This window comes from Monodelphis domestica, chromosome 1 (genome assembly GCF_027887165.1).
Source record: "Monodelphis domestica isolate mMonDom1 chromosome 1, mMonDom1.pri, whole genome shotgun sequence".
Lineage (NCBI taxonomy): Eukaryota > Metazoa > Chordata > Mammalia > Didelphimorphia > Didelphidae > Monodelphis > Monodelphis domestica.
The window spans coordinates 202,584,225-202,727,389 of record NC_077227.1 but is presented as its reverse complement, the minus strand read 5'-3'; the positions used below and the strand labels follow the sequence as shown (position 1 = coordinate 202,727,389).

The 143,165-nt window shown below is 42.6% G+C and overlaps 5 protein-coding genes and 1 long non-coding RNA gene across 11 annotated transcripts in view; 2 read left to right on the top strand and 4 right to left on the bottom strand.

Annotated features, from left to right (window-relative positions):
* Positions 1 to 14,721: 14,721 nt before the first annotated feature.
* Positions 14,722 to 30,773, bottom strand: DISP2 (dispatched RND transporter family member 2). The gene is made up of 8 exons (XM_001381018.3): positions 30,568 to 30,773; positions 23,453 to 23,788; positions 23,116 to 23,145; positions 22,336 to 22,459; positions 21,852 to 21,967; positions 21,416 to 21,543; positions 19,572 to 19,669; positions 14,722 to 18,925 (listed from the first exon to the last, which is right to left on the bottom strand). Exons 1-8 carry the CDS (start codon positions 30,687 to 30,689, stop codon positions 15,638 to 15,640), a joined length of 4,242 nt encoding a protein of 1,413 aa, XP_001381055.1. The 5' UTR covers positions 30,690 to 30,773; the 3' UTR covers positions 14,722 to 15,637.
* Positions 30,774 to 35,421: 4,648 nt separating this feature from the next.
* Positions 35,422 to 39,873, bottom strand: LOC130453511 (zonadhesin-like). The gene is made up of 2 exons (XM_056810266.1): positions 39,734 to 39,873; positions 35,422 to 36,744 (listed from the first exon to the last, which is right to left on the bottom strand). Exon 2 carries the CDS (start codon positions 36,708 to 36,710, stop codon positions 35,727 to 35,729), a length of 984 nt encoding a protein of 327 aa, XP_056666244.1. The 5' UTR covers positions 36,711 to 36,744; positions 39,734 to 39,873; the 3' UTR covers positions 35,422 to 35,726.
* A 2,587-nt stretch (positions 39,874 to 42,460) lies between these two features.
* Positions 42,461 to 102,327, bottom strand: LOC103105381 (uncharacterized). Of its 4 annotated transcripts, XR_008914897.1 has the most exons (5): positions 102,051 to 102,327; positions 101,528 to 101,590; positions 93,462 to 93,636; positions 90,223 to 90,388; positions 42,536 to 42,584 (listed from the first exon to the last, which is right to left on the bottom strand). It is a non-coding gene; the product is annotated as an uncharacterized LOC103105381 (long non-coding RNA). The 4 variants fall into 4 exon arrangements; XR_008914895.1 differs by lacking the exon at positions 90,223 to 90,388 and having other exon boundaries at positions 42,461 to 42,584; positions 102,051 to 102,320; XR_008914896.1 differs by lacking the exon at positions 90,223 to 90,388 and having other exon boundaries at positions 42,521 to 42,584; positions 93,451 to 93,636; positions 102,051 to 102,322.
* Positions 102,328 to 102,383: 56 nt separating this feature from the next.
* On the top strand, positions 102,384 to 112,649 carry CCDC9B (coiled-coil domain containing 9B). Of its 3 annotated transcripts, XM_056810265.1 has the most exons (13): positions 102,384 to 102,532; positions 102,862 to 102,938; positions 104,148 to 104,261; positions 104,881 to 104,988; positions 106,117 to 106,290; positions 106,526 to 106,642; positions 107,177 to 107,325; positions 107,665 to 107,723; positions 108,256 to 108,309; positions 108,693 to 108,792; positions 109,446 to 109,503; positions 109,585 to 110,138; positions 111,465 to 112,649. In XM_056810265.1, exons 2-12 carry the CDS (start codon positions 102,927 to 102,929, stop codon positions 110,116 to 110,118), a joined length of 1,479 nt encoding a protein of 492 aa, XP_056666243.1. In that variant the 5' UTR covers positions 102,384 to 102,532; positions 102,862 to 102,926; the 3' UTR covers positions 110,119 to 110,138; positions 111,465 to 112,649. The 3 variants fall into 3 exon arrangements, with proteins under 3 accessions (XP_056666243.1, XP_007480105.1, XP_007480106.1); XM_007480043.3 differs by lacking the exon at positions 102,384 to 102,532 and having other exon boundaries at positions 102,569 to 102,938; XM_007480044.3 differs by lacking the exon at positions 102,384 to 102,532 and having other exon boundaries at positions 102,573 to 102,938; positions 106,120 to 106,290.
* A 5,159-nt stretch (positions 112,650 to 117,808) lies between these two features.
* On the bottom strand, positions 117,809 to 122,549 carry INAFM2 (InaF motif containing 2). Its single transcript, XM_016428515.2, has one exon. It carries the CDS (start codon positions 121,832 to 121,834, stop codon positions 121,385 to 121,387), a length of 450 nt encoding a protein of 149 aa, XP_016284001.1. The 5' UTR covers positions 121,835 to 122,549; the 3' UTR covers positions 117,809 to 121,384.
* An 18,483-nt stretch (positions 122,550 to 141,032) lies between these two features.
* PLCB2 (phospholipase C beta 2) overlaps positions 141,033 to 143,165 on the top strand; it is a 41,410-nt gene continuing 39,277 nt past the window's right edge. The window contains exon 1 of the mRNA XM_001380986.3: positions 141,033 to 141,447. Coding sequence (XP_001381023.2) covers positions 141,364 to 141,447 — 84 coding nt within the window. The 5' untranslated portion in view covers positions 141,033 to 141,363. The remainder of the gene's footprint in view (positions 141,448 to 143,165) is intronic.

The window sequence follows — 143,165 nt, the reverse complement described above, 5'->3', positions numbered from 1 at the left end:
CAAACACATACTCCAAACATAGTTTCTAGTGGGACAACAATGGCTTAAAGAGTACAGAGTATAAATATTCTGTGAAAGTCTTATCTTAATACTCATCATGTTATGGACATAATCCTGCATCCCCGAGAGGCTATGGCACTGGAATAAAAGTTCTACTGGTTGTGACCAAACTGGAAAGACTTGTTTTTGAAAGAGTATGGTCCTGGCAACAGATTGTGTCTGCTGCCTATGGGACAATTTAGCAAAATATGGTCCTGGTGATATATGCTAATTCAAAACCAGACAGTCTAAAGTGATCAAATTAAATGCTGATAGGAACATGGAGAAACAGACCTAATTACATTGCTTGAACAGCTGTGAAGTTTTTTTTTTAGAAAACAAGGTGGAATTACACATTAAGAGCTGTAAAACTTTCATGCTCATTGACCTAGAGATTCCAATACTAGTGGTAGGCCCTAAGGTCATTGTTGGGAAGGTAAAAAGCTATGTTTGTATGAAAATATTAATGGAAGCTTTGTTTATTATCACAATGTAACTGGGAATAACATAAATGCAGTGAATGGGAGAAATGTCCAAACAGGTCATGATATTTGAATGTAATGGATTGTATTATGCTATTGAAATGACAAATATTGGAAATATAAAGAAAATAAGGCAAATATATGAAGACTTGAAAAGAGAATAAGAATAATACATACCATGATTACATTAAAAAATAATAGCCACAAAATCAAGAGAAAAAAGCATCCAAATAAAACAAATCCAAAGAGAACTGAAAAGCAGAGGATATTTATATTAGCATCCATATACAATTTACATATTATTAAACAATTTGTAAACAATTTAGAGTTTATGGTCTTGAACATAATCGTTTTTATGCATTTGTTTAGTTAAATGATTTGTGGTGGTGGTGGTTACTAAGTATATAATTCTTAAAAATCCTTACCTTCTATCTCAGTAACAACTTTAAGACAGAAAGGCAAGGGCTAAGCAACTAGAGTTAAGTGACTTCCCCAGGGCCACACAGTTAGGAAGTGTCTGAGACTATAATTGAACCGGTCATCCAGTCTGCTCCATCACCATATCAATTATCTTTTCTTTTGAGCATCCCCCTGTTGCTTACTAAGTATTGCCTGATTCCAGCCTGGTGCTCTGACCCTCAAATGATTCTTAATTTTGTTCTCCTTGATCTATTTCCCATGTTGGTATTTTTTATTATGAGATACCTTACATTTTCTTCTATTCTCTCAGTCTTTTTACTTCATTTTGATACGTCTTATGGCATTATTGGCTTCTATTTGGCATGTTCTAGTTTTCAGGAAGCTTGTTGCTTGTACAAGATTTTGTTCCTTTTGTGACAAAATGCTATTTCCTTCCCTGTTCTTTCTTTAATAGCTCTCATTTCCTTTCTAATTTTTGCCTCAAGTAATCTCATTTCATTTAAGGAAGGAAAATTTAAATTTCTTTCATTTTTTCTAGGAATTCTAGTTAAATTTGTTTTCAAGCTTTGTTTTTCTCTGAGGCTTTGTTTGTAGGTATTTTAGAGAAATTTTCTTCTTCTGTGTTTGGCTTGAGTGACTTTGCCACCATAATAGCTTTTTATGAGGGAATTCTTTTTTTGTTTGTTAATTCTTCTAGCCTACTTTCTAATTTCAGCTGCTAAGGTTAGGCTCTGCACACTTCTAGAGGGAATATCTAGGCCTATGCTGCTATTGTTTTTTTGGGATATTGAGTGTGTGTTACTCTAAGATCTCAGGGACAGGTGTGGACCTACAAATATTTAGTGTTCCCAAGTTAGTCTGACCAAGGGAAAAATATGATTACTGCCTCAGTGGTCTGAGCTCTGCAAGCTCCTGACCTGAGTTTGGGCTGGAGCAATAGTAGAATACTGTTGTACTAAGCCCTCTTTGGCCACATGGAAAGTTTTGCCAGTTCAGAGTGACAGAATTATAGGCTTCTTTTAAAACTGCCCTAATTATTCCCCCTGCAGGCTTCAGACTGGGCTAAGATGCCAGAACTGAGATGCTTCTCTGCTCCTAGGAGCAGAGCCAATGAACAAGTTTCTGCTTGTTTCTGAACTTGCTCCTCTCTTGGTCCTATGCAGGATCTTCTAACCTGGGAAAACGACTACTGGTTGTAGGCCCACTTTCAGTCCTGGATCTGTGGTCTGGAATGGGGTAGTGGGCACTAAAGGTACCAGGTGACCCTGTTCCTGCACCTTGTATATAGTTCTCTGGTATGAGTCCGAGACTTCCTCTTGCCCTAAAGCACAGCCTCTTCCTGGACTCCCATGTGTAGCATAGTCCTGACCAGATCTCATCCCTGTGTCTGTAGAATGTTTTATCTGTTTCTGTATGCTGACTTGGGCTGGACAGATGACTCACTGTTACTTTTTCTGAATATTTTCCATTAGGCTTTGAACTGTGTGTTTTCTAGATCTGTTTGGGGGAGTTTAGCATGATAGAGGAGATTAGCTGTACTGCTTCTTGCTTCTACACCAGCTTGGCTCTGCCTTCTTCATAGTAGCTTTTTTTTTCTTTTTTTAAACCCTAATATTCTGCCTTAGAATCAATACTGAGTATCAGTATCAAGGCAGAAGAGTGGTAAGGGCTAGGCAATTAGGGTTAAGTAACTTGTCCAGGGATACAAAGCTAGGAAGTGTCTGAGGTTCGATTTGAACCCAGATCCTCCTATATCCAGGCCTGGCTTTCTTTTTATATTTCTTTATATTCATAGTAACTTTTTAAGTTTTTCTTTGATGAGTAATGCCAAACAGTACAACTACTATTATGTCGTTGTCCTGTATATTTTTCAGTGGCATATAAAGAGTCCTCAAACTCATCAGAATTGCCTTTTTAGAATCAAGCATAATTTGGACATCAAAAAATGGGATAACCACAAAAATTATTAATTACAAAGTTTGATCTACATATAAAATTTGAGTTATCTAATGTTTTTATTTAACTCTGGTTTGGAATTCTTCTCAATCATCTTTTGACTTCCAATTATCCCATTTTAGATTGCCCTTACTATATTTTCTCCAGAGCTAACTACATTAAATAATGATTAATGTGTTTGAATATTTTTATTAGGAAAGAAGCTGTTGGAGTTCTGGAGGCAGAGGATCCAATCCCCAGTGCAAGGCAGTTGGCAAGTCCCTTATCTGGTGTGAGCTCAAGGGAAGGCCCAGAGTCCTTGCCCAAGCTTGCAGTGAGGTTCTGAATCCTGGTGCAAGGCAGTCTGTGGGGCATGCATGGTCTGTATAAGCCCAGAGCAAGGCCTGAATCCCCTACCAAGCTTGCAAAATTATAAGCCCCAGGGTAAAGTCTAACCAGATCAATCTCAGAGTGAGACCAAAAGCCCCTATCCAAGCCTGAGGTTAGACTCTGAGCCCAGCAGAGGATAGCTTACAGTGCTCTGAACTTTACAATATATCAGCAGTCTCAAAGGGTGATTGAATTAGCAGTGGGAACATAAAATGAAGGTAAAAGTGAAAGTCAAGAAAAAGGCTGGGAAAATGAGAAAACATAAAAAAACCTGATCTAACCAATAGAAAATTTTTATGGAGACAAAGAAGAGCAAGGTAAACATACAGAAATGGTTAGTGAAAGCAAAGCAAACACATACAAAACTTCAAAGAAAAATATGAATTGTTCTCAGGCCCTGGAAGAGCTCAACAAGGATTTAAAAAAGGAATTGAGAGACAGAGGAAAAATGGGGAAGAGAAATAAAAGCAATGCTAAGAGAAAATAACAGCAGAATTGGCCAAATGAAAAAAAGGGGTCCAAAAGGAAGAAAATAATTTCTTAAAAATTAGAATTGGGCAATTAGAAACTAATGACTTCATGAGACATCAAGAAGCAATCAAACAAAACAAACAAACAAAAAAGAATGTAAAAAAATAGAAGAAAATGTGAACTATCTCATTGAAAAAACAATGGACCTGGAAAATAGATCTATGAGAGACAATTTAAGAATTATGGGACTACCTGAAAGCCATGATAAAAAAATGCTTGGACATCACAATACAAGAAATTATCAAAGAAAACTGACTTTTTAATATTATAAAAATATTTTATTTGACCAATTCCATGTAATCACAAATTTCTATACAAGTTTACTGAAGTTATGTGATCCAAATTATTTCCCTCCCTCTTCCCTGAGCTGGCAAGCAATTTGATCTAGATTATACATGTGTTATCATGCAAAACATATTTCCATATTGTTCATTTTTGTAAGAGAATAATCATAAAACCCAGCCCCCCAAATAAAAATCCAAATAAACTAAAATGCAAAATTGTATGCTTTCATCTCCATTCTGACTCCAAAAGTTTTTTCTCTGGAGGTGGATGGCATTCTTTGTCATAAGTTCCTCATTGTCGTAGGTCATTGTATTACTGGTAATAGCTAAGTCTGTCACAGTCGATCATTCCACAATATTGCTGTTACTGTGTACAATGTTTTCCTGGTTCTGCTTATTTCACTCTGCATCAGTTTGTGTAGGTCTTTCCAGCTTTTTCTGAATTCATCCTGTTCATTGTTCCAACACCATCATATGCCACAATTTATTCAGCCGTTCCCCAATTGAGGGTGTATGAGATAAAAATGATGACTGACTCAAATAAACAAAACTTGAAATCAGAAGGTAGGAGTAAAAAGAGGCATTTGTTTATTTCTTTCATGAAAGAAAGCATTTCATTGATGAGCCAAGAAGTGCTGACTGACTAGGCAGCAAGCAGGCAACATATACACAAGGCTCCTCCACACTTCTCTGTCAGGCTCTGTATCAGACCCTGACCTACAATCCACTTTCAACCTAATTCAGGTGAGGTAAGGGGAGCAACTGAGCTGTCCATTGCCTTTCTGTCCTTTATCAGTCACCCTCCTAAGCTTGTTCCCAAGTCCTCAATCAACAAAAGATTACAAACTAGAATCTTATTCTGAGAATATCATACTCAATTCTGTCTCACACAGTCCTTCCTTTTTTTTTTTATTAGATGTGTTATTCTCACTTATCTCAGTTTCCCTTTCCAGGTACAACATAACAAATAATACAAATAAACAATATGAATAAAAGTCAACTAATTCCCCATCCAAGTACAATCAGTCCAATCTTATCACTAGTCAGTGATCCCCTTTTGAATATCACCTTCAGGGGCTCTCTCTCCAAAGCCTCAGCTATCCAGGAGACAAGTAGAGCTGCCAGTTCCTTCACTTGGATGTCCCCTTTTGAATATCACCTTCAGGGGCTCTCTCTCCAAAGCCTCAGCTATCCAGGAGACAAGTAGAGCTGCCAGTTCCTTCACTTGGATGCAGTGAGTCCATCCTTTTTCAACTGTCCTCAGAGCTGTGTCTGATGCTATCATAGTGGAAAATCTTCAGGTCTCCCCCTTTAGGGACCCCTTTATGCTCTAAGGACTGGCTTTGTGAGGCTGACACACCCAGAAGCTTGCTACAAAAAGGGTAACCAATAGCCCCTTCATCCCCTGTACCTGTTGGAACTCCAGAACAAAGTAAGTGGTTCCACTTCATAGGGCACAGTTACTTCCCATGCTGTGACCTGACAAATGGTTAAAGGATATGAATAAGCAGTTTTCAGATGAAGAAATCAAAGCTATCAATCATCATATGAAAAAAATTTCTAAATTACCCTTGATTAAAGAAATACAAATTAAAACAACTCTGAGGCACCACCTCACACCTATCAGACTGGCCAATATGACAGTAAAAGAAAGTGATCGATATTGGAGGAGATATGCCTTCCATTTTGTAGCTTGTCTCACACCTGATCTTCTGTCTGGCCTCCAGCCTCAAGAGAAAAAGAGAAACATTCTATCTTACTAGTCTCCTGTTTCTCCATATTTCTAGCCTAGATTCCTGCACTAGAGAAGGTGTGCATCACCACTCCTATTCTAAGTTCTTGGCCCCTCAAATTAACTTGCCAAGGCACTGAAAGGATTCTATCCATAGGCCATATCTCTATTGACTTTAAAAATCAAGGACATATTTCTATTGACACTCTTAAGTTTTTCACTTAATGATTAAATTCACATATTCCCACATGGTCCTTGCTGACTAACTTGATCATTCTCTCCACATCCCCATGATTCTGAACCCCTGAAAGTGATTATCCAAATGCCATTCCCCATCCTTCACTATTTCTTAGTCTCATTCTCCTCAACCAAACCCTGTCTAATCTTTCTACTGTGCCCCCTGGGATGTCTACTCCATAAATAACAAACTTTTTTTCATCTTAAATCATTCCTTCCTCATGCCTTCATCTTCTGGCCCTTACTGAGACCTGGCTCCTTCCTGATGGCATAATGTCTTTGGCTACCTTTTTCAACACTGGCTGTACTTTTGATCTTCCCCTCAACTCAGTGGTTGAGGAAAGGGAGTTGGATCCTCCTTGCTCCCCATTGTAACATCTAAGCTCTCCCTCTACTATCATTGCTTTTGATTCCATTTAATCACATTTTTCTTTGGAAAATTTACTTTTTTATCACTTTCTAGCTATATACTCTCACATTCTCTCATTTATGTTCAATCTCTCTTTGTCTATTAGCTGCTTCTCAATTGCTTATGAATTTTCTCATGTCTCCCTCATCCTCAAAAAATCCTCATTGACTCTTCTCTTTCCAATAACCAAACTCTTTGAGAAAGCTATTTACAATGGATGTCTTTATTTCTTCTCTTCTCATTCTTTTCTTCACTCTCTAAAATTTGACTTTCAATTCTAATTCAACTGAAATGGTTTTCTCCAAAGTTATTAATAATCTCTCAATTGTGAAATCTGGGACCCTTTTTTCAGTCTTCATCCTTCTTGACCTTTCTGCAGTCTTTGACACTATCACTAACCCTCTTGATTTTCAAGGTTTTTTCATAGGTTTTGGGGGCCACTATCTTTTCCTGTGTCTTCTTCTACCTATCTAATCTCTCCTTATTCATCTTCTTTATGGGATCTTCATCCAAGTCATGCCTGCTAACCAGGGCTGTCTTACAGAGTTCTGTTCTGATCTCTTTTCTCTTCTATAACACTTCTCATGATGCTCTCATCAGCTTGCATCAATTTAATGATCATCTCAGTGCTGATGATTCTCTCTCTTTTTTTTAAACCCTTACCTTCCATCTTAGAATCAATACTATGTATTAGTTCCAAGGCAGAAGGACAGAAAGGGTTAGGCAATGGGGGTCAAGTGACTTGCCCAGGGTCACACAGCTAGGAAGTGTCTGAGGCCAGAATTGAACCCAGGAACTCCCATCTTTAGACCTGGATCTCAATCCACTGAGCTACCCAGTTGCCCCTGTGCTGATGATTCTCAAGTCTTTCTATCCAACCATAATCTCTCTGCTGAACTCTGGTCTTGTATCTTCAACTACCTATTCTAAATATCTTGAACTAGATGTCCAGTAAGCATCTTAAATTCAACATGTCCCAAACCAAATTCATTATCTTTCCTCCTAAACTCCCTTCTTCCAAACTTCCCTTTTGCTGTTGGGGGTACCACCATCTTCCCAGCTCTCCAGGCTCACAACCTTGGAGTCATTCTGTATTCCTTACTATCTCTTATCCTCCATATTCAATCCAATCTAGATCTGTCAATTTCACCTGGGCCACACTTCTCCAGTATGTTCCATTTACTCCTCTGATAGGACCACCACTCTGGTGCTTTGGTTGGATTGTGGTAGTTTGTTGGTTATTGTGCCTTTAGCAGAAAAAATGTTGGCTTAGTCTCAGCAAGAAAGCCATGCCAACTGATTCTCATAGTACTTCAAAATGTTTCTTGACTAACTTACTGATTGATTTTTATTTTGTAGATGTAGTAGTCAACTTTATTAAGCAGTGTGATAAAATATCATCTATTTATCTAAGGTTCTTTGAACAGAGTTCTAGTTCAGGCCTGGAGAAGATGAGTGGGACAAAAAACCCTTACTGGAGCTTAGAGCTTGGGCAAAACTTGTAAATCAGCCTGGACAGAGTAATATTTAAGGAAAGACATACTCAAGTTTCTAATTCCTTCCTTCCTTCCTTCCTTCCTTCCTTCCTTCCTTCCTTCCTTCCTTCCTTCCTTCCTTCCTTCCTTCCTTCCTTCCTTCCTTCCTTCCTTCCTTCCTTCCTTCCTTCCTTCCTTCCTTCCTTCCTTCCTTCCTTCCTTCCTTCCTTCCTTCCTTCCTTCCTCCCTCCCTCCCTCCCTCCCTCCCTCCCTCCCTCCCTCCCTCCCTCCCTTCCTTCCTTCCTCCCTCCCTCCCTCCCTCCCTCCCACCCTTCCTTCCTCCCTTCCTTCTTCCCTCCTTCCCTCCCTCTCTCTCTCCCTCTCTCTCTCCCTCTCTCTCTCCATCTCTCTCTCTTTCTCTCTCTCCATCTCTCTCTCTTTCTCTCTCTCTCTTTTCTTTCTTTCTTTCTTTCTTTCTTTCTTTCTTTCTTTCTTTCTTTCTTTCTTTCTTTCTTTCTTTCTTTCTTTCTTTCTTTCTTTCTTTCTTTCTTTCTTTCTTTCTTTCTTTCTTTCTTTCTTTCTTTCTTTCTTTCTTTCTTTCTTTCTTTCTTTCTTTCTTTCTTTCTTTCTTTCTTTCTTCTCCCTCTTTCTTTCTTTCTCCCTCTTTCCTTCCTTCCATTCTTTTATTCTAAGGCAGAAGAGTGGTAAAGGCTAGGCAACTGTGGTTAAGTGACTTGCCCAGAATCACACAGCTAGGAAGTGTCTGAGGCTAGATTTTAACCCAGGACCTCTGGTCTCTAGGCCTGGCTCTCTATCCACTGAGCCATCCAGCTGCTCCCAAAAATCTTCTTTTTGACTTTTGAACTCCTTTATAACCTTGACCCTTACATCTAATGTTCCTTAAACTATGAGATCCAGTGACACTGGCATCCACCAAGAAACTTGCTAATCCCCCCATAACTGGAATTCTTTCTCTCCTCACCTTTATATCCTAGCTTCCATGGCTTCTTTCAAGTCTTAGCTTCTTCTGCAGAAAAGCTTCTTATTCTTTGAATAATAATAGTGCATCCTTTTGATTGATTGTCCTATACATATTTATCTTGTACATAGCTTGTGAATACTTCATTTCATTTCAAAATAAAATTTAATCTGGGCAGCAGGCTAGCTCAGGGAATAAAGTGTCAGACATGAAGACAGGAGGTCCTGAGTTCAAATCTGACCTCAGATACTTCCCAGCTGTCTTCCTGGACAAGTCAAGTCACTTAATGCCATTACCAAGCCTTTACCACTTGTCTGCCTTGGAATCAACACTCAGTATTAATTCTAAGAGAGAAGGTAAGAGTTTTTAAAAAAAACCAAACCCGAACTAAGAGGGTGATAGAGTACCTCTAATGTTATCTTAGAGACCACCTCCACATTAGGGTCACAGGCACAGAGCTGGAAGCCTTTAGACACCCTGTACTTTCATTTTAAAAATAAAGAAATTGCGATCTGGGCAGTTGAAGTGACATGTCTAAAGTTACACAGGAGAGGGAACTAGTTGACTGAGTGGATAGAGAGCCAAACCTGGAAATGGGAGGTCCTGGGTTCAAATTTGGCCTCAGACACATACTAGCTGTATGACCCTGGGCAAGTCACTTAACCCACATTGGCTAGCCCTTATTGATCTACCTTGGAACCAATTCTTAGTTTTGATTCTAAGATAGAAGGTAAGGATTTAAAAAAAAAGAAAAAATTTCATAGGCAATAAGCAGATTCAGATCTTCTGACCAGTTCCATTTGTTCCAGCACTCTTTTAGCTGTATCAAGCTGCCTCCTCTGTCCTGAAAATAGTACTTTGCTATATCATATTTGCTTATGATATCAGGGTAGCTACGTGACTCAAGGATTAGAGCCCTGGGCTTGGAATCAAGAAGACCTGAATCCAAATGTGGCCTCAGATGCTTACTAGCTGTGTGACCCTGGGCAAGTTACAACTCCTGTTTGCCTTGAATTCCTTCTCTGTAAAATGGGGATAATGATAGCATCTAGTTCCCAGGACTGTTGTGAGGATAAAATGAGATAATATTTGTAAAGTGCTTAGTGCAGTTCATGTAACATAGTAAGTGCTATCCAAATGCTATTATTTTCATCATTAATTAATAATAATAGTGGAAATCCTTCACTGGTTTCTTAATGCTGAAAAAGTAAATCTAAACTCTAGCCTGGCCCTCCACAATCTGTCCCCTTGCTTACCTCTCCAACTTTACTTCTCATTGTTGTTCAGCCATTTTTCAGTTGTGTCTTACTCTTCATGATCCCATTTGGGATTTTTTTGGCAAAGATCCTAGAGTGGTCTGCCATATCCTTCTCCATCTCATTTTATAGATGAGGAAACTGAGGCAAACAAGGTAAAGTGACTTGCCCAGGGTCACCCAGCTAGGAAGTGTCTGAGGCCAGATTTGTACTCAGAAAGATGAATCTTCTTGCCTTCAGTCCTTGAATTCTGTCATTGTGCCACCTAGCTGCCTTATATCTCATTTCCCAATAAAATCCTGTGATCTTCCCAGATTGGGCTGCACGCACATTCCCACCTCCCTGTCTGGAGTGCTCATCACCAATCTTCTCTATTAAATCCTATCCTTCCTTCAGGACCTAAATGAAGGTCTCCAGGAGATCAATTTCCTAGCTGTCCTAGTCCTTGGTGATTGAACTTTCTCTTCACCAAACTCTTATAACATTTACCATCTACACTGCTTATTTTTTTAAGCCTTTATCTTCTTTCTATCAATTCTAAAACAGAATTGCAGCTAGGGCTAAGCGATGGAGGTTGAGTGACTTGCCCAGAGTTACCTAGCTAGGAAATGTCCAAGGCCAGATTTGTATGTGGGTCCTCCCAAATCCAGGCCTGGCTCTCCAGCCATTGTGCTACCAGTTGGGCACACTCAGGTTTGTGTTGTTTCACGTGTTTCCATAAAATATTTATTGTATTTATATTGATCTTTTAATACTAGGTTGCAACCTCTTTGAAACCAGAGACCATGCTTCTCTTTGCATGGCCAGCTCCTAACCTCACCAAAACCCCTGCTATGGATTTGTTTGGTTTTCCATCAGCACTTGGGATTTTATTGATGTTGGCAATTCCAAAAGCAGAAGCTTCCTCTACCAAACAGGAACTTGTCAGCAACTCCTGGGCAATCTCTGTTTTCAGAGAGTAGCCCTACTAACATATTAAGTCCAGGGTCACCCAGCCAGCATACACCAGAAGAAGAACTTGAATTCAGGTCCTTCTGACTTGGAAGCTCCAAATAATTATACCCTCTTCATTGTCAGACCTCATAGCAATCCAGAATTTCTCAAGAAACTTCTTTGACCTGAGTAGTAGAGTCAGAGGGGCCTGGCAAACATTCTTTGGTCACATGTCAAAGGGACGAACCTAGGTTGAGTGACGTTACTCTGCCTGGTATTAAGTAGACCCCCAAAGAGAGCAGAGCAACCCCAGACTCCCAATTTCAGTCTAAATGATGCTTCTCCCCAAGCATTAGAGGCCATCTCCCATCTCTTGGTATTTGTAGAAGTTGTTCCTCAATCCTGGAATGCAGATCCTGCTCACCTCTGCCTTTTAGTATCTTTCTTGTTCAGTCATGTCTGACTCTTTATGACCAATGATCACTGCTTTACAGTACATTTTAAACTCTGCTACTGCTAGGCCCCCAACCTTCACATTTTTTCATTATTTCCCTTGATATTCTTGATCTTTTGTTCTTCCAGATGAACTTTGTCATAATTTTTTCTAATTCTATAAAAATGTTTTTGGTAGTTTCATAGGTATGGCACTGAATAAATATATTAATTTGGGTAGGATTGTCATTTTTATTATATTAGCTCGTCCTACCCATGATCAATTAATGTTTTTCCACTTGTTTAGATCTAGTTTTAATTATGTGAAAAGTGTTTTGTAGTTGTATTCATATAATATCTATGTTTGTCTTGGCAGATAGATTCCTAAATATTTTATATTGCCTAGAGTGATTTTAAATGGAGTTCCTTATTCTAACTCCTGTTGCTGAGTTTTGTTGCAAATGTATAGAAATGCTGATGATTTATGTGGGTTTATTTTGTTGTATTCTGCAACTTTGCTAAAGTTATTTCCACTAGTCTTTTAGTTGATTTTCCGGGGTTCTTTAAGTATACAATCATACCATCTGCAAAGAGTGATAGTTTAGTTTCCTTGTTGCCTGCTTTGATTTCTTTTTCTTCTCTAATTGCTATTGCTAGCATTTCTAGAACAATATTAAATAATAGAGATGATAATGGATATCCTTGCTTTACTCCTGATTTTATTGGCAAGGCCTGTCCCCATTGCAGATGATATTTGCTGATGGTTTTAAATATATACCATTTATTATTTTGAGGAATGGCCCTTCTATTCCTATACTTTCTAGTGTTTTCAATAGGAATGGGTGTTGTATTTTGATGTCTGACTCTTCATGACCCTATTTACAGTTTTCTTGGCAAAGATACTGAGGTGGTTTGTCATTTCCTTCTCCAGCTCGTTTTATGGACGAGGAAGCTGAGGCAAAGATGGTAAAGTGACTTGCCCAGGATCACATAGCTAGGAAGTGTTTGAGGCTAGATTTGAACTCAGAAAGGTGAGTCTTTCTGTCTCCAGGCCTTGAGTTCCAGCCATTGTGCCACCTAGCTGTTTTATATCTCATTTATTCTCTATAAAATCTCATGATTTCCCCAGATTGGGCTGCTTTATACACATACACAAATGCACATATACACACACATATATAAGCACAGGTACACACGAACACACATACATATACACAATATAGAATTACACAGATATTACACACATATACACACAGAAACACACAATATATAAATACATGCGGATATTACATATATATACATGTGTATATATAATATATAAAATACACACAGATGTTACATATACATATGCACATGTATATGTATAAACACACACATAAATACTTGCACACACACAAACAATGTGACATGATGGATAGAGATCTGGCCTCAGAGGCAACACTTCCCTTCAGGTCCTGCCTTGGATACATGCTAGCTGTGTGATCTCTTCATACCTCAGTGTCCTAGGCAACTCTCTAAGCTGCCAAACAAGTGGCGGTCTACAGTGGTAGAAGTTCCTTACAGAACTCCTTACATGGAAGAAGTCCCAGGTCTACATCTATAACCTCTCTATCTGCCTGGCATGTAGGGGATGTTCAGGGAAGACCAGCACCTCTGGCAGGAGGGCTTGCAGAGCCCTTTTCAGGGATGCTCTCCTTTGGTGTTCACCTGACACCCACTTCTGATCTGTGGCTCCAAGAAGCTGTAGTATGTTCAGCAGCTACACCCAAGTAAACTGTCTTGGGAGCAGGCTAAGCCAGGTTGAGGATCACCAATGGGCTTCAAACCCTTCTGTGAGGAATAACCCATATCAGATTGTTTACTGTCTGGGGAAGGAGGAAGAGAATTTGGATTGCAAAGGGTTGGAAAACAATTCTGAAAAAAATTTCTTCTATGTGTAATTGGAAAAAAAAAGAAATGGTTTAAAAAGCAAAACAAAAGCCAACCCCCCCCCAAAAAAAAACCCCAAACTTGTCAGTGAGTTAGGGAGGTGTCTACCTTAGGCATGTGAAGACTTCCCCTGGCAGAAGGGATACATGAGAACAGTTGATTCCAACAGCCGTGAAGGCTTTGGAAGCATGTCTAGGAGTGCTTAGAGGTTAGACATGGAAGAAACCAAAGTCATCTACTGTGTCCCAGGCTATCACCAGTCATCCTGACTTTTGTCGTGCCACTGGACTTTGATGACTCTGGAAAAGAAAGTGAGGCTGAAGACTTTGTGCAACTCTGCCTCACTTAAATCCAGTTTATGCTTGAGTCAAAAGACATCACTCCTCATATTGTCATTTTCATCCTCTTAGAGTACAAAGGACAACAGCCATCTATTTGCCTATTTGCTACCTATCTGTCTATATGCTGTTTTCTCTAATAAAGTGTAAGTTCCATGGGGGCAAGACCTGTTTCATTTTTTGTCTCTGTGTCATCACCAGGGCCTAGCACAGTATTTGGTATTTAGGTAGATATTTAGTAAAATAGCTCATTGTTTACAGCCCCATCTCTATGTACCCATTCCAAAAAGTCAGGTATTCTGAGATTCTCCCTTATTTACTTTCTAATTACAAACCCTGTTGTCACTAGGTAACCCAAATTGGTCCTACCTCACTCACTAGAGTGCTTTGAAATAGCATATCTATCCCTTTCCTCATGAAACTGAAGAATCAGATTAGCTCAAATGCCCATTTGCTATTAAAATCCCCAGGAAATGGATGCCACTGCAAGAATCAGAGAATGAGCTTTAGAGTTTGTTTCAAAATTGTCTGTTTTTCTCTGAAGACTCCTTTTTGAGATAATAAATAGCCAGGAAGAGGCAGAGAACTGGAACCTTCATCTTGGCAATTCTGAGAAGGATTCTTGGTGTCTGAAGGCATAGGGAAATGATGAATAAGTAAATGTTCCTGGGTCAGGGGACTGCTAGAGAACCCTGATTAACAGAAGAGCCACAAAGAGTAAATAATGGATTTGAGGACCCTCAGTACCAAAAGGACCTTTCTCCAGGAATCCCACCTGTTCTCCCCAACCCAATGGTATCAATCTCTCTTCAATTTTTCATAGGACACTTTGTCTATATCTCTTTAACCCATAACATTCTCCCTTGTGCTGTATTTATTTGTATATGTGTTGCATCCCTCTTAAGTAGAACTTAAGCTTCTTGAGTGTAAGAAGTTTATAATTTATTACCTTTATGATCCGTCCCTCCCTCTAGATGTCCGGCACAGTGTCTTGTACTTGTAGGGATTTTTTTCCCTATTTATGGAAATGTTGAACTAAGTCCAAAATGCAATGGTTCAGGGATAGAAGACACACTTTCCAACTCAAGGAACACAGGATCATTCCCAGGTCTGACTTTTCCTTGTTCTTGGCAAAGAAACCCACAAGACATAGACCCTTTCCTCCCTCTTGGTGATTACACCTCAGGCCTCAGGAAATTTTCTGGTCAGACTCATAAAACTGAAGGGGCAAGGTTGGCTGTAGTATGGAGACCCTAGGGTCCAAATTTGGGGCCAAAAGTTATTGGGAAAAAGAGCATGAGTTAGTTCTGAAGGGAACCCCCAAAAGGAAGTGAGAGTCTAGACTCCAGGAGGCTGATGGGAGGTCTGCATTATCTTTCTAGTCAGTGAGAAGTCCTGGTAGTCTTGGTAGGGATTGTCTTGGTTGATTCCCAAACCCCTGATGCCCGACACTAGCATTATTTTTTTTTCCTATTCCTTCTCCATCCAGGGCAGTGTCTCCTGCTGGGATTCACCTTATTTACTGAATTTCCTGTCTTGCCTCATCTTGATAGCAATTACACAGAAAGTATCCCCTTTTCCTCGTATAGGTACAGGAAGGCTCTCACTAAGCCAATATCACAAAGACAGTCCAACCTTTCCCTCTGGAGAACCTTTTAGCACATTTCTACTCAAGTCAAGAGCAGATGGTCCATACCCTAGCTAGAACATCTGGCGGGGCTCTAAGCCCCTAGCTGTTTGGTGCAACATTTACATGTTGGGTCATGGGGGCAACTTTAGGCTCTGATCTGGCCCTTTCATTCTTCGGTTCTCAGTCATCATTTTATTCAAGGAGTCTCAGCTGCTATAACCAGAATTTTGGGTGCTAGATCTGCGGAGCCATACATCAGGCAAGTTGGGCTGACTATTGGGCAGCACAACTGGGCCACCATCAGCGCCACCACCACGGACCTTCCAGGAAGAACTAGTCTGGTGGGAAGCAGGTGAGGATGGGTCATAGACAGTTTCCCGCAGGGCCAGCCACAGAGTCTCACGCTTTCCATTCAGCTGACCCCTTTCTGGAGCCAGGGACCTAGCTACATCTTGCACCTCTGGGGAGGAGACTGCTGAATCGGCTACTGGAGCACTGGGCTCTGAGGCGCTAAGGCAGGTCTCATCAGAGACACTGAGCCCCTCCAGAGAGCTGGCTGAGGAACAGAGGCAGCGAGGGGTCTCCTCTACCTCAGTCTTGGAGGAGTGAGTAGGTGTGACAGGCTGGGCTGTGGGTGGTGGAGTCCCAGCTTCCAAACTCTGCGAGTCCTTCTCAGCCCAGACTTTAGGGGCCGGGCTACTCTCTTTATAAGGAGAGGAGGTCTGTAGAGCTGGGCACTGGCCAAAGACAGCTTGATGGTCCAAAAGTGGCTCCTGGGGTTCAGGCCTCAGAGCTTCCTGGCGGACAGATGGCGCAGGGGCCCGGAGATAGCCGTGACTTTCTTGGAGCTGCAGATCTTCAGACAGCATGGAGGGCCGATGGGACAGCTTGCTGGTGGCCGTGCTCGTATCAAAGCTGTTGCTGCGGCGGCGGGCTAGGGGCTGGAGTTCATACTGTTCTATGAATGCAGCTGAAGAGACCCCAGCAGGCCCTGGGCGATGGCGGCCAGGCTTCTCCTTACCAGGCTCATGGCTTGCATAGTCCCGAGGCAGGCGACCACAGGGCCAGAGGATCTGGCCACAGTTCTTCTCAGGCCCAAAGAAACAACAGAGGGACTGGAAGAAGAAGCTGGCAAAGCCACAGCTGATGCACTTGACCATCATGAGGAAGATGCCCAATTTGCGATAAAGCAGGACTGTGGCAGGCAGCATGAGCACGCCTGCAGAAAAGAGGGCAGAGGCCCCCACTGCGGTGGCACAGCTCATCTGGCGGAGAGAGAATGCCACTCGGCTGAGCCGGTCTGGGTGGGGGCAGAGGTGATAGGAGATGCAGTAGTTCACCGTGAAGTCCACGGAAAGTCCCACAGCAACTGAAAGAAAGAGAGACTCAGCGGCGTTGAGCTGCCACTCCAGAAGCACCAATAGCCCCAGCGTCAGCATCACAGTGCCGGCAATGGCTGTCACAGAAAACAGACTGAGCAGCACATTCCAGGTGCCTAGCAGGAGTATGGCAAAACACAGGGCAACGGCCAGGCCCAGGACCACCACAGGCTCTGTGCTCAGGCTGTGCTGGAGGCTGTAGAGGTCTAGGTGGCTGGTGAACCAGCCATTGCGCAGGCCACCAGGGGCTGTACTCAGCTCTCCCTCCAGCCAGCGGCTTACTTCAAGGTAGAAGCGATGGGTTTGGCTGTAATCCACACTATAGTAGAAGTTCGTTTGAAACTGCAGGACCAGAGCGACCAGATTGCCGTCAGCATCAAACCGAGGCCCCAGGTCCCTGTCCCCATCAGGGCTCTGTTCCAGGGTCATCATCTTGAGGCAATGCAGGAAGAGCTGGGGACCAAAGGGGAAATGGAAATGGCCACAGCACAGGCCAGGGCCGTGGTAGGCACAGCGATGGCCAGCCATCCACCGTTGTAGTTCTTCCACAAAACAGAGAGTGGACTCCCCCTCCTGCTCACCATAGTAGAAACTCTGATTGCGAGCTCGGTGGCAAAGGGTCAGCAGCCATCGCTGGGCCTGGGGACCACGGGCTGAGAAAGTTGGGTCACTCACCAGAGTGCCATTGCTGCGGGGGTCCAAGGGATCAGCTGTGTCTACTGGGAGGATGCCCCACACCATTGCCACGGGCATATGTCCCCCCTCTCCCTGAGGCAGGCGTTCAAACATGAATTGTTGACGGTATTCAGCATCGAAGCGCTCAAAGGGGTGGCTAGGTCGGAAGACTTGACCCCTAGGCATTGTCAGAGTGGGGAGCCGCAGCCGTGGACTGAAGCCAGCGATGTATGCCCCTCCTGCTGCCAGGGCAGCAAACCAGCAGATCCAGATATAGCGAAACTTAATAACACTACAAGGTAGCAACCTCTGGAAGAGCAGATGGGAGGTGCCCATTAGGGCCCGCTGAAGGGCATGAAGGTGCCGCTGCAGGGCCAAAGCTAACCTCCGGTGTCCACTGCCACCCCAATAACCCCGCGGCCGGTCTGCACAGCTAGGGGCTACGTAACGCTCATACAGCACCATGGAGGAGGGCAACCAGGTGAGCATGAGGGCCAGGTTGACCAGCACAGCAGTTCCCATATAGATAGCAAAGCATCGTATGGCAGTTAGATGACTCAGGTAGCTGGCATAGAAGGCTGTGCCTGTGGTGAGACCAGAGACCAAGAGCAAATAACCAAAGTGATGCATGGTATGGCTGACCCTTTGGGGGAGCCCAGAGGAGGGGAGCTGGCCCTTGCTGAGACTCCACAGGTCAAAGAAGACTAGGGTATGATTGGCACAGATGCTGCTCAGCAAGACAATAGCAGTCAGATTGACAAAGGGAAAATAGGCCAAACGGAAAGCCACCCGGTACAGGAAGAAGGCAACTAGCAGGGATCCTATCACTACTAGCAACACCATAAGTGTGATAAAGAGGGAGCGGAGGTAGAGGGAGATACTGAGAAAGATGGCACCAAGAGCCAACACAGGGTACACTGTGTCCCGTGCTAGGTAGTGCCGAAAAAGCTGCTGCTTGAGGCCTAGGTCCATTCCTGTGATGGAAGTATAGTTGTCAAAGAGTTCCCAGGAAGAGGCCAGATTGTCCAGGTATATGCCCATCATGGAGGCCCCCTTCTTGGTAGGCAAGAAGAGAAGACTATACTTGAGGGAGGGCACCTGGTAGTCAGCAGTCTGGGGGCTCAGGAAATCTCGATCGACCAGGAAGTGCAGGAGCTGGTAGATGGCACTGACTCGGGCACACTTTTCAGGCACATGAGTACAGTGTGGGTTCTTTTCTCGTTGGGTACCCAGGCAGGCAGGCACCAGGGCACCATGGTGGTAGTAAGGGGCACAGGCTCGGAGAAGGGCCAGTGTGCGAACAATGTCACCTTGGTTGATGTCCAGGCATGAGGAGCGGTTATAGAGCATAGCAATGTAGTTGCCCAGGGACCAGCTGGGGCAGCACTCATTGGCTGAGGTGCGCTGACATAGATCCATGAAGTGGGCATGGGAGCGGATCTGCAGAGGGACAGCAGTTGAAAGTCTCAGGAAGCTGGAACAGCTCTGATGGGGCAGCCCAAGAATTAGACTCACCCCCTTGCCTTCCAGAAAGCTATAGAGGAGGAGGCTTGGGAGAATGGGACCAATGTCCTCAGCTTTCACCTAATGTTAAATCACCAAGTGACCACCTCACTTCTGTCTGAGAAAAGAAGCCTGTCTCTGAGGAATGGAGGCTTTCAAGGACACTTTGGAGAACCCCATGAATAGGATATTTTCTTGGCCATTTAACTGGGGAGGGTGGAATGGGAGAGGGGTAGAGGGAAACAGGCAGACACAGTCAAGACAGGAAGAATAGAGGGTGAAGATAAGCAGAATGCCAGGAGCAAGGTTTGTACTTTACACTGAATTTCACATTTAGAAAAGGATCAGCTGCCTCTGAGGAAAAGCTTTTTCTTTCCCAACTGGCTGTCCATTACTCTGTACCAACCCCAGAAGTGACTGAATTTCAGTTTGCATCAAAATGAGAAATCAGAACTGTTGCCACCATGTCCCAGTCAGACCTGGTTCTCTTTTCTGAGGGGATCTTGGTGTTCAGAGCCAGGTCTCCAATCCTCCCTTCTCTTCCTCCCTCTCCATACCCTCTACACACACCGAGATGGCTCACCTTCTTCTGCTCAATTCGACACATGGACTGAATGGCTTGCAGATTCCATAGGCTGCCGGCCGTGGTGGACATGAACACCAACTGAGAGTAACTCTTCTCTGCAATACAATCTCCAAGAACTTAACCCTCCAGTCTTATGGATCCCTCAGGACCCTATTTGGGACCCTAATATCCCCAAGGGGGGAGGAGGACAGGAGTGAATCATCCCTATCTGTGTGATCAATGGAGAAATTAAGGCACAAAAAAGGGAAAAGATTTGCCCAGATTTGCAAGACAAGGCAGGAAAGGGGGGAAATGGTTCTGATTCATAGTACCCTCTCATTGCTCTGCTAGCCCCAGGTAGAGTAGGGACTTGGGATTTTCCTTAAAGAGAAACTGAGGCTGACCCCATTTCCTCTTGAATGGGAATCAAATTATTACTGGGGGGTTGCAGAGTCCCTGTCAATCCAGGGACAGATGTCCATACCTGGCTTTAAGATGAGATTCTTGGGACATTATCTTTCTTTGGCATACCTTAATGTTCATTCTTCTAGTTCCCAATCCTTTAACTGTGTCCTATGACTATGGAGAATAGTCTTTTTTCCCCCTTTAAACCCTTACCTTCTGTCTTAGGATCAATACTGTATATTGCTTACAAGGCAGAAGAGAAGTAAGATCTAGGCAATGATGGTTAAGTGACATGCCCAGAGTCACATAGCCAGGAAGTGTCTGAGTCCAGATTTGAACCCAGGACCTCCCATCTCTAGGTTTGGCTCCAGATCCACTGAGCCACCTGGCTGTCCCAAGGAATAGTCCCCTTAAGGGAGCTAGCTCAGGGGAACAGAAAGTAGCCCAAGCTGTCTTGCTAGAACCAGGAAATTCAGTAGCTCTTGCAAGCTCAAACAGCTCTGGTCCCAGATTTTTAAAAAAATACACTTTAGGAATCTTCTGAGAAAACAGTTGACTGGGTACAATGAGTTCCATTTTCACTGGTGGAGTCCCACTTCTCTTACTCAGGTCTCTTGCCTAGATCCTGCCTTTCCTCTCTAACCAATGCTTCTGATCCTTTGCTGCTCAGGCTCTCTGCCTGGGTCTCTTAACCTACTCTCTCAGACTCTGCTTTTGATCTCTGCTGACTAACTTCCCAGGACATCATGGACCCGTTGCTTTATGAATTGCCTCTTCTTTGTCTACGTTGAGTCTCATGAACTTGACCAATGACTTAACTGACAGTACCTGCCCACTGGCCTCATTTCCTCATTTTGTTTCACCAAAATATATATATTTTTAATAAACCCTCACCTTCTGTCTTGGAATCAATACTGGGTACTGGTTCCAAGGCCGAAGAGTGGTAAGGGCTAGGCAATAAGGGTCAAGTGACTTGCCCAGGGTCACACAGCTAGGAAGTATCTGAGGCCATATTTGAACCTAGGACCTCCCAATTCTAGACCTGGCTCTTAATCCACTGAGTCACCCAGCTACCCCCGTTTCACCAAAATCTTGATGCTGCTCCTCATTGCTAACCCTCACCTGCTCCCATCTTTGCTGTTGTCAAAGTTCCAGGAAAAAAAATTCTGTGGCAGGGAAGGGGAACTTGAGTCAGGGTCTTGCTTAAACTAGAGTTGGGGTGGGGGGAGGAAGGAGGGAAGTAAAGAGAATATGGAGGGGCTGTGTTCTGTCTAGATACCAAGTCAAATGTGCAGAAAATTAAACAGGAATACAACCTTGAATTTCTGGTAAAAGGATGAGAAGCAGCATTGACCAGAGAAGGCTTAGAGATAATGAATGTCCTATTTGGGAAGGCAGGATGGGGTTAGGTCAGTTAGACTAAGAGAGTGGGAGGGTTTGGTGAAGATGCCACTCACCTGGAGGGCCACAGAAGAAGCCATCCTGCCCTCTGTCTTCCCAGGGCTCCACCATCCTACGAGGTCGGGCCAGCCCTTCCTGGGGACTGCTCCAGTCCATGGGGCTCATGGTAATAGAACTATCAGAACTGAGGTAGAGAGAGAAAGTTCCCATCCCAGGGAAGCCATCAACAAGGACAGATAATGAGTAAGGGCTTAACTGATTGACTCTTAACTCAAGGAGAGGGGACCAAGAAGATACAGGTCAGCAGGGCTGTGTGGTCACAGTTCCTTCAGTAAACACAAAGGATATGTGCTACTGCCTTTTTAGAGGTTACTCGAGTGTGTGTGTGTGTGTGTGTGTGTGTGTGTGTGTGTGTGTGTGTGTATGACCATAGTAAGCATGTGGTCTTACAAGGACATAGATATCCCACCCTCCATGTAATGTGGCCCGTACCTATTCAGGTCAGGATCGGGGGTTAATGAGAACACCTTCCTGTGGCCAGTGAGTTCTTGCACGATTCTCCAGACTGCCAGTTTTCGCCCAATGTCTGTGTCTCGAGGCTCAAAGCCCTGCAGTGAGGTTCACAAGAAGGACAGAATTGATGGGGTGTGGGGATAACTCATCCAACTAGAATTTCCTCTTTTCCTCTCCTTCCTAGTTCCACAAGCCATCATCCTTTTGTCTATTTCCCATTCTCTGGATCCCTGCTTCCCTAATGCAAAGACCAAAAGAGATGAAGCCCACCTGGATCACCTGACAACTGAGTAGCAATCTCTTTATCTTGAATGTTTCCCTTTTTCTCCAACTTTCTGCCATTCCCTCCAACTCTTTACCCAGGCACTATTTTCACCCAGTTGACTCTACCCCATCTTTCTCTGTCTTGTGGGAAGAAGAGAAGTGGCAAGAGCCTTTCCCTCCGTGTCCTTCTGTCACTCACCAGTAAGGGCTCCGAGAAGTCAGGCATCTGTCCCCCCAGCAGCCCAGCTATTGTACAGAGCAAAACTGTGGTCAGGCACACCAGCAGCACAGCCAGGGGCCACTCAGCAATCAGCTGGGAGTAGCTGGAAGGGAGGGGAGCCAGGGCATGAGCGGGAGTTCCATACCCCCTGGTCCCCTGGGACTCGGCAGAGGAAAGTTCCTCAGGGGAGGAGAGTAAGGGTATATCCTGGTTATGTTGCTTTAATGTGTTTCCCAGAGTGTGCTCCATGCAATGCATAAAGTGACTAGAGATTCTATGAGAACCTTTTAATGCTAGTGAGTCATTCAAATGGGGGTCATTCTTTCAAAAGCTCAGTACAAGGGACTGTGCTGAGCCACAGGTTACCCTTCCTGTCCAATCTCATTGGTGTTCAGGGGTTCATCAGGGAAAAGCACAATCCTGGGTGAGAGGAGCCTCCCTCCCACTGCACAAATGGGCCATATATGTATACCCCACCTCCACCTCTAAAGGTGAAAAAGAGCAGAAGAGATTCTTCAGCTTCAAGGTTGATTTTTGCCAACATTCATTCCCTAGGTGTGGATAGCAAGCCAATGTACTCATTGTAATACTCTCACATGCTTTGATAACCCCAAAATGTTCTGTGGCTAGTAGATCGGGAAATAGTCATAGGGGAAAATTAGAGTCAAGAAAGTGACAGGGAGAACATGGGGTACAAGTCATCAGAGGAAGAACATGATGAGAGAGATAGGAAAGAGTAAAGGAAGACACAGTTCCTACCTCCTTGGCATCCGAAAAGTCTGCTCATGCCTGTAGATGAGAAAGACATCTAATTGGAAAATTCCTTCTTTCATAGGAGTGGGAAGCATGGCATCAGTCTTTTCAGTTCTTTACCAGCTCTTCCCATCCAGATCCTAAATCTTTCTTCAGCTGCATTCAAGTGTTTGTTCTCCATTCTGGAGTCCTATCCCCAGCATCCCTGTACCCCTGAACCCCCATATCCCAGGAGTTCTAAGGCCTGGGCTCTCAATTCCTGGCTTAATCTCATGGACAGAGGACAGGTATTGTCTTCTTTGTTTCTCCACCCCATCCTACAGTACCCTAGCTCTCTCCTTACCTGACGCTTACCACGTGGTGCTGCACAGGTCTGGGCTTCCAGGAGCCCTCCCTCTGTGAGGGAACAGGGGAAGGGCTGAGACTAGAGTGATGGGAGCACAGGGCAGTTCTGTCCCCAGGCCCAGGCAAGGTGTAGCTACCTCGGTACTCCTGCTGGGCTCTGGGAAAAGGGAATCGGGGAGGACCTGGGGGACTAGATAAGTTCTGACCCTGGGGTTGGAGGGTATTTGAGACTGGTAATGGACCAGAAGAGATGAGGGGTGTGGTAACTGGGTAACGGTGGAGAGGGCATCTTCTCTCCTGGCTTGGATCAGGTCCTGGGGCCTCTGTTCGAGACCTAGAGAGAGAGAGAGAGAGAAAGAGAGAGAGAGAGAGAGAGAGAGAGAGAGAGAGAGAGAGAGAGAGAGAGAGAGAGAGAGAGAGAGAGAGAGAGAGAGAGAGAGTGCAAAGGAGAATCAGGCCTGGAAGGCAGAAGCAGAAGTCAGTGAGACCAACCCAGGGCCATATAAGGGTCCCTTCAATTTCAGCATTGCTGGGGAAGCATGGATAAACAACTAGTAGTAGGTCTAGAGTCTTGTGTCCTTTTTTGGATAGTTAATCTCTGGAAAGTGGAAGGTGGATAATAAGGAATGGGAATAGATGGAGGGACCCTGGTTTCCTTGTATTCAACCGAGTTTTAAGCCTCAACCTTTTGCTATGTAGGCAAAGGATTTGTTTTATTATGGTGTGGTCAGCTTGGGCGGCTTGGGTTTGATTTTTAATTTTTTGAAATTGTATAACTAAAGCATACATTTGACCATGTCATGCTCAAAAATTGTCAGTGGCATAACATTTATTTATAGTACAAATATTAAATCCTCAGGCTAGCATTTATTTCATTTTTTTTAAACCCTTGCCACTATCCCCAAAGGCCTATAAAATTGTGTATACTCTTTGATTCAGACCTATTCATGCCAAAATATTTATAGCTGCTCTTTTTGTGATGGCAAAGAAATGGAAACTAAGGGATATGCCCATCAACTGAGGAATGACTGAACAAATTGTGAAAGGGTTGGGAGGACCAAGTGAATCAGAGATGTCAGGGGTTTGGTACACCCTATTGTTGGAGGGGAAAAGGCAGGATCTTTTTCTTCCTAGGGTGAACTGGAGCAGGGGTTAAGGATTATCTCTAGAGAGAAGAAAGATGTCTTCTCTTTCTCTTTCTTCTCAAGCCATGTCAGACAGACAATAACCCTTGAGTACCTCTGTAGGCACAGCTGATGGGAAGAGATGTCTGTTCCCCTTAACATTAACTACTGAGGACAGGTTTTAATATGCCTTCCTCAATGGAGAATATGTGACAATCCAAACTTGGGCTTTTCACAAAAAGGGACTGAACTCAAGCTGTGAGCTCTGTCCCCACTTTCCCAACCCTCTTCTTTTATTAGTGATAGGCCAAACCCAAATCTGATTATAATTGAAAATTTATTGAAGGGATGGGGTATGGTAAGGTTGGGAGAAGGATGGTGGGAGAGGATGCCCTGTCAAAACTATTTTCACAGCAGTTGGATTTCAAGCCAAGGCTTGAGGCCTCAGTGCCTCAGCCCCCTTTCTCAACTGACTGCTTTCTTATAAATTACTATACTACTAAAATTTAAATTAAATCACTATAATCAGTTCAAGGATGACAAAGGGAAACCCAGAAAGAAGTAAGAAAGCTGGCTCAGTTTTTGAGAGAGTCCAAGCTAAACTTCTGAGTCAGTAGTTCTTGCTGGAAGATGGAGGAAAGTAATAGAAGACTCCTTGAAGAAAGCAGCTTCAAAGATAGGCAGGAAAGTCTGGGTCTTCTCTCTCTTGTGGCTTCTGATATCCCTCAGCCACTCAGCTTCCAGTACAGGCTAGAAGTCCTGGGGTTGTCCAGAATTCTCCTCAGCTAACTGTTCTCTACCCACAATCCTTTGCTGTCCCAAACTGCCACCTCTGTGCCAGTCCGTCAAAACATAGAGATCTTCCAAGATTCCTTGCCATCCTTACACCATCAACTGAGGAATGGCTGAACAAACTGTGGCATATGAATACTATTGTGTTGTAAAGAATGATGAACAGGATGATTTCAGAAAAAGATGAAAAGACCTCCATGAACTGATGTAGAGTGAGGTAAGCAGAACCAGGAGCAATAATGTATAATAATCAACTGTAAAAGACTTAGCTACTCTCAGCAATACAATGATCCAGGACAGTTCTGAAGGATTTATGATAAAGAATGCTATCTACCTCCAAAGTATTCTTTCACCACAATGACCAATATGGAAATATGTTTTGCATGATCATACATGTATACCTCAGATCAAATTGCTTACTATCTCTGGGAGGAGGGAGAAAAGAGAGGGAGGGAGACAATTTGGATCTTATAAATTTGGAAAAATTTGTGTTGAAAATTATTGCATATAATTGGAAAAAATATAAAAATAAAAAATAAAATCCTTACCTTCTGGGGCAGGTAGGTAGCTGCTCATAGGCCAGCATTTAAAGCTCACCACAATTTAGGTCTTGCTTAACTTTCAAGTTTTAATTTATTTGCCTTCTCTCCTTTCCAATTGAATTGACCTATGAGTTGCTTGCAATACAGGACATTCCATATTTTATCTCTTCTGCAAAGACCACCTCCCTTGTCTGGAATTTTCTGTCCTCTTAACTCAGATTCTTAGAATTCCTAGTTTACTTTAAATTGTAGTTTAGCTGCTATATTCAGCAAGAATATTTTCATAAGACTTTCCTCCCTTCTACAAAGTTAGTAGTAATTTCTACCTCTTGAAATTATTCTGTTTACATATCTGTATACATGTTGTGTCTCCTTAGTAGACTATAAGCTCCTTGAAGGCAGGGATAGTTTCATTGTTATTTTCATATTCCATCTAGTACATCATCTCGCACATGGTACAATTCATTGAACTGAATTGAATTAAATTTGAGAGGAGAACCTGCATGATGAATTGACAGCTGATCTCGGAATCAAACATCCTGTGTTCAAATCCTACTTCTGGCATACACTAGCTATGTGGGCCTGGGATGATCACTTAATCTCTCAGGGTCCCCAAGCAACCTCCTTACACTATGTAGATTGCAGAACAAATGCCCATCAGCATTAGTGGAAGTATTTTTCTCACCAAGAATTTCTTATACCAATGAAATAGCAGGTCTGATCCAATAAGTTCATTAAATTGAGTGGATTCAGGGTTGTTCAGCGGAAGTAGCATCAGCAAATATCATTTTTTAGTCTCATGGGTAGAATTGTTCTGGAAACTGCTTGGAGACAGTCTCTGCTCATCATGTATAAGTAGAACTTAACAGCATTTAGAGACAAGTGGACTGATGAAAAGAAACCATGAGGCTGTGTGATTCTATGTAAATCACTTAACTCCATTTGCCTAGGTCTTGCCATTCTTCGGTTCTACAATTGATACTAAGGCAGAAGGGAAAGAAAAAGAAAGTATGAGGACTTGTATGATATGCTCTGATTGCAGGGATTGAAGGGAGCCTCATTGGAAGTAGACTTGGCTGAGGGGGTTTCTTTCCTAGCACTACTGGGAATCCTCTTTGCCTTGTGGAGTGATCAGATCCCTTGAATGAGCTTGCTTTGGTTCTTATTTCAAAGCCAACACTGCTGCTTTATTGGAGAGACTGAACCAAGGTTCTGGTTAGTCTGGAATGGGGAAAATAGAGGGGGAAGAGAGAGAAGCAAGAAGGCAGTATGTGGAGGGGATGTGTTCTGTCCAGACACGAAATAAATGGGTAGAAAATAAAAGATGAACTCATTTTTGTCTTTCCAGTGGAAAGGTGGCTAATGTTGTTGACCACAGAAGGCTTAGAGGGAATGTGTTCTATTCTTAGGGGAGTAGTTGGAGAGCAGAACCACTTTCCTTCTGTACTGTGATGGAAGACAAATGTCTTCTTCAAGATCAGAAATCTGATTGACACATAGGGAATAGTGGGGAGCAAGTGGAAGAAGAAATGGAAAGTGGTCTGTAGAAGATTTCTACTTAAGACTTAGAGTGCTGAATTTGACTTTTTCTGGGTGGCAAGTGCCCAGTATGGGCCTTGATTTCATTTCCATAAATACTAGGATTATCATTTCAATCTCAGTACCCAGGAAGAATCGAGGAGAATATCCAGAGTCTAAGCATCCATATGAGGAGGAGGAGATGATTTGCAATTTTATGCTCTGTTCACCTCAATAAACACTATTATAAGTAACCCACCTGGTACTACCTTTTTTTTAAAAGTCTCTTTTGTCCTTTCTCTTTCAGGTTTTACTTAGATCCTCACTTCAAAAAGTACCCTTTCCCTCCCATTCCCAGGATTCCTAATGCCTTCTATTTATTCTGCTCCTTGGTAAGGGGTTGAGGAGAGGAGACCTTAGTTCCCTTCGTTTCTGTTTTTCCTTCCCCAGAAATCTCAACTCCTAACACTCAATCTGGCAAAATTTGAGAACCCATCCATCTTCTACTGGTATTACAGCCAAACCTTCTGTGCTTTCTCTGCTTTCCTGTATTTAAAGAGTCAAACGCTATACTTTTTGAAGGAAAATCTTTCTCAAACCCCAAACTCGTTTATTCTCTATTCCCTACTCCCACAGATCATTTGGCTTGATCCAGTAATAATAAGAATTAACTACTTTAACCTCTTCTTCCTTAGAAGGATGATCTCTTCTTGTCCTCTGAGTTCCCAGGAAAGAAGTCTAAGATTATGATGATTAATTTCCTGGATTTATCTGCCTGACTTAGAGGGATCCAGATGATCCCTCTAAGTCAGGCAGATGAATGGAGGAAAACATACCATATATATTGACTTCATCCCAGAAACCAAAGGAGGTAATGGTCATTGTCTTCCTGACTACAAGTCTATCATTCTTTCTATTATGGCACCTATCAACACATATAGATGGGGAATGATGGGTATGCAGGTGTATTTCATTCATCAATTAATTTATTAAAGTATCGACTATGCGCCAGGCACTATGCTAAGCACTGGATGAAACCAAACTTGATAGAAGCAAAATGTTGTAAAAATATTTTATTTCCTCCTTAAGTTTAATAATTATAATGGCCCGAGGAACTGTTTTAAAAGACCCTGTGGTGAAATAGAGTGAAATGTAGGTTTTTATGTAATCTAAATAATCACCCCTAATTTCCATCTTGGGGCAGTTAGGTGGAACAGTGAATAGAGTGCCAGGCCTGAACCCAGGAAGACTCAAATTCATAAGTTCAAATCCAGCCTCAGACTACCAACTGTATGACCCTGGGCAAATGTCTTACCCCTGTTTGCCTCAATTTCTTATCTGTAAAATGAACTGGGGAAGAAAATGGCAAACCACTTCAGTATCTTTGCCAAGAAAACCCCCCAAGATATGATTGGGGATGTAGATGCTAAATGATCATCCTAGTGCAAACATCAACAACATGAAAATGGGTTTTGACCAAGGACACATGTAAAACCCAGTGGAATTGCAATTAGGCTACAGGAAGGGGTGGGGAGGGGGGAGGGAGGGAAAGAATATGATTCTTGTAACCAAGGAATAATGTTCTAAATTGACTAATTAAATTTTTTTTTCAAAAAAATCCCCCAAAAGAGATCACAAAGAGTTGGATGTGACTGAAATGACTGAATAAGAACAACATAGTAACAGCAATTCCTGTCTTGTCTAGATGGTCTTGTGATTGGGTTCTCTTAAAACCATCATCCTGACACTCTTCAGTCTCCTTGGGGAAGACTTAGAAGTTCTTTTCATCAATGCTAAAACTTATTTGTTCTATGTTTCTTTTTCCTTTTTCTGAATGCCTTAACTATTGTTCATTTTTTCCCGCAATTTCCCAAGCTAACTTGTATTGTAGTTTTTTTTTGTTTGTTTGTTTAACATGTTTTTCCTTCTTGCTAAACTGTAAGATTCATGAGGGAAGAAACTGTTGTGCTCCCTATGGTGTCAAGAAGAGTGCCTTTCATATTGTTTTTCATCCATTCCCTCAAAACAATAACTTTATAACAATAAATGAATCTAGAAAAATGTAATAATAGGCAACCAGGTCTCTTTTCTCCTCCCCCACTCCCTCCCTCCCACCCAGGCAATAGATGTCTGATTTAATAGTGGCCTTCTAGAGACAATGCCTCTGCATTTTATGTTTAGAGCAAAGGAGTGACACTATTTTCTTGTCAAGTTAGAAAGGAGAGCAGGACTATGGTAGAGGGAGATATCTGAGAACAAAAGTGAGACTTTTCAGGGGTTCCTAACTATATGGTATCTATTACTATCCACTCAGCCTTTAGTTAGCTCTGGCCATATATACACAAGAAATAATTCATATGTGAAGGGAAGGGCCTCACAGTTGACTTTAAGCATCAAAGCAAGTTGTAGATTTGCTTCTCTGTGTCGTGAATCCTGGGTCATTTCCAGAGCAATCATTCTTTCCAGCAGTGCCAGGTGCAGTTCTGAGACCCTAAGTCTGCTTACCTGTGCTCAACTTTGTATATGTGACTGCCATAGATGGGGAAAACACTCAAATAAACAAAATCATAGGGACATGCAACTTGTCAAAGTGAGGAACAAAGATAAAGAGCCAGATGTTTATAAATGAGGGCCAAATGCACACCCACAGGGTCACATCCACATGCACATGCTTCCCTACAAAATCATGTAAGCAGAGGCTCATAAGCTCATCCCCTGACAGATGGCCACAGAGGGTGGATGTATTTTCTGAGGAGATGGAGGGCAAGGTATAAAGAGCTGGGAGTGACAGAAGTGGGAGGAGGGAGGCTGGAACTAGGGGACCCCAGAAGGGTTAGGAGTCTTGAGTGAAGCAGATAGCTCGGCCACAGGGTGGGATGAGGAAGATGGGCAGGACTGGAGGTGGGGGCAGGGAGGAATGTTGAGATTGAGGAAAGACATGCAGGAGTAAAGAGGGAGTGGTGTGTATGGGGGATGGCAGGGAGGAGCGAGTGGAAGTGATGATGGGGAACTATGGGAGGGGGTCTGGGGGTTGGGGAAGGCGAAGAGAATGTATGAAGGCTGCAGGCAGATGTCCGGGGTGTGGGAAAGGTTTCATGAAGATGTGGGAGGTTGGGTTGGGTCATGGTCTGCCTTACCTATCTAGGGGACCGCTCTCTGGAGGTAGGTGCTGCTCTTCGGGAGGCTGCTCCCCAATGGGGTCAAGGGTGGATAAGGATTCCGGACCCTGGCTAGGGCCGCTGCTGCCCGAGCTCTCCATGCCCGTGGGCGGCGCCGCTGTCTGATCTCTGGTGCTGAAGCGGCGGTGGCGGCTGCTTCACTGCGCCTGCGTTTAGCCGAGGCTGTCCCAGTCAATGGGCGTGGGTCGGGGAAGGACCCAGCCAATGGACCCTAAGCCAGGTAGGGTGGGGCGGAGCCGAGCCGAGGGCGCTGGTTCCCTTGGGTGCAGATTTGAAGCTCTCAGCCCAGAAACTCTCGAGTCAAACTAGAACCCATAACTTAGCCCTCTCAGTGGGAGCCAGGATGGAGATCTGGGCGTTGGGAACCAGGACTCCTGTATACAGTTTTCTCTGGAAGCAGCTTTCATGAATTCACTTTGTCGTGTGGGATACTGGGAAAACTACGTTTGGTGGGCAGCTAGGTGGTTCAGCGGATAGAGCACCAGGTCTAGAGACGGGAGATACTGGGTTCAAATTTGGCCTCAGACACTTCCTAGCTGTCTACTTTCCCGAGCAAGCCACGTTAACCTGTTTACCTTAATAACTGGAGAAGGAAATGGCACACCACTCCAGAATCTTTGCCAAGAAAATCCCAAGGGCGGTATTGATGTGCCATGGTCCACAGGGTCAGGAGGAGTCAGACACGGCGGATACAAACAAGTATGCATTATTTCATCCACCTAACCAGAATTGTTCCCATGGACAATGTTTCTAGCAGTGAAGGAATTTCTTATTTGAGTACAGGGACAGTGGAAAATAGGCTTGTGTGTGGTGCCATTATTCTGGACAACTAGAGGTCAGCATGAGGATACTGAGATGGAAATGGAGAGTGAAGGAGAGAGTATGTGTGTGTTAGAAATGTGATCAGATAAGTGGAATATATGTGTTCAGTTTTAGGCACCATATTTTATGAAGACCATTGAAAATAAAGACATTGACCAAGATGTTGAAGGGCCTAAAGCTATACTCTTAAGGATTGATTGAGAGAACTGGGGATGCTGGATTAATTCAATTCAACAACCATTGATTGAGAACCTACTGTCTTAAGTCCAGGAATTGTTCTAGGTACTGGAGCCTGCAGAAGAGAAGGCTTAGGTATAGAAGACTGCCTTCAAAGATTTTGGAGTGCTGTCAAGTGGAAGTAGAACCATCTAGCTTCCCCTATGGGACTTATGAGAATTGGACTTCAAGCTCATTGACCTGTAGAATGAATGTTCTACTCTCCTTTTTTTTTTTTTTAAGTTAAGTCAACATTTGACAGGCTCCATCCTTGAAGCTCCTCTCTTATTTGGCTCTGTTTTTCAAACAGTGGCTCAGCAGTCACAACTTTCATTTCTTTTTTTTTTTACTTTCTTTTTTGAAAATTCAAATACATTTTATTTTTTCCAATGACATGTAATAATAATTTTCAACATGTGTTTTCTGAAATTATAAGTTCTAAACCATCTTCCTTCCTCTTTCTCTTCCCTTCCCTCTCTTGGATGGTAAGCAATTTGATCTGGGTCATATGTGTATTATCATGCAAAAATCACTTCCATATTAGTCATTCTTGTAAAAGTACACTCATACAAAACCCAAACCCCAAAACAAAAGTATAAGTAAACTGAAATGAAATCCAACTCCAGCAGTTCTTTCTCTATCCATGGATAGCATTCCCTTTCAAAAGTCCCAGATCACTGTATTGCTGAAAGTAGCCAAGTGTAATATTGCTGTTACTATGTACAGTGTTCTTCTGTTTCTACTTATTTTACTCTGCATCAGTTCATGTAGATCTTTGTAGCTTACTTATCATTCCTTATAGCACAATAACATTCTATCACCAACATATACTAAAATTTGCTCCATCACTCCCCAATTTCCAATGCTTTGCCACCATAAAAAGAGCTGCTATAAATTTTTTTTGTACAAGCATGTCGTTTCTCCATTTTTATTATCTCTTTGGGATGCAGACCCAGTAGTAGCATTACAGGATCAAAGGTCATGCTCAATTTTTTGGCCCTTTGGGCATAATTCCAAATTGTCCTCCAGAATGTTTGGATCAACAACTTTCAGTTCTTTCAGGACCTTAGGATGTCATTCATCTGGATCTTGTAACTTGAATGCATTAAAGACAACTAAATGATCTTCCACTAATTCCTGGATGGTCTTGGACTTTGACTTCCTAGGCAGTAATTTTATTTACATGTATTCATCCCTGTCCAAAAGTTAAATCCCTCCACAAAGGGCATAGAAGTGAAGTAAGAATTGGATCTTTGGCCCCTTCTCTATCATCTGTATATAATCAGTCCCATCTACTCGAAGAATCCATTATATCTTCTTTGATCTCCTTCACCTCCTGCAAATGCTTTTTTAAAACATATTTTATTTTCCTCCAATTACATGTAAAAACAATTAACATTCACTTTTTTAAAGTTTTGAGTTCCAAAATCTTTCACTCCTTCTCATACCTGCTCTCTCCCTGAGAGAGTAAATAAACTAATATAGATTTTACATGTGCAATCATGTGAAACATTTCCCCGTATTAGTATTTTGTCAAAGATCTCAAAGAAAGAGTAGAAAGTGAAAGTGTGTGTGTGTGTGTGTGTGTGTGTGTGTGTGTGTGTGTGTGTGTGTGTGTGAAATATGTGGTCAGATAAGTGGATGTTTCAGTCTGCATTCAGATTTCATCAGTTCTCAGAGAGCAGATGGCATTTTTTCATCACGAGTCTCTGGGATTGTCTTGGATCACTGCATCTTACAAATATTAAAAAAAAACAACAACCTTATTTTTGGTTGTTATCTTTTGCATTTGTTACCAGCTTCAGCTTGTTCTGAGTTTTTGCTCTCTCTGGTTGTTAAAGGATTACACCACTCTTCTATATTTATTCCCCAGTATCTACCGTTGCAGCATAGATGGTATTAGATAGTACCCTAGGCTTGGGGCCAGGAAGAAGTGAGGTAGAATGCTATATTTACTAGCTATGTGACCCTGGGCTAGTCTCTTAACCTTTATCAGCCTGTTTTCCAATTTGTAAAATGGGAATGATAGAGACAACCCTCCAGGGCAGTTGTGAGGGTTTTTCCGCATGGGGCAGTGTGGGGAGGCCTTCTTTAGGAGTACCACTTTTTTTGAAATTGGGCAAGTGGCCAACCTCTTTTCTATCACTACTTCTGCAATGGAAGGAGGGTTTAGGAAGAGAGTCCTTCTCTTTTAAGCCTTCCCCAACTCTTTATGAAGGCTCCAGTCAGCTTCGTGGTGCCCAAGAAACAAGACCAAAAGGCTCCCCCTCAGATCCTGACATCAGAAGCGGATTAGCAAAAGGGGGCTTGGACTATTCCACTTGCTTATGTTTGGGGCTTGGGAGAAGGAAGAGTTATCTGTTACACAATGCTACTTTCCCCATTGCAGTTTTGATATATTGTGGGTCAGTATGAGAAATTAAATAGGATTTTTTGGGGAGTTTTGTGGAAGTGGCAGAAGATACCAGAAGGCCAGTAGATGACCCAGAAAAAATTTAGAAACTCAGAAGTGTGCACTTACCCCAAATTTACAATAAAATATAAATAAAAAAATAAAAAATTCAGACTTCTCTGGTAGGAAGAGATGGCCAAAAATTTTATAGATTTTTCACATCAAGGGGCACGGTGCCCCTAAACCTACCCACCTTCCAAAATGTGAAAGGGATAATTGCATATAGAAAGCACTTTGCAATCCTTTAAACATCACATAAATGTAGGGTATTATTGTTTTTAAATCTAAGTTAATTGATAGGGTGTTTAGTTGTTTTTTTGTTTTGTTTTTTGTCTATATTGGTCACTTCAGACAGTTTCCTTCCCATTTTCTTCCTGACTGAAATCTTACTTTTTGTCTTTAAATTTTCACTTATGAGTTTCCCATCTTTCTTCCAGTCATTTTCCCTGTAGAATTTCAAGCCATGGATCTGATCTAGCCTTTCTCTAAAGATGTGCTTGACTCTCTCCTTTCTTTGCAGAGATGGAAAACTATGGATTTGTTTGCATTTCTCTTATAATTTCTCATCTGATAGCACTATAGTGGAACTTCTCTAACTTTCTCACCCTGTCCCCTCTTTAGGTACCTTCCTTTTTATTTTCCTTTTGTATTTTGTCTTCCTTAATTAGATATAAGCTCCTTGAGGGCAGGAACTAGCATTTATTTTTGTATTTGTATCTCCAGCACTTAGCATAGTGCCCGACACACAGTAGTATTTAAAAAATGTTTATTGCCTGACTGATATTGTCAGATTGTATCAAAGTGCTGGTTAGGTTTGCTGAACTGCTTTTTCTTTCTCCCTTGTTCTTTGTCTTAAGACATGGCTCAGGGGCAGTTAGGTGGTTCAGTGGATTGAGAGCCAGACCCAGAGAGGGGAGGGCCAGTGTTCAAATTTGACCTTAGACACTTCCTAGCTGTGTGACCCTGGGCAGGTCATTTAGCCCCCATTGCCTAGACCTTACCACTCTTCTGCCTTGGAATCAACAAGTAGTATTGATTCTAAGATGGAAGGTAAAAAAAAGACATGGCTCAGTAGGGAAGGAAGAAGGGATATATTTCCACATGACTATAGAACCAAATGATATTAATAAACATTTAAAAAATTAAAATAAAGATAAAGTGTTTATATTTTAATTTTTAGGAACCATTAGAGATTTTTGAAAGGGCAATGGTATGACATATCTGGAGTGGTGTTTTAGTAATATAATTTGACAGTGATGTGTAGAATAAAGGCTTGACTAAAGTAAGAAAGGAAGTGACTGATTCCAGGCATACCAAGCAACTTAGTGATCAAATGAGACTGCATTGTATTTTAAGATATAACACAAACAATTTTTTTTCGGCAAGAAATCTATTTGAATGACTTCTGAAAACAGTGGGGATTAGTTCAGGGGCAGGTACTCAGTTTCTCCTGGTACATTTTTCAAGAGCAATAGGGAGACAGAGAGACTTTCAGGCCCAAGAAGAATATTGCAAGGTTGGGCATGGTGGAGAAAGAAGACTTCTTTTGATATTATCACATGCTTTTACCTCCCAGAGACTGTTTATTAAGTGGAACAGATGAGTGATATGTTCTGTGCCAGGCTGGTCAAAGTAGCTCCTTGGCCTCCCTATCGTTTTGCACTGTTTCCTTAGTGATGTGGGCCAGGAGGGTGCCCAGGTGGGTGGTGCCCTCCAGGACAATTATGGGGTCCTCCAGGACCAGGTGGGTTCCCTCCAGGACAATGGTGGGGTCCTTTAGGACTGGGTGGGTGCCCTCCAGGACAATGGTGGGGTCCTTTAGGACTGGGTGGGTGCCCTCCAGAACAATGGTGGGGTCCTTTAGGACTAGGTGGGTGCCCTCCAGGACAATGGCAGAGTCCTCCAGGACTGGTTGGGTGTCCTCCAGGACAATTGTAGGGTCCTCCAGGACCGGGTGGGTGCCCTCCAGGATAATGGTGGGGTCCTCCAGGACCGGGTGGGTTCTCTCCAGGACAATAGTGGGGTCCTCCAGGACTGGGTGGGTTCCCTCCAGGACAATGGTGGGGTACTCCAGGACTGGGTGGGTTCTCTCCAGGACAATGGTGGGGTCCTCCAGGACTGGGTGGGTTCCCTCCAGGACAATGGTGGGGTCCTCCAGGACTGGGTGGATTCCCTCCAGGACAATGGTAGGGTCCTCCAGGACTGGTTGGGTGCCCTCCAGAACAATGGTGGGCTCCTCCAGGACTGGTTGGGTGCCCTCCAGGACAATGGTGGGGTCCTCCAGGACTGGGCGGGTTCCCTCCAGGACAATGGTGGGGTCCTCCAGGACTGGGTGGGTTCCCTCCAGGACAATGGTGGGGTCCGCCAGGACTGGGTGGATTCCCTCCAGGACAATGGTAGGGTCCTCCAGGACTGGTTGGGTGCCCTCCAGAACAATGGTGGGGTCCTCCAGGACTGGTTGGGTGCCCTCCAGAACAATGGTGGGGTCCTCCAGGACTGGTTGGGTGCCCTCCAGAACAATGGTGGGGTCCTCCAGGACTGGTTGGGTGCCTTCCAGGACAATGGTGGGGCCCCCCAGGACCAGGTGGGTTCTTGTCATGGCAATGGCCATGGCCAGGTGGATGTGCTCCAGGGGGGCAATGTCCCTAAGCCAAAAAGACACAGTTAGAAATTACCTCCTTATACCCTATGTGAATGTGTCCAAGACATCTACCCTTTCCAGACCTCAGTTTCCTCATATATAAATTGAAAGGGATGTACTAGATAAACTATCTCTAATGTATCTTTTAGCTCTAAATATTATGATCCTGAATAATAGTCGAAGTAATCCCAGTGTCTTGCAGAGGGGGAAGGAACAAACATTTATTATCTACTATGTGCCAGGTTCTATGCTAAGCATTTTACAAATAATATTTCATTTAATCTACCCAACAACTTTGGTAGGTAGGTGCTGCTATTAACCTTATTTTATAGTTGAGGAAACTGAGGCAAATAGAGATTAAAGCAACTTGCTTAGGGTCATATATCTATTAATTGTCTGAGGCCAGATTTGAACACAGGTCTACCTGACTCTAAGCCTAGTGCTCTCTTCACCATGCCACTAGTCATCACAATATGAGCTTTAGGAGGATGAAGAACATTATTGGCCATTAGCAAGGAGTTATGGCCCTATTTGAAGGGGCCACAGGAATCTTGTTCTTGATAATATAACTAAGCATTTATGTACTTTAAATTTTGCAAGACGCTTTACATCTCATTTTATCCTCACAATAATCCTGGGGAGATAGATATTATTATTCCCATTTTACAGCTGTGGAAACTGAAGCTAAAAGAGTTTCAGGGACTTGACTAGGATCACACAGCAAATAAGTCCCTGATTCAGAATTTAAGCTCAGGTCTTCTTGATTTTAGGTCTAGTACTCCATCCATTGCATTATTTAGCAGCCTCCCAGGCATTCTCACCACTCCCTGAGACCCCCTAACCTTAATCTGTAGCTGATGGAGTGGTTCAGAACCCTGACTCTGAGTCTTGAAAGGAGAGGAGAGGTCAAGAAGGGGAATGCAAGAGGCCTTGTGGCTAGGAGTCAGAGTCACTTCTTTTTATCCTCTAAATGACTGACTAGTATGACTCTGACTCATTGGAAATGTCAGCTTTACTCATAAGTTTCTCTCTCTCTGTCTCTGTCTCTCTCTCTCTGTGTCTCTCTGTGTCTCTCTCTCTCTGTCTCTCTCTCTCTGTCTCTGTCTCTCTCTCACTCTCTCTCTCCTCCCCCTGTCTCCCTCCTTCCCTCCTTTCCTCTCCCTCCCTCTCTTTTTTGACACCCCCAGCCTTGGAATGTTTTCGAGACACAGGGAATCAGGAGAAACAGCAGGCAGGGACAGATTGGAAGGAATCCTAAAAGGGCATCAAACTAACAGTCCTGCCTGGGAAGTGTACTGTCCTTAAAACCCTCCAGCCAACTGAACGCTGGCTAATTTTAATGACTAAGCCTGGCTCCAAAGAAGAGCAAAGAAAATCTGTTGACTTTCTCTTTTCTGAGGTGGGGATCTACAGGTGTGGACTACAATTTATACTGTTCTTCTCTGACTATAACCTCATTATTTTTGCTGAACTACTTTTCTTTCTTTTTTCTTCTTTGTTTAAAGGAGTAGGAATTCAATTGGGGAATGGCTGAACAAATTGTGGTATATGTTGGTAATGGAATAATATTGTGCTATAAGAAATGATAAGCGGGGGCAGCTGGGTAGCTCAGTGGATTGAGAACCAGTCCTAGAGACGGGAGGTCCTAGGTTCAAATCTGACTTCAGCCACTTCCCAGCTGTGTGACCCTGGGCAAGTCATTTGACCCCCATTACCTAGCCCTTACCACTCTTCTGCCTTGGAGCCAATACACAGTATTGACTCCAAGATGGAAGGTAATGGTTTAAAAAAAAAGAAAAAAAGAAATGATAAGCAAGATGGTTTCAGAAAAAAGCTGGAAAGATTTGTAGGAATAGATGCAGAGCAAAATAAGCAGGAACAGGAGACACTGTACACACTAACAGCAATATTGGACAATGATCAGCTGTGAAAACTTGGCTGCTCTCAGCACTGCACTGATCTGGGACAATCCTGAAAGACTTATGATGGGGAATGATGCCCACCTCTATAGAAAGGACTGTTGGGAATCATTTTTCCTATCAATGTATGGTAAGGGTTTTAAAAAAAGAGTGGAATTGGAGTAGATCCAGAAATTAAGCTAATGTAAAAATTAAAAAATGTATATTAGGAGGCAGTTAGGTGACTCAGTGGATAGACAGCCAGGCCTAGAGAAGGAAGGTCCTAGATTCAAATATGACCTCAGAAACTTCCTAGCTGTGTGACCCTGGGCAAGTCACTTAACCCCCATTACCTAGCCCTTACTGCTCTTCTGCCTTAGAACCAATACATAGTACTGATTTTAAGACAGAAGGTAAGGATTTTTAAAAAATTGGTGAAAATAAAAAATAAAATGAAATAAAATAATATGCCCATCAGGCGAGTGTATTACCTCCCTCCAAAGAACCATAAGGCAGAGGCTCCCCTAGTCCCTTGCCTAGCTTCTCCAGGTGAAGCCTCCTGGGTGGTGGCTTTGGGGAACCCACTGCAGCACTGCTTTGGCTTGGGGAAGAATCAAGGAGCATCCCTCAGCCCACCCCTGCACTTTTCCCTTTCACTCTCTTTCTGCCAGCCGGGGTCCCCAGATTGTGGGCAGTTAGTCCTGGGGGAGGTGAACAAAGCTTTTCCCCATCATTCCTCCGAATCCGCTGCTGCCCAATCTGCCGTCCCTCGCTCCCGCAGCAGGCTGAAGTGGAACCAGATGCCCAGGTCTTCGTATTTGGCAAGAGGCAACTGGCCGAGGGCCTGGGCATACTGAGCCGGGAGCTCACAGGCCGACCTTCATCGAGTCTCCACCAGCAACAACCCTCACTGGGCTTTAAGCGTCATGGCGTGGGGGAGGGGAGAAGAGGCAGAGGAACTAAGTGGGGATGGAACAGGAGGGCAACCGGCGGGAGACAGAGATGGGGGAGGGAGGGGAGAAGATATTGTAAGGGAATGAGCAAGACAGATGGGAAAAGAGAGTATGAAGCCAAGATCACAGCTGATGAGACTACCCTGAGAAGGGGCAGGTGGAGAGGAGGGAGGACTGAAGGCATCCTGGGGAGGATCTGCAGCTTCCCCTCTATCTTTTCATTCTGAGGAGGATGATCGGGAGCTCCCTGAGGATCCGGCTGGGAGGCCTGGGGTAGCTGGAAATGGCAGGGCAAAGGAAGAAGCCTTAGGCAGAGAGTAGGGAGATTTCTTACCTTTGGACCTAGAGATGAGGAAGGGAAAGAGGAAACATTATTTTTATATAATGTATAAAACATGTTTTATATAATATATAGCATTATTATATAATACACAATATATTTTATATAACATATAGTATATTTTTATATTGTTTGTATAATATATAATATTTTATACAACACAGAATAATATATTTTATATATCACTTGCATAATAAATAATATATATTTATATATAATTTCTATAATATATAATTTATTTTATTTAATTTATAGGATATATAATGTATATTTTCTATAATTATAGCATATTTATATATTATTTTGATAATCCTATATAAGTGAGAGGTAACTGCCCATCCTTTTGGACAGTGATGGTGAACCTTTTAGAGACCAAGTGCCCAAACTGCACTCTCATGCTGCCTGTGAGCAGACCCCTTACCCCAGACAGGAGAGGGATTGGGTTTCTGGGCAGAAGGGCGGATGAGAGGCATAAGAAAAGTGTGCTCAGGCAGGTGGAGAAGGAGAGAGGGAGGGGAGCAGCCCCCTCTAGCATATGTATCATAGGTTTGCCAACATGGCTTTAGAGACTAACCACCCCATGTAGGTGTTCATACTGATCTTCCCTTATCATTTACCAACCCAGTAGGAGCTCAGTCAGACTAACCCTCCCTTGCATTAGGGCTGTTAGGAAATGCCCTTAGAAGGCCAAAAGTTCAAATCCCAGTCCCAAAGCCTGTTCCCCAAAGGGTTCATTGCTTCTCTGTTTCACTGCCAGCAAACTAAACTTGACCCCCAGGGAGAGATGAATGGTTCTCATAATTCTTTGGATCCTTTTTGACAAACTGTACTTCTACAGAGATAATATCAAAATGAAAAGACTTTACTAGGAAATTAGAAAAATAATTGGTGCAAAATAATGCTTGAATTACAAAGATCTAGAGATATTTCTCAGTTTTATCCTATCTGACCTGACCTCTAGGATCCTTTTCACTCTCTCAATCTATCTTTCCTGTTTTGTTTTTGTTTTTGTTTTTGCATTCCTAGCACTAGCATGGGTGCCTTGCAAATAGTGGGTACTTCATAAATGTTGCTTGCATTGGTAAATACTTCCTAGGTAGAGGTAGGGTGTATTCTTCCCTTAGGCAAGCTCCAGTTCTCTCATCCCTAGTTAACATGTTGTACTGGGGTCCAGTCCACGTGGCTCTAATAAATGGTTGTATCTTTTTTTAAGCTCTAAAAGCTGTCACAGCACTCAGAACAAGTCCCCATTTCTTGCCTCAGTGTTTTCTCACTTCCCTGTCTCCTTCAGTGTCCTATAGGTCTTAACTTTTGGTCCATTCAAAGAGCTGGAGAGACTGACCAGGGAACAAATTGTTTTTCCCCTCACCTTTCCAAAAGTCCACTGTACAACTCAGAAACATAAAACTGAAGCAGTGTGGCGTAATGATTAGAAATAACTGACTTGCAGCCAGGAGAACCTGGGTTTGGATCGACAAAGAAATTTCCAATAACATTATATAAAAAGGCCAATTTAAGAAGGTTCAGGGATTCCAGCACTAGCAGTGTGACCCTGGGAAAGTCACTTCATCTCCCTCAGCCTCAGTTTTAAAGTGGGCACAATAATAGTACCACCAGGTTATTGTAAGAATCAAAAGAGGATGCCAAGTCATAGCTTTGCAAATCTGAAAGCAGCTGTGTAAATGTTAACTATGCTTATTATTGGCTCTTAATACACATACAGTAATATAAGATCATTTCTATCCAAAATAAAAAGAGGGCTATTTTACTCACAAAGCTCCTAAATAGCTTAGCTTATGGAAATATAAGACTCATTTAACTACCCAGAGGCTGTTAGTCCAGTAAGACACTAAACCAGGTATCTCCAATTTTTTTCCCCCACTAATTACTCCTTTTGCAATATTTCAGTTATATAGATAGTAGGACTGGTAGGTAGCATAGTGCATAGAGCACCAGGCTTGGAGTCTGGTCGTTCTGGGTTCAAATGTGACCTTAGACGTTTCCTAGCTGTCTAGGACTCAGGGCAAGTCACTTAACTGATTGCCTAACCTTTGCCACTCTTCTGTCTTAGAAATGAAGGTAAGGGTTAAAAAAAAAAGGAGGAGCACTCGAGAAAACATGAAGAGGTCAGGTATTGTTAAAGGCTACACTGACCTTAGTCCCAGACTCTCTGTATACTCTGCCCCTGACACCAGGCATCTTAGAGCAGTCTAGTACAGAAGACTTCCCCAAGAATACACTCAACAAAAGGGAAGGCAAAGCCAGAAAAGCGCCAGGCAAATCCCTACAATCAAGATATAAGAGTCTGTTTAAGAATACCCGTCCAGAGGCTAGGATTTCCTCTGCTTTGATATGCTATCTTCAGGTAGTCCCTAAATGAAAAGAATCTGGTGCCTTCATCCATAATATCAGCAGCAATTGCTGTCTTCCTGTTCCCTTTAAGGCTCTACAATCTTGCCTTTTCCATAGTAGTAGAAATGTGGTTGCTAAGTAATATGGCACATTTGCTCATTATTCTCTCTTTCATCCCCCAATCCCCAGCTCAATCGACCCTTCAACTTCATCCTCCACTTCATTCCACAGTCAACCACATTGGTCTCCTACCTGGATTCATCCTTTCTGGGCAACACACAGGGAATGCTTCTGGTGACACCTGAAATTCAGAGAGTAGTGTTAGTTACTATGGCTACTACTTAAAAGAGGAGGAGGAAATACCCTTATACTCCTCTCCTCCCTACAACTTCACTTCCCATCCATTCTAGGGACCAAGCAGATAAAAACACACATATGTGGTCTTCACTTGTTGGGAGTTTCAAAAGACATTCCATTAGGGGACAGCTAGGTGGTTCAGCCAGTAGCTAGCTGGGCCAACAGATGAGAAGTCCTGGGTTCAGATCTGATCTCAGACGCTTCCTAGCTGCGTGACACTTAATCCCTATTGCCTAGCCCTCACTACTCTCCTGTTTTGGAATCAACATATGGTATATATTCTTAGATGGAAATTTAAAAAAAGACATTCCATAGGTTGGAGTTCTGTCTATATGTGGGGACCCTTGCTGGGAAAATGCCAGCCATAATCAAGCTTTTAGTCTTTGCAGTCTTTGGAGGGACCATAAGGGAAAGAAATGGGAAGTATCATAGAGAGAGCTTTATCCCAAGTCAAAGTTCCAGCTTTCTCCTCAGGCCTCAGACTAGAGCTGAGTTTGGCACTGCCAATCTTGCAGCCAGTTGAGAAACGTGGATTTTGGCGATCTACTTGGAGGTTCCAGATACCACTTCCTCTTTATGATACTTTAGGAATATCTCTTAACCTTTCTGGACCTTAATTTTGTACTCTATAAAATGAGAAGATTGGGTTAAATAATCTCAGAAATCTCTCCTAAATCTAATTGTAGCATACCAGGTATGTTGGCATCTGGGAAGTATGACTTATGTATTAATATTGTATTACCAGACACATGGTCAGACCTCTTGATGGTCATTGTATGGAAAGGGATAGGCTGAATCACTAGCAAAGGACGGGCAAATTCATGGGGGCCATGCTGTCCCAGGGCCCCTCGGACTACACTCATTTGCAAAGCACAGTTAGATTAGGACCCTCTGCTCTGTTCCGAGTACTTTCATTTGCAAAGCATGGTTAACAGCCATGCCTCTGCTGCACTGACTACACTCAATTGCAAAGCCGGGGTTGGATTAATCCCCACCTCTTTGATCTCATCATTGTCAATTCAACCAGTGTTAAAACCTATGTCATGTTATGTATTCGTTGATCCACATTCCTAAAAACCTTTAATAAATACTGGGGAACTAGCACGAAACTCTCTCTTTCTAGCCCTTTACTAGTTCACTCCTACTAGTTCTCTCACTTTCACTCTTACTCTCTCTTCCCCTCCTCTCCTCTTTCCCTCTTGCTTCACTATATCTCTTTCATAGCCATGTGTGCCCCAGTGCTTCCTATTGCTATAGGATGCTCCAAGGAATTAAGACTCCTCACCTTTTCTAGCAACACTGTCACCCCCAAAGCAGACTCTCTTGTCTATAGAGTATCAAGGGGTTGATACTCCCCACCTATTCTCTTGTTCCTCTTACTTCCTTGGAGTTCCCGTTTCTCCCCATGTGTTTCTACTTCTGCCTTTGAGCCATTTTTATTCTCCCATCTCTCCATCTCAGGTTATTACCCACAGATAAATGTTATAGGACTCCCGTGGGGGGTTGCTATACTAATCAATTTAGGAACTCATGAGAACATACCAAAAAAGTCATGCAAGTACCAGATAAAGTCAAGAAATAGTGACTGAGCACCTGCAGACCCAGAGAAGCATATGGGTTGATTGGAAGCTTAAAGTTCAAAGGAAGGACAGCTGTTTCCCATCCAGGAGTAGGGTGGCATAATGGTAAGAGGATCCAAGGGGTATGAATAATCTTAGCTTTTCTAAGATCTTCCTGGCAAGGAAAATGAAAAGCCCCCAGGCCTTTTTGCTCCTTAAGCTGTTTATCCTTTTCCTTCTCTTTAAGCAATATGATTTTAAGATTAAGAAACTAAGGGCTTCTAGGAGACTGAAGCAGAAGTATTTGCAAATTCAGAATCTGCCCCTCATTTTGTACTGACACTGGAGGGCTTGGAACTGTCCAGGCTAGTCTTATATGCCTTTGGGTTTGTATTAGGAACAGATTGCCCTCTTCTCATAATCATTGCCTTATAATAAGCCCAGTCTTTCCCAGGGACCTCTCAATTTGTAGCAATGAGAATACATAATGCATGTCAGGTATTTACATTCCAAATCATAACTGTAGCAAAATTACAGTTTTGAAGTAGCCACCAAAATAATTTTTTGGTTTGGGGTCACTGCAACATGAGGAACTGTATTGCGGGGTCATGGCATTAGAATGGTTGAAAACCACTGTTCCAGAGCCATCATTCTGTGGTGTGTGAGGTGGGGGTTGGACGGCATATTTCAATTCAATTCAACAAACATTAAGTGATTAATAGGTGAAAATAGTGTTCTAGATGCGAGAGATGATATAATTTGTAGTTAAACAGATTTATGAGGCTTTCTCAGTGGGAGAGTAAGACATATATGTATGCTATAAGGCAAAAATAATACATGATAAGTGGATTAGATGGGATACCACATATACAGAAACTATAATGTAAACATATGACAAATGCATAAGGAAGGTTAAAAATGTTACTTCATTACCAATTAGGGTATTAAAGAAGGTTTCATGGAAGAGGTAGCATTTGATTTGGCTTTAAAGTAAAGGAGACAGTAAGGTGGCTCAGTGGAGAGAGAAGCCATCCTGGAGATGGTAGATCTTGGGTTCAAATCTAACCTCAGACAGTTTTTAGGTGTGTGACCTTGGGCAAATCACTTAATTCCAATTGCCTATCCTTTCCTGCTCTTTTAAATTTATTTATTTAGTCTATTTTTTCATGGTTACATGATTCATAATTTTTCCCACCCCTCTCCCCTCCGCCCTTCCTGGAGCTGACAAGCAATTCCACTGGGTTATACATGCATTGTTGTTCAAAACCTATTTCCATATTATTCATATTTGCAACAGAGTGATCTTTTTAAAATCAATATCTCAATCATATCCCCATTGAACCATGTGATGATCAATCATGTTTTTCTTCTGTGTTTCTACTCCTACAGTTCTTTCTTTGGATGTGGATAGCATTTTTCTCTTAAGTTTCTCTGGATTGTCCTGGATCATTGTATTTCTACTATTGAAAAGTCTATTACATTCAGTTGTGTCACAGTGTATCAGTCTCTGTGTACAGTGTTTTCCTGGTTCTGCTCCTCTCACTCTGCACCAATTCCTGGAGGTTGTTCCAGTTCCCATGGAATTCCTCCACTTTATTATTCCTTTTAGCACAATAGTATCCCATCACCAACATATACCACACTTTGTTCAGCCATTCCCCAATTGAAGGGCATCCCCTCATTTTCCAATTTTTTGCCACCACAAAGAGCGCTGCTATGAATACTCTTGTACGTGTATTTTTCCTTATTATCTCTTTGGGGTACAAACCCAACAGTGGTATGATTGGATCAAAGGGCAGGCATTCTTTTAAAGCCATTTGCTTATAGTTCCAAATTGTCCTCCAGAATCTTTCCTGCTCTTTTGTCTTGGAACCCATACATAGTATCTATTCCAAGACATAAAGTATGAGTTTAAAATAAATAAAGAATAAGAAGGAATTCAACAGATGAAAGTTTATTGAGCAGAGAAATGATATTGATAAGTAGTTGGATCATAAACTTACAGCTAGAAGGGTTCTCAGAGATGAGTCTAATCCCCTTATTTTTACAGACAAGAAAACCGAGATACATAGAAGTTAAGTAATTTGCCCAGGATCACATATGTAATTGGTGTCTCAGGCAGAATTTGAACTCATTTCTTCCTGACTCCAAATCTAAAGTAGGATTAGGGAATGGAAAGACCCATGAGGAAGCTAATGGAATAGTTAAAGTGCGTAGCAATAAGGGATTATACTAAAGTATTGTCAGTAAAAACAGAAAGGTTGGAATGAATTCAAGAAATATTGTAGAGAACTACAAACAAGAGTATTTGGTTGGGGCAGTTAGGTGGCCCAGTGGATAGGGAGCCAGACCTGGAGATACAAGGCCCTGGATTCAAATCTGGCCTCAGACACTTCCTAGCTGTATGAGCCTGGGCAAGTCACTTAACCCCATTGCCTAGCCCTTACTGCTTTTCTTCTTTGGAACCAATACTTAGTATCTATTCTCAGAGAGAAGGTAAGGGTTTAAAAAAGTACAATGAGGGAGAAGGTAGAATCAATGTTAACCCTGAGGTTCTGAACTTGGAAGACTGGATCAAAGGTGGTGTCATAGCCAGAAATAGTGAAGTCTGAAGGAGCAGCAAATATAGAGGGAAAGTACAAGCTTGAGAATGGTCATGCTGAGTTTGAGATGCTGTGGGGTCCAGTAGGCAATTGGAGATCTGGGTCTGGAATTCAAAAGAAATACAGATTTGAGAGTTATCTACTTAGAACTGATGGCTGAATGTGAAAATCAGTAGGGCTAATTGCCCAGTGAAATAGTCTAGAGAGAGAAAAAGGCCAAAGATGGATCCTTAAAGGGTCAGAAAAGGGATGAGCAGCTTGCAAAAGAAGTAGAATGGGAATAGATGGAGATTCAGTAAAGAACCAGGTTCCTCATCTGTAAAATGGACTGGAGAAAGAAATGGCGAAACATTCTAGTACCAAGGAAACTCCAAATGGCATCACAAAGAGTCAAGCACTACTGAAACAACCAAACCACTAAAAAGGGAACCAGAAGAATGTGATGTCTCTGAAGCTAAAGCAAGAGAGTATTCAGAAGGAAGGACTGATCAACAGAGTCAGAGATATCAAAGAGGATGAGTATTGGAATAACAAGGATTAGAAGTCATTAGGAATCTTTGAGGGGATGTTTTTAACAGGGTACATGAAGCCCTGCTGACTGGCTCCACTACAAATATACATATTTGTGTATATTGATATATGTGTGTGTGTGTGTATATATATATATATATATATATACACACACTCAACTGGATGCTCACTGCAGTGAGACAGGCCTTTTATATCTCCCTATCTCACTCGCCATGGGGCCACTAGGTAGCCCAGTGGATAGTGTCTGGAGTTAGGAAGACCTGAGTTCAAATTTGGTCTCAAACACTTACTAGCTGTGTGACTCTGTTTGCCTCAGTTTCCTCATCTGTAAAATGTGCTGGAAAAAGAAATGGCAAACCATTCCAGGATCCTTGCCAAGAAAACCCCAAATAGGGTGATGAAGAGTAAGACATGAAACAATTAAAAAACAAAATCTAGTACATTGCAGTGGCTCTTCCAAATTTTTTCATTCCTCCTCAAGTCTTTCATGGCATCACTTCTCTCCACCCTATCTTCCTCATACTTCAACAAAAAATGTGAAGTTATTTAATAAGAACTTTTTTTCTTCTCCATTTCATCTCACTTCACATCACTCAGATGTCTTCCCCTACTACCTCCTCCTTAACCCACTTCTCACCTCATACAAAATGACTTTTTTTTTGCCGAATGCTTCAGTTTATATCCTTGATTCTATTCAATCCCATTTTTCTCTAGCAGATTGTCGCCTCTATCAACACCACTCTTTCACTAATATTCAATTTCTCCTTATCTAATGGCTGCTTCTCTACTGCCTACAAATATGTCTGTCTCAGCCAAATTTTAAAAAAAACCTCATTTGATCTTACTATCCCCATTAATTATCTTCCTATATCTCTCCCCCTCCTCTGCTAAACTCCTTCAGAGAGCTGTCTCCCAATGGGTACCTCTGCTTCCTCTGCTCCCACACCATTTAAAAACCTCTGCAACCTTACAACCTGGATTCAAATGAAAATACTGTAGCTCTTCCCAGAGTTACCAGTGATCTCTTAATTAAGAAACCTAATGGCCTTTTCTCAATCTTTCTTGACTTCTTTGCAATGAGAAATTTCCTCATCTGTTGAGGATGTTGAATTAGGCAGCCTCTGAAATCCTTTTTAGCTCTAAACTCTGCTCCTCTGACCTACTCCTTTACCACACTAAGATCTCCTGGGCCTAGAAACAAATACTTGTAAGAGACTCAACTCGATTCTTCCTCTCCACTCACCCATCCAACTCTCAACTTCCTATAACCCTGCTGCCTTTTTTTGCAGGAGCCTTCCTGGGAGGAGATACACACAGCTATATATGCCAATATACTCCCACTCTCCCTGATTCAAGCAAAATAGGGAACTTCATCCAACCACTACTTCCTTACCTGAGGGGAGATGTGATGTAGTTTGAAAGGATGATAGTGTGTCCTCAGTAAACTTCAGCTATTTATACTGAGTGAGGAGGGGCTGGCAGTGGAATGTTCCACGGGGTCCAAAAGGACCAAAAGATAGAAGGGTGTGGTGGCAGGAGTGACTCAAGACAGGGAGGGAAAGGGTTTGTTCATCCTTTCCTCTGCTGAAAACAGCTGCCAAGGCAGGGTGGCTTTGTACTGAGTTTAGATAAGGTGGGGCTAGAATAAACAAGAGGACTAGATTCTTCCTGGGAGAGCCAGTGCAGGTCTATTTCAGTACCATGAAGGTCTTTCTTTCCTTCCTTCCTTCCTTCCTTCCTTCCTTCCTTCCTTCCTTCCTTCCTTCCTTCCTTCCTCCCTTCCTTCCTTCCTTCCTTCCTTCCTTCCTTCCTTCCTTCCTTCCTTCCTTCCTTCCTTCCTTCCTTCCTTCCTTCCTTCCTTCCTTCCTCCCTTCCTTCCTTCCTTCCTTCCTTCCTTCCTTCCTCCCTCCCTCCCTTCTTTCCTTCCTTCCTTCCTTCCTTCCTTCCTTCCTTCCTTCCTTCCTTCCTTCCTTCCTTCCTTCCTTCCTTCCTTCCTTCCTTCCTTCCTTCCTTCCTTCCTTCCTTCTTTCCTTCCTTCCTTCCTTCCTTCCTTCCTTCCTTCCTTCCTTCCTTCCTTCCTTCCTTCCTTCCTCCTTTCCTTCCTTCCTTCCTTCCTTCCTTCCTTCCTTCCTTCCTTCCTTCCTTCCTTCCTTCCTTCCTTCCTTCCTTCCTTCCTTCCTTCCTTCCTTCCTTCCTTCCTCCCTTCCTTCCTTCCTTCCTTCCTTCCTTCCTTCCTTCCTTCCTTCCTTCCTCCCTCCCTCCCTTCTTTCCTTCCTTCCTTTCTCCCTCCCTTCTCTCCCTCCTCTCCCTCCTTCCCTCCCTCCCTTCCTTCCTTCCTTCCTTCCTTCCTTCCTTCCTTCCTTCCTTCCTTCCTTCCTTCCTTCCTTCCTTCCTTCCTCCCTCCTTTCCTTCCTTCCTTCCTTCCTTCCTTCCTTCCTTCCTTCCTTCCTTCCTTCCTTCCTTCCTTCCTTCCTTCCTTCCTTCCTTCCTTCCTTCCTTCCTTCCTTCCTTCCTTCCTTCCTTCCTTCCTTCCTTCCTTTCTCCCTCCCTCCTCTCCCTCCCTCCCTCCCTCCCTCCTCTCCCTCCCTTCCTTCCTTCTTTCCTGCCTGCCTTCCTTCCTTCCTTCCTGCCTTCCTTCCTTCCTTCCTTCCTTCCTTCCTTCCTTCCTTCCTTCCTTCCTTCCCTCCCTCCTTTATTCTCTCCCTCCCTCCCTCCTCCCTCTCTCTCCCTCCTGATTTTTGTGTGGCATCCAAGCTTCTACTCCTCTCACTAATTTGGCCTTCCTTTCTCTGGAAAGAAAATAACAAACCCTATTCCAATTTGTCAGTCTTTTTAAAAAAATACAGCACTTAAAACTGAACATGATATTCCAGGCATGTTTTGTGGTTTGGCAGACTATAATAGATAGCATTCTGTGAAATAACTAAAGATATTTCTAACCTGGTGCCAATTCTATGCCAACTAAAAAGCAGCCAGAATTAAATGACACTAAAGCAATGCATAAAGTAAAAAGACTGCTGGATTTGTAATCAGAAGATCTGGTTTTGAATCTTAGCTCTACCATTGTCCACTAGTGATATCTTGAGAAAATTGCTTAACCCCATTGGGCCTCAGTTTCCTCATCTGTAAAACGAGGGGGTCAGATTAGATGGCCTATGAAGTCCCTTGCATCTCTATGTCTATTCCTATTCACAAGCTTGAGTTTATTAAAAAATGAATTAACAGGAATCAGCTAGGTGCTCAGGAGATAAAGCACCAGCCTGGAGACAAGAGGTCCTGGATTCAAATTTGGCCTCAAACGCTTCCTAGCTGTGTGACCCTGGGCAAGTCACTTAACCCCCATTGTATAGCCTTTATCAATACACATTGATTCTAATGTGGAAGGTATGGATTTAAAAATAATAATAAATTAACAGGGGCAGCTAGGTGACTCTGGATCTAGGGAAGAAAAGTTTTAATTGGAAACATGATAGCTATCTTTTGAGTATCTGAAAGCTATATGTGAAAGAAGCCTAAAACCTATTCTCTTGGGCCCCACAGAGCAGAACTAAGAACCATGGGAAGAAGTTGCATAGACAGATAGTTATTTCTGTGTAAGGAAAAAAAAAACTTCCTCAAAATGTAATTATTGTTGTTCTTCAGTCTTTTCAGTTAGGTCTGTCTCTTTGTGACCCCATTTGAAGTTTTCTTGGCAGAGGCAATAGAACGGTTTGCCATTTTCTTCTCCAACTCATTTTACAGATGAAGAAACTAAGATAAACAGGATTAATTGACTTGCCCAGGGTCACACACACAAATATCTAAGGCCAGATTTGAATTCATGTCTTCCTCACTCCAGGCCTAGCTCTCTATCCACTGTTCTTCCCACTTAGCTCCCTTTCCTATATGGAATGGTCTGTCTCAAATGGTAGAGTACTGCATTACTGGAGGTCTTTGATTTTAATAGCACATTTCCACATGAGTTTTCTGAAGTTATATGATACAAATGGTCTTCTTCCCTTCTTCCCTTCCCCTCCCTAAACTGGCAAGCAAACTTTGAATCAGAGTCATACATGCATTATCATGCAAAACCTATTTCCATATTATTCATTTTTGTAAGTAAATAATTTTATAAAACCAAAACCCCAAAACATAAACCCAAATAAATGAGTGAAAAATCATGTGCTTCATCTGCATCCTTACTCTACCAGTTTTTTCTCTGGAGATGGATAGCATTCTTTAACATTGTCCTGGATCATTGTATTGCTGAGATTAGCAAAGTCTATCATATTTCATTGTTCCACAATATTGCAATTGTTTTGTATAATATTCTCCTGGTTCTGCTGTTTCACTCTGCATCAGTTCATGAAGGTCTATCCAGTTCTTTCTGAAATCATCCTGTTTGTCATTCCTTACTGCACAATAGAATTCCATCACTATCATATGCCACTATTTGTTCACCCATCCCGGATTGATGGGCATCCCTTTAGTTTCCAATTCTTTGTCACCACTTAAAGAGTAGCTATAAATATTTTATACAGACAGGTTCTTTCTCATTAAAAAAAATCTCTTTGGGATATAGACTTAGTAATGGTGTCCCTGGATCAAAGAGTATGCACTGTTTTATAGCCCTTTGGGCATAATTCCAAATTGCCCCTTTGGAGGTTTTTGAGCAGAGACTGTTGGTCAACTGATGGGATATTAAAGTGGGTGTTTCCATTCTGATTAAATTAATCAAGTTAAATTAAATTAAATTAAATTAAAGCAGGTTAAATTAGATGGCTCCTTCCAATTCTAGGGTTCTGTGTTTCTTTGTAGAGGGGACTACTATTTGTTTTTTTTTTCACATTATTTAATTTTTGAAAGAATATTTTTCTGTGGTTACATGATTAATTTTCTTTCCTTTTCCTCTTCCCTCCCCCCTCCAGGAGCTGACAAGCAACTCCATGTCTTTTTACTCAAAACCTATTTCCATATTATTCATATCTGTAATAGAATAACCTTTTAAAACCACAACCCCGAGTCATATACCCATATAACCAAGTGATAAATCATATGTTTTCCTTCTGCATTTCTGCTCCCTCAGTTCTTTCTCTAGATGTGGACAACATTTTTTCATAGGTTCCACAGGATCATTCTTGATCATTGCATTGCTATTAGTAGCAGAATCTATTATTACATTTGATCATCCCACAATGTTTCAGTTTCTGTGTTCAATGTTCTTCTGCTTCTGCTCATTTCTGCTCATCATCAGTTCATGGAGGTCTTTCTAGTTCATATAGAAATCAAGCAATTCATCATTCCTTATAGCACAATAGTATTCCAACATATACCACCATTCCCCAGTTTAGGGACACCCCCTCATTTTCTAATTTTTTTGCCAACACAAAAAACACTGCTATAAATATTTTTGTATAAACATTAAAAAAAAATCTCTTTGGGAGGTACAAACCTAGCAGTGGTATGGCTGGATCAAAGGACATGCAATCTTTTAAAGCCCTTTGGGCACAATTCTGAATTGCCTTATAGAATGGTTGAATCAGTTCACAACTCTACCAGCAATGCATCAGTGTCCCAATTTTGCCACATCCCCTCCAACATTTATTATTTTCCTTTACTGTCATATTGGCCAATCTGCTAGGTGTGAGGTGGTACCTCAGAGTTGTTTTGATTTGCATGTCTCTAATTAGGAGGGTTTTAGAACACTTTTTCATGTGATTATTGATAGTTTTGATTTCTTCATCTGAAAACTACTTATTAATATCCCTTGACCATTTGCCAATTGGGGAATGGCTTGATTTATTGTTAATTTGACTTAGTTCCTTATATATTTGGGAAATTAGACCTTTGTCAGAGAATTTTGTTATAAAATTTCCCCCCACTTTGTTGCTTCCCTTCTGATTGCATTGATTTTGTTTGTACAAAATCTTTTAAATTTAATATAATAAAAATTATTCATTTTACATCTTGTAATGTTCTCTATCTCTTTCTTGGTCTCGAATTCCTTCCTTTCTCATAGATCTGACAGGTATACTATTCTGTGTTCTAATTCATTTGTGATTTCACTCCTTATATTTGTCATCTACCCATTTTGAATTTATCTTAGTATAGGGTGTGAGATGTTGATCTAAACCTACTTTTGGGGACTAGTATTTGTGAGGTATCTCTGCCATTTCCCTTGTAGAGTTCAATCTTTACATGAGTCTCTCAATAGGACATAGGGAAAAGGAGGTTGTGCCAGGAGGCCTAAGGGGCAAAGGTATCCCCAGACTGGGTGTTGTACAAAGGGAGTGTCTGGGTGAAAGACCATTTCTCTTCTCTTTCTCCCTCTTTTTAAACATAGTAACCATTCACAAAAAAACATTCAACTACACAAGAAAAATAATTCACAAATATCACAAATGAAATGGTAAACTCCGTTATTTATAGTTTAAAAATGTTGATTGGGGAAATTAGGTGGCTACAAATCAAAATCTTTTTAAGCTATAAGTAATGGAGTTTAAAACTCCAAGTCCTCTTGTGTTCAAATCTGGCTTCAGGTACTTCTTAGCTATGTGACCCTTGGCAAGTCATTTAATTCCAACTGTTGTAGCCCTTACCTCTCTTCTGTCTTGGAAGTGATATTTAATATTGATTCCAAGACAGAAAGTAAGGATTAAAAAACAAATAAGCAATTAATTAGTAATAAAAATGGTAAAAATATAAACAGATTATAACAATATAGACAAAAGTTTAATTGCAGAAAACCCATTTCCACAACAAGATGGAAGTCAAGGGCAAAGCCAATTTAGAATATAATCACATTTGTCAAACATTATAAAGAAATTCAATGGATGATTATGGGTGGTTCCATCTCATAAAGCAGACATAAGCGGTAGGGAGGGATAAGACTAATTTAAATAAAAATTTTCAAGAGATCCAACCAAGCAAATTCATCTCCACCGCATTTAAAGGTGGAAATTAGAAAGAGGGCAACAAATAATTAAAAAAATAGGAAAGATTTGCAAAGGTTTTTTTTTAATTCAAAGATATTTTATTTTCCTAATTATATGTAATAATAATTTTCAACACACATTTTTCAAAATTATAATATCCAAGCCATCTCCCTTCTTCCCTTTCTTCCATCCCTTCTCTCTGAGATGGTAAGCAATTTGATCTGGGCCTTTCATGTATTATCATGAAAAACACATTTCCATATTGGTCATTGTTGTAAGAGCATGCTCATACAAAACCAAACACCCCAAATAAAACTGTAATAGACTTTTGGAAAAGATAGTATGCTTTCCCAAAGATTATTGTAAAAAATGCATGTTAAAATGATCTTTCTCTAAGTGGATAAAGAATGTTTATTTCATTTAGATGGACAACCCATAGAATTTGTCCATCAATATGAATATCCATTGCAGATGGACAACTAGTTGGACCAGAATTGAATCAGAGAAGGAGAATGGGCTAGATTTCCTTTAAAAATTGCTAAGTTCTTTTAATGATTTCAAATTTTCCATGGAAAAAATATTTATCTTTTCAAAGACCAGTATGCCAGCTTTGCTCCATGGCAACCAGAATGTTATGGCTTCTGAAGAATTAAAAATGCTTCTCATACTAAGGTCATGGAGAAATACATGGTCAATGTGAGTGGGCTACAACATATAAATACTGTAATGAGGAATTTAGAAGAATTAGAGTAAATATTTCATGGAGAAAATGATTGCTAGGAAGAGAAGATAGGCTGGTTACCTGAGGTGACAATTAGATGGCTGGAGTGCTTCACTAGTACCCTCCTGACATCAGGAGAATTTGAGCAAGGCTTCCAATAGCTTGAGTGTCCTACAGATAGTGAATGTATGAGAGACCATGAACAAGAGTCACATGGGATAGGTGGGCATGAATAAGATGAAACTGATGTGATTAGGGTGCAACTCAGTGGATAGAGAGCCAGGTCAGGAGATGAGAAGTCCTGGGTTTTAATCTGGTCTCAGACACTTCCTAACTGTGTGACCCTGGTCAAGTCACTTAACCCCCACCATCTAGCTCTTACTGCTCTTCTATCTTAGAACCAACACTTAGTATTAACTCTAAGACAGAAGGTAAGGGTTTGTTTTTTTTTTTTAAAGAAAAGGTGACAAAGAAAGGAAAGAAATTGATGTTATTGAATGGAACTTCCCATCAGTGACATAATAGATTCTATTGAGTGTATTTTGAGTCTACTTTCTTTTCTCTATTACTTCATATAAGTCCTGCCTAGGAATAATTCTCAGGAGACAGTAAGTAAATCCATCCTCCATGATCTAAACTTCAAGAGCAGGCTGCTAACCTCAACCTTATAAAATCCAATAGCTTTTATCTTTGTTCCACTTTAGCTATCACAATGGAGCAGGACCCTTTAGACCTCATCATCTTTTAGAACTCTTAAACCCCCAAGGTCTTGAAATCCTAGCTCCTCATCTCAAACCAAAGCCTCTTCCTCCTTTTTCTCCTCCTCTTCCTCCTTCTCCTTCTCCTCCATCTTCTCCTTCACTTCTTCCTTCTCCTTGTTCTTGTTGTTTCTTCTTAAACAAACAAACAAATAACCACCCTTATCTTATATCTTAGAATCAGTTCCTATGTATTCATTCTAAGGCAGAAAAGCAGTAAGGGGTAGGCATTTGGGGTTAAGTGACTTGTCCAGGGTCACAGAGCTAGGAAGTATCTGGGGGCAGATTTGAACCTAGAACTTCTCTTCTCTAGGTCTGGGTTTCAATACCCTGAAACACCTAGCTTTCTATTAGTATCCAGGGGGTGAAGGATTCATTCATTCAGCATAGGCACCATGTAATATGTGGAAAAGGGTCTAAGGACCACCTTCCCCTCCTCTTAGATCCTTTGGACCCAAGAAATAGTCTTGGACTTTTGATCTTGTTTAGTTTATCCTTTTGAGATTCAAGAAGTAGAATCTCTGATAGAGGATCTCCAGCCATGGAGACCTTAGAGCCCAGAATTCTAGACAAGATGTTGCAAACAGCCCAGAAGAGAAGCCCTGAGAATCTCAGGATCTGGGGACACAGACTAGGGGTGGGGGAGTTGTTCAGTTTTGGAACTGAGTGAGATTAATGCTAAGTAGGAACTAAGCTAAATTGTGAACCTAATCCTCCTTCCCTCCCCAGAGACTGAGGTAGGGTAGCCCCCTAGGTTTTAGGAGGAAATACATGTTTATTCTTGTTATATATTTGAAGTAACTATTCCCCTGTAGAAGTTAAAAAGCAACAGCTGTAACTACTGTGTGACCAGCTAAAGGAAATCGTGTCTAAGAAGGTGTATTTATATATCAGAACTATGTCACCCTACTCTTCCTGCCCACTCTGTGCTGGAAAAGAAGAATCAAGTCAAATAATGCTTTTTTCATTGCATCCTCTAGTATTAAAGCTGTAATAGGCTTGTGTGAATATACAATAAGTACCCTGCAGAGCCATGTTCAATGACTTTTAGATGAAGTTTGTTTGTTTTTTCCAGGAGATGATTGAGAAGCCAATAAAAGGCACCAGGTACATTTCAGGCACAGAATGCTATTTTTTTTTTCTGGAATTTATGAACAAAACAAAACATTTCTTCCTGGATTTCCCCCTCCACAGGATTGAAAACAAACAAATTCAGAGTTTAAAAGCTGAAAGTTTAAGGTGTATAATTTTATTCTCCTACCTGCAGAAATGAGGAAGGCTATTACTATTGCTGTGGCCTAGCAAATCACACTTGGTTCTCTTTCACACTGTGGTACTATGGAGCTGTGGATAAAGGAATCAGGAAAACCAGTGGGTTTTGAGGTCCATCTCTGATACCCCTGGGGTATCTATGGTCAAGTTTACTTGATCTCTAAAGTTAATGGTGGAGGGAGTTTCCTATTTACTGTGAGCTCAGTACACCCAAGAAATGGCAGGTCTAGTTTTAAATTTTTCATATAAAATGTACATTTTGGGAAATTTTTATCTGGAATGTCAACTTTCAGAGGCTCCCTAATTAGCTATTTACCAATTCCAGATGTCTTGGGATGGCCACGGGAGGGGCTGAGTAAGAAGCTCCCAAGAGTACTGATGGGTACCTGGGCCAGGAGTTTTTGGGTCTTTGGAGATTTCGAGAGGATCCTTTGACCCTAGTTAGCATGTCTTGACTGACAATTAATAAATTCTTTTGCACTTAAGAAATACTGCCTCTCAAGAACTGTAATCATTACAGCACTAAAGAAATGTTGGTTATTATTATTATTACTTCTACTACTGCTATTCTTGTTGTTGCTGCTGCTGCTGCTACTACTACTACTGCAACTACTACTACTACTACTATTGTTTAGTTCTGTCCCCCTTTGAGGTTTTCTTGGCAAAGACACCAGAGTAGTTTGCCATTTCCTTCTCTGGCTCATTTACAAATGAGAAAACTGAGAAAAAACAGGGTTCAGTGTCTTGGTCAGGGTCACACAATGAGTATCTGAGGACAGAATGGGATTCTGAAAAAAAATGGATCTAACTACTACACCACCTAGCTGCACCTTCAAAAAACAAAAATGCCAGCTGCCATCTCCCCAGTAGCTGCTCCTGTTTCAAATTCTTTAAACTCCATCTTATTCACCCAGATCTAAGAGTCATGCTGACGATGGAATACTCCCCACCTGCTTAGAGAGAGGCGATGGACTCAAGATGAATACCGAGACTCACCTTTTTTTGGAATTGATCAGTATGGGAGTTTGTTTTGCATATTTGTTACAAGGGTATGTTTTTTATTTCTCAATGGTTGGGAGGGTTGGCAGGATGAAAGGGAAAGAAAATAAATGCTTGTTACTTAAAAAAAATGAAAATAGGGGTCATCTATGTCAAGCTTCTTTCATCTTCCCCCTATAACTTTCCATAATCTCAATATATCCATACATTTACTCATCTCATTTCCCCTCTCTTTTCTGAGGCTACTCCCTTCACCAGGGATTAATCCTCTCCCCTCTAGTTTCCTAACTGGGTTCATCCCAAGTATCTCTTCCTCTACACCAGCACACACTCAGGTCTCCTTTATCCTAAAACAAACAGAAACTTTTCCTTGAGCTCTTACCCTATTTACATTTTTTTCTTTTTCCTGCCTAACCCCCAGAAAGAAAAAGCTTTATTCACTTTCTACAGGGTGTGACCAAGAGGAACCTGGTCCATTTAGCACAAGTTAAAGGGGAAAAGCCTTTGCTTTGACTTTGTTGGTGTCCCTCTCACAGGGTCCAATTTCTTCCTTTGCTGTCCAATTTCTGCCTCACCACCAAACAGTAAATGCTCTCTTTAAGACTGTGGATGAACTTTTAATGAGCAAACCCAAATGGCTCTACATCTTAGTCTTAGTCTTTATATGCTTTAATTTCCTGACTGTAAACTTTAAATAACTCCACCCTATTTAAACCTTACTTTAGGGGAAGATAAAGTTGTAATCTCCTGATTGAACAATGAAGGTACTTAGATCTCACCTTATCGTGAAGCTAGAACTTTAAGCTAAGTCTATTTTTAGACCTCAATACAAAAAGTTGTTAAGCAACTATAAAGGCTAAATTAATCACAAAAAGGTCAAGTAACTAATAAAAGGTGAACTTAACAAAAAAGTGTGAAGTAACTCTAAAGATAAAATCTAATCAAAAGAAGATGAGAACTAGGAATGGGCATTTAGAGGAGGAGACCCAAGGATGAAAGGCCTATATCTTTGGCTCCCTTACTGTCTCCGAGGAGATCTTGATTGGAGGGACTCTTTTTCCCTTATTGGCGGTGGAGAGTTAGCTGAGAGGAGAGTGCTGAGCCTTTCAGCATCTTAGCATAGCTACAAGCTATTGTCTGGTTCAATGATGAGTTTCTGGCTGAGTTTTCCTCCTTTACTTTCCAACTTTATCCTCTAAGAAGCCTCTAATCTTCTTCAGAGACCTAGAGGCAGGGATTTTAAATTCCCCCCTGGCACAGGCTGGGTGGGAAAAATCCTATATCCCCTTCCTTTCCTATCCTTAATTCCTTCCCTCTATATTAATTAAATTACCATAAATTTCTAGACTGACTTGGGTATTTTATTTGGCAACCAATTAAATCTAGATTTTTAAGTCACAACCCTAAAATCATCTTTACAGTCTGGCTAATCCATGAAGATTGTGACCAGGACCCTCAAATTTCTGTGAAATCTCTTTCCTTTCTCTATTACTTGCTCAAATCACTCAGTTTTTTAAAACAGCTAACTTGACTTCAAAACATAGCTGCTAGAGCAGGTGAGTAAAAAATTTTTTATTTCTCTCTTTTCTCCTTACTCTTAAGGAGCCTCCCACTTTTGTAATACCTGCAGATATACTGGAGTCTCTTTGGGCCACATCTTCTTCCAATGTAGGCTTACTTAAGTTGGCTGTTCCTGTGCAGATAAAAACTAAATCTAGCCTACCTCCTTCCATTCCTCAGTATCCCCTCTCAAAAGAGGCAATTGAGGGTATTACCCCAGTGATAAACTCATTAATTGACCAGGGAATAATAATCCCTTGTAAATCTGAATACATGCCCATCCTTCCCGTAAAAAAACAAACAAACAAAAAAAGGGGCCCAATGGCAAGCACCTCTATAGATTTGTATAGGATCTGAGAGCTGTGAACACCCACGTTATAGAGAGACACTCCATAGTTTCCAACATAAATACTATTATTTCCTCTATTCCCAGCATGGCTATATACTTTACAGTAGTAGACTTGTGCTCAGCTTTTTTCCCCCATATCCATACATGAGAACTCCAGGCATATCTTTGCTTTCACCTGGAAGGGCTCATAGTATACATGGAGTCATCTGCCCCAGGGTTACATGGAAAGTCTGAGTTTATTTGCACAAATTTTGAGTCAAGACAAAGATAATATAACATTTAAAAATAACAAATTAGGGGGCAGCTGGGTAGCTCAGTGGATTGAGAACCAGGCCTAGAGACTGGAGGTCCTAAGTTCAAATCCGGCCTCAGCCACTTCCTAGCTGTGTAACCCTGTGCAAGTCACTTGATCCCCATTGCCTAGCCCTTACCACTCTTCTGCCTTGGAGCCAATACACAGTATTGACTCCAAGACAGAAGGTAAGGGTTTAAAAAAATAGCAAATTAATCAAATATGTAGATAATCTACTCTTGGCTTCAACAGATGCAGAAGCATGTCAGGAAGATAGTAAACACCTTCTTTTGGAATTGCACAAAAGAAGACATAAGATCTCAAAGGATAAAGTTCAGTGGTGTCTCCCTAAAGTAGAATACTTGGGGTTCATCCTGACTGCTGGTGCCCGCTCTATTTCTCCCAAAGGAATTGAAAATATTCAAAATTTAAGCACTCCTATCACTAAGAAACAGTTGAGAGCAATTTTAGGAGCAACAGGGCTTTTTAGACAATGGATTCCTTGCTATGGGGAAATTACTAAACCCCTTATAGTACTAACAAGGGATTCGGTCTCTGAACCCCTAAAATTAGATCCAGAACACTTGTCAACTCTATCAGACCTAAAACAGGCTATCCTGTCTGCCCCTGCTCTAGGCATCCCAGATTACAACAAGCCATTTACTTTGTATGTACATGAGTGAAGAGGGGTAGCTTCAGGTGTTTTAACCCAGACTTTGGGTCCTTCTCGGCGCCCAATTACTTATTATTCTGCTCAACTGGACCCAGGAGCATCAGGAGCACCACCATGCCTTAGAGGAGTAGCTGCTACAACCTTACTAGTAACAAAAACTCTTGATTTAGTATTGGGATGTCCATTAACAATAATGTGCCCACATGAGGTAGAAGCATTATTGATAAAACATAGAACACAGGCATTCTCAGATCAGAGAATTACAAGATATGAAATAACCTCATTAAATAGTGAAAACATTACCTTGAAACGCTGTACAACCCTTAACCCTGCCATCTTGCTTCCAGACTTACCAACTTTAGGAGAACCATTACAAAGTTGTGAAACACTAATGTCCATGGCAGAAAATCCTTGAGATAATCTCTTGGACACTCCTTTAGACAATCCAGACCTGGTCTCATTTACTGATGGTTCCTCTTTTATGAGGGATGGCATACACAACACTGGAGCTGCTGTAGTCACAGAATTTGCCACTGAGTGGTCAGCTTCACTACCCTCTAATATTAGCACTGAAGGGGCAGAACTCATAGTTCTTAAACATGCCTGTATAATTGCCAAGGATAAAAAGGAAACAATTTATATGGATTCTAGATATGCTTTTGGCATTTGTCACTCAGTTGGAATGCTATGGCTCCAGAGAGGATTTTTAACCTCAGTTGGAAAATCTATAGCTAATGCAGAAATTATTAATGAAGTTCTTTCTACTCTCCAGTTGCCTGAAGCCCTAGTTGTAGTTTATTGCTCTGCCCATACAGGTGGCACTGACCTTGTCTCTAGGGGAAATGATCGAGCAGATGCCACTGTAAAACTAGCAGCCATAGAAGGGCCTGAATTAATTTTAACATTAACAACCACTGATGACTTAAAATTTTCACTTTCCTATAATGAAAAGGAAGTGGAAAAATGGAAGCAAAAATTCAAAGCAAAACAGATTAATGGAGTATGGGTGTCATCTGAAGGAAAACCCCTGCTCCCTAAAAGTTTCTATAACCAAATTTGCCAATTTATTCATAAAAATGGTCATTTTGGCACCCAGGGCATCGTGGACTCTGTTAAGAGAGTATGGATAGCCCCTGGTATAACTACTATAGCCTCTAAAGTGTGTACAGCTTGCTCTACTTGCCAAGCATATAAACAACATGCCTTTCATGCAAAGCCTTTGGTGGGCATCCTCTGGCTTACATACCTTTTGAGCATCTACAGATAGATTTCATAACAATGCCAAAGGCCGGACATTATAAATTTTGTCTAGTCATAGTAGATCAACTGACCAGATGGCCGGAAGCATTTCCTGTGACCTGAGCCACAGAGACTTTTGTTGCTAAGGTGCTTTTAAAAGAAATTATTCCTCACTTTGACCTGCCATCATGTATTGATTCAGATAGAGGAAGTCATTTTACTGATTCTGTCCTCAATCAGATATATTCTTGCTTGGGGATAACTCCCAAATTCCATGTTCCATATCATCCTCAGAGCTCAGGCCAAGTTGAAAGAATGAACAAAGAACTTAAAACTATGATTGGCAAATTATGCACTGAGACACATTTAAAATGGCCTGAAATTCTCTCTCTGGCCCTATTTTATCTTCGAAGCAGGCCTAGAGGAGACCTCTCACCATTTGAGATGCTTTTTGGACATCCACCTATACAGGCTAAACCTTTCTCCCCTGCATATACATCACTACTAGGGGAAGATACTACTATTGCTTCCTATATGCAGGAATTGCAGCACAAACTATGTGAACTCCATGAATTCAGAGCTGCAGTACAAGCCAGACCACTAGACTTTTCTCTTCATGACCTGACTACGGTATATATTAAGGAGACACGGTATATATTAAGAATTTCCAGCATAATGGAGCAACTCAGTCTTCCTGGGAAGAGCCATTCCAAATATTAACTACTCCAACATCTATAAAGATTGGAGAGAAGGACTCTTGGATTCATTGCTCACATGTAAAAAGAGCATCTTCTGTTGGGACTGATTGACTGTATCCTATCACATGCATTGGAGATAATAATTCATTGTCAAGTGGATGCTGGTTTTTTTCCCAAAAACACATTGAATTCATGATTTTTTTCTTTCCCCCTTATTTTTATTATTGTTTTCCTTTTATTTTGATTAGAATATTTTGATTTTTTCCCTTTTTTTCTTCTCATTTCTTGTATGAAAAGTACACACAATTATATATTATTTTTTTCTGCAGTAATATAAGTTTAATATATATATACTTGCTATAATATCAATGCATACCCAAAAGCTTTAAACTGTGGGAACCTGCTATTTATTGATAAAATGTTATGGGACTGTGATTAATGTTTATATCTGATTCTAGGAAATGGGATACAAACAAGGAGCACAGATTTAACCTGAATAGTGCCAAAAAGAGCACAAAGGTAAAAAAAAATAGTGTGAGTCTCGAGGTTGTGATGCTTGACATATGTTAAGTCATAGAACTTCCTTGTATCTACACTCTTTGTGAAGTACTCAGACAAGTACCAAAGTTTGACTATTATCCTGGCTCCCCATATCCCTGAGAATGACAAAAAATCGACTAGGGAATGATACTTCCCTCTCAAAAATAAAATTCTAGGTTTTTTTTTCTTTCTTATATTATGGCAACTTCCTGTAGTCTTGGCTGCAAATGGGTAAGTGAAATGTTACTGCATTCTGTCCTACAGACTTGTGGGATAGAAACTACTTTAAATTGGACCTATACAAGGGCCTGTTAGAAATTTATTAAACCCAAATAAGGACCCATTTTGAATTATTTTTTTCTTTCCATGTTTTCCCTTTCCTTATGTTTTTTGTTTTGTTTTTCTCTTCTTTTAATAATTGACTCATACAACCCCATGGCTCAACCATGCATCCTGATTTGAACTGAATGTTTTTTAACATCCACTTCAGGGAGGGATTGTATTTTAATAAAAACTCAAGATTTTGAAATTTTTGTTTGAGAAAAGATCTTCAAGGAAGAAGCTTCTAACTTCTAATCCAGAGAATGAACTGTGGCAGAAAGATGCCAGAAAACCTACACTGCATCAAGAAGATCAAGAATTAACTTTGGGTGTGGTTGATTGAACTGAAGTTTGATTGATCATTTATTGTAAATGTACACTTATATGCCAAAGGGGACTGCCCCTAATCTGACTTTTTGTCAATACGCCTAGCAAAACATTGCTTCCTCTCTTTTCTACTTATCCCTAACTATTATAATTCCCTCTTAGAAATTGAATATTGTATACATCTGTAGTTAGAAGTTAGGACTACGGGGGCAGCTGGGTAGCTCAGTGGATTGAGAGCTAGTCCTAGAGATGGGAGGTCCCAGGTTCAAATCTGGCCTCAGACACTTCCTAGCTGTGTGACCCTGGGCAAGTCACTTGACCCCCATTGCCTAGCCCTTACCACTCTTCTGCCTTGGAGCCAATACACAGTATTGACTCCAAAGAAGGAAGGTAAGGGTTTAAAAAAAAAAAGAAGTTAGGACTACAAGATGATTATGTTAAATGATCAATGGGGAGACTAGTCTCCCAATAATCATCAGGGGGGATTGCAAACTTTAAATTACTCCACCCTATTTAAACCTTACTTTAGGTGAAGATAAAGTTGTAATCTCCTGATTGAACAATGAAGGTATATAGTTCTCACCTTATCGTGAAGCTAGAACTTTATGCTAAGTCTATTTTTAGTATCCTAATACAAAAAGTTGTTAAGCAACTATAAAGGCTAAATTAATCACAAAAAGGTCAAGTAACTAATAAAAGGTGAACTTAACAAAGAAGTGTGAAGTAACTCTAAAGATATTATCTGATCAAAAGAATATGAGAATTAGGAATGGGCATTTAGAGGAGGAGACACAAAGGTGAAAGGTCTATATATTTGGCTCCCTTGTTGTCTCTGAGGAGATCTTGATTGGAGGGACTCTTTTTCCCTTTTTGGAGGTGGAGAGTTAGCTGAGAGGAGCATGCTGAGCCTTTCAGCATCTTAGCATAGATACAAGCTATTGTCTGGTTCAATGATGAGTTTCTGGCTGAGTTTTCCTCCTTTATTTTCCAACTTTATCCTCTAAGAAGCCTCTAATTTTCTTCAGAGACCTAGAGGCAGGGATTTTAACCCCCCCCCCCCGCCCTGCACAGGCCAGGTGGGAGAACTCCTATATCCCTTTCCTTCCCTATCCTTAATTCCTTCCCTCTATATTAATTAAATTACCATAAATTTCCAGACTGACTTGGGTATTTTATTTGGCAACCAATTAAATCTAGATTTTAAGTCACAACTGTAAAATCATGTTTACATGACCCAACTTCCTTCTTGAGACTTTTTCTCCTCTTAATTCAGTTTCTCAAACTTTGTTTTGTCATTTTCACAGCCTCCTCTCTATGGGGCAGCAGTGGATGGAATGCAGGGCCCAGAGTCAGAAAGTCTTATCCTCCTGAGTTCAGATCTGAACTCAGACACAGTTGTTGTGGCAAATGAAGATTGAATTGTGAAATCATTTTCTCTTCCCCCCAAGGTCAGACTGAAATAGTCTAATTCCAAACTGAGAGTACATCCAGTTTCTCCCCCAGGCTATGAACCTGGGTTAGAACCTTCCTTTTTATTTTTTTAAATTTATTATTTTTTTTTACCCTCATCTTCCATCTTGGAATAAATACTGAGTATTGCTTTCAAGGGAAAAGAATGGTTAGGGCCAGGCAATGGGGGTGAAAGGGATTTGTCCAGGGTCGCATAGCTGGGAAGTATCTGAGGCCAGATTTGAACCTTCTTTCTTTTGTTAATATAAAAATATTAAAGGCAGAGCTAAACAGTCATTGTGAACTCTGACCCAAAAGATGAAAAGTGAGCTGAGCTGCTATGTTGAACTCACTTGAAGTCCAGTGGTCTGGCTATGTGGCTAAATGGGCTGGCCTCTTCCAGGTCTTAGCAAAGACTAAAGCCTTCTGTGATGAAGTGAGGAGGGAGGAGGTGAGGTCTCCAAGTCCACCATTGGGGGCTGGTAGGGGAGGTCCTAGGGTTGACTCATTAGGCCACTCAGAAAGCTTTTTTAAGCAAGAGATAGGACTCACTCTTGTTCTTTTTCTGCTCAGGAATCAGTGAGAGGCATTTTTTTTTTTAAACAAATGCACCCGTCTTGTTAATAAACAATGTTGTTCCCAGAGAAATGGCCTCCTATTATTTATTGGTTCAAATCCAGTTATATTGTGTGACTTGGGCAAGTCACTAATTCCCATTTGCCTCAATTTCCTCATCTGTAAAATGAGCTGGAGAAGGAAATAACAAACCTCCAGTATCTTTGTCAAGAAAACCCCAAATGGGACCATAAAGAGTGGGATACAACTGGGAAATAAAATAATTCTTTAGGGATTAGGATAGGGAGAGAAACCAAGTGAACACACTTCCTCTCCCAGTGCAGGTAGAGATCTCTTGATGGATATTTTGGTAATTTATAGAGAATTGCCTAGAGCAGAGGAGTCAGCAAAACTCCTACAACCCAAACTATATTAAAATATAATTGGAAGGAGCAACTAGGTAGCTCAGTGGATAGAGAGCCAGATCTGGAGATGGGAGGTCCTGGGTTCAAATCTGACCTCAGACACTTCCTACCTTGTGTGACCCTGGGTAAGTTACTTAACCCCCATTGCCTAGGCTTGACTGCTCTTCTGCTTTGGAACTAATACTAAGATTCTAAGACAGAAGTTAAGGGTTTAAAAAAATCTTCTTGGGAAATGTTAAAATAAATAAATAAAAATATGATGCAAGGTAGGTAATGTTAATTTGGGGTTTTTTCTTAGGAAATATGTAGCCCTTAGGAATCCTTTCTATTTGACTTGACACCACTTCAGGTTTAGGGCACAGAGAAGTTAAGGAATCAAGGGAAACAAGCCTTTATAAAGCACCAGCTAAGTGCTGGACACTGTGTAAGTGCTTTACAAATATTAACCAATTTTATCTTTATAATAACCCTGAGAGGTAGATGCTATGATTACCTCCCATTTTACAAATGAAGAAACTGAGGCTGATAGTGTGAAATGCCACAAAGCTAGTGAAGAGACTGAGCATGAATTTGAACTCAGGACCTTCTGACTCCAGGTCTAATGTTCTAGCCACTTCAACAGCTAGTTAAGTGATTTGCCTAGAGTTACACAGGCAGAACATGCCAGAGAAATGGTCAAATTCGGCTTTCCATGACTTCAAAGCCAGCTCTTTGTTCACTATTTTGCCAAAGGAGAGTTTTAGGAGACTACCAGATGTTGGGAATTGTAGTGGTAAATTCCATATAATCCACCAGCTATTCCTCAATAGACCAGCAGTTGCAAATGAAGTTCCATGCAATCTGGGGCACCCCTAGCTAGCTGACTCACCTCTGAACACCATTACCTTATCCTCCCAGGACAATGCTTTTTTTCCCCCTTGCTCTTAACTCCTCCAAGTAGAATTGTTGTTGTTCAACCATTTCAGTTGTGTACAACTCTTCATGAAGCCATTTGGGGTTTTCTTGTCAAAGATAGTGGAGTGGTCTGCTATTTTCTTTCCCAGATTATTTGACAAATGTGGAAACTGAGGCAAATAGGGTTAAGTAACTTGCATCAGTACTAAACATATATGCAACAAATGGCATAGCATCCAAATTCTTAAAGGAGAAGCTAAACACATTATAGAAGGAAATAAAGCGCAAAATTATATTAGTGTGGGATCTCAACTTTCCCCTTTCAGAACTGTATAAATCTAACCAAAAAAATAAGCAAAAAAAGTTAAGGAAGTGAATAGAATTTTAGAAAGTTGGATATGATACATTTATGGAGCAAACAGAATGGGAATAGAAAGGAATATACTTTTTTTTCAGGAATACATAGCATCTCCACAAAAACTGACAATCTATTAGGACAACAAAAGCTTCACAAACAAATGCAGAAAAGCAGAAATATTAAAAACATCTTTTTCATACCATAACACAATAAAGTTACATTAAAGTGCTGTAGAAAGAAAAAATAAAAATGAATTAAATAATCTAAAATTAAAGAATGAATGGGTGAAAGAACAAATTATAGAAACACCCAATAATTTCATCAGAGAGAATGACAACAATGAGATGACATAGCACAATTTATGGGATGCAGCTAAAACAATACCTAGAGGAAATTTTATCTCTCTAAATATTTAGATCAATAAAATAGAGAAAAAGCAAAGCAGTGAATTGGACATACAACTAAAGAAACTAGAAAAAGAAGAAAATTTAGAAACCCAATTAAGAAACAGATTGGAAATCCTGAGAATCAAAGGAGAGATTAATAAAATTGAAAGTAAGAAAACCATGGAACTAATAGATAAGACAAGGAATTAGTTTTATAAAACAAGAACAAAATAATTGGTTAATTTGATTAAAAAATCAAATTACCAACTGAGCTCTTTTGTTAATATATTGTGCCATTTCCCTTATTCTAGTCTAGTGTAATCTTAGTCATTTTCTACTTTCTCTTAGGATTTTGAACCTATCATAGCTTAACAAGTACATTTGTTCCATCAGCAGCTATTGATTTCTTTTTACTTTGTGAGTACTCTCAATAAAAAAAAGCCTCTGGAGAAATAAAAAAAATCAGATTACCAGTATCAAAAATGAAAATGAATTTGCCACCAATGAAGAGGAAATTAAAGCGATTATTAGAAGCTATTTTGCCCAATTATATAGCAATAAACCTGACAATCTAAGTGAAGTGGATGAATATTGATTTTTTAAAAAGTAAATTGCCTAGATAAACAGAAGATGAAATAGAATATACAAGTAACCCATCTTATAAAAAAGAAACTGAAGGAGCCATCAATGAACTTCCTAAGAAAAAAGTCCCAAGGCCAGATGATTTCACATGTGAATTTTGCCAAACATTTAAAGAACAATTAATTCCAATGCTATATAAACTATTTGGAAAAACAGTTGAAGAAAGAGTTCCACTAAATTCCGTTTACAACACAAACATGGTGCTGATATCTAGATGAGGAAGAACAGAAACAGAGAAAGAAAACTATAGACTAATTTCCCTAATGAATATTGACACAAAAATTTTAAATAACATATTAGCAAGGAGATTAAAGCAAAATATGTCAAAGATCATACACTATGACTAGGTGTAATTTATACCAGGAATGCAAGGCTGGTTCAATATTAGGAAAACAGCACAATTGACCATATTAATAAAAAAACCAACAGAAACCATCTGATTAACTCAATAGATGCAAAAAAAAGTATTTTACAAAATACAACATTCATTCCTATTAAAAACACTAGAGAGCACAGGAATAAATGGGGCTTTCCTTAAAGCAATAACTAGTATCTACCTAAAACCACCAGCAAGCATTATCTGTAATGAAGACAAGCAAGAAGCCTTCCCAATAAGATGAGGGGTGAAGCAAGGGTACTCATTGTCAACGTTATTATTCAAAATTGTATGTGTGAAATAATTTGACCCCTGGACCCCTATCCCTATCTGTGTTGACTCCTGTCTTATTGCTAAATAAATAATTTTACTCCTTTTCTAATTCCTAATTAGCATTATCCAGTTTAATGTGGTTCCATAAAGGTAGTGATTATTTCTTTTGTATTAAAAACATTAATATACAGTTAAGGATAATCAACTAATTATAATACATAACATGATTAAGAAATAATTTGAATAGAGTAAATAGGTTCTTTCTTACATTCTTTCTTATATTAAACTCTAAACTTAAAGTAATTTAAAAATTTAAAGTAAGGTGGCCTAGCAGGACCAGATCTCAAACTATATTATAAAGTGGTAATCATCAAAACAATGTAGTACTGGTTAAGAAATATAGTGGTGGACCAATGGGATAAAATGACTGCAGTGATTTAATGTTTGTTAAACTCTAGAGTTCTTCTGGGATAAGTCACTTAACCCTATTTGCCTCAGTTTCCACATCTGTCAAATAATCTGGGAAAGAAAATAGCAGACTAAGTACTTCAGTATCTTTGCCAAGAAACCCCCAAATGGCTTCATGAAGAGTTGGACACAACTACTGGGAAATCTGGAAAATGTATGGCAGAAAGCAGGCCTAAAACAACATCTTATACTGTATATACCTAGATAAGGTCAAAATGGGCATATGACTTAGACATAAAGGGTGCTACATAAGTAAATAAGGGGAGCGTAGAATAGTTTACTTATCAGGTCTATAGATAAGGGAAGATATGACCAAACAAGAGACAGTGAACATTAAGATTTATATCTTAATAGATAATTTTTGCTCCGTTGATTTAAAAAGGTTTTACACAAACAAAACCAATGTGACCAAGATTAGAAGGAAGCAGAAAATTAGGGGGAAAAATTTTATAGCTTGTGTCTCTGACAAAGGACTTAGTTCTCAAATATGTAGAGAACTCAGTCAAATTTATAATGGTCAAAGAATATGAATAGGCAATTTTCAGATGAGGACAGTCTATCTATAGTCATATGAAAAAAATGTTCCAAATCCTTACTCATTAGGGAAATGCAAATTTAAATAACTTTGAGGTAGCACCTTTTACCTAGCAGATTGGCTAATATGACAGAAAAGGAAAACAATAAATGTAGGGAATGATATGGGAAAACAGGCACTAATGCACTATTGGTGGAGTTGTGAACTGATCCAACCATTCTGAGAAGCATTTTGGAACTATGTCCAAAAGATTATAAAATTCTGCATATTCTTTGATCTAGGAATATTACTGCTAGATCTGCATCCCAAAGAGATTTTTTTTATAAAAGGGGAAAGGACTCATTTGTGCAAAAATATTTATAGCAGCTTTTTTTGTGGTAGTAAAGAATTGGAAGGTAAGTGAGAGGATCAATTGGGTAATGGGTTAATGCATTGTAGTATATGATTGTGATGGAATACTATTGTGCTAAAAGAAATGATGAATAGGAAGATTTCAGAAAAGCCTGGAATAACCTAAATGAACTGATGCAGAGTATAGTGAACAGAACCAGAACATTATACACAGCAACAGCAATATTGTATGATGATCCTCTGTGAAGGGCTCAACTATTCTCAGCAATACAATGATCTGAGATAATCCCAAAGGGTTTATGATGAAAAATGATATCCACCTCCAGAGAAAGAACTAAAAGAGTCTGAATGCAGAACAAAGCCAAATTCTCTTCACTTTATTTTCATCATGAATATTTTTTAGTGATTTGTGTCTTCTATACCATGACAAATATGGAAATATGTTTTGTATAATAGCATGTGTATAACCAATGTCAAACTGTTTACCCTCTGGGGATGGAAAGGGAGAGGATGAAATAATGTACAACTCAAGATTTTAGAAAATGATTATCAAAAATTATTTTTACATGTAAGTGGCAAAAATAAAAATAAAATATTTTTCCTGAAGGAGAATTTTTATGAAAATACAAAAAGTCAAGAGACCAAATTTTTTGAGAATCACTAGTCAAGAGCACCCTGCTCCTTCAGTCGTGCCTCGATCTCTCTCTAATTTCTGAATTATTTTTTCCTACTGATTAGGTGGATACCTTTCAAAGAGACAAAGCTAATGGAAGGTGATGGGGGAAATAACCCTTCCTCTCCCAAGAGTGGTCCCTTCAATGCTTGTTAGAACTGAGGAACTGGCTGGAGAACTAGTAATTTAGGCTTACTATTAATTCAGTCTTCAGATCTCTCTCTATCTCTCTCTGTCGCGGTCTCTGTCTCTTTCTCTGTCTCTCTGTCTCTCTCTCTCTCTATTTGAGAAGAGTGGCCAAATTTTCAGACCAGACAATTCCACAGTGCTCTTCTAATTCTAACAGAGACAGGTGTTCACACTTTGTAAAGGGAACATTAGGTATTAACACCTTATTAATACATCAACACATTATCATCTGTGATTTCATCAACTAAGCTGGGAAGAAATTAAACCTCCCCCTTGAATTTACTTCAAGGACAAACACTGAAAAATGGCAAGTCAAGGTAATCGATTAAGACAAACTCTATTGGGAGGGCAGAGAGATACCAGGATGATATTGCCATTTAGTGAGAAGATAAACACCCTTGGACACAATGAGTAAGGTCAGCAGAGGATCTCACCTAGAGTCCACAGAGAGTAGTAACCTGGGAAAGTGGGAAGGAAAGTGCTCCATCTGGTGGCTTTCTTTTTAAATTAATTATTCTTGCTGAAAGGAACTAAGTTCAACTGTTTTTTTCTTTCTTGTTAGAGTGCCCAGATCCCCTGCTAAATTATAGCACCCTGGGATGATGCTCCTATGGTTCCACCTTATTTATAGCTTTGTGGCTATAAGTCCCCTGGTTGTATCTATTTCTTAAGCAACTGCCTCAGATTCTCCACTGAGTAACAGATGATGTGATCTGCATTAGATAGAGGAGTTTACTACAGTAATAAAATTATAGATTTCATGGATGTATTACTTTTGAGGAAAAGAACTATGAACCTTGAAATACTCCTGTATCTCTAGCACTTAGCCCAGGGTGATGGATGCAGCAAAGGTCCAAAAAAGAGTCTTGGGAGCAGCTAGATAGCACAACGGATATAGCACTAAGGCATGTAGTTGGGAGGTCCTGGGTTCAAATCTCGCCTCAGACATGTCCTAGCAAAGTGACCCTAGGGAAGTCACTTAACCCCAATTGCCTAGTGCTCACCACTCTTCTATCTTAAAACTGATACTAAGATAGAAGGTAAGGGTTTAAAAAATTGATTTGGCAAGAGTCATGTATTGGGCAAGTATCATGCTCACCCTGTAATCCTGGGCATGGTGCCAAGTGAGGATTGGAAGGTGTCTGAGCCAGATTCTGTGAACTAGAGCTGGAGTTCTGGGTAAGAACTTACCTTGCACTCATTTCCATGCTAACCTTCCTTTGTGCAGGCAGGAGTTGGAAAAATGTCGAGTTCAAGGTTGTCAGGCTACAATGCTACCAAATTATGCAAAATGCTACCTTACAGGCTCTCTTCCAAGAAGGAATTAGTGAATAAACAAATGAATGATTGAAAAAACCAATTTATTAAGTGTCACTGTATGTCAAGGGAGGCCATTAAAAAAAAAAAACACCTAACCCTTATTTTCTGTCTTACAATTGCGAGTAAAAACATTGGTTCCAAGGTAGAAGAGTCCTAAGAGTTAGACAATAGGGGTTAAGTGACTTGCCCAGGGTCACACAGGGAGGAAGTGCCTGAGGTCAGATGTGAACCCAGGACCTTTCTTCACCTAGCTTGGTTCTCTCTCCTCTGAGTCACCCAACTGCCCTTGTTTATGTTCGTGAACCTTACTTTGTAACCCAATGTTTAACACACTGTCTGGCATATACTAAGAACTGAATAAATGGTTGCTAACTGACTGACTGACAGTCCCCACCATCAAGAAAATTATATTCTAATGAGGGAGACGGTGCATCAAGGGAAGTGATGGCCAGTGAAGGGAGTCTTTGGGGAGTCACAGGGATAGTAAGCAATCCATTGCTGTGCTTTTCCCAAAAGCAATGGTTGTATTCCAGAGCAAGCTGTGGAAAGTAGGGAATGGATGGGAGGGAATATATGTACAAAAAAAAGGCAGATGTCAAGATGTCCAATGGGAATGGTTGGGAAGCAAAGTCTGGAGCAGGCAGCTTAGTGGTGCAGTGGGTAGAGCACTGGACCAAGAGCCAAGAACACTCATTTTCCTAAATTTGAATCTGACTTTAGACACTTACTAGCTGGGAGACTCTGAACAATCACTTAACCCTGTTTGACTCAGTTTTCTCATATGTAAAATGAACTGAAGAAAGAAATGGCAAATTACTCTAGTATCTCTAACAAGAAAACTCCAGATGTGGTCATGAACACTTCTGAAGGACTCATGATGCAAAACACCATTAATCTCCAGAGAAAGAACTAATGGAGTCTGAATACAGACCAAAAACAGACTATATTTCCCTTTCTTTCTTTCTTTCTTTCTTTCTTTCTTTCTTTCTTTCTTTCTTTCTTTCTTTCTTTCTTTCTTTCTTTCTTTCTTTCTTTCTTTCTTTCTTTCTTTCTTTCTTTCTTTCTTTCTTTCTTTCTTTCTTTCTTTCTTTCTTTCTTTCTTTCTTTCTTTCTTATTTATTAAAATTTTCTTTTTCATTTATTTATATTTGTTTATATATTTTTATTTATATTTTTAAACATTTTTTTCTTTGAGCCCTCTTCCATAAAATGACTAATATAGAAAAATAGCATACATTTTTATCACACATGTAAAATCTACATCAAATTGCTTGTTTTCTCAGAGGGAGGGGAGAAGGGAAGAAGGAAGGGGAAGAATGACTCAAAATTTTTTAAATTTAAAATAATTTTTACATGTAACTGAGGGAAAAAATAAAATATTTGAAAAATGTGGTCATGAAGAATTGGATACAACTGAAGTGACTGAACTCCAGCAAAATGGTCTGGGGTCAGTTAGATGTCATGTCCGGTCAGGGCAGGGTGGGTATCTCATGCAGTACAAGTAGGAAAGACATTTTCACATCCATAGGTGGCCAGGAAGCCTTAATATATAAATATGGCCAGAGGTCGGAGAGGGACGAAGTCTCAGGGATGATTTTTATTGCTTTTTAGTCAAAAACTGACCTAACTTATTTGGGGTAGAAGTGAGGAGGAACTGGGAGACACTTATCACATCTGGGTTCAAATACAACCTGGAGCACAAACAAGCTGTGTGATCACTGGCAAGTCATCTCACTTCTTAGTGACCCAGGCTACTCCCCAATATAAATTATAGACTCCCCCCATGGCTGATCTGCATAAGGAAGAGGGAATTTCCACTTTGGGAATTTCTATATCCAGATCTAGGCCACAAAATTCTCCCAATGATCCTCTCTGGGTATGAATTAATCAATTGATTAACCAATGTCCACAAGAATTTACAACATGCCAGTGACTATGCCAGGTGATAGAGACTCAAAGACTAAATAAAGTCAGATGATCTCTGTCCTCATCTTCTATTGGACTAGATCCACTCTGAGGTCTCTCAAAGTTCTAAGATGCTATCTGTGTGACCGAGGAATATAGAACTGAATGGGCTCTTTTTTTTTTTAACCCCCCCCCCCCTTAGAATTGATTTCAAGTATTGGTTCCAAGGCAGAAGAGCATAAAGGCTAGGCAACTGGGGTTAAGTGACTTGCCCAGGGTCACACAGTTAGAAAGGATCTGATACCAGGTTTGAACCCAGGATCTGTCTCCAGGTTTGACTTTCTATCCACTGAGTCACGTAGCTGCTCCATAAATGGACTTTTACAGAAAAGATCTAGTTCAACCCCTCACTGAGTTGAGAAATTGAGACTGAGGGGCTAGATAGCACAGTGGATAGACTTTGTTTTAAATACTGTATAAGCAAATCACTTAAACTCTCCATGCCTCAGTTTCCCCATCCATAGATGGGACTGGTAATACCTGCAGTACCCACACATTAAGGTTTTTGGGAAATGCAAATGGGATAATGTATGTTAAATGCTTTGCCAACCTTCAAAGGCTATAAAGTCATCCTCTATTATTATTAGGCTGCCAAGGATTACCTAGCCAAAACTGGTGCTGAGAGATGTTATCAAAGAAATGGAACATGGAAGAGTAGGTGGTTTGAAAAAGCCACCTTGGAAAAGCAGAGGATAACAGACCATGTTAAGCATGATCTACTATTTACTTCATGTATGACCTTGGACAGCTCATGGAGTGGTTATTGAGCTGGCTCAGTGGCTGGGATCTGAATTCAAGAAGACCTGAGTTCAAATCTGGCATCCAGACCCCTGCTATCTGTGTGATCCTGGGCATTCTAGCCTTATCCTCTGTATAACTCAGTTTCCTTATCTGTGAAATTGGGATAATAATAGCACTTCCTTCCCTGGGTTGTAATGAAGCTAAAATGAAATAATATTTGTAAAGCACTTTGCAAATTTTAAAGCATCTTATAAGTGCTATTATTATAAAGCTGCACCTGCACCTCAGTTTCCTCATATGTAAAATGAAGGAGCTGGTAACATACACAAAACCTACCAAGTCTTTTCTGGAAGTTCATCCCTAACCTGGGGCTATTTGAGCAGTTGTGAAAGTTTTCAGGAAGGAATGAAACTAAAAAGCCTTAATTAAATGCTTACTATGAAATTGGCACCACGTTAAGTGCTAGGGATAGAAAAGCAATAGATAAGTCCTCTGGGGACTCACATTCTCTTTTTTTATTTTTAATTTATTGTCATGCAAAACACGCCTCCATATTGGTCACTATTGTAAGAACACACTCTTATGTAACCAAAACCCCAAAATAAAACAAAGAATGCATTGATATGAAAGATGACTCCAACAATTCTTTCTCTGGAGGTGGGCAACATCCCCCACCATAAGTCTTTCAGGATGGTCCCAAATCATTGCATTGCTGAGAGTAGCCAAGCTTTCACAGATGATCATCGTCCAATATTTCTGTTACTGTGTACAGTTTTTCCTGGTCCTATTTCACTCTGCATCAGTTCCTGCAGATCTTTTCAGCTTTTTCTGAAATCATCCTGTTCATCATTCCTTATAGCACAGTTATATTCCATCACCAACATGTACCACAGTTTGTTTATCCATTCCCCAATTAATGGATGTCTCCTCAATTTTGATTTCTTTACCACCACAAAAAGAGTAACTATAAATATGTTTGTACAAGTAGTCCTTTCCCCCTTTTAATTTTCTCTTTGGGAGAAGGGAGGACCTGGGTTCAAATGTGACTTCAGATATTTCCTATGTGACCTTGGATAAGTCACTTCACCCCAATTGCCTTTGGGGATACAGACCTAGTAGTGGTATTGCTAGATCAAAGAGTATGCACAGTTTTATAGCCCATTGGGCATAGTTCCCAATTGCCCTTCAGAATGGTTGGATCAGTTCACAACTCCACCAATAATGCATTAGTGGGAGATTTACATTTTAATAAGGGGAGACAACATATAATGGGAGGGAGAAACCAGAGCAGGGTGCTTTGGTCTGAGAAGTCACAGGGAAATATAGTAGAGCTATAGATCAAATGGACCTATCCTGAAATAACTCCCAAAGTTAGTATTGGTTTGCTTACTATTTCCAGAACTAGAGATGAAAAGAAGGATGGGATTTCCAATGCAGTGACAAATCAGAATGTGAACTGGGAAGAGGTATAGTGGTCAGGGAAGGGGGGGGTACTGAGACCTGCCAGATAAAGGGCTATGTGAACCCTCAAAAATGAAGTCAGCATGGCCACATATGCAGAAGGGTATTGTTCCTCTAGGGCAGTGATGGTGAACCTTTTAGAGACCAAGTGCCAAAATTGCACCCTCATGCCATATATGACCACCCCCTTACCCAGAAGGTAGGATGTGCTCCCACTGAGCTGCTGGACAAAGGGGTAGATGATATGAAGAATGTCCTCAGGCACAGTGGAAAGAGGGAAGAGAGAAACTCCTCCCAGCAACATGAATGCTGCTGGTGCACCTATGGTGCACCAACACAGTTCTAGGATATGATCTATACTCTTTGGAGGGTATAATGTAAAACAAACAAACAAACAAAAACAAAACCAAGGCATTGGACTAGATGACCTCTAAGGTTTTTTCCAGCTCATAGGCAAGGGATGTAGAGGGGTAAGGCATCTGTCCCTGATACCTCTGAATATACTGGGAATAGGCTCCCCCCTAATCTACTGGTCTTTCTCTAAGGCTTCCAGTTTCAGTGATGGGCTGAGCTATGGAGTAAGCCCAGCCTAGGGTGAGGTTCTGATGTATTTGTTAGGGTGTGGGGTGATTAACTTAGGGCAGCTTGGACTATGCTCTAGGAAGCAGCCTGACCCCAACCTACTCATCTCCTGCCAAGCGCCATCAATAAAATCACACCCCTCTTCGTCCCTGGCTCAGTTACCATCCATCTTGGGGCAGGTGAGCCAAGATGGCAGGTGTGGGGAGGGAGGGAGAGTGGTTAGGGCACAGATCATTGAGGTTCCTTTCAATTCTCTGTCTCTGTTAGACAGCCTTTGTTTCCAAGAATATATAATCATTTGTAAAGAGGAACAAAGACAGAGAGTGGCAGTACAAATAAACTTTAATCTGATGTAGAATTGGAGTTTGAGACTCCTCCAGGCTCATTTAGAAGCAGCTGGTGGATAACACAGGGACCACCCAGGGGAGACTTGGACAGGAGCCAAAGTTCTTTTGTGGGGGACACCTGCTTCCGTCCCCATGCCTTCCACCTCCTTTCCCCTTGACTGCCTAGGGCTTAGCACTGAAGAAGCCCACCCTTTGCAGCAGGTCCCAGGTACCAGAGCTTTCTTTCCCTTCTTCTCTCCTTATTCATGAACCTGTAAACATTTCTCTTTCCCTGACTAGGTGATTGGTTATTCAAATAAATTCTTATTAAAGGTTAATGTTTGAGGGGCAGCTAGGTGGTTCAGTGGATTGAAAGCCAGGCCTAGAGATAGGAGGACCTGGGTTCAAATGTGACTTCAGATATTTCCTATGTGACCTTGGACAAGTCACTTCACCCCCATTGCCTATCCCTTACCTTTCTTCTGTTTTGGAACTGATACTTAGTATTGATTCTAAGATAGAAGGTAAGGGTTTAAAAAAAAGTTTAAAGGTTGATAATAATATTTATTATTATTAATAAAAGCTCACTTTTTTGATCTTGGCAAAAGATAGAAAATTTAGATAAACCTTCTCATCCTGGTCAGTAATTAGGATTATAGATCCTAAACTCAAAGATTCAAAGCTTGAAGGATATTAGAAACTATATAGGGGCAGCTAGATGGTTCAGTGGCTAGAGTCAGACTTGGAGATAGGAAGTCCTAGGTTCAAATTTGGCCTCAGACACTTCCTGGCTGTGTGATCCTGAGCAAGTTACTTAATCCCAGTTGCCCAGCCCTTACTGCTCTTCTGCTTTGGGACTCCTACTTATTATCTATTCTAAGACAGAAGGTAGGGTTTTTTTTAAAGCTATCTAATCCATCCCATCCATTTTATAGATGAGGAAACTAAGACTCATAAAAAATAAATGACTTGCCCATGGTCACACATTTATTAAGTGTCATAGGAGACACTTGAACTCCTGATATTCCTAACTACAAGAATTCTATCTACTCCTCTTCCCTAGAGTAGCTACCCAACACGCTGGAGGCCTTCCTCTCACTTTAACAGAACAAAATAAAATAAAACATTAACACTCTAGCCTACCAGTTTGATATTTGGGAAGTCTAACCAGTACCTTAGGCAGCTAGATGACTCAGAAGATAGAGTGTGGAGTCTGGAGTCAGGAAGATTTATTTTCTTGAACTAAAATCTAGTCTGAGATACTTCCTAGCTGTGTGACTTGGGGCAAGTAATTTAACCCTATGTGACTCCATTTCCTCATCTGTAAAAATGAGCTGGGGAGGGAAATGACAAATCATTCTCCTATATTTTCCAAGAAAGCCCCAAAGGGGGCCATGAAGAGTTATACACAACTGGAAAAAGACACAAAAATGAGCATTTCTGGCTCTTATCAAATGGTTGGTCAATCACTTTTTCTAATCCCATTTCTTAGGGGCTAGTTTTTAGGCCACTTCATATGAGTAAATTATGGTTAGTGATAAACTGAACTAATATGTGAGCCCCTGAAGGCTCTTCCATTGACCTTTGGGTCAGTTGCAATTTTGATTCTTTGGAGTTTGTAGTATTCTGTGACCCTGGGCAAGTCACTCAACCCTGCATGCCTCAATTTCTTCATCTGTCAAATAAACTGGAAAAGGAAATAGCAACCCACTGCAGTTTATTGACCAAGAAAATCCAAAAGGGGTCAATAAAAGTCAGATGCAACTGAAAATAACTAAACAACAACAATAATATATATTCTCCTTGAGTCTCTTTCACTGACCTTTGGGTCAGCTGCAATTTTGATTCTTTGGGTTTACTGTGTTCTGTGACTCATAGCTATATAGCATGTCCTGGAGAATATTGGTATTTGCTTTTTTTTTTGAAAATTTTATTTAATTAGTTGATTTAGAACATTATTCCTTGGTTACAGGAATCATATTGTTTCCCTCCTCTCCCCCACCCCTTCCTGTAGCTGATCCACTGGGTTTTACATGTGTCCTTGATCAAAACCTATTTCCATGTTGTTGTTTGCACTAGGATGTTCATTTAGAGTGTATATCCCCAATCATATCCCTTCCATCCATGTATTCAAGCAGTTGTTTTTCTTCAGTGTTTTTACTCCCACAATTTTTCCTCTGAATGTGGAGAGTGTTTTTTCTCGTAGGTTCCTCCAAGTTGTTCAGGGACACTGCATTGCCACTAATGGAGGAGTCCATTACATTCAATTGTGCCATAGTGTATCAGTTTCAGTGTACAATGTTCTTCTGGTTCTGCTCCTCTCACTCTGCATCAATTCCTGGAGGTTGTTCCAGTCTCCATGGAATTCCTCCACTTTATTATTCCTTTGAGCACAATAGTATTCCATCACCAACATATACCACAATTTGTTCAGCCATTCCCCAATTGATGGGCATCCCCTCATTTTCCAATTTTTTGCCACCACAAAGAGCGCAGCTATGAATATTCTTGTACAAGTCTTTTTCCTTATTATCTCTTTGCTATGGCTGGATCAAAGGGCAGGCAGTCTTTTGCCACTCTTTGGGCATAGTTCCAAATTGCCCTCCAGAATGGTTGGATCAATTCACAACTCCACCAGCAGTGAATTAATGTCCCAACTTTGCCACATCCCCTCCAGCATTCATTACTTTCCTTTGCTGTTATGTTAGCCAATCTGCTAGGTGTGAGGTGATACCTCAGAGTTGTTTTGATTTGCATCTCTCTGATCATAAGAGATTTAGAGCACTTTTTCATGTCTTTATTGATAGTTTTGATTTCTTTATCTGAAAATTACCTATTCATCTTCCTTGCCCATTTATCAATTATTATTATTTAATTATTTATTAGCTTTCTTTAAAATTAGTTTTTGGATCATATTGAAGCTTGAAGGTCGTTGACAGTCCTACATAGTATAGGGGCAGCAAGATGGCTCAGTGGATAGAGCACCAGGCCTGGAGTTGGGAGGTCCTGGGTCCAATTCTAGCCTCAGACAGTAGCTGTGTGACTATGGGCAAGTCATTTAACCCCCAATTGCCTAGCTTTTACTGCTCTTCTGTATTGGAACTGATATTTAGTATTGATTCTAAGACTGAAAGTAAGAATTTAAAGAAAAAGTCCCATATAATTTCCCAAATGCAATCCAACCCTTTCTTTTTCCTTTTAGTCAATGCTGCCATCTTTCTCTGGTAGAATGTAAGTTCTATGAAAGCAGGAGTTGTTTTGTTTTATTTGTTTTTATATTCCCACCATTTGGCAAGAGTACCTGGCAATAATAAGCACCGAATAAATGCTTATTGTTTGCCTGCTTGCTCTAGTTTGAGGAGGTGGAAATTTCATGTCAGAGAATCAGGGTGTGATTCCTTCTACTTCTTGCCTGGGTTGCCACAGAAAAATCACTTAATCTCCTCAGACCTCGTTTCCTTATCTGTACTGATAGACTAGCTCAGTGGGCTGCCCCACCAACTGCATGGAATAGTGGGGACAAGAGATTTTCTGGAATTGGTTCTTTTTTTTTAAACCCTTTACTTTCTGTCTTAGAATGGATACTAAGTATTAGATACAGGACAGAAGAATAGTAGGGGCTAAGTAATTAGAGTTCAATGACTAGTCCAGGGTCACAAAGGCCACATTTGAACCCTGAACCTCCTGACTCCAGGCCTGGTGCTCCATCCATCCACTGTGCCACTTTGCTGCCCCCATTTGTTCTTTTTTTCTAACACCTTTTCTGGATTAAACTCCTATCTTCTAAGTGGTCACTAATGTCATTGAAGGGGTTATGGCTGGGGCCACCTATCTGCTCTTTAAAACTTTTTTTTTTTTACATTTTAAAGAAACTCTTATTTTCTGTCTCAGTTAATTCTTAATCAGGGGCTGGGCAATTGGGGGTTCAGTGACTTGCCTAGGGTCATACAGCTAGGAAGTGCCTATGACTAGATTTGAACCCAGGTCCTTCTGACTTCAGGCCTGGAACTCTGTTGACTGTGCCAGCTTGCTGCCCCCATTTGTTCTTTTTTCTAACTCTTTTTCTGGATTAAGTCCATATCTTCTAATTGGTCACTGATGTCATTGAGGTGGCCTGCAGTAATTTTGAAGCTTGATGCAATCAATGCAATGTCTTTGGAGGCAGCTAGGTATATAAAGGGCAGAGTGTTGGGCTTGGATAATAATAATAGTATATATATATATATATATATATATATGTATATACACACGTATAGATATAAACCTCAAAATAGCATATATATATATATATACATCCACATATAAACCTTAAAGCATTATATATAAATATATATACACACCACTTTAAGATATACATAATATACACATATATGTGTATAGATATAAAAACATATTTTTAACATATATATTTTATCATATATACAGATGCCACTTTAAGGTATATATATATATATTATACACATACACACATATATCACTTAAAGGTTTATAAAGCACTTAAATATTATCTCATCTCATTTTACCTTCACAACAACTCTGGGAGGTAGATATTATTTCCATTTTACAGATGAGGAAACTGAGGCTGAGGGAGGTTAAGTGATTTGCCTGGGATCGTGCGGCTGACAAGTGTCTGAAGCCAGATTTGAACTTGGGTCGTCTTGACTCCCAAACCTTAAGACAGTTATGTGGCACAGTAGTTAAACTAGGTCACTTAACCTTAGAGACTCAATTTCTTCACTAGAATGAGGATAACCATATATCCATTACCCATCTATCTTATAGAGTTGACATGAAAATCATGTTCTGCATAAATCTTTTTTTTCCAACCCCCCCCCCTTTACATGTAAATCCAATTTTTGGTGTTTGTTTTCTAACAATTTGAGTTTCACATTCTTTCCCTCCTTCCCTCACCTTTTGCTTCCAAAGATAGTAAGCAATTTGATATTGGTTATGCATGTGCTACCAAAACCCCCCTCTATTTCCATATTTATTATGTCGTGGAAGAAGGCATGAACACACATGCGAGTGTGCACACACACAGAGAAATACCTGAAGAGAATAAAGTGGAGTAGTCTGCTTTGATTTGCATTCAGACTCTCGGGAGGTGGCTAGCATTTTTCATCCTAAGCCCTTTGTCCTGGATCATCATGTTGCTGGGAATAGCTAAGTTATTCACAATTGGTCATGGCACAATATTGCTGTTATTGCATTCTCCTGCTTCTGCTCCCTTCACTCCGCATCAGTTCCTGTCAGTCTTTCCAGGCTTTTCTGAAAGCATCTTCCTCGTCATTCCTTTTTGCACCATAGTGCCCATTAGAATCATGTACCACATCACATGAAAACCCTGGTATAACATATATCAGACTATTTGCTGCCTTGAGGGAGTGGAAGGAAGGGAGAGAATCTGAATTGTGAAACGGTGGGAAACAATGATCAAAACTTGTTTCTACATGTAATTGAAAATTAAAAAAAAAAAGCCAACTCCCTCCAATCACATTTCACATAAATCTTAAAGAAACCCTATCACTCCTCTATTCAAACAGCTTCACTTCTCTTTATTGCCTCAGGGATAAAATCTCTGTTTGGCATTTAAAACCCTTTGCAAGCTGGCTCTCATCTATCTTTCTAGAATGCTTTCACATGACTCTCTCTGGTATTTCATCCCAAACTGCCTAGTTGCTATTCCTCAGAGATCACACGTTCCATTTGCACAGGCTGTCCCACCTGCCCCTCCTCCTGTGCTGTGACTCACCCATGCTGACAATGCTTTCCCTACTCATCACTCCTTTAGAAACCCCAGCTTCCTTCAAGGCTCAGTTCAAGGGTCATCCCCTCCAGTACACCCCTTCTAATGCCCCTTGGGCTCTCTTCTGGAACCTGAAATTGCGTTCTATTTTCTTTAGAGTTTACATTTATTACTATTGTCATTTCTGTCTTTATAATATGGTGTTTTAAAGTTTACAAAGTGCTTTACAGATATCTCATTTTACCTCCAGAACAATCCTGTGAGGTAGGCACTATTGTTATCACCCCCACTTTACAAATAAGTAACTGAGGCAGGGAGAGGTTAAGTGATAGATCCTGGGTTTCATAGCTAGCAAGGGTTTGAGGGAAGTGGAATTTGAACTCGTCTGACTAATTTTCAAATCCAATGAGCTATCTAGTTTTGTATATTCAATTCTTAGCACAGTTCTTGGCCCCCATGAGGGGTTGAAAAAATGTGTAGAATTGGAAACCCCCTTCCCCAAGGGATAGATACTATGTTCAGAGCTGGTAAGAAAATGAAGATGCTAAATTCTAGCTTTATAGTAAGGGGACTTGAGTTCTAGAATTTCCTTTTCTACTTGCTGACCAACTCATTTAATTGGAATCAAGAGTCTAGAATAATAAAGGATCTCAAAAGCCTTTTAGTACAATTTTTCTCCTTTTACAAATGAGGAAACTGAGTAACTTGTCCAAGGTCACCCAGGTAGTAACCATCAGAAATGGGATTTAAACCCAAGAACTCTAACACTTCAGAACCAGTGTTTATTCTATTGTATCTGGGGCCGTGACCAATCATTTTGACTTTTGTATTGCCTTTGGATTCTGGAAGAGAGAATGATGCTGATGGCTTTGTACAACACTGCCTCGCTTAAATCGAATTCATTCAAAAGTCATGATGTCACTGGACCTCTTCAAAAAAGAAGGATAAATAAAAAATGTGTTCATTCCATTGTACCACACTCCTTCCATGTCTTTATGACTTTAGAGTTTAATTTCCTCATCTGTAAAACAAAGGGTCTGGATGCAATGGTCACTTAACTAAGTGACCATGACTAAGATTCTAGCTATAAAATATTCTCCCCATTCTTGATGCTTGACATATGTTCTCAACCCTCTCATCCTTCCACCCCTCTTCCTATTTTTTTTTCTATCAAAGTCAGATATGTCTCCCATTCCAAATAATACAACATCACCATGCATGGTTGTGGAACCAAGAGCCTCTGACTTAAGCAAGAATTGTGCTTGAAAAAGAAATAGCAGTGCTATTGATAAGTGAAGTCAATAGGCCAATGTCACCCTTAGAATCCTTGGACTGGCAAGAGAGACAAAAAGGGTGGTCTTAGGGCTTATGGGGGGGCATATACCTTGAGTGAGACAATATTGGGACTTTGTCTCTAAATGACAAATTTAGAGTGCTTGTGCCAAAAATTATGACCCCATGCATACGTTTGCACATTAATTATGCCTATATGCTCTCTCCCACAACTGATAATGCCTGTTAGCTCCACAGGGTTATAGTTAATATGGTTTTTCTGCTGATGGATTGGCCCATCCATGAAGCATCATTGCCTCTCCACTAGGATCTGAGGAAGTTGGATTAAGGCATATTCTCTTCCTATAGACCCTTTATGGATGGTCTTTATATCTGGGACATGCCACCTCAACTAGAGACCAGGAGAGACCAGCAGTGGGCTTGGCAATGGTGGGATGGGTCTAGAATTTTCCCAATAAAGTGTTTGAGGTAGCTGGTCACTGGGGTAAAATAGGAGAGTTGCCTCCTAATGAATTTTAAGATCACTTATTAAGCATTTGTTTTGTGCCAGGCTACCATGCTAAACATGGAGGTTAAGAGATACAGGTCTTGCCTTCAAGGAACTTCCATACTAATAGAGGAAGACACCACATCTAGAAAGTGATGGTCAAAGAAGAGAGACTTTGCCTAGAATTGTAGGGGATGTCACAGGGATGGTGATTGGGAGAAAAGACAAAACAATAACACTATTGATTTGATTACTATACCTATGATGAGAGATAGAAAGGAGAAGAGGATGAGATGTCTTGAGTAGACAACTGTAGAGGACATGAAGGTGAAGTATAATTTGGGGATTGGGGTCATCTAATGTTTAGTGTCATCTCTGACATTAAACAAGAAGGCTGAGATTTAGGGCTGGCATTCCAAAGATGAGTAGATTCAATTCTGTGGAGACCAGGGGCATGGATTCTGGAGAGCCAGCTGCAAATTGGAGGCCACTGGTCCAAAAGAGAGTAGCAAACTCCTCCACGCCTGGTCCTTTTGGGGGATTCTCATTCGCATCTTTCTTTCAATTCTATATAGAGAATCAACCTGTTCCTAGATTAGTCATCAGGTAATGAATTCCTTGGGCATAAACACTACTCATGAAATAGACAAAAAATTCATCTCTGTTTTCTAAATTGTAAAAAATATTTCAAATGAACAAAGTTACTATATTCTAGTGATATTGAAAATAAAATGAGTTCTATATAAAAAAACAAAAGAGAGAAGCAAAATATGGAAATAAGTTTTGTATGACCTCATGTATTTGATGGATACCATATTGCTTGACTCCTCAAGGGGGAAGGGAGGGAGAGAGTTCAGAGCTCAAAATTTTAAAAAATGAAAGTGAAAATTTTTTTTTTTACTAATTGGGAAGCATTTAATGAAATAAAAATACACTTTTAAAAAGGGACTAGCAAGTCAATAGTGGCAGGCAGAAGGGTCTAGTGGTTAACTGGGTAGGATGTGAAGGTGGATGCTGGTGGTTCAGAGAGACTGGAGGGGATGAGGATGAAGGGCGGCAAAGTATGTCAGGACCCCCCCCCCAACAAAAACAAAAACAAAAAAAGCAAACTTGACACCCCCATCTAATTAGCAATAATTAGTCCAAATAGGAAGCTTCTAATTGACCACTAGGGTAAGCCCTTCTCCTCTGAATGTCAGTGGCATTATCCTGGGGTTCCCGTCTCCTCTCTCCAGCTGAGGGGGCTTTCGGTTTCGCCTAGCTCAGGTAGGAACATTCCTAGTTCTGTCTCTGAATACGCTTCTAGCTCTAACGACCTCTGGTTTGGTGGAATCTCTAAACCCAGTCCCACCATGGTTTGGAGGGGCGCCAAAGAGAGGGCGCGCATAGAGGAAGGAGGGAGCAAGGGCTCAGCCAAGGTGCTGGGAAAGAGCCATTTGGCCACCCACAGCCAGATTTCTGTGGCCTTGCTGCCCCCTGGTGGCAAAGAGAAAAGTTGGATACTCTACATGAAAGCAAAACTGATCTGAAAGGGGGAACAAAGCCCCCAATCAATGAATTCATTACGTGTTTACCATGTGTCAGGCACTGTGCTAAGAGCTGGGGAGACCAGTAGAAAAAGTGAGACAGTTTCCTGCTCTCAAAAAGCTCACATTCAATTTGGGAGAGACAGAGCTAGAAAGGTAGATAGGTATGGATAGATGAGGAGGTAGATAGGTAGGTGGAAAGACAGGCAGGTAGATAAATAAATGATAGCTATAGATAGGTAGATAGACAGATGAGTGGGTAGATAACAGGCAGATAAATTGGTAGGTAGACAGGTAGATTATAGGTAGGTTGATAGACATGTGGATGAATGGAGAGATAGATAGGCAAATTGGTAGGTAGGTAGATAGGCAGAGAGCAGGTACACAGATAAATGATAGATATAAATAGATAGATACATAGGTGGATGGGTAAATAGATAAATGGGTAGATAGATGATTGGCAAATGGATGGAGAGATAAATAAGCCAGTGGGTTAATAGATAGATAAATAGATGGATAGGTAGGTAGATAGGCAGATAGAGAGATAGGTAGGTAGGAAGGTAGGTGGGTAGATATATAGGTAGGTGGACAGATGGGTAGACAGACAGATAAATAGACAGACAGATAGATAGACAGATAGATAGATAGATAGACAGATAGATAGATAGACAGACAGATAGATAGATAGATAGATAGATAGATAGATAGATAGATAGATAGATAGATAATGTAGATAGATGGGTAGGTAGGTGAATGGATGGATGGATGGATGGATGGATGGGTGGGTGGGTGGATGGTGGATAGATAGATAGATAGATAGATAGATAGATAGATAGACAGACAGATAGCAAATTTATTCATTGTTTACTATGTTCCAGGTCACTGTGCTAAGTACTGGGAATACAGATAAAAACAAAAAGGCTATTTCTGCACCCGAGGAAATTATATTCTAATAGAGGAAGACAATATATTAAGGGGAGCTAGGAAGCAGGGAGGAAGGAAAGGAGATATGGGAGAGGATCATGGATTTAGAGCTGGAAAGGACCTCAGAGGCATTTTACAGATGAAGAAAGTGAGAAGTGAAATGCCCAAGGTTTATAGAGGTGACCAGGGCCAGTATTCAAATCTCAATCCAGTGCTTTTTGTACGTTACCTAAGAATGCTGCCTGCACACAGAATTCTCCATTCCATCTCCCACCCTGGCTCCCCATTTTTTATTAGGTGGTGAATTCATGGAGAGAAGGTTATATCCAATGTGCATGTGCAGGGCATTAGCATCTGCTCAAGAACTGAAAAAGGTCTTAATCCTCTTGGCAGGGCATCCTCCTGTCCTCTTCATTATAGTCTATCAGGATTTTCCTCTGCTTACTCTCACCCTGAACTGTCTCATCCTCTTAGCTATGGCTAAACAAATCTGTGGCATATGATTGGGATGCAATGCCACTGCATCATAAAAAATGACCAGCAAGTTAATTTTTTTAAAAAATGGAAATAGTTGTGTGATCCTGAGCAAGTCATTTAATCTCAATTGCCTAGTCCTTGCTGCTCTTCTGTCTTTGAACAATACACAGTATTGATTGTAAGATGGAAGGTAAGTGTTTTGAGGGGAAAAAAGAAAATGTTCAAAGTCAGGAGATGGAGTTTGAAACAGGCTCCTAAAGCCCAAGGGGGAGGGTAGTTGACCAGGTAGAAGCCTTCAGTTTGAGCCCTGAAGGAGTACCTGGAGCTAGGCCTCCAGGACCTGATTTTTGTTGTTCAGTTATGTCAGGCTCTTTGTGACTCCATAGCTATTCATGGGGTTTTCTTAGCAGGGATTCTAGATTTTTTTTTTTAAATATATTTTATTTGATCATTTCCAAGCATTATTCGTTAAAGACATAGATCATTTTCTTTTCCTCCCCCCCACCCCCCATAGCCGACGCGTAAGTCCACTGGGCATTAGATGTTTTCTTGATTTGAACCCATTGCTTTGTTGATAGTATTTGCATTAGAGTGTTCATTTAGAGTCTATCCTCTGTCATGTCCCCTCAACCTCTGTATTCAGGCAGTTGCTTTTTCTCGGTGTTTCCACTCCCATAGTTTATCCTTTGCTTATGAATGGTGTTTTTTTTCTCCTGGATCCCTGAAAGTTGTTCAGGGATATTACACCGCCAGCAGGGATTCTAGATTTAAAGTTTTCCATATAATTGTCAACAGCACCACCAGTGCATGTAGGCTAGTAGCACTGGTGTCATCCTTAATGCCTCCCCTGGAGCTCACAAAGTACAAATGCCCAACTCCACAGGAGGTGCCCCAGTGCAGAAGATCATGGGTCACATAAGGATCAAATCTTAGGCTCAGTTCATGGAGGAAGTGGTAGTTCCACGGTACTCTGCTCTGTCCAGTCCTGTGGGGTACATTGAGGCCAGTTTTGGGAACCACATTTTAGAAAGGACATTGATAAGCTGGATTGTCCCGAGGAAGACTACCTACTAGGATGCTGAGGTGTCTTGAGGTGGTGCCATATGAATATTGGTTAAAGGAACTGGGAATGTTTAACTTGGAGAAGAGAAGACTCCTGGGGAACAGTGAAAGACAGTTGTGTGTAAGAGGGTTTCATCTTGTTTTGGTTTGGTTTGGGTTTTGTCCACTAGTGTAGAACTAAAAGCAATGGGTGAAAATTGCAAAAGATCAACATTTATTAGGTTACCATGTACCAGAGGGTCAATTAGGTGGTGCAGTGGTTAGAGTACTGGACCTGAGTTCAAATTTGATCTCGGACACTTCCTAGCTGTGTGACTCTGGGCAAGTCACAACCCTCTTTGCCTCAGTTTCCTCATCTGTAAAATGAGCTGGAGAAGGAAATGGCAAGTCTCTCAGAGATCTTTGCCAAGAAAACCCCAAAGAATCAGACACGACTGAGACAACTGAACAACAACAACACTGTGCTAGACATTGTGCTAAGCACTGGGGATACAGCTATCCAAAAGAATAAAGGGCTCCCTGGGGAGAGAGTGTGTTCTCTTTCCCTGAAGGTCTTTGAACAAAAACTAGGCGATTACTTGCTGGGTGTCCTGTGGTGGTGATTCCTTTTTTTTTCTTATGGGTTGGACTAGATGGCTTTCCAACTTTAAAATTCCATCATTTTGTGATAATGTCTACAAAATGTATCAAAAGCCTTAAAGTATAACTTTGTTGTTGTTTTTGTTACTATTATTGCACTTACTTTGTTCTTGTTATCCCTGAGGATCCCCCTTTCCTGATTGCCAGTTCAGGTTGCCCCAGTGGACTTAACATGAAATGGAAGGTTGGAACCTGTGAACCTCTTCTGGGGGGCTCTGATGCCCCCTGGTGACTAATAGGGGCACTGCTCAGAGGCAACTAACATTCTCCTGGGGGAAAACAACATAGATTCAGGGAAGTAAATGTGAGTTGTATTTCCTTTCAGAGGCCAGAAAGCACTAACAATTGAGAGATTTTGAAAGATCTTTAGTGGAGAGGGGAGGAGAGACTTGATCTGGATCTTTTATGGAGCCAGGGCTTCCAATGGTGAGGGAGAGGAAGAGGAAGAGAATGAACAGTATGAAGGATATCTCCTGTAAAGTCATACAGGCAGGAAACAAAATGGCAGCCATGGGAAACTGCAAAGCTATGGGTGGGAGGTCAGTGTGTCCAGGTGGGGGATGACCAAAACTTGGTTCAGAGATTTCATTGTCAGAATAAAAGGGGAGTCACAGGTCATGATAGAATAAGGCAAAAATTTAAATTTTAAAACAATCTGAATGGGAGCGATAAAGAAACAGGAGTCAAAGATGGCCTGGAAAGCTGGGGTGATCTGGGTGGAATGGACATGGCTTAGGGTGCAAGGTGGTCGTTCATGTGCTTTCTTTGGTTATGGGAAAGGTCATAGACTGATAATAGAATAGAATAGGGCAGGATATAAGATAGGATTGTTCTTTGTCCCTTGTCTTCAAAGAGGACCAACAATATCACAGTGTGATAGCTTGACTTGCTCATAAATTGGATTTAAGTGATACAGTTGCATAAAGTCTTCAGCCTCCCTCTCTTTTTCAGAGGCATCCAAATCTAGTGGCAGGACAAAAGTCAGGATGATTGGCGATGGCTCAGGATGCAGCTTCTTCAATGTCTGATCAAATGATTATGGCACAAGAGCCAAAGATGGCACATAGAACATTCTCTGTGGGCACATGGCTGCCCTTTCCACTCCACTCAGTGTTTGTTACTAGAAAGGCAGAGGGACTTGGGTGGAGCTGCCCCCCCATCCTCTCTCCATCTTGCCTGGCAACATTTTTTCACATCACTGTTCCCTCTGCCCAACAGCCCAATGAGAGAGCTTTCTCTCTCCCCTGTTTGGCTTAGGGACAGGGCAGGGCAAGCTTGTCACTCGGGGAGGGGCATGGCACTCAGCCTGGGGGGAGGGCAGGACCCAGCACTTCATCTCTAAAAGGTTTGCCATCACTGCTCTAGGCCCTCCACAGTGTCTGCTTCAGCTGCCTTTGTGGCTGTTGGAACAAACTGTTTTCATCTTCCAATTCTGCCCGGGAATGTCTTCACCTGCTTGGGGTAGACATCCCCCTAACTCACCTATGGGTTTGAGGCCCATCAGTTACCCTCAACCTAGTTTAGCTTATCTGCTGAGAAGGTTTTATTGGAGTTTGGTTGCTGCACATGCTAAAGCTTCTTGGAGCAACAGGTAAGTGTTGGATGAAAGGTGAACATCAAAGAAGATAAACAGATCTGAAAAGGGCTTGGCAAGCCCTCATGCCAGAGGAGCTAGTCCTCCCTAAACATCCTGAAGGCCCCCAAATCACTTAACTTCTTTTTGCCTTCACCAGCTGGAGAAAGAAGTGGCAAAACACCTCAGTATCTTTGCCAAGAAAACCTCATGAAGAGTATTGGTCTGCTGTGGTTAATGGGAATCACAAGGAGTTGGATAGTATTGAACAACATCACCAACAATAAGATAGTATAGAACAGCACAGAACAGAATAGACTAGGATAGCATAGCATAGCATAGAATAGAATAGAACAGAAAACATAGCTAATAGGTAGAGCTCTGAACTAGGAGTCACAAAGACCTTTGTGTAAATTCTTCTTCTGATAATTACTCTCTTGTAAGCTTGACCCCTCTGAACTTCAATATATTTACTTGTAAAACAGACCTGTTATGAGTATGAAATGAGATAATGTATGTCAAGTGCTTTGTAAACTGTCAAGTACTAGATGAATTGGAGTTATTGTTATTATTCTAGAGCAGAGTCCTTTGAATAGATTTCAGGGGGTCTGTGAACTAGATGGCAAAAACAATTACATCTTTTGTTTTCACTCATCTCTAATGGAAAATTGAGCTTTCCCTTCAATGATGAATGTAGACAACAAATCATAGCAGTATTAGCAGAATCTGTGACTTTGTCACCAATAGAAACCATGGATAGTTTCATATTACATTAGAGTTTTTGTAGCTATATGGAAATGTTATTTATGCCCGTTGTCACTTCAAGATTATTGTCATTATTAGACCTGCTACGAGATTGCAGATGGTCAAAGTCTCCCTTACTACAGGCTATATTTTAATAGAGTTGGCTTTTTTGTAGTCCTATGTGTTTTATTTTATGCATTTAAACACATTATTCTGAAGGGTCCATTGGTTTTACCACCAGATTGCCAAAGAGATCCATGACACAAAAGAGGTTACTTACCCAGCCTCCAGAGGATGGGGATGTGGGTTGAAGGGTTATGATAACCAATCCAAGCCCTGGGCATTTGGGGAATGCTCTATGTGGTGCTAATAGCTGGTGCTAAAACCATGTAAGATAATATGGAAAAATATTTTCCATGATTGCACATATAAAATCTATAATCAGATTGCTTACTGGCTCAGCGAGAGAGTCATGTAGAGGTAGGAAGGAAGAGAATTTGAAACTCGGGGAAAAAATGTTAAAAATTGTTTTTGTAGGGTAGATGACTCAGTGGTTTGCGAGTCAGGTGTAGAAATGGAAGGTCCTGGGTTCAAATTTGACCTGAGTTACTGCCTAGTTGTGTAACCCTGGTGAAGTCATTTAACCCCAGTTGCCTAGCCTTATTGCTCTTCTGCCTTGGAACCAATTCTTACTATTAATTCTAAGACAGAAGGGAAGGGTTTTTAAAAAATAAGAACTAAAAAATATCATTAAAAAAATAAAAATAACATCAAATGAAAAAGAAATATATAAGACTCTGTTACCCATAATCAGCCCATAATACTCCTGCACACCATTCCATCATAGGAATTGGATTTTCTCCCTCTCCTGCCTCCAAGCCCATTCTATACTCTCAGAAGGCTACTTAATAGCTACTTTTCCTTTCCAAGGTTGCCTTGATATTCATTTTCACCAGATTTTCACTTGAACAGAGATTTTTAAGGACTGAAGCAAGCAAACAGTGAGAGTTGTACTTATCCTGAACCTCTCGGGGTTTGAGATGAGGCAGTGAAGATGACCATCTGTGGCACAGCAAAAAGTGCACTGGAATGATGTCAAGTAACAGTGGGGAGAAGGACAGCCTTTCAGAAATAACAGTTATAAAGTTGCTGCAACAAGATGCTGCTGAATTCCAGTGGACTGTAGGAACCAATCTTGACCTAAGGGGAAAAAAAGGAGGAAATGGATCTTCTTTTATCTTGGTAAAGAGATAGAAATCTTTGGGTCTAGAGTGCTGAACATACTGTTGGAAGCACTTACTTTATCCGGCCGCAGACACTTCCTAGCTGTGTGACCCTGGGCAAGTCCCTTAACCCTCACTGCCTAGCCCTTACCACTCTTCTGCTTTGGAACCAAAGTACAGTATTGACTATAAGACCGAAGATAAGAGCTGTTTTTTTTTTTTTAAAGCAGCAATTACTTTGAAGATTGGATTTTGCTCAATTGTTTCTTTGTTACAAGGGAGGCTTTGCTCCTTCAACGGGAAATGATTCTGATTGGGAAAAAGACATAAATAAAAGTTATAAATTGGGTGTGTAAAATGGTGGAATGAAGGAAGTAGGTATACTGGACCCAGTGTTCAGAAGAAATGGATCAATTATAATAGCTGGATAAATAATTTCACTCTCAATTTCCTCATTTGGAAAATGAGGATTGGATTAGATAATCTTTAAGATCCTTCCCAGCTCTGATGTCCTATGATTCTATGATTAAAATGTCAATCTAGAACTGGAAGGGATGTCAAAGTACATCCAGGTCTGGTCATCTATACCAGAACATCATATATAGATAATCAAACTGTGGCTTAGAGAGATTAAGTGATTCATCTAGGGTCACACAGATGTAAGGTAGAGGCAGGATTTTAATGTAAGTAAAGTCCGAGTCCATCAATCCAAGATCTATTACATTATAGCCACTCAAAGAACATCTTGAGAGGATAAGGAGCCAGAGGAACACCTAGAGATCCTCAAATACCAGAGCAGACATTCTCAGAGGTAAGGCATATTGAGAACAACAGAGGAGAGGAGACCCATATGGAGAGAATTTTTTTATGAGTCTTTGGAGCTGATTTCTGCAAGGGGGAGGGGATAGCATGAGAGGAGATCAGAAAGAGAACTAGTGTTGGTAGTGGTTCCTCACTCTGGGCTAATTACATTACAGGAAGTAGTCTGGGGAGAGCAGAAGTGAGAGAAAAAGAGAAACTTTGTGGTTGTCAAGTTTGGGTAACTAGTGTTTCACCCCATGAAACATTTGTGGAGATGCATGTTTAGGGGCTATCCTAAAGAGCGGGTACCCGAGTTCCCCAGGCAACTCCCAGGGACACATTGAACTCAGTGCTAAAGGATTTGAACTTTGAGATAATGAGGGAACCCTCCTGCTAACCTCTGAGGAGGAAGAGTCAATGGCCCAATGGACTTTATTATTTTTTTTTATTTTTTTTAAACCCTTACCTTCTGTCTTGGAGTCAATACTGGTATTGGTTTCAAGGCAGAAGAGTGGTAAGGGCTAGGCCTGTGATGGCAAATCTATGCTATGTGTGTTAGCACTAACATGTGTAGCCATTTTCAATGACGTGGTCGTAGGTAGGCTCAGGGTGCTTTGGGGCCTGGGAGCTGCCCGGGAGGAGCCAAGTGCCCATAACCATGGCCATGGCCATGGCCATGCCCCAACCCAGCCCCTGTTGGGGGAGGGCTGCTCTACATGCTGGCCACAGGGGCAGGGGTAGGGGCAAGCAGTGGGCAGCACACCCCAGGCAGGGGCACATGGGGCTCCCACAGGGTTGGGGAGGAGGAGCATACATGTGGGCAGGCAGGCTGTCAGGTGGCAGCTACAGCTCTCCAGTCCCCCCCCCCCAGCTGGCTGGGGAGGGGCTGGGTGAGGTGGGGAAGACTGGCATGTGCAATGGAGGAGTGCCTGGAACCCATTACCAGATATTTTTAGCACCCTGAAAAATATAGCAATGGCTTTACTCACAATTTTTCTCTCTACATACTTTTATGAGACCTTATTCTCAGCATTAAGTAATATCAAAACCAACAAAAGAAACAGATTGACAGCTGAAGTTATTAGTGCTTGCTTGGGCTTGAAGTGTACAAAATACCAACCTTCAACTGAAGATTTAGCCAATGAAATTCAGCAACAAAAAAGTCACTAATAGGCAGGTTAGTTAAAGAATCCCTCCTCCCCCTCACTTATCTTACTTCACAGCACCCCACACAAGTTAAACGATATCAGGACCAACAAAAGAAATCGACTGACAGATGAACAAAGAAGTCACTAAGCAGGTAAGTTAAATAATTAGTTTTTTTGTTTATTAAATACAGTTATATATTACAATTATACATTTTTGTTATTTAAACTATAAATATTGTGAAATTATGGTGTTTTTTTTCTCAAAGTTACACATCACCCAAGTTATGCTTGTTTTTTGGCAAATTTTGACACACCAAGCTCAAAAGATTGTCCATCACTGGGCTAGGCAATGGGGGTTAAGTGACTTGCCCAGCTTCACACAGCTAGGAAGTGTCTGAGGCCAGATTTGAACCCAAGACCTTCTGTCTATGGGTCTGGTTCTCAATCCACTTAGCCACTCAGTGCCCCCACCAGTGGACTTTAAAAAGAGAGAGACTCCATTCCCATGTCTCTCTTCTTTCCAATCTTTGAGCATCCTGGTACAACTCTTAAGAGTTGGATGACAGGTAGACACTGGTCAGACCATCTCTACAGATGGGATAAACCAGATTGATGGTAACTGACAAGATTCAAACCCATCAGTGAGTTAGAGGGATGCTGCTTCAAGCATATGAAGATTCCCCCCAGCGGAATGGATGGATGAGAATGATTTCTTCAAACAGCCACAATGTGGTCGAAGGAGATGCTGTAAAGCACTCAAAGCTTGGTCAGACATTGAAGATGCTGAGTATCTTGGGCCATTGCCAGTTGCCCTGACTTTTGTCCTGCCACTGGACTTGGATGCCTCTCGAAGAGGTTCCAATGGCCTTTGCAATTCTGACTCACTTAAATCCAATTCATGAGCAAGTTAAGGCATTGCCCCAAGATGCCATTGGTTCTCTTAGAAAATGAAGGACTTGGGGCAGCAGGGCGGCTCAGTGGATTGAGAGACAGGAAGTTCTGGGTTCAAATCTGGCCTCAGACACCTCCAAGCTATGTGACTCTGGGCAAATTATTTTACCCCCCAATTAACTAGCCCTTATTGTTCTTATTTCTTGGGTTCAATGTATTAGTATTGATTCTAAAACAGAAGATAAAGGTTTAAAAAGAAGAAAATGAAGGATGGATGATATAACTCTAAGACTTCCTGTGAGGGATGATAGAAGGGTGACCTCCATCCTAGCAGCATGGTAACTGCTCTGACATGAGAGCTTAAGTGGGGATTTACATAAGCTTGATGAGCTAAACCTGGCCTTTGGGGCTTGAGGTTACCTCGTTTTGTTTTGGGTTTTCTTCTGAGTTTGAGGGTTTTTTTTCTGAGCACAGGTGACCAAACTGTGATATTGAGATGAACCTAACCAACCTTGGAGGCAGCCTTGTGAATTTGAGAGAGGTCCTGGATTCCTCAGTCTGTGACCTGCACACCAGGAAGCAGTCTTATAAGTCTGAGAGGATGGGAGATCTTGGGTCCTTGGTTAGTGTTTCTGCACCCCAGAGAGGTGCCCCCTCTGCATTTCCCTAGAGCATTTCTCATTGGAGAAAATGAACTGAGAGAAGAGGAGTCCCAACCCTACACTCACTTGACTGAAGATGTGGGCCATGAAGAAATAGAAGGAATTGTTTAGATAGTGTTAAATAGATATGAAATGTAAGATGTTTATTCATTAGTCAAAACAACTATCTCATTTTTAAGTATCCGCCTCTCAGGAGAGTATAATAGTAGTTATATTACTACTGCTACTTGTTTGGGTTTTCTTGCTAATTTATGCTTGGGAAGTTCATGTATGTTTTGAATATTTCTTTTGTATAGAGGAAATAAATAGCTGCTCTATGCCTGATCTACACTGTACCTACAATACCTTTCTATGCATCTCATTGGGGAGACCCTGGATGTGAACAAAGAGCTAGTTGGTGCATTGAACAGAGTGCTGGCCTTCAGGTCAAGAAGATTCATCCTAAGCACAAATCCAGCCTTAGACTCTTACTAGCCATGTGACCCTGGGCAAGTCACTTAACCCTGATCACCTCAGTTTCCTCATCTATCAAATGAGCTGGAGAAGGAAACAGCGAACTACTCCAGTATCTCTGCTAAGAAAATCTTAAATGAGATCACAAAGAGTTGGACACAACAGAAAACCTTCTAGACAACAAAGACATGTACAAAACCTAGTCTTTTAAGTGATTAGCCACAGGGTTCTGAGTGGGGTTATGCAGATCCAAAGAGTACAGGAAAAAGATTCTGACCACTCTTTTAGAAGTGGTCTGTTTCCCCTGGCTCCTGTGCTTGGGCCCAGAGCTGAGAAGTGCTGGTTAGTGGAGAAGGAATCAACTGAGAGCCTCAGACCCACTCTGCTAAGAAGCTGTTTGTTGCCTTGATATAGTTTTTAAATTCAATGAACTGTCTTAGAACAAGGCCCCCAGGAGCTGAGCGGTGGCCTTTCGGCACTTGGAACAAATGTGTCTACCCTAAGCTGACAGTGTGTTGGAGGAGAGAACATCATCCCTCAGCCCTACTGTTGGTTCTGCTGCTAACCTTCTTCCCTGTTAATCCAGAGAAATAACTTTACTTTTCTGAGTTTTAGCTTCTGCATCTTTAAAATGAATGGGTCAGATTAGAGAATATTTAAAGTTCCTTCTGCCTTGATATTCCATGATTCTAATGAGGGGTTTGATATATTATCTCTTTTATAATGGATGTATTTAAAAAACAAAACATCAAACCCATACCTTCTGTCTTAGAATCAACGCTGTCCATTAGTTCCAGGGCAGAAGAGAGAAGGGCTGGGCAACTGGGGTTAAGTGATTGGCTCAGGGTTGTACAGCTAGGAAGTGTCTGAGGACAGATTTGAACCCAGGACCCACCATCTGGGCCTCAATACATTGAACCACCTAATTGTTCCATGTATGGATGCATGTTTAAAGTCCTCTTCAAAGGTAAATGCCCAGCCCAGAGAAATGAATCATTAACAATGGAATTTAAGTATCAAGGGATGCATCTATCTTTTTTTTTTAAAGCCCTTCTGCTCAGAGTCTATAGATTCCAAGATAGAAGAGTGGTAAGGGCTAGGCAATTGGAATTAAGTGACTCGTCCAGGGTCACACAACTAGGAAGTATCTGAGGCCAGATTTGAATCCTAGATCTCTTGTCTCCAGGCCTGGTTCTCTACCCATCAAGGCACCTAGCTTCCCCAAGTGCATATGTCTTTTGCAGGGGAGCATTAGTGGTATTGCCTGATGCCCCTGTAGGTAAAGTCCACTTTAATAAAGAGCAGGGATAGGTGGAAGAGAGCTCAAACTAATATAAAAAAATGAATGTTGACAATGCCTAATAAATACTTGGCATGGCTCTATCCTTAAGTCCTTAAGGGAGAAAATGAGGAGGAGAGAGACTCCCAAGCTGGGTGTTCTATCTGTAGTAGGATGGATGATGGCTGGAGAAGAGAAGACCTAGGTGGGACAGGAGATGGAAAAGCATTTATTAAGTTGCTTACTATGTGTCAAGCACCAGGCTAAGTCCTGGGGATATGAATAGAAAAATCATCCCAACTCTCAGGGAGCTTACATTCTAATCTAGGAGACGACACAAAGAAGGTGTTAGCTGCAAAGCAGGTGGAAGAGTCTAGTGGTCCTTTCTGACAGGGAGGATGACAGTCCCCTGGTATGGGTAGGGTGTAGCAATAGGTCAGTTGTCAATCCTATTGCCTCCAGGATCGAATACAAAATACCCTGTTAGGACTCCAAAGCCCTTTAAAATCCAGCTGCTTCCTATCTTTCTGTGCAGTCTTCTTCTCCCTTCTTTCCCGATACTCTCTGAGCCATTGACACTGGCCTCCTGGCTGACCCATGGACATTCATCTCTCAGTTTGGGACCTTTTCTCTGGTTGTCCACTATGCCTGGAATGCTCTCCCTACTCTCCTCTGACTACTGACCTTTCCAGTTCCTTTAAGCCCCAACTAAAATCCCACATTTTACAGAAAGACTTCCTTAACCCATGATTCTAATTAGGGGTTTGATATGTTATCTCTTTTATAATGGATATATTTAAAAAAAAAAAACAAAAAAAACAAACCTGTAACTTCTGTCTTAATTCTTGTGCCTTCCCTTTGTTGATTATTCCCTATTTATCCTGTATATAACTTGCATATATATATATATATATATATATATATATATATATATATTTGTTTCCATGTTGCAAGCTCCTTGAGATAGGGATTGTCCTTTGCTTCTTTTTGTATCCCCTGTATTTAGTCTAATACCCAGCACAGAGAGACACTTAATAAATAATGATTGATTGATTGAATGCCCAGGATCTAAGGGAATAGCAGCAGATCCAGTCACCATAGCAGGTAAGGGAGCAATAGATAGGTAAATGGTAAGATCCAATGGTCCACCATCTTACTGGAAGTTGTGGCTCATCCAAGTGTGTAAGAGACCATGTCCCTAACCAATGACTGCTGCAGAGGGGATGGTGGGTTGGAGTAGACCAGAGTTCTTCAGGTAGGGATGAGGACTGGGGGGGGAAGGTGGAAGGGGAATTGGCTTCCGGCTATTAAGGAACTTTTAGAACCTAATGGGGATTTGGTAATAGGGTCAGGGCAGGGGAAGGGCTTCCCTCAGTCTGCTCTTGCTTGACTCTCATGAGTCTGGTGGAATAGGGATGGCTGTGTCAGCCAGGGGGAGGGAATACATTGGCTCTGGAGGTCTTCAAGTGGGATTGAATGATTGTAGGGATGTTCTAGAAAGATTTCCCATTCAGATACAGATCAGACTAGGTGATTTCTGAGGCCCCTTCTGACACTCTATGATTTTCAGATCCCAGGCCTTCACCAAGTTTTATTCTGAGGCTTCATCAGGTGACTCTGAGTTAGTACAACACAACTTCTGGGAGGTTCTATCATGACAGAAAGACTTCAGGTATGGTTCCAGAAGCAAACTATGTTTCCTTTCTGAGGACCAGCCTTGCTAAGAACAGAGAAGCTCAGCAATTGCCATACTGGTCACATGGCAAATGAATTCTTTGGCCATGGTGGTCCATGCAATAAGGGAAAATTTTAAATGGCCCTTGCTTTTTTTGAACTCTTACATAAATGTGAGCTACTACAATGGGCTATGTAGTCCAATGAATAAAGAGTTGGCCTAGAAGTCACAAAGATCTAGATTCAAGTTCTGCCCCTCTAATACGTACCGATTGTAGGAACACTGGGCAAGTCACCCCCCCTCCCCAACTCTCAGATCTCTAAGATTATAAGCAGCAGAGAGAGTTCTGACTTACATGAAGGAATTTCCTCACCTGGGAGTTCCCTAAACCAATGGAACCACTGGGCCAGTTCCTATTTCTATTCTATTCTATTCTTTTTTTTTTTTTAACTTTCTGTCTTAGAATTGATGCTAAGTATTGGTTCCAAGACAGAAGAGTGCAAAGGGCTAGGCAACTGGGGTTAAGTGACTTTCCCAGGATCACATGGTTAGGAAGTATCTTAGTATATTTGAACCCAGATCCTCCCATCTTTGGGCCTGGCTCTCTATCCACTGAACCATTTAGCTACCTCTACTCTCCTCTTAAAATTAAGCCAAAAAACAGTAGAGAGACAACTAGGCGAGATTCACCACCATCCCCAAGGAGTTCTAACTATCTACAGAGGAAAAAGCAAGTGGATAAAGAATGCTTATTGCCTAGACTATTACATAGATTTGGAAGGGAAGAGTTCATCCATTGGTATCTCTTTCTTGAGGCAGCTGTGCCCCTCGAATGAATCACTTAATTACCATCCACCTCGATTTCCTTGCCTGTAGAATGGGGATAATAATAACACCTAATTTCCAGGGTGATTGTGAGGATCACATAAGATTTGTAAAGTACTTATTTAGCACCTTACCTGGCATGTAGTAGGCATCTAACAAATGCTTGTTTTCTTCCTTTTTTATATCTTGAACAGGCACTAAAAACGGACAATGAACTTAGTCTAGAACTAAAGTCTTTCCTGATTCCCCCAACTGCTAGTACCCACCTCCCAGGCTACCTTGTATATATTTTACTTTGCATATATGTGTATAGGGCAGCTAGACGGTGCCCTGGTGCATAGAATGCCTCTCCTGGAAGTAGGAAGACTCCTCTTCCTGAGTTCCAATCTGTCCTCAGACAGCAGTTGTGACTCTGGGCAAATTGCTTAATCCTGTTTGACTCTGTTTCCTCATCTGTCCAATGAGCTGGAGAAGGAAATGACAAACCCTTCCAGTATCTGTGCTAACAAACCCCAAATGGGGCCACAAAGAGTCGGACTTGATTGAAAACAACTGAACGTGAGCATGTTTGTATTTATTCCTGTTCTATTTATGATCTGTATATTTTTATATGTACTTCTTGTCTCCTGTGACCAAGAATTGCGTTTCCCTTTGTACCTGCATCCCTAGAACCTAACACAGTGTCCGGTCCTCAGCAGAAATTTAAATGCCTGTTGGTCGATGGATCGAACAAGAAGAGAATGGGTTGGACTATGGCCTCTGAGAGACTGTAAACTTTAAAAAATAAATGTAAAGCTTCTCCCAAGAACAGAGACGCATGCTTTTAAGCCCCATATTCATCCTGAAGTCATACTCCTCTTATCCACCCGCAATTTATGGGAGAAGATGGCTGAGGATAGATAGCATTGGATGGCCAGGGCACCAATGAATTGTGAACCTCTTTGTTCAAGGAAATAGCCCCATTGATGAAATCACAGAAGCATCAGAGCACTGAGTGCCCGAGGATTCTGAGAGAGCTAGTGATGAGACTGCTGAAGGGATAGGAGTTTGCAAAAAGAGGGAGGCTCCTGAATTCTAGACATTTTTGCCAATTCCAATCCTTGAAAAGGAAAAAACAAACTCCCTTAATCTGGAACCTGGCAAGTATGGGCCCCTTCCGCCCGGCCCAACAGGCCATGGCGGCTCTTGTGGCCCTCATCCCCACCCCGTGACAGGGAGAGGGAATGGGAATGTTGGCCAGCAGAGGCCGAGCTGGCTGGGCTGGCCCATGTCCTCAGTTCTCACCGGCTGCGTGTGTGCTTGGATGGGTGGGTGGGACTGATGTGGCGCCGCTGAGGCACGCTTGGCCCCGAGCCCAGAGCACTCTCTTGTAATCACAACATGATCTCGTGTGCGAAGCAGCAGAGCCGGCTGGGAGAGGCCGGCAGAGGCCCCAGGTCCAGTCCTCTCTTGGTTCTGGCTTCCCCAGGGAGCTGCTCTGAAATCCTCTCCTCTGTGCTCTGTGCTGCTGCTGCTGCTGCTGCTGTTGCTGCTATGTACCCGGCTGTGAGTGGCCCCTGGGCTGGAGCCCGGGAGTGGGCTAGGGTCTTCCCTGGTGGGTGGGAGGAGCTGGTAGGCCTGCTAGAACGCTCTCTCCCATTCCAAAAAGGGAGATTGGCCGCCGTGGGCAGCCAGATGGACCTAGCTGGGAGGGACGGTGGGGAGGGGCTCCTGCCAGGGGGGCATTGGGACGTGGGGCCTTTGGCACTGGGCAGGGAGGGGACAGGAAGAGGGAGGCTTCAAGTCCTTTCTGTGGATGTTAGAAGTGGGAGAGCAATTCCTACAGAGAGGGGGGCCTACTAGAGCCTCCCCACCCCCAGCCTGTCAGCCTGGCCGGCTGGATCTTTGCTATTCAGACAGCTGGCAGTAAAGGGCACCAAGGGGACAGGGCCTATGGGATCTGCTCCTGCCAGTGCCCCGTCGGTGGAGCTGGTGGGAGATGAGCCTCGGGGTGCGGGGGGTGGGGTGGGGAGTCCCGGGGACTTGGGACAAGTGGAGGGGTGACTTCTTTCTCTTTAGGGTTCTGGGATTGGGATGGAAATAGCCCACCCTGTCCAACCTCTTGAATCCCCTGGCTGTTTCCCAGCTACAGCAGGTTCCTGTTGCCAGAGGCAGAGCCATTTATAACTCCCTTTCCAGGCTCAGCAGCCTTGCTCCCTGGAGAGCACAGAGGAGGAGGGGTAGGGAAGGAGCATGGGGTGGTTCCTCATGGCTGCACTGGGAACATGCAGGAGCCTGAAAAGGATCCTCAATGGGCAGCTCCAGGGATTCCTCTACCCATTTGACCCCAGGAGGCAGGAGTTACTGACAAGCAGCCAGGCGCAGAGGTGTTTCACTGCTCTTCTCCCCTTCAATATCCAGGCGGACATTGCCAGACTAGCAGTGTGGTCAGGATATGGTCCTCCACCTTCCGTGGGGCCCATCACCTCTGTTGCCTCTCCCCTTCTCCTTCCTTCCTGTGATCTCAACTCTGGCTCCCCTCCTCGAGGACAGCCCAGGAGAGAGGCCTTAGTCTGAGCCGGTCAATAGGAGGGGAAACCGAGGCCATGGGCAATCATGCCAGTTATGGCAGGACCTCCCTAGGAGGCTGGGAGAGCCAGCAGGTTGTAGCCTTAATGGGGGTTCAAGAGAGAAATTGGGAGTCTAATGAGCTCAAGGACTGGCTAAGTGGGAAACTGTCAGCTAGTGCCTGAGCTGAGCCATAGGGCTTCACAGGGGACTGGGGTGGCTGACTCTCTGCTTCGAAAGAAAGAGCAGAAAGATGAAGAACTGGACAGGAGAATTGTGGCACTGAGAAGGAAGAACCAAGCATTACTGCGCAGGTACCAGGTCAGCAGGGGGCCAGGGGACTGGGTGGGAACGGGGTGGTGGGTGGGGAGAAATGAGGGAATTGAGTCTTGGGCAATTAAAAGAGGTGGATGGAGGGGATGGGAGACACAAGGACAGAGGGAGCAAATTAGCTAGAGAAGGTGAGGACAAGGGGAGCCACGAGAGCAAGCCTGAGGGCTGCTGGCAAGTCCATCTGGGAGGCTCCAGACACCAGGCCTTCTGACTCAGGGACTGTCCGATAGGCTCTAGATACCTGTCCCTTGTCTCCGAGACTATTTCTAGATGTGCGTGCTTTGATCCTTTTATTTGCTTGTATCCTCAATCATATGGCTGTCTATTCATGGGTTGAGGTCAAACATAGGTCCACAGTAGCCCCTCTCCCTTCTCTACACAGCTCCCAGCTTGGTGATGGCTGGTGGCTATGCCTTCTCTTGTCTGTCTCGGACTATCTGGCCTTTTCCCTTTGAATCCTCAGAGCTTGGCACACAGTCAAAGACTTAAACACATTTTCATTTGTTCGTCCATTTGGGATATATTATCTCTTTAAAGAAGCTGAGGGAGAAGGGTGGAGGCTGTGTCTATGAGATGCTCCAGAGTTGATTCTTGGGATATCAAACAGGAGATTGAAGAAGACCGGAGGCAAGCAGAGCAGGGTGGCATGGCTGTGACGGCTCCTCGGCCACATCGAACAGATGGACTTACCATTACCATTACCAAGGCTCATAGCGTAAGTCTGGGCTCCCTATGAGAGCAGGTGCAGGTGGGAAGGGATAGTCAGCCCAAGACCCTGTGGGTGGCTTTGCCCGATTCCTCAAAGGTCTAAAGGCAAAGAAGTGTTTACTCATTTACTGGCCTCAGGAAGTAGCCAGGAAATCACTTAACTTTCTCTTAAACTCAAATCAATTCTGTAAGCATTTACTAAGTGCCTACTATGGAGGCAACTAGGTGTCTAGGAGGGTGTTGTGTTGCTCCTGGAATCAGGAAGATGTGAATTTAGATTCCCACTTCAGATGCTTACTAGCTGTGTGATGCTGGGCAAGTCACTTAATCTCTCTCTGGCTCAGTTTCCTCATCTGTAAAATGGGTATAATAAAAGTACCTTCTTCACAGGAATCAAATGAAATAATATTTGTGAAGCATTTATCAGTATCTGGCTCACAGTAGGCACTTTAAAAAATGCTTGCTTCCTTCTCCCTCCTCCCCCTAATGTTCCCATAACCCCTTATACTTCCTGGTGGCTCCTCATCAGGAGACTGAAGACAAGCCCAGAGTTTGAAACTTCTCTTTCCTTGGGCCATGTCTAGGGGTCCTGAAAAACAGCTTCTTCATCCTCACCTTGCCTATTGTACCCTCTCCCCCCCCCCCCCGGTTCTTCACTGCCCTCCACTTCTTTTCATGACTTTTTTTTTTTTCATGACAACACTTTTCCTCTGAAATCTGGGGTAGTGAGGTTTTAACATCCAGGAGTTAAAAACCCATTTGGGAAGAGAAAAAGAAGGAATCAGGACTAAGGACAAAGCCCTATTGTCTCTTCTCCAAAGATTTCCCAGCTCTTGGGTGACAGGGTCACTAAGGCATTTCCCTGCCCCCTTGGATGGCACTGGGCCTCCATAGAGTCTAATGCTGCTGGCATGGAGCCTCATTGTAGAGCAGACTGATTTTCAGGGCTTCGATAATGCTCTTTTGTGGATTTCCAGAGAGTCATTACTGGCTTATGAAGATGGGGTTGGGGATGGGAGGTGAACAAACCCAAATAACTAGAGCATCCTGAGACCCAGTTTATTATTCTGCCTGTGGGTCTCCAGATTAGCCTTCATTCTGAAGCCTGGAAGGTTAAGGAAGTAATTTCCCCCAGGAGAAGCGGGTGGTTTGTGATAGGAGAGCAAGCAGTCATCCCAATAGCCCAGGAGCAAAGAATGAGGAGGAACTTGGGGAACTCGAGGAAGAAGAGGATGAGGAAGATCACACCTTTACCTTCCGACTGGGGAAGCGGGTCCAGCTGGCAGTGACCATGGAGAATAAAGCCAAGGTGAGGTGATCCCTTGACTACATTGGGGGCAGCGTAAGGCTAAACTGAAGGAGAATCATAGAGATAGGGATCAATCTCTGCTTACCAGATGCTCAGCCACAGTCAGGCATCCAGCTCCCAACCCCAAACTACTGGGTGTCCAGCCTCTCTTGCAATGGGAGACTGCAATGGGTCCATCCCACTCTTTCAAGTTGAAGGATTTTCTCTGTTCTCTCCTCACATCCAACACCTCCAGGGCAAACGGATTGTGTCAACGAAGGTTATGGACCAAGACGAGGAAGGCCCTTCAAGAGGGGGCTCCAATCTAGGAAGTCCCATGCAAATAGCAATCACTATGGATCCTGGACAAAAGGTAAATCTCCCAGGATGTATAGGGTTCAGCCAAGATCAAGGATTCCTTAGCTCCAGGGGACCGAATACTGCATTTAAGGGGTAGTTGGAGATATGGGGTGGCAGAGAAAGTTGTATGTGATATAAAGAGGCATCTTCCCTCTCTGTGGGTGGCTCTGAGAAGTTCCCTCTTGTTTCTGGTGAACACTCTTGAGATAGCCAAGAGCTTTCAACTATAGCAGGAGGAGCCACCAAGAACCACCATCTACAAGGTGGCCAAGCAGAGTCAGCCGTGTTGCTGGGAAAGCCAGCATCCGGGCCAGGTTTGCACATGGAGATAGAAGACTGAAGAGGAAATCATTGCCATTCACACTCAGACTCCTTCAGATGATCGCCCAGTTCCAAGAATGACCTCTGGGTGGCAAACATTCCTTTCTTTCCCATGTCTTCCTTAGCCTTTCTGTGTCATAACTTTCAATCCTTGCCCATTCTCCTGTAAAGATTTTGGGATCCCCTAGTTCCAGACCTAACTGTTACCCCTTTTCCCTCATCCCAGGCTATGGGACTAGGATCCCACGAGTTGGGGAGGGATTATGCTCGATGGAAACAAGAGAGGGAGCAGATTGACCTTGCACGTCTGGCACGGCACCGAGATGCACAGGGGGAGTGGCGTCGCCCTTGGGACCTAGACAAGTCTATACATACGTATGTGCTTTTGCAAGAGGGTGACCATGTGGCTGGGGAGGGAGCACAGAGCAAGGGCTCTGCCCAAAAGCATAGTGTGACAAATTCTCAGAGGCAGGATTCTTGGACCTTCCTTGGGCTTCTAGGCTTTTTGTTGGGTTCTGTTTCATGCTGCACATTTTGTCTTATCTTCTGGGCCCCATGTCCTTCAGTTTATGTTATCTCTCTGTTACACTTGACTATGAGGAAGGTGCTTTGAGGAATTCAGGACTAGCCAGCAGGAGATGTTCCTGTTGAAACACTCTGGCTTCTCAACTGCTCAGGAACATTGGTGGAAACTTAATTCTTGTTTCTCAACAGGTTTCAGGATACCAGCAAAGTCGGGAATCTGAGCTTTCCAATGGGGAGCAGAAAAAAGGGTGAGTAGGTCCTTCTGTGCATTGCATCTTACTTTCTTTACCTTTTCTGACTTAATTTTGAGTGGAGAAACTTGAAGTAAGGGTAACTGATGATGTTGGGTGTTTAGTTTGGGTTCCCCTCTTAGTTTGTCTCTTTTATGGTTCTTAGCTTCCCCCTTTTAATCACTGGACCCCAGAAGAATGATTGTTCAGGACACATTCCCTATCCAAATTGCATGGTGCCATAGGGGTGAGCACTGATCTCAGAGTCAATGGATGTGGATTGCAATCCCAAGGTCTGACTTTTCTAAGCTCTGCGATGATGGACAAGTCACTTAATTTCTCTGAGTTTGAGCACAGTGCCTGGCACATACTAGATGCATAATACATGCCTGCTGATTAACCTGTAACACGGGGCTCATACTTGAATCACTTTCCTCACAAGGCTGTTGTGAGGAAAGTGTTTTTTAAGCTGAAAGCATTGCAGACATGTAAGTTATAATTATTCCTACTTGGGATCCAAAGCCATTTCCTGTCCCATTTGTTCCCACAGGACCCAAGAACTACCGGAAGTTCCAGCTTCGGCCGTTGCTCCCCGATGAAAGAGGTGGCCAGGATCAGCAGATTTAGGAGAAAGGGGATGGTGGGAAAAGATCTTAACATTTTCCCAGTCCCCGAGCAAGACGCATAGATCTCTAGGCTGGTGAATCAGAGATCCTGATTTCCCTTCTAGACACCCACCTGACACTGCTCTTGTGTGCCATTAATTTTCCCTTCTGACATTTCCTTAGGGCACTTTGTCTGGACCTTTCCTTTGCCCATATTGGATTCTACTCTGTAGCATATTTGTTTGTGTATAATGGCCAGATTGTAATCTCTTTGAAGGCAGATTTACATCTTTTATCTGTATCCACAGTACCTCGTACATACAAGTGCTTAATAAAAGCTTGTTGAGTTGAATCAAATTAATTCACACATCTTCTCTTGCAGGTGGTGGTGCTTACAGTGGGAACCTAGGTAAACCCAAGGTGGTACCAGCCATGAGCAGTAAAGCCCGTGGGAAGGACAGGCTAACTGGCCGAGCCCGCAGGTAATAGGCACCAGGGTGAGCAAAATCAGGCTTTGGGTGCCAGGTGAGTATCCCTAGCCAAGGCTGACTTCTTTGCCCAGTTCCATTTTCCTCCTCTCCTCCTTCTCTCCCTACCGTGACGCAGGACACCAAAGAGCCTAAGGTCCAGGTGCCTGGTTCTCTTGTCCCTCTGGGGCAGGGTCACTTCCTACCTGGATCTATCCCTCGTTGCAGGCTAATGAGCCACTGGGAGAGGCTGTCAGCAGCAAGAGCCCAGGACCGCTGGGAGTTTGTGGTGTAATTACAATAGCGACATCCCTGGAGGTGCTGCCTGGCGTGCCTTTCCCAGGCAGCACAGGCAGGGACATGCCTTAAGTCCCCATAGGATGAAGTAGTGTGGGTAGGGCCATAAACAGCAGCTGTGCATCCAGAAGCAAGGAAGCATTCAAGGAAGTGGGGATGGGGGGAGAGTCAGCAGGGTGGCTGTGACAGTACATCGGGCCCCAAAACAGAAGTGAAGGAAAAAACTTCTGAATTATTTTCATTTGGTTCTCAAATTGGTTGTGTGATCTTTGATACCTAAGTTTCTCCCTTGGGAGACACGTCAAACGGAGGAGGGGATGCAGGGGGGGGCAGAAAGAAAGTGATGCCCGCCATGCGCTCTATCTTGACAGGTGGGACATGAAAGAGGCAGAAGAACAAACCTGTCTCAAGTTGGATTTAGAGAGTCAGGTGGGTGCCTGAAAAATGCGACTGGAACAAGGAGAAGAGCCCCTAAATTCAATGCCTCATCTCTCTTGTACTTTATTTCAGGGACCTCACAAGACGAAGAGGACACAGAATGAGGAGGACGACACACAGAAACTAGGGAGTCTGGAGCACAGTGACTATTGTAGTGTTCTTGGGCCTATCCCAGGCCTGGCAAGCCTGGATGGCCACCAGAGAGAAGAAGACAAGCTCAGCAGTGGCAACCCTGTGTCCACTTTAGAGCCTAGGTCTTCCCGGAAGATTGCGCCTGTGCTTCCTTTCTTCTCCCCGGAAGATGCTAACAGCCCTGCGCCCAGGGCAAGTGGGAGCAATAAGCCCACCACAAGAGCTAGTGTCAAAGAGATCCACCTGTTCTTTCCTGACACTTCAGAGCAGGCCCAGAAACTTAGCGACGACATGGCAGAGCTGTGCCTCCAAGAGATCCCTGAGCTACAGAAGACAAGTTCCCCGGAACCCAGTGAAGATGGATCAGATCAGACTAGCATTCAGGAGCAGCTTGACACAGTTACACAGTCCATCCAGAAAAGCCAACCAGAGGAAGAGAGTGATGAGAGTTGTGATGAACAGGACCAAGATTAACCCCTCCCCCCCAGAAGATGGTGAGTGGACCAGCTCTCCTACCCCAGGGAGCTTAGGAAGGGAAAGAAAGGAAGTGCTGAATCAAGAACCCGAAGCCTTCTGGTTAACAAACTGTTGGCTTCTGGTTTGCTGTGCCAGGCTGGCTAAGCAGCTTGGCAAACTAACAAAAAGACTGATTTGAGGGGAGGGAGCTCTCTCCCTCCCTGGATTTCACATGTACATCAGTGTGGGCACGCGTGTGTGCATTCAAGTTGACGCACCTGTAGTCTTCCCATGCCAGCACCTCAGATTCTGAAGCAGCTGGCACCATGGCCCAGTACCCCTCTAGTGCATCCTGCAAGCTATTGCCTTCTGTGTCATGAGAGCACAAGCAGCTTGCTGAGTTCAGGACCCCAGAACATACCTACCTCATTTTCTGGCCCATCACTTCTTAGAGCCCAGGCTATTTCAAATTGGTCTATTGAGTAGCTTCACCCCACCAGTTTGAGGGTTCCTTGCTCTCCTGATACTTTCACACTGGGTGGTCAAATCCTGTGCCTGTCCTCCCTCCCGCCTTCCCTTCTTCCTTCCTTCCTTCCTTCCTTCCTTCCTTCCTTCCTTCCTTCCTTCCTTCCTTCCTTCCTTCCTTCCTTCCCTCCTTCCTTCTCTTTCTTTCTTTCTTTCTTTCTTTCTTTCTTTCTTTCTTTCTTTCTTTCTTTCTTTCTTTCTTTCTTTCTTTCTTTCTTTCTTTCTTTCTTTCTTTCTTTCTTTCCTTGCTTGCTTTTCTTTCTTTCTTTCTTTCTTTCTTTCTTTCTTTCTTTCTTTCTTTCTTTCTTTCTTTCTTTCTTTCTTTCTTGCTTGCTTGCTTGCTTTCTTGCTTGCTTTCTTGCTTGCTTGCTTGCTTGCTTGCTTTCTCCCCTACCTTCTCTCTTAGTTCTAAGATAGAAGAAGCAGTAAGGGGGAGGCAATCAGGGCTTGCCAAGGATCACACAACTAGGAAATATCTGTGGCCAGCTTTGAAGACAGGCCTGTGGCTCAATCCCCCGTGCTACCTAGCAGCCCCGTTGTACTCTTTCAAACTCCCCTGTGTTGTGTCCTGACTCATTTAGGTGCTACTTCACTTAAGTTCTCAGAATTTTGCCATCTGCTCCCAAAGCTGTTTCAGGAAGTGAAAGGTGACTCAGTTAATGGCACAAGATGATTTTGCTAGCTGTATGGAGGGGAAGAACCCAGTTAGCTGAGTTAATCTGGGATTTATGGCAGGATTTAATTGGCATTTTAGCTGTAGCCCATTTTACAGAGTTGGGGTTAAGGTGGGAATAAGGATTTCTAGAGTTAACTACTGTACCACTCCTTCTGTCTTTCAGAGTGAAGAGGGAAAAGCAGGGACTCCTTTGGGCATCACTACCTATAGTCAACTCCCTTGAGTACCTGGTATTATCCTTCCCTCATGAATCTCATTTCCTGGATTTATCATTTAGGCCCTAGATTTCATCACATATTTCTTTTACCTTCCTGAGCATTGCCCATTGCTGTCCATCTCTGACTTTTCCATCTTAGCTATGCTTTTTACCTGCCAGAGGAGGTTTATCCCTTTGCTAGAAAAATGAACCTTGGACAATTCAGAAGATATGAGGTCCGACTGGTGCATGACTGAAAAGGTGGCGTATGAGGAAGGAAACTCATGATCCTGGCTGGTGGCTTGTGTTGCTGGATATGTAGGAGAATGCTGGGGTCCTTGGACCCCTGGGGACCCCTCATAGGATTACCACCTCTACTTTCAGAGTGTGGAAAATCACTCCTGAAATGAAATGCTGCCTTTAAAAGAGGTCTAAGTGGGCCTGTGCATAGAAGGTAGTGAGAAAAGGATGGAAAAAAAAAAAGATTTGCGAGAACTCTGAGGTTGGTGTGAGAATAGAGTAAGAGAATCATTTCAAGGCTTGAGGATATTTCTGTTCATGTGGAAGTAGGGTCCCTGAGGGACGTATTTGGGGACTCTAGGATAATATGGATAGCCCAGTTCCCAGTCTGGGACACTGGAAGATCTTTATTTTCTAGTTGGACACATATACTTCCCTTTAGTTGGTATAAAGCTTTGGAGGCCCTCTCCTCAAAGGAAAAGATTTAGAGAGGAGCCTGGCCTTGAATTAGGATGACCTCTAACTACACCTGCCCTCAAGAAGTGGTCACCTGTCCAGATGCGGTGCTGCCTTCTTTGAGAAATGTGTGTGGTTGTGTCTGCATGTGTGATATTATGGAATGATGGATGTAGAATAAGGAACTGTGAGCGATAATGTAAGTTTCCTAGTAGTTTCCTGAGCTGGAGGAACCCAGGGTGGGATGGCACTGAAGCAGTGGCGTTTCGCTTGATGGGAAGCAGCAATCTCAACTTTGCTGAGTATTTCTCAAAAAGGTGTCAAGAGAAATAATGACACAGATTCAGGCTTTAACCCACATCGGAAGCTGAAGAGAATGGTGACTAGCTATGGAAGGGTCTCCACTTGAAGGAAATTGTAAGCTAAGACAAATAAAATTAAGCATTCCTGACCAAATGTGAACTATTTTCTGAGATAAGGTATGAAAGGGTTAGTGTAGACATCCCCTGCCGTTCTCCCACTATGTCCTTCCTTGGTCAGGCCATCTCCAAAAACCATAACTCATTTAAAAAACAATCTGCTTTTGGCCCTGGAGTGAGTACCTCCTGGTGACTGGGGCTTCACCCGCCTTGAATCCCCTGTTCCTGTGCCCTGCCTGTTTTTGATTCTGCTAACCTGAAGATCTCTAACCTGGAGCAAACCTTCACTGCTTTGTCCCAAAGCTTAGAGTTTATTTCCATAGACTTAGAGGAACAACATGTTCTTAATATAAATCTCTTAGAAATCTTAGCTGGGCCTTCATAAGCTCCTGGTATAGAGAGATTTGGGAAGACCAACAGACTGTAAAAGGGGCAATCCTTGCAAAAATATGGGAGGCAATCTGGGACTGTCTGGAGCTATTAAGGCAGTGAGCTGGATTAGATCAAGTATCAAAAAGAGAACAAAAGAGAGGGTCTGAGGATAGGCTTATTCTGGGTCCCATTTTAGCTCAAGGGAAAGGCATACTATGAAATTTTAAATAGAAGCATTTTTATATAAGCCCGACATTCTCACAATCCAGCCCAACATAACTTAGTTCTAATTTTTTTTTAAACTAAGAATTACTGTATGGTCACAGAAGCTACAAGGTTCCCCAGCAAGATCCAGTGATGAAGAAAACTCTTCTCAGTAGAACAACCTCGTTTTTCTTAGGGTGTCTTGATTTATTTTATTCATCAATTCTGTCACAAGGATTTGGGGGCCATTTCTCCATTTAACTTCACACTCTAGTTTCTATTTAAATCTTTGGCTTAGGCCTGAGCTGTCCCTTATCCCTGTACTGTCTCTCCTCTGTTTACATCGCTAACATTCTTGTCAGCTGCTGCTGAGCTGGTCCCAAACCACCGTTCTTGTTTAATGTTCTCCCCAGTAGCCACTTCTGTTTTTGGAGTTTGCCTCTGAACTCTCCTCCCCCAAGTTTAAACTTTGTCAACCATGGGAGCACTGCAGAGACATTTTCCTGAGAGGTCCCACGTAGGTATAAAAGGGAAGCATTTGTGGCAGGAACTATAGGAAAGGTTATATGTATTTTTTTAAGACTGGAATTCCAGAAGGTCTTCCTGACTTTCAATCTCTTTTTTTAACCCTTACCTTCCTTTTAAAATCAATATTGTTTATTGGTTTTAAGGCAGAACAGTAAGGGCTAAGCAGGGGGGCTTAAATGACTTGTCCAGGTAGTCATTTAAGGAAGTGTCTAAGGTCAAATTTGAACCCAAGATCCTTGTGCCCCTCTCTCAATCCTGGCTTTTAAACCACTAAGCTATCTAGCTGCTCCCATGTCTTTCAATCTTAAAATTAGCCTCAGGGACTGGGAGAAGGGCCACAATATAATAATACTAGACAGGAAAAAGGAGACAATCACTAAGACTCCTATGTGTCTGGGCCTTTCTTGAATTCTTGCAGTTACAGGTTGGGGGGAGGAAGGGAAGGATGGGAGATGATAAAGACCCAACTTCCCCTTTTTGGTCAGCTGAGTCATTTATATCTCTGTGTATTCTCCCTAGCTCAGCACCACTTCCTGAGCCAGAAAGGTTATCAGGGTTTAGGGTAGGAAGCATTCACACAGGATAGTAAGCACCCTTATTGAGCTGGAGAACTCAAGGCTGTGCAGCCCTGCTTTGAGAGGAGAGAAATAAGAGGAACTGGTGCTACTTTCTCCTAGACAAGTCTGCAGGAGATCAGACGTCAAAAGCCACTTATTATCCATCTACTTGATGCCAGACCTGGCACCAGGAGGAATGGTGTGTGGCACCCGCTGCTCCTTTTATGGATTAGCTTGGGGAACATCAGGCTGCAGGCCAGGAGAGGGGAAGCAAAACATATTGGTACCTTTATAGGAGACAAAGGGAAGCTAGTTCAGAAGTCTCCTCCCCAGTAAGATCCTCCCAATAAGATCTAGTCTTTTACAATCATCAAAGAAATGAGGAACATCACTGGCATTTCCCCCTTTCTTTGCATTCTGGGAAGATGTTTTCCATCCTGCCTTCTCATCACCCCTAACCCCCCACCACACTAAAACAGTTGCTCTCCCCTGTTACATAAGGATCAGAAGTTGTCACTGGAAATTTGCTGTGTTAAAGTCAAATGACTTCCCCTTAATGTAGTCCCTGGCTTACAGTGACAGAAGAAAAGGTTGGGCCAGGTAGTTTTCTACCTTCCATACTAATACAGTAGTTATACTTCCTTCTCCTCCACATTGGGCCTCCTTGAGGAACCTCTGCCCCAGGGAAAGGCACTGTGTTGGAAAAAATAACACTTCATATTTATGAGGCATCTTTGTTCCCAAGAACTAAAAGCATATTCACACACATCACTAGATTCCCATTTAGTGATAAGGAAAGAAAGAAGTAAAAAAAGTAACTTAACTAAGGTCACAGTCACAGACAGGGCAAGGATTGGTCCCTAAATTCCCAGGGTTCTTTTGCCGAGTTGCCTCTTCCAATAATATCTACATTTGTATAGCACTTTATTTGCAAAGTGCTCTCACATACATCATCAAATGTAATCCTTTGAAACTGGTGTGATAAAACAGGTGTCCCATTTTACAAGTATGGAAACTGAGACTCAGAAAAATAAATCTATTTGATCAGAGTCACTAAGGCAGTTAAGTGGGAGAGCAAGCCCAGTGTTTTCTTGTTTTTGTATCCAACATCTGTAATAGTGTCTTATGCACAGTAGGCTTGCTGAAAGGAATGGTCTAAGCCAACAGCACAAAGCTGAGTGGGCACTTTCCGGGTAAGGATGAGTTGGGGAGGACCTTCTATTCAGGGGGCAGCTCTGCTTTATGGATGCATCTACAAGCTTGAACCACTGATACAGCAGAGCAAGAAGTAAATTAGAAATAGGAGACAGCTACGTGACTCAGTGGATACAGTGCCAGGTCTGGAGTCAGGAGGACCTGGGTTCCAATTTGGCCCTGGAAGGACACTTCCTACCCAGGTGAGCATGGGCAAGTCACTCAACTCCTTTGCCCAGCCCTTGTCTTTCTTTCTTAAAGTAGTTACTAAGACAAAAAGTAGGTTTGTTTTTTTAATTAAAGGGGGGCTGTGCTAATCAACCCAATTAGGTTACCTGAGTCGATTCAGAGGGCTGGTGAAGACTAAATGAAGGAAGTCTCCTACCCCTGGTGCGACTGTCATTATCTCACGTGGGACTTTGTGATGCATCCATCCACGATGCCAGGCAGAGGTAGAGGAAGTCTTCCGAACCAGGCTTAGCTCCCCAGGCCATATGTAGACCAGTTTATAGCCAGCTATTTGAAAGAGAATGATCATGCGTCACAGATGCTCTTGTGAGGGATGTGTGTGTGCAGGGGGGTGGCAATGGTGTTGGTGAGTGAGTTCTGCTTGCTGTCTAGCTCCCGGACAAGTACGAATGCAAGTGGGGCTCACAGAAGATACAAAAATGAAGTACAGTCAGCAGAACGTCCCTTTAGTTAGCAGGAAGGTCGGAATCCTCGTTGGGCATGGAGCAACGCTGTGGTTTTGGACTCATGCTGCTGATAGGTCCTCGGTGATGACTTAGCTGTTCTCACTTGTACCATTATGTCCAATATGAGATATAGCTGTTACTGTACGTGGAGTGGAGGTGACTATTAGGAAGAGGGACATGTGACCAAAGAGAACCCTATTTTTTACCTACTGGCAGGAACAAAAGCATTGCAGCAGTGGCAACAGCAAACCAGGGGCTGTGTCAGCACATGAAACAGATGTAACTGAAAAACTGCAGAGGGAGCAGGTATTTTTAATATACCAACAAACAAACAGGCCTGGACAGAGAGGGCAGTGGATCCCACTTTATAAAGTGATGCACGTGGGAAGAGGCAAAAGTTATGAAATTTTAGAGTTGGAAGAGATCTTTAAAATCTCCTCATCCAACTCACTGCATTTTTGTAAAAACAAAAAACAGATTAGCATTTTTTAATTGCTTACTATGTTCCTGGCATAGGAAGGAAATAAAGGAGGACTAGGGAGTTTCAGTGGCTTGCCTGAGGTCACAGAATTAATAGAAAAGCTAGGACTAGATCATTTAGCTTTCAGTTTGGTGTTCTCTATATTATACCATATACTTTTCCCCTACTTAGCACAGTTTGAAATGAAATGAGCATATTCCAAGAAAGAAAACAAAAGACATAATCGGACACTGAGTAGAAGCAATCCAAGTTATCCCCATGAAAAATATAAAAATCTGTGTGGCAAATTGATTTAATATTCACAGTAATTTGGGGGAGCTAAGTAGCTCAGTGGATGGAGCACCAGGCCTGGAGTCAGGAGGATCTGGGTTCAAATTTGGCCTCAAACATTTCCTAGTTGTGTGATCTTGGTTAAGTCATTTGACTCCAATTGCCTAGTCCTTACCATTCTTCTCTCTTAGAACTAAGAGAGAAGGCAAAGATTATATATATATATATATATATATATATATATATATATATATATATATATATATATTCCTAGTAATTTTCTACTTCTATAATATAACAATATATAGGAAATGCCATCTGCTGCCTGATGAAAACCAGAGGGCTATCTGAGGTGCCTTGACTCCTCTTGTCCAAAAGAATGTCAGATACACCTTCATGCCCTAGATGTTAAAATAAGTTAGGAAGCTCTGGGCTTGGAAAAGGAAATCAATATGCCCTCAATAACTTATTCTCACAAATCACAGGATGTGTTATTCACACCCACAAAGCCAGTTACATTTTGCCAAATGTAGCTGCTACAATTGCTGTAGCAGCCAATATGATAGGTATGGCTGTGATTCGTCATGGAATAGCAAATTCAGAAATACCTCTATCCTTGGGCTGCGGTAGGGAGGAAGGCATTCATTCTAAGTAGCTGAAAGAGTTAAAATTCAGGTTCTATCTTTCAGTTTCTCTAGAGGAAACAAGTTACTTCCCCTAGCTCTACTAGCGATTTCAAAATATGATGAGTGAAACAAACATTAAGTGGAGTGCCCACTATTTGAGAATTTTCCAGTGGGAACATAAAACAACAAAACAGAGATGGAGAAGCTTCCTAAGTGGTAGCGTCACAACAGGTATACTATTAGGATTTTTAGAAAGGAGATTTATGCTCTAGCTCTGTAAACCTTACGGAGAAATACTTTTCTCTACCTCAATATCAATGGAGAAAAATGTCCAAAGCAGAAACTCAGAGCCTAAGCAGCTCAGGGAAATCTCTAAACCAAATTTCACTTAATGTTTTTTCCTGGATACCTGAGAATAAAAGCATAACTTCGAACACACACACACACACACACACACACACACACACACACACACACAAATGGCCCTAGTACTTCAGGTACAAAACAGACTCAAAAAGAAAGCCAATTCCTTGGCTTAAACCTCTCCCCGCTGACTTGAGAGTTAATGGGCATTTGTGCAACTAGGATTCCAACCCCTGAAAATAAGCTCTTTGCATTCAGTACTCCCCAGCCAATTGGGCCCTGTCTTGGTGGAACAATTCCCTTCTAATTAGACAGCAGGGACCTGCATATCGCACAGTACAGGCTGCTGTCATGTGCCACAATGTGTGAAGCTGTGTACAGCTGTAGAAGCAACATGTAACCATCTCGAGAGAGAGAAGGGGCTGGCTGAAAGAACTATGTAACTCCTTGCCTCCTCCTTTGCTCTGCCTTACTCAGCCCTCTAACAAAATGTTATTGTGTGGGTTGAAGAGGAGAATAAAAGCAGGGCGGACCTTTTCCAAGCCTCCCTGCAGACTACAAGGTGATGGCAAAGCCCAGAGGCTGCCCCCCAGCAGCTCTTGTGAAGCACAAGCCTCAGGGGGCCCCTCTGACATTGGCTCTTAGTTCTACTTTTGTACTGGGCAGCATTTCGCCCACAATGGGTTGATTTGAATTGCTTCTTCTATACTTTGCTTCGTGCCTAATCCCTTATGTTTGTACCTTCTTACCCAGCCTTTCCAAAACTGCCTTTTAAGGTTTCTGAAGTTGGCACTCTCTCCCTCCCTTCCCTCCCCCTTAAAGATAAAGCCAGCAAGTGGCACCTTACCCCTACCCCTGGCCAGGGCCACAACTGCCCTGCCTGTCAGTGGGTTTCTAAGTCCTCACCATTTGAACCTCAAGCTGGCCTCCCAAGCTCATCACTGAAATTGTAGCTGCAAGTGAAGCTTGGGCACCTTGGCTGTTACTTTTGCATCTTGGGGATCCACACCGAATTCCCAAGATTTTAAGACTGCATCAGGTCTAAAGTGAAATGATCTCTTTATTAATCAATCTAGTCAGAGCCCTCAGATTACCCCCCTCTTTCCGCACCCCCCCAATCCTTTCAAAACTGCTCTGGCTTCATCTGAAGATAGCCTTTTCCTGGTCCCTGCCTTTTTTTCTTTCCAAGTTATCTGAAAAGAAAAATAAATGTAATAACATTCTCACGCATGTTTAGGCAGAGTTCTTAGAATGTATTTTTGTTCACCTGAAAAATAAAACTTTTAAAAAATATACAGGACTTTTGAGTACAGGTATATCTTAAATGGCTGAATTATAAATAAGGTCTCTGAGCATGTTCACACCTAGAGTTGGAGCAAATGTCCCATTTCCAGTGAAGGCTTTAGAGAGTTAGTGGGGCAGCAGTTGGACATTAGAATGGTCTTGCTAGATTCTTTGATCCCAAGGTGGATTAAGACAGTCCCGGAATGCTGGGGAGTTCTAGATGGTCTCTTTTCAAAAAGATCTTGAGACAACAGATAAACTTACAAATTATTAAAATATAGGACTAAAAATTCACACAGTAAATATAAATTGCAGGCTATTATTGAAGTAATAAAGGTGATTCTTTTATGTTATTTCCCCACCATTCTCTCTACTGGAAAAAAAAAAAGGCCCCATAGACTTCCAGTAGCTAAGAGGTCCTCCTCTAGCCAGTACTCCTCAGGGTGCTACTGGCCTGTCCTTAGGCTATGACAGCTCTGATGCTATTATCTTGGCCTACACAGGATAATGGCTTTAAAGCATAGCTGCTATCTGGTAAATTTGAATTGCAGCTGGCTAAATACTAGGCCAGAAAACAGCAGAGATGAACCACTTCAGGACACACAGGTGGAAAAGTTTTTTTGCTTATTTTTTTTCTTAAAGTGCCATATTTTCCCAAAAAGGAAATACTAAGAGGTTTGCTCTCTTGTCACTGCACTGAAAGTGCTTGGTTATAGCTAATGGAGGAGGGAAATGGAATCCAAATAGAAAAAATGACTCCTGCTTCTTCAAAGCCATGCTATTTTCTTTTGTTTCTCAACCCCACAATAAAAAATATATGCTGCATAATAGAAACTTTATCAGGGAAGAGAAAGCCACATCAATTTACCTTTCACATGATTTTTCTGTTTGCTGGCTATCAAAAGTTATTTGTGCCTAAACACAATTACAAGTTTGAAGCCCACCTCCGCAACTCTTGTGATTCTGTGGTACAGCTCCTAAACCAGAAAACTGGTGACAAGGCTCTTATTTCACCAGAACAGATTTAGTACCAAGGAGAGGGTTAGGCTTTCACTACAGGATCAAGAGGGAGGAAAGTATAAGCATGATAAGAGTGTGATTACTGGAGTAATGCCAAGACCTTGAAGGGCAGCAAAAAGACAGAAAAATTCTTGCCAGCCACTCTATTTGCTCGACTTCCCCCAGCCTACCCCTGTGATGGGAAGGTTAAGAATAAAGCATACAGAGGCCTTGCTCTTTTCCTTCCTTCTGTCCTGGCTCCAGTCCAGATAATTGGAACTGCAACAGGAAGCCTCTTGGGAGGGTAGGGGTGTCATTGCATTTCCCACTCTCCCAAAAAACTGCTTCCCTTCCTCCTCAAATTTTTTTCACTGTCATGTCAACAAGTCTAAAAACTAACCCCAAAACAAACGTTGTTGGTTTGAGGATGTCACAAATCAATTGGCTTTCGTGTAGCTGGAGGAGGATGTTGGAAGGGGGTGATGAACAAACCAATTCATAACTAAAGGTACCGTGCCCTCCTGAGTAGCTGCACTTGGGGGCCAGCATTTTCGGGGCACTAGCCCTTGCTTGACACACCAGTCGGTAGCTATCCAGGCTGTGGGTAGATATATATAGTTCTATGTAATTATAGCTTCTAAGTGCATATGTCAACAACTATATACACGGTTCTATAAATTAAATGCATCTGTGGCCATTGCAACTAGGTTGACACCTGAGCTCCACTACTTGTATTCCCCACTTTCGTGAGAGCTTCAGCTTATTAAAACTAGCCCCTACAGCTCCCTCCGACCCCTGAGTCTGGGGCAGGGTGGGGGATAGGAAAAGCCCCTGCCACCCCCTCCCGCTTAAGGATACCCAAGAGAGCCAAAGAGGTTCGGAGCTGGGAATCTCCCCACCCCCCACCCCATCCATCCTCCCGGTTCGGGCCCTGGTGCATCACGGTCCTCGGAGGACTGAACCGAAAGTCAGCGGCGAATCACGGTCCCTCTCTCAGCTGCAGATCGGGCCCGGGGGCGGCCGGCCCATTGGGACCCGGGGTTGCTAGCTGTCGCGGCGGGGGTCCACGTCCCCCACCCCCACCCCACCGACTCTCCCTGCCGGGCACCGGCGGCTGCAAAGTCCTCCCCTCTGGGGTTGGAGAAGGCCAGGGACGGATTCCCAGCCTCCCTCCCTCCCCACCCCCATCCAGAGCGGCTTCAGCGACTCCTGGGTGCAGCCGCCGGCGCTTCGTCCTCTGGCTCCTGCTGCCGCCGCTGCTCTCCGGGCGGGTTTAGCAGCCCGACCGAGGACCCGGGGCTTTGCAGCGGGGGAGCGTCTCCCGGAGCCTCGGTCCTCGGCGAGGCCGTGGTGTTGGGGCCCCCAGCCGGTCTCCCCGAAGTCCCGGCAGGCGGCGTGGCCGTGGCGTTGGAGGGGACAGGAGGCGGGCCGCCCGAGCCCCCCGAGGTGCCGGCCCCCACCGGCTGCCAGATGAGGCTATAGTAGACGGCGAGCACGATGGCGGCCAGGGACACGGACAGCACGTAGGCGAACACGGTGGCGAGCCGGACCCACTTCTTGTTGGTCTTGGCCGCCATCTTCGCCTTCTTGTCCCCGGTGTAGGTGGCCGGCTTGCCCCGCTCGGCCGGGGCCGAGTCGCGCTCCTTCATGGGGGGACCCCGGCCTTTGCCCCGGTGCTCCACGGCCCCGGCTGCTGGGGGCCCCGGAGGGCTGGGGGGAGACTAGGAGGCGTGGGGCTGGGCTGGACTAGGGGGCGGCCTGGCGCCCTCACGACCCCGCGGGTTGCTCGCTCTGGCCGCTGCAGCCAGCCCCCGCCACCTCGTCGCTGCTGCCGGGGCCTGGGTCTGTCACCGCCGCCAGCGCCGCCGCCGCAGCCGCTGTCCCGTCAGCTTGCCAGCCCCTGCCCCTGCCGCCGCCGCCACCTCCGTAGCCACCGGCCAGCTCAAGGTCCCCATCCGCTGCCGCCGCCTCCCGCAGCCAGCCCGCTTGGCCGCCAGACAGTGTCCTGCTCTTCGCGTGCCGCCGCCGCCGCCGCCGCTGCTGCCGCTCCGGCTGACTGTCCGTCTGTCGGTCCGTCAGTCTGTCTTCGGCGCCCGCGCACGGCTCCACTCGCGCTTCTTTCCGGGCCTCACTCCTCCGGGATCGGGGGAGAAGGGGTGGGGGGGGAGGTCACTGGGGGCTTGCTTCTTAAAAGGGCCCAGTTGTCGATCCGGCGGGTCGGGTCGGGAACCGTGGGTTTTTGAAAGAGCGAGTCTAAGTCCCGCCAGCTCTACCGGCTTCTTCTTCGGACGACCAGTTAGGGGAGCAGAGCAAGAGGGACTCTTAAAAGGGCGATGCCTTGGGGGCGGTGCTGGCGTGCGTCAGGGGCGGCGGCGCGGGGTGAGAGGGGAGGGGGAGCGGAGGGAAAGGGAGCTCTGAGCGCTTCTTTAAAAGGGGAGCATCGCGGTGCTGGGCGGAGTGCTGAATTGGTTAGACCAAGGGAGTGGGTGGTTTGAAGCTGCATGCCCGTCCCGTCCGGGAGGCCCTCTCCTAGCTTACCCCGGCATTCTATCCTCAGCCTGTTCCTGCGGGACTCGGCGGTATCCAAGGAACTAAAGGAGAAGTATCCAAATGGTGGGAGGAGAGAGAGCCCCGCTTGGACCCATGTGCCTCAGTTTCCCTTCTTGTGAAGTGCGTTTCACAGAGTTTCTAGGAAGCCCAGTTCCGTCCTTGAAGGCACTCGGAAGTTCAGCTCTTTCACTCCCCCAGCTCTAGACTCTCTTTTCCTGGAGTCCGCCCCGCAGCGTGCACACAGCACTTATTTATTTAATGCATATGTTGGTTCCATGTGTTCTGTGTTGTCAGAACATCCAATTTCCGTCCCCACCAGAGTCATCAGCCTCAGGCTGTAAACTTCTGGAGCGCAGGCTTTGGTGCGGCTCACAAGCTGAGAGAGAGAGAGAGAGAGAGACTGAACAACAGATTTACTGACAATCCCTTTGGGGATCTCACCCTGATTCAGCTATGGCTTTGGGGACCTCGGAGTCCTCCTGGCTGAGCGGCCACCTTTGCCCCTTGCCTGTTCCACTGCTTGGGGGATATGCCAGCTTTCCCCTTGTTACGTTAAGAGTTGGATGTGATCTGGTCCCAAAGCGGTGTATTGAATGGCGCTCCCTTGGGAGAACCACTGCTGCCTTGCGCTGCCCTACTCCCATTCCCTCCTCTACTTCCCTTTCGTACTCGAACAGAGCCAGTGTGACTTCTGGCTGGCTTCTCCGTTTCGCTAGGGTGGTCCTCGTAAAACTCCGGCTTCACAGAGAAGTAGCTTCCCTGCCAGGCTCAGGGGACGGTCAGGAGAGCACTGGATTCCACTGGGAGCCCGGATTCACGGAGGAAGGCCATTCTAAGCCTCCTCTCCCTCTGCTTTCCTCCTTCCCGTCGCCCTTCTATCTTTCTTCCCTGCTCTCTTTCCCTCCATTACTTCCCTAGAAGTTCTTGCACTCTCCTCCTTTTAAATCCTAGTTGCCCGTGTTCCTGAGAGTTGTGTGGTCTCCGCCTCCGGGTAGCTGAAGGATTATAACTCTACTATGGCGGGGCTCTAGGACTGAACTATCTTTGCATTGCCTGTGAATGCGTCCGGGCTGTTTGTTTATGTTTCACTGGAGAAGTGTGTGTGTGAGCTCTCATTCTGCCCAGGACTCTGTGGCTGCTGTAAGGGACTCGATCCCGGGCCTTTCCTACCGGCCCTAAGCAGTGGGAGAAACCTTGGGGGTAAACCACAGCTCGGAGAAACTGCTTGGTTTGATGGGAAAGAGGGCTGGGCACCTAGTCAAGAGCGCCCAGGCTTCACATCTCTTATCCTTACTAGTATTGTGGCTGCAGGTCACTTAATTTTCCTGATTCTCAATTTCCTTATCTACAAAATAGGAATAATAACGCAATTCAATTTAATAAGCATTAAAACACCTACTAAGTTCTGGAGGAGACGAAGGTTTTTTTAAGTCCCTTCTTTCAAAAGATGAACTTCGCAGGGCTAGGGCAAGGATTAAGTATACTCACTGTAAAGCAAATTGCAAACCTGAAGGCACTGAATTGGTCTTTTTTTTTTCCTAAACCCTTGCCTTCCATTTTAGAATCAATACTGTATTGATTCCAAGGCTAAGCACTTCGGATCAGGTGATTTGCCCAGGGTCACACAGCCAGGAAGTGTTTGAGGTCAAATTTGAACCCAAGACCTCTCCAGACCTAGTTCTCAATCCACTGAGCTACCTAGCTGCACGCGCACACACACACACACACACACACACACATACACACACACACACACACACACACACACACCTCTTCCACAACTCTACTGGTCTTATTGCTGACTCTTCAGTGTCTTACCTATTTATAACCTTGGGCAAATCAATAAGCCTTCTTGGGCCTCAGTTTTCTCAGCTGTAAAAGGGGGGTGGGCAGCTATGTGGCTCAGTGGATTGAGAACCAGGCCCAGAGACAGGAGCTCCTGGGTTCAAATTAGGCCTCAGATATTTCCTAGTTGTGTGACCCTGGGCAATACACAGTATTGGTTCTAAGGCAGAAGGTAAGGGTGTGTGTGTGTGTGTGTGTGTGTGTGTGTGTGTATGTGTGTGTGGCCACTGAGTTTTCTTCCAACTCTGTATCTATGATCCTATAACTTCTCATCCTCCTCTCTAGAAATATCACAGATGGTCAGTTTCCCTGCCTCCTTTCCGCCAATGGCATCTTCACTGGGTTAAGAGTACTAAGAGCTCTTAGTATCCTAGCTTATATCCAACAGCCAGAGCAGGTTCTCCTGACCTTCCAGGTTCTCTTCCTGGCTTTGGAAAGCCAGAGGGATTCTATTTCAAGGAGTGACTTTTATCTTTCCATTCTGAGAAACTCCAAGGACCTCAGGGGGCTGCCTAGTGTGCGCTGTGCTGCAGCAACCAATCATTCCCTTATCCAAGGCTGGACAGGTTGAAGAGAGGAGCTCAGTTAGGACTTGTTTACAGTTACAACTTTTGCATTCTTACTTTTGAACCAAAAAGGTGCCCATTGATCAGGCAATGATGAAACCATAGTGTATGAACATAGTAGAATATCATTGTGTCATGAGAAATGACGAAATGGATGGTTTCAGAGAAAACTAGGAAGACTTGCATGAACTGATGCAGAGGAGTAAAACACTTTTTACAGTACATCATAAGGAAATGTGACTTTGAAAGACTTGAGAATTTTGATCTGGGGACAGCTCAGTGGCTCAGTGGATTGGGAGCCAGGCCTAGAGACAGGAGGTGCTGGGTTCAAATCTGGCCTCCGATACTTCCTAGCTGTGTGACAAGTTACTTAACCTTTGTTGCCTAGCCCTTACCACTCTTCTTCCTTAGAACCAATACACAGTATTGATTTTAAGATAGAAGGTAAGGGTTTTAATAAAAAAAAAAAAGAATTTTGATCCATGTAATGACAGAATTCCAGAGGACAGAAGATGAAAGATGCTCTCCACCTCCTGATAAAGGGACAGATTTGAGATACAGCATGAGACATACCATTTTTGACCTGTCAGTGTGGGAATTTTCTTTGATTGACTACGCATATTTGTTAGGAGGGTTTTCTTTTTCTTTTTTGTTCATTAGAAGATGGGAGAGAGAAAAAAATAGCTTGTTAATTAAAAAAAGTTAAATATTAAAAAGGATTGGTGGTTATCTTTTTCTTTTTCTCCTATCTTCTTCATAGATCCTTCCCAAGAATGGATATATTTTTTAATTTTTTTATATTTTTAATTAAAAATAAAATAACAAATCTTTACCTTCTGTCTTAGATTTGATACTAACTATTGATCCAAGTTAGAAGAGTATTAAGGGCTAGGCAATTTGGGTGAAGTGACTTGCTAAGGGTCACACAGCTTGGAAGTGTCTTGAAGGCAGCTTTGAACCCAGGACCAACTGTCTTCAGGCCTGCCTCTATCCACTGAGCCACCTAGCTTCCCCTTTAGAATGGAATTTAATGAGCTGGATATGGGTGTGTATCATTTTTAAAGATCTCAAAGTCCTTACTATCTCTTTCAATGATCATTCCAATCACTAAAAACTGTCCCGGAAAGTTCTTTATATAGAGTTTGCATCAATTCTGATGCAAGTTCAGATTCTCTTTGCAGTAAGATTTTACTCCTAAATCTTTGTTTTTAAAAACTTCTAAGAACTTGGAAAGTTCTCATTTAGCTCTCCTCTCACCCTCTCATCTCTAGACTCAATGATCCCAGTTCCTTTCATTTTTCTCTTATGCCCTATTTACTCCCTAGATTTACTTAGCTCCTTTTACCCTAAAAAGACAAAATGCTTGGTATATAATTAAGCCAGGCCTCCCGAGTGCCTTGAGCCATTAGGCCATCATTTATTGTGATGCTATTACAGAACACTAAATGGTCTCCTAGTGGCCTGAAAGCGAATAAGACCACCCAGGGAACAAGTGAGTCAGGCAAGAGGAACTCAGTCAACAAATATTAGACTATTTAGATTTATCGTTGGAAGGGACTTTAGATAGACTGCACATTCCCATGTAGCAGATGCTGACCCAGGCACTGATGGGGGGCATAGAACTACAAAGAAAGAAAGAGACTCTATCCTCAAGGAGCTTCCTTTTAACAAGGGATAAAATAAATTATCTATGTATCTATGTGTGCGTATACAGGTGCACATACAAATATGTGTGTAAACACACATGTGTATGTGTGTATATATGCATTATGCTCTATGTATAATGTGTTCCCATTCATTGATTTTCTTTAGATGTTTATACACACACACACACACACACACACACACACACACACACACACCTATATTATCATCCAACGAGAATAAATACAAATCAGTACAATGTCATGATGGAGGGAAGACACTAATAGAAAGGATCAGGAAAGGTTTCATGGAGAAATCATCCTAGAGCTGGGTTTTATCAATAAGGGAAGGTGAGGAAGGAGTGAATTCTTTTCCACCCCCCCTCCCATAATGAATGTTATATTTAATGTATTTATACTTCATTTCTATTATTTGAGTATAGCTTGGTAAATTGATTGTGAAATATTTTATAGCTTTTGTATTTTTAAATTTAAATTTAAATTTTAAACCCCCCCCCATAGTTATATGATTCTTGTTGTCTCCTTTCTCTCTTCTCTCCCTGGAGCTGACAAGCAATTCCACTGGGTTATACATGTATTATCACTCAAAACCTATTTCCATATTATTCATTTCTGTACTAAAGTAATCTTTTAAAACCAAAACTCCAAATCATATACCCATATATACAAGTGATAAATCACATTTTCTTCTGTGTTTCCGCTCCCACAGTTCTTTCTCTGGATGTGAGTAGCATTCTTTCTCACAAGTTCCTCAGAATTGTCCTGGGTCATTGCATTGCTGCCAGTAGAGAAGTCCATTACATTAGATTGTGCCACAGTGTATCAGCCTTTGTGTATAATGTTCTCCTGGTTCTGCTCCTTTCACTCTGCATCAGTTCCTGGAGGTTGTTCCAGTTCTTATAGTTCATCGTTGGAAGGAATGAATTCTAGTCATGGCCAATGCAAAGGCTTGGAGATGGGAGATGGAAGATGGTATAGGAGGAACAGAAAAAAGACACATTTGGCTGGATGGAAGGAGGGATGTATAGCAAGGGCAGAAAGATTATAGCAAGATTTTGAAAGAACTTTAAAATTTAAATGGAGGAGTTCATAATGTATCCTAGAGGTAATAGGGAGACATTACATTTCAGACCTATTTGTTTAAGGAAGAATCTTTTCACCTTAGTATGAAACACAGACTGAAGGGAGGAGAGATTTGACTTGAGGAAGTCAGTAAGGGGGCTGGTGTGATAATTTAGGTGAAAGGTGATAGGGGCTTGGACTAAGATGGGGGCTGTGTGACTAGAGAGAAGGGGTTGGATGAAAGAAGTATCAGAGAACAGCAAAAAAAAAAAAGATAAGATTTAGCAGCTGATTGGTTATATTGACTCTGTGGAATGAGAGAGTTAGGACTCAAGGATAATGCTAACATTACAAAACTGGGAGCCTAGGAGACTGGTGGTGCCTTCAGCAGAAAAAGAGCAGTTTAGAAAAAAGGACTTTGATCATATAGTAACAGGCATTAAAGCAGCTCATTGATCTCTTTAGGTATATTGGTGTCTAAAGCACTGGAGTTGGAGCCAGGAAGGCCTGTGTTCAAATCCTGCCTCAGATACTTGTTATCTACATGACTCTGGGCAAGTCCCTTAACCCCAGTCTCAGTTTCCTCATCTATAAAATGGGGATCATAATTGTTGTTGACAATATGTGTTCAGTCCTTTGTTACCCATTTGGGGATTTCTTGGCAAAAATACTGAAGTGTTTGCCATTTCCTTTTCCAGCTCATTTTACAGATTTGAACTCATGAAGAAAATCTTCCTGAGTGAAGATCTGGCATTCTATCCACTGTACCCCTAGCTGCCTGGGAATAATAATAACATTCCTCAAATGAAATAGCATGTTAAGTGTTTTGCTATAGAAATAAAAGCTATCTCCTTACCCTTGAAGAATGGGTTCACTTGATGAATTAGAAAACCAAGTCACAAAGAAGCTATCAATTTGCATTTTTGTATTACAAGAACTTTCATGTCTGATTTCATTTGAACCTCACAAAAACCCTGAGTAAGTGGGGCTACGTGGCCCAGGGTGAAATTATGAGTAAGTGGCAACTGGGACCAGAATGCCCAATTTTTGGCTCCTGTTATGCTTTAAAAAAACAAAACAAAACATTGGAAGACAGTGTGGGAGAGAGATTAGGTTTGGATCACCGCCTCACACCCTACACCAAGATGAACTCAGAATGGACAAATGACTTGAATATAAAGAAGGAAACTATAAGAAATTAGGTGAACACAGAATAGTATACATGTCAGAACTTTGGGAAGGGAAAGATTTTAAAACCAAGCAAGAGCTAGAAAAAGAATCACAAAATGCAAAATAAATAATTTTGACTACATCAAATTAAAAAGGTTTTGTACAAACAAAACCAATGTAACTAAAATTAGAAAGAAAGCAACAAATTGGGAAACAATCTTCATAACAAAAACCTCTGACAAAGGTCTAATTACTCAAATCTATAAAGAGCTAAACCAGTTGTACAAAAAATCAAGCCATTTTCATTCTCCAATTGAAAAATGGGCAAGGGACATGAATAGGCAATTTTCAGTTAAAGAAATCAAGACAATTAATAAGCACATGAAAAAGTGTTCTAGATCTCTTATAATCAGAGAGATGCAAATCAAAACAACTCTGAGGTATTACCTCACACCTAGCAGATTGTTCAACATGACAGCAAAGGAAAGTAATGAATGCTGGAGGGGATGTGGCAAAGTAGGGACATTAATTCATTGCTGGTAGAGTTGTGAATTGACCCAACCATCCTGGAGGGCAATTTGGAACTATGCCCAAAGGGCGATAAAAGACTGTCTGCCCTTTGATCCAGCCATAGCACTGCCGGGTTTGTACCCCAAAGAAATAATAAGGAAAAAGACTTGTTACAAGAATATTCATAGCTGCGCTCTTTGTGGTGGCCAAAAATTGGAAAATGAGGGGATGCCCTTCAATTGGAGAATGGCTGAACAAATTGTGGTATATGTTGGTGATGGAATACTATTGTGCTCAAAGGAATAATAAAGTGGAGGAATTCCATGGAGACTGACAGCAGAGGACAAACTGAGGGAGTAAAAACACGGAGGAAAAGCAACTGCTTGACTACAGAGGTTGAGGGGACATGATCGAGGAGAGACGCTAAATGAGCGCCCTAATGCAAATGCCAACAACAAGGAAATGGGTTCAGAGCAAGGACACATGGGATACCCAGACGAATCCCACATCGGCTAGGGAAGGGGAGGGGGTGGGGGTGGTTGGGGGGAGGAAAAGAAAATGATCTGTTTCCAATGAACAATGTATGAAAATGACCAAATAAAATAATGTTTAAAAAAAAAAAACCCAAACCCTTAACTTCTGACTTAGTATCATTTCTAAGACAGAAGAGTGGCAAGGACTAGGCAGTTGGGTTAAGTGACTTGTCCAAAGGCATGTAGCTAAGACATATCTGAGGCCATATTTAAATCCCGGTCCTCTGACTCCTGAGTCTGATGCTCTATCCACTATGATACCCAGAGTAGGCTTGGGGAAGCTTCATGGTTCAAGTGAGGTTCAGGATGGTGGAGGAGGTGTCTTTTTTTCTGAGTCTTTCCAGAGAGAAATTGTTTGGTCTCCTGCCTTTCTTCTCTTCCTCTTCTTAAAGGAAATGGCAGCCTGGTATAATGTATAATGGATGTTGTGGCAGAAAGATATGGGTTCAAGTCCTGCCCCAGACATTTAATAGCTATATTCCTCCATGGATCAATCATTAGACATTAAGTGCCCACTATGTGCCAGGCAGGGCAGCTAGACAAAGACAGTAGATAAAGCTGTGGTCCTAGAAACAAGAGGATATGAATTCAAATTTAGCCTTAGATACTTACTAGCTATGTGACCCTGAGGAAGTCACCTATTTGCCTCAGTTTCTCCATCTGTAAAATGTGTTGTAGAAGGAAATGGCAAATCACTCCACTATTTTTGGTAAAAAAAAAAAAACCCAAATGGAAACCAAGATATTGTTGGTGGAGTTATCAAGTGATCTAAGCATTCTGGAGGGCAATTTGGAACTATGCCCAGTGGGCTATAAAACTGTCCATACTCTTTGATACAGTAATAACACTATTAGGTCTGTATCCCAAAGAGATAAAAAAAATGTTTGTACAAAAATATTTATAGCTGCTCTTTTTGTGGTGGCAAAGAACTGGAAACTGAGGGGATGTCCATCACTTGGGGAATGGCTGAACAAATTGTGATACATGTTGGTGATGGAATACTATTGTGCTATAAGAAATGATAAACAAGATGATTTCAGAAAAAGCTGAAAAGATCTGCAGGAACTGATGCGGAGCGAAATAAGTAGAAATGGGAGAGCATTGTACATGATAACAGCAATACCTGATGATGGCTCCTCTCAGCCATGTACTGATCTGGGCCAATCCTGAAAGACTTAGGATGGGGAAAGTTATCCACCTCCAGAGAGAGAACTGTGGGAGTCGTCTTTCACATTAGTATATTTATGGTTTTATTTTGGGTGTTTGGTTATATATGAGTGTGCTCTTACAGCAATGACCAATATGGGAGTGTGTTTTGCATAACAATAAACATTTTTTTTAAGAAAGCAACCAGAAAGATGGAGAAGGACCTACTTGTATAAAAATATTTACAGTAGCTCTCCTTGTGGTGGCAAAGACTTGGAAAATGAGGGGATGTCCATCAATTGGGGAATGGCTGAACAAATTGTGGTATATGATGGTGATAGAATATCATTGGACTGTGAGAATTGATGAACAGGATGACTTCTGAAAGAGCTGGAAAGACCTCTATGAACTGATGCAGAGTGAAATAATCAGAACCAGGAGAGCAGTGTACACAGTAAGAGCAATATTGTGGAATGATCAGCTGTTAAAGACTCAGCTACTCTCAGCAATACCATTACCCCAGATAATTCTAAGGGACTTCTGACAAAGAATGTTATCTGCCTCCAGAGAAAGAACTGTTGGAGTTGGAATGCAGATGAAATCACGTGGTTTTTCACTTTAGTTTATTTGAGTTTTATTGGGGGGGGGTGGTTTTATATGATTATTCTCTTACAAAAATGATGGAAATATGTATAATTCAGATTGAAATGTCTGCCAGCTCTGGGAACTGGGAGGGATGGGAGAGAGGGAAACAATTTGGATCATAATAATTTTGGGGAAATTATGGGGAAATTTGGTATTATGTAATGTAATTGGTAACATATCTTTATAATTAAAAAACACACAGACACACATACATACAAAAACCCAAATGAAGTCATGAAGAGAGCTGGACACAACTGAAGAAATGACTGCATAGCAAAATGTACCGGGCACTGTGCTAAGCACTGGGAGTACAAGAGAGGCAAAAGTGAGTCTCTGCTCTCAAGGAGATTACAATCAAATAGGGGAGACAGCATGTAAACACATATATGTGAGCATGCATTGTGTGTATATCCATACGTATGCACCCATATATCAAGCTATATTCAGGATAGGTAGGAAAAAATTTGATAGGAGGATTTTAGATGGGTTGGGAAGGCTTCTTGTGGAAGGTAGGATTTTAGTTGCTTAGTGGATACTTCACTTACCCTTTCTGGGCCTGTATCTTCCTCTGAAAAATGAAAAGATTGGGCTAGATGGCCTTTAAGGTTCCTTCTAACTGACAGCCTCTGAATGCAAAGCATGGAAATGAAATGGAATGAAAGCATGAAAAGTAGTTTAAGTACCTACTTTGCCCCAGGCACTGCCTTAGGGAGGCAAATGTAAAAGTGAGACAATCTCTGACATCAAAGAGCTTATATTCGAATAGAGGGAAGCTAGCTTGTAGAAGAGTGGCAGTTAGAAAAGAGATCTTTTGGTTTGGAGAGTTACAGGCATGATGAGTAGAGCCTTGGGATTATTGACTGACACAGTCCAGGGGCTCCCTGTTGCCTCCAGGATAAAATATAAAATTTTCTATTTGGTGTTCAAACTCCTCTAAAATCTAGACTATATTCCTTCCTCCTCCCCAACCTATACACCTCCCTTTATGACATTCAGGTACTTTTTGATCCAGTGACAAAGGCCCCCTTGCTGTTCCATAAACAAGACACTCCATTTCTCATCTTTCAACCATTTTCTCTGGTTGCCCCCCATGCCTGGGATGCTCTCTTTTCTCATCTCCTCCTAATGTCTTCCTGGCTCTTTTAAGTTCTATCTAAAATTCTATCTTCCTCAGGAAGCCTTTCCCAACTCCTCTAATTCTTGAGCCTTCCTTCTCTCAATTACATCCCATTTTCCCTATACTTTGCTTGTTTGCACATATTTGTTGTTTCTCTTCTGAGATTGTGAGCTCCTTCAGGGCAGGAACTGCCTTTTCTCTCCTTTTGTAATCCTACCTCAGCCTGGCACATAGTAGGTGCTTAATAAATGTTTGTTGATACATGGTATGCTAAGGTAATGTAAGAAACAGAAAATATCAATAAAACACATTTTTAAGTGCTGTTTGATGTCCGATACCTTGTCCAGAAGCAATATTTGAGTCGATTATTGTCCCCAGAGGAAGAGGATGAGGACCATGTTCTCACAGGATGGTAAGATGGCCCCATAGATGTTTGGATAGAATGTGAAGCATGAACTGAGGATGGCTATCTAGAATGGGCTATCATTTGCTTATTCATTTATTTACTCATTCACTAACCCATGTACCAATCAGAATAGCTTAGCCCCAGAGAAGAGTTCCACAGCTGAGAAGACCCAGGAGATCTGGTCTGGAGGATGCTGTTCCAGGTGGGAAAGGGTAGGACAGCAACTGGCAATATGCCAAAAAAAATGGCTGGATATTATTAGCCTTATAGCTTGGGTAGCCCAGACCCTGTTTTCCCTTTGTTTTCATTGTGGCCCTGGCAAGCTTGGATTTGAACCTAATGATGAGGGGGGAAAATAGGAGGAGGTGGATATCAGAATATGGAGTCTTATTGCTGATTCTCACATCTTTTTCTTTTCTTTAAAAAAATTGATGTCTTTTACCCTTATATTAAAATCTATCCAAACACACCTCCAGATTGAGCCCTCCCTTGTGACAATGAAAAACAATTTAGTAAAAACATCTTTTATAGAGACCACATCTAATGCAATACTCTGCCCTAGAAGTCATCTAGCTCTTTGCAATGAGGGAGGAGGTATGTTCTATTGTTTTTCCCCACTTTTTTCATTGACATTGTTGTATTCTCTGTGTATATCATTCTCTTGATTTTGTTTGTTTTATTCTGCATCAGTGCACTTAAATCTTCCCGTGTTTCTCTGAATTTCTCATTTATTTTGTACTGACAAACAATATTCCCCTGTGTTCTTTGGCCATCCCCAAATGATCACCCACTTTTTTCTTTATTTCAATGAAGTGTTGCCATGAATATTCTGGCATGATGACCCTGGATTTTTTTTCTTTTTCGGTCTTTGATTTCCTTGGAGTATATTGTTGAATCAAAGCGTAGCCTCATGTCTTTTTGATAAGGTAGTTGTAGAAATTATGTCCATGGTTAAAAGGCTCAATTGATTATAAAGTACTTGTTTTCATGAGCCCAAGGTCATGTCACAAAGTGACCCACATCGTGGGAGGATTCATGCATCCTGTAGGAAAGGCAGCTCAGAGGGTACATACAACTGAAAATGGGTCAGCTTTGTATATAAAAGACAGCTCCATGTCCAGCCTCTCTTCTTTCCATTTATCTGCTAAAGTGGCATTCCTAAAACAAAGATCTGTTTTACCTCTCCTACTCAAAATCTTCAAATGGCTCCCTATTACCCTATAAGACAAAATGCAAAATCCTCAGCCTGGCATTTAAGACCCTTTACAGTTTGGGTCCCACTCACATTTTAAGCTTTATTTCCTGTTAACTCCCCTTTACCCACACTCTTTCCCAGTCAAATTGGCCTTCAGGTTGTTCCCTATAGAAAACATTTCATCTGCTGCCTCATATTTTTGCATAGGGATCCTCCCTACACCATCCTACCCCAATCTCTAGTATTTCTTTCTCACCTCCAGTTCTTGGAATTTTGCTTCAAGGAACAATTCAGATGATAACCTCCTACATGAAGCCTTTCCTGATTTCAACCCTTCCCATCCCCTCTCCTAAGCTGCCTCCCATCAGTTATTTTGTATTATTTTCTTATATTTACTTATCTGTGTGCTTTGGATTCCTCCATCCCCTGTGTGGAAAATAAGATCCTTGAGGACAAGGACTGTTCCCCAACAGTTTGGACACGTAATTGACTCTTAATAAATGTTGGTTGAATTGTTTCAGAATGATGAGAATTGTGTTTCTCCTTGTACTCGTTGGGTATCAGCCAATCAGTCAAGCAAGCAAGCATTGAATGTTCTAGGCACCATCCTCAGCATTTGGAAGACAAAGATGAACGTGAAACTTAAATCGTGTGTGTGTGTGTGTGTGTGTGTGTGTGTGTGTGTGTGTGTACACACAAGCTCACCCGTGCTTGGAATATACAAAAAATGAATTCATGTTATTTTAGGGAATGCAGTGATGAGGAACTAGGAAAAGTTTCATGGAGGAAATGGAGCTTGAGTTGAATTTTGAAGGAGATGAAGGATTCCAAGAATTGGAAGTGAGGAGGGGGTGCCTTCCAGATATGGGGATGGGGGACATGTAGCCAGGGAGATAGCTCATAGGTCTTAGAGGCAGAATACGACTCCATATCCCCTGACTGTTGCTTGGTACTCTTTCCTTTCCACCATTATTTATCTTTACATTACAAAGCTAATAGCAGGGAGCAGCTAGGTGGCTCAGAGGATTGAGAGCCAGGTTTAGAGATAGGAAGTCCTGGGTTCAAATTTGGCCCTGGACAAATCTCTTAACCCAATTGCCTAAAATTTTACCGCTTTTCTGCTTTGGACCCAATGTACAGTATTGGTTCTAAGATGAAAGTCAGGATTTTATTAAAAAAAATTTTTTTAAAGGGGGAGGAGATGGGATGGAGGAGCATATAAAGAATTTGGCCTTTGTGCGGAGGCCACTTCTTCATTTGACTAAAGTAATCGAGGAAATGGCAGAGGATGATATCAAGATACTGTGAAATAAAGAGGAAGGCAGAAAAAGGTAGTTCTTGACCTCAGGGTTTTTTTTTTTTCTGTAAATTATAAGTTGGTGGCCTCAGCTGAGAGATTTTAGAAAGAGTGTGCTCTTGGAGGCTCAGCTGGATCCTGTTTAGTCATGACTGACTTTGTGGTCAGCCGTTTGGACTTTTCTTGGCAAAGATACTGGAAGATACTGGAATGGTTTGCCATTTCCTTCTCCTACTCATCTTATAGATAAGGAAACTGAGGCAAACAAGGTCAAGAGACTTACTTGCCTGGGGTCACACAGTTGGTGTGGATCTGAGACTAGATTTGAACTTGGGTCTTCCTGACTAGGCATACTGCTCTATTACTGCATGACTTAGCTGCCCCTTGGCAGGATCTTTAATGTAAGGAATATGACCTTGTATGACAGACTGAAGCCTAAAGAGATCAGTAACTGAGATGTGCTTCCCAATAACCAAAGATGAAACCCAGACACATCCAGCCTTTTGGTTCAGAGTTCTTGTGGCCCCATTGATTCATCAATAAATAACATCACTATAAATTGCCATGAAATTGCTTGTCAACTCTGGGAGGGGGAAGGAAGTGAGGAGAGAGAGAAAAATCATGTAACCATTGGGAAAAAATCTAAAAATAAAATAAAAAAAATAAAGTCAGCTGACTATATAAGGAAGGAAGGAAGGAAGGAAGGAAGGAAGGAAGGAAGGAAGGAAGGAAGGAAGGAAGGAAGGAAGGAAGGAAGGAAGGAAGGAAGGAAGGAAGGAAGGAAGGAAGGCAGTTAGATGGCTCAGTGGGTTATGAATCAGGCTTAGAGATGGGAGGTCCTGGGTTCAAATGTGACCTCAGACACTTCCTAGCTGTATGACCCTGGGCAAGTCACTTAATCCCCATTGCCTAGCCCTAATGGCTCTTCTGTCTTGGAACTAATACATAGTATTGATTCTAAGGTGGAACACTTAAAAAATAGATACCATTCCAAAGCCATCTCTATTCTTATACACCCCACCCCCACCCCACCCCGGTTAGGTAGATAAATTGGATTTTGTGAGTCTGAGCTTTGGATTCAAATCCTGCATTGTAACTTCTGGGGTCCCAGAGAGGGAACTTGGACAAAGCAGAGGCCATCCAGTCTCAGCCGCAGAACCAATGAGTTAAATACTGAACTTGAGTAAGTCCTCTCTCTTGTCCTCTTATTCTCCTCCCCAAGCTCCTGCCTCGACATTTGGAGCTTTAACAATAGCGAGTGTGGATAAAGACTCTATTTTCTCGCTCTCCGCAGCCAAAAGTCGGGCTACGTTCCGCCGAGATCCGCGTCCAGGCTCAAGGAGAAGCTCGTCCTTATTATGCTCGGCACCCATTTGGAGGCAGCGTTCAGGAGGCAGAGTAGGAGATGCTCGGGTGGGTATTGGTAGGGCATAGAGCCAGGCGTTGGGAGAGGCGAGCCGTGCTGGAGTGTCGCTGCCTCAAGCGCCCGGCAGGGGGCACACTCACCCTTTCGGTTATCCTCTGCGGGGGCTGTGATTGGCAGCCTGAGGCGGGGGTGACTGTGTCTTAGCCCCAGCTAGAGTGGATGTGAGCGAGGGAGGGAGGCAGGGAAGCGCTCCTGGGAGGGCCTGTCACATCCAGCTCAGAGCATCGGCAGCACATGGAATCGCTCCAAAGCTGGCACGACTCATCCCCTGGGGACCAGGCTGGCTGGGTGGAAGGCAGAGAAAGGGGTCCTGAGCCTCCAGGTCTTTGGGAATCCCAATCTCCTGGCGGTTCGGGGAGGGGCTGGCACACATCTTCTCCTAGGGGGAATGACAGAATCAACGGATAATAGATTTAGAGGGGAGGAGACTTTGGCAGTTGATCTTTTCTTTTTCTTTTTTAATTTGTAAAATCTTAACCTTCTGTCTCAGATTCAATACCAAGGTAGAAAAGCCAGAAGGGCTGGGCAATCGGGGTTAAGTGACTTGCCCAGGGTCCGCCCAGCTAGGGGGTGTCTGAGGCCAAATCTGAACCCAGGACCTCCCATCTCTTGGGCTGACTCCCAATCCTTTTATTTTTATAGATGAGAAAACTGAGATAGGAGAAGTGTCTTTCCCAAGCTAGCAGGTGATACAGCTGAGATTTGAGTTCAGAGTGGTACAGAAGAAAGATTATTGGTCCTGGAGTCAGAGGGTCTAGGTTCAAATCCTGCCTTGTTACATACTAGCTATGTGACCTTTGGTGAATCCCTTGTCTTCTCTGGGCCTCAGTTTCCTCAGTTGTACAACAAGGGGGTTTCCAAGATGATTCCATATCCAGGACTCATTCCGTTACCCTATGCTGCCTTCAATCAGAGGATTAGAAATGGAATGCCTTTCTAGTCAGGTAGGAGGAGATCAGCCAGTCGATGAGGATTTATTAAGCACCTATTTTGTACCAGACACTGTGCTAGGCATTGGGAATTTCAAAGAAAAGGCAAAAAAAAAAAGACTCTCTGATTTCAAGAAGGGAACTCACAATCTAAGTGAAGGCAACAACTAGGTATAGACAACCTACATCCAGGAAAAAACTAGTGAGTTTAGAGAGGTCTGGATGGGGAAGCAGAAGACCCAGGTTCTAGTTTTAACTGCCACCAAGAAGTTGTGTTTGGCCCCCCAATTTCCTTATTTATAAAATGAAGGTAATGAATTGTGTGGAAAGGAATTTGGCTTTAGAGTTGAGGAGGACCTGATTTTAATCCCATTTTTGTTATTGACTACCTCTGTGGCCATGGGAAAATCACTTCACTTCCTTGGACCTCAGTTTCCTTATCTGTAAAAAGCCCTCGATGACCTCTAATATTCCTTCCAACTCTAACACTGCTTTTGTGACCAGATTATTTCTTTAAGCTTAAATTGGAGCCAGCCTCTGAGAGACTACAGATTTGAATCCTACCCTGCAGAGATTTCTCTCCAAGCACATAATTGACGACTTTTCCTAAATCCCTTACTTCTTGGGTTTCTCCCCTTCTTTGTGCCCTATGGGGTCTAAGGCTGGGGGCATGGGTAAGATCTTTGGCACGTTGGGGGTCCCAGGAACCATTGCCAAGCAGTTCTGATGCTTTCAGTTGAGAACGGGACTTTATTCTGCTGTATTTAGGGATGGGCTTTCCCAGATAATTTCAAGGGTAATCTTGCAGATCAAGTATCTAAGCCTAAAACTGGGAGTTGAGGTTCCCAAGTCCATTTCCTGTTCTGGTGTTAATGAGCCACAGATAAAGAAATCTTTCCTCCCTGCTTCAATTTCCCAACCTGTGAAATGAGACAAGAAGTCTGGGCTTTTAGATTAAATGGAAGGGGGAAAGAACTGGTTGCCTCATCCTTTGGGGGGGGGGAGAGGATGGATTTACAGATGAGGAGGGAGAGGACTGTGTTCTGTAGTTGGCAGGTGCAGAGGACTCCAGGTGAAGGACCTGGGATTTCCCTTGCAAAATTCATTCAAAAGGATTAAGGGAGGAACCTGATCAGTGTAGAGGAGCTCCCTGGGGCCTGGGTTCATTGAAGGGTGCTCAAGGGGGATGGGGAGACAGGCAAGGGCAAAGAGAGGGACAGGAGGCCAACAAGAAAGAGAAGTTGAGGGGATGCGGGAGTTAAGCGACAGGGAGGGCATGGAGAAGCTGGGTAGCTCTTCGTGATGACCTGGTCCAGCTCCCAGTCTTCTGTCTTTAGACTGCTTTGGTGGAAGAATTTTTAAATATAATAGCCTCTTCCTCTTCCTCTCCCAACCGAATGGTGTGGACTTCCCAATGGACAAAGACAGACAACTGCCCACCTTGCTTGGCTGCTCCCATGTTGGTTTCTTTGCTAGCACTGAGCTGAAAGGTGGGCATCTCATGGGGTCCAGGGTCTTGTTGTGCACCCTAGAGCTGCTCGAGGTCCTGGGGCAGCCGGACAGGCGCCTTTTAGGGGAAGGAAGCTGGTGGGTGGCACTCCTTGCTTCCCCTCCTGGGCTGCTATGGAGGAAGATAAGAGGAGCCAGTTAGGTTAGAGGAAGTGGGCCCTGTTCTGCTCCACAGAGGAGGACCAAAGTGCTGTCCCCCATTCATCAGGGAGCTAGTGCCTGGAGGAGAGGGCTGGGAGGGTGCTCAGGCTTTCAGAGGGTCCTGGGGTCCTTGGGCAGCCCCTAGCTCCCCAGGGCTTTCCACGAGGGGCATGACTCAGGTCTAGGAGTCCATGGCAGCCACACGAAAGGGAGGGATCCGAGGTGCCCGGCCATTGTCCGTGAAGCTGGAAAGGGTGACTTAATGGGAGGCTGGGGAGGAAGAAAGGACAGGAAACTCTGAAGGAGGAGATGGGGGTGGGGCATGTTTGAGAGGTGATGATTACCTCACTTACATCTGATTTTCATGGGGAGGAAGCATTGAGAAAGAGTGGTTAGGCCAGCCAGCAAATTTTGCTTATTCAAAACACTGGGTGCCTCCAGCTATTACCTTAAATCTGGTTCCCTGGAGCTGGCTCTCCCCTTTCCCCCTGCAGTCCTTTCTGACTACCTCTCTCCGGTCCCTACTCCCTCCACTCAGGCACAGATGGGGCATCACAAGGCCTTGCTTCAAATTCCATCCCTGCCACTTACTACCTAGACTGACTTCAGACGAGTCACTTGACTTCTGTGGGCCTGTTTCTTCTTCTTTCCCCTCCTCCCCCAAGTTTATTTATTTATTGATTTTACTTTTCCAACTGGGTCTAGTGTTTTTTGTTTCTAAAATTTAAATACACAAAAAATACATTTAAAATCATAAAGTTTATCATTAAATAGATTTCATCTAGTTACTCAAGTGACACCGAGAGCAAAATAAAATGATTTTAAAATGATTTCTTTTTTTAAAAAAGCCTCAGTTTCCTCTTTATAAAATAAGAGCGTTGGACAAGATGGCCTCTGAGGTCCCTTCCCACTCTGAATCTATAATCCTGGGATCCTGTGAGATGTCCTTCTATGCTTTTAACCCAGGTGACCCCAATTTCCATCCCTCTGTCTGTGGTCTTAGCATTTGTCCTCTGATCCCCTTTGGGGCCTCCTCCCTGGCTAGCCTAGAAAAGCATCTCGAGTCTGGCACCCCCAATCTATCTAACTTTAGCATGATAGAGAAGTAGGAGAAGGAAGTCCTGAGGCAGGAAGTCCTAGGGGTGGGGGTTTGGGGCTGAAGCAGAAGGAAACTATGGCCTCCCTGTCAGCCGTTAGAGAAGTCTTCCTAGGCCAGCCAGCGCTCCTCTTGCAGCTTCTCCGGGGGCACAGGTGCCCGGGCAGCCACTGATTTGCAATGCAGATAGATACCTGGCGGCTGCCCCTAGACTTCTTGGATCTCATAAGAGGGCGCTGACTTCCAGACGGGGCTCCTTGGGGTGGAGAGCACCATGTGAGACGGGCTTCATTCTGCTCAGCCTCTCACCCATCTGCCCACCAGCACCGCCCTCCTCTTCCAAGCTCTATGCCCGGCTCTGCCCTGGCACCATGTCTCTGCTGAACCCCGTCCTGCTGCCCCCTGAGCTGAAGAGCTACCTGACCCGAGGAGAGCGCTTCATCAAGTGGGATGATGTGAGTGGGCTAGCAGAGGGGGGCCTCGACTCTGGGAGAAAGCCGGCCCTGGCACGGAGGGCCGGGCACAGGGGTGGGAGATCAGGGAGGGAGCCTGGCTTCCCCCAACCTGGGACGGGCTTTGGGCTGAGGGCTTCGTTCCTCGTCCTCTGGTTGTGTCCTTGGCTGGTCGTTCCCTGTTTCTTGGTGTTCGTGGGTGGCTGCTGTTCAGAGAGCATCTCAATCATCGGCCACTTATTAAGTGCCTGCTGTATGCCAAGCACTATCTTAGTGGCAGGGGCAGGGGATACAAAGACAGAATGAACTCATCTGCTCTCGAGATGCTTGAACTCTAATGGGATGGATGGCTGGATGGATTTCCCTGAACGTGGATTCGACCATTCCGTGGCAGTTCCTGGAGAAGGGTGGTCTGTCTCTACCAGTGACCTCAAAATCCTTCTCTGCCTGTCTCTTCTCACTGTTAACTGGAAGAGTAAGGATTGTTCTCCAGGGTGGGAGAGTGCAGGGAGGAGGACAGGGGAAGGAAGGGAACAAGCATTTCTGTTACTTTGTGCCAGGCAGTGTTCTAAGATCTCACCCGATCCTCCAAACAGCCCTGGGAGGCAGGCATTATTATGATCTCCACCTTACAGTTGAGGAAACTGAAACGGAGAGACTTTCAATGACTTGCCCAGGGTCATGAAGTGAAGAAGTGTCTGAGGCTAGATTCGAACCTACCATGCCACACATGCCTTTGAAGAAGGTTGGAAATCAGTCGTTTTAAATGGGCTGCTGTAGGGACAATTAGGTGACTCAGTGGATTGAGAAGTGTGGCTGTGCATTAATTAGAAGATAATTGTGAACATGTCACAACATTGTCCTTTCCCAGGGGTTAGAGATGGGGTGGGGAAGGGTGAGAGATCTCTGGAATATAACCAAGCAACCACTTTTCTTTTCCTTTCCTTTCCTTTCCTTTCCTTTCCTTTCCTTTCCTTTCCTTTCCTTTCCTTTCCTTTCCTTTCCTTTCCTTTCCTTTCCTTTCCTTTCCTTTCCTTTCCTTTCCTTTCCTTTCCTTTCCTTTCCTTTCCTTTCCTTTCCTTTCCTTTCCTTTCCTTTCCTTTCCTTTCCTTTCCCAAGAGGAATAAAGTCCAGGAGATGTAAAAAAAAAAAAACAAACAGTATCCAGGGTTAGGCAGAGGGACAATTTTAACAGAATCTCAGTCCCCTCTCCAGTATATTCTTCTGGATTCATTCTACTCCTGTCTGGTCCTCAGACTAGGATTTTGGCCTTCTTCCTTCTCCTGAAGGCTTTTCATCTTCTAGGATAGAGGAATGCTGGGGCCAGTGAGCAGGGGCTACAGGTTGTTAGAGGAAGGGTTCTGATAGGGTGAGATCATAGAAGACCCCTCTGAATACCCAGTGAGTGGGAGATTTTTCCGAGAGCCCTTGGCATTGTCACAGCAAGTAAAGATGAGACTAGAGCTTGCCTTTCTCAGCTTCAGGGCTCAACTTTCTTAATCTTGTCTCATCAGCTCTGATGGAAAAAATAATCTGCCTCATTTTCTAGATGGATACTTGTGCCTCTAGTCTATCCCTGATTCTTCATGTCCCCTAACCCTGTTGTGTCTCCATATAATTCATCCCATCCACACACCCCTAAACCCCCCTTCTATTTGGGCTCTCCTGGGCCCTTGGACCACTAAAAAGAAAACTAGGAACTTCTTCTCTGAGGAAGCAGT

What these genes read in the sequence shown, in the direction of transcription:
- CCDC9B (XM_007480043.3), top strand. Translation starts at nt 102,774, where the DNA reads ATGATCTCGTGTGCGAAGCAGCAGAGCCGGCTGGGAGAGGCCGGCAGA. An exon ending in CATTACTGCGCAGGTACCAG is followed by an intron (nt 104,262 to 104,880) that starts GTCAGCAGGGGG and finishes GATATCAAACAG; the next exon opens with GAGATTGAAGAAGACCGGAG. An exon ending in CTAGACAAGTCTATACATAC is followed by an intron (nt 107,326 to 107,664) that starts GTATGTGCTTTT and finishes GTTTCTCAACAG; the next exon opens with GTTTCAGGATACCAGCAAAG.
- LOC130453511 (XM_056810266.1), bottom strand. Translation starts at nt 36,710, where the DNA reads ATGGCCATTGCCATGACAAGAACCCACCTGGTCCTGGGGGGCCCCACC.
- INAFM2 (XM_016428515.2), bottom strand. Translation starts at nt 121,834, where the DNA reads ATGAAGGAGCGCGACTCGGCCCCGGCCGAGCGGGGCAAGCCGGCCACC.
- DISP2 (XM_001381018.3), bottom strand. Translation starts at nt 30,689, where the DNA reads ATGGAGAGCTCGGGCAGCAGCGGCCCTAGCCAGGGTCCGGAATCCTTA. An exon ending in ACTTCTCGGAGCCCTTACTG is followed by an intron (nt 21,968 to 22,335) that starts GTGAGTGACAGA and finishes ACCTCACTGCAG; the next exon opens with GGCTTTGAGCCTCGAGACAC. An exon ending in GTCGAATTGAGCAGAAGAAG is followed by an intron (nt 18,926 to 19,571) that starts GTGAGCCATCTC and finishes GTCCCTCTGCAG; the next exon opens with ATCCGCTCCCATGCCCACTT.